The 118,350-nt window shown below is 33.4% G+C and overlaps 6 protein-coding genes and 3 long non-coding RNA genes across 14 annotated transcripts; 5 read left to right on the plus strand and 4 right to left on the minus strand.

Annotated features, from left to right (window-relative positions):
• Window positions 1-6,209: 6,209 nt before the first annotated feature.
• LOC127734156 (arsenite methyltransferase-like) lies at window positions 6,210-19,318 on the plus strand. 3 transcript variants are annotated; one of them, XM_052243869.1, is made up of 10 exons: window positions 6,210-6,291; window positions 7,373-7,574; window positions 8,256-8,406; window positions 9,535-9,671; window positions 12,537-12,606; window positions 13,546-13,627; window positions 14,304-14,435; window positions 16,931-17,073; window positions 17,639-17,758; window positions 18,219-19,318. In XM_052243869.1, exons 2-10 carry the CDS (start codon window positions 7,402-7,404, stop codon window positions 18,306-18,308), a joined length of 1,098 nt encoding a protein of 365 aa, XP_052099829.1. In that variant the 5' UTR covers window positions 6,210-6,291; window positions 7,373-7,401; the 3' UTR covers window positions 18,309-19,318. The 3 variants fall into 3 exon arrangements, with proteins under 3 accessions (XP_052099829.1, XP_052099830.1, XP_052099831.1); XM_052243870.1 differs by having other exon boundaries at window positions 6,215-6,296; XM_052243871.1 differs by lacking the exon at window positions 6,210-6,291 and adding an exon at window positions 6,314-6,680.
• Window positions 19,319-26,013: 6,695 nt separating this feature from the next.
• LOC127734166 (uncharacterized) lies at window positions 26,014-27,436 on the minus strand. Its single transcript, XM_052243897.1, has 2 exons — window positions 26,950-27,436; window positions 26,014-26,335 (listed from the first exon to the last, which is right to left on the minus strand). Exons 1-2 carry the CDS (start codon window positions 27,295-27,297, stop codon window positions 26,075-26,077), a joined length of 609 nt encoding a protein of 202 aa, XP_052099857.1. The 5' UTR covers window positions 27,298-27,436; the 3' UTR covers window positions 26,014-26,074.
• A 5,440-nt stretch (window positions 27,437-32,876) lies between these two features.
• On the minus strand, window positions 32,877-35,690 carry LOC127734177 (uncharacterized). Its single transcript, XR_007997460.1, has 2 exons — window positions 35,457-35,690; window positions 32,877-33,281 (listed from the first exon to the last, which is right to left on the minus strand). It is a non-coding gene; the product is annotated as an uncharacterized LOC127734177 (long non-coding RNA).
• A 1,264-nt stretch (window positions 35,691-36,954) lies between these two features.
• On the plus strand, window positions 36,955-60,446 carry LOC127734146 (uncharacterized). 3 transcript variants are annotated; one of them, XM_052243851.1, is made up of 2 exons: window positions 36,955-37,127; window positions 59,036-60,446. In XM_052243851.1, exons 1-2 carry the CDS (start codon window positions 37,063-37,065, stop codon window positions 60,306-60,308), a joined length of 1,338 nt encoding a protein of 445 aa, XP_052099811.1. In that variant the 5' UTR covers window positions 36,955-37,062; the 3' UTR covers window positions 60,309-60,446. The 3 variants fall into 3 exon arrangements, with proteins under 3 accessions (XP_052099811.1, XP_052099810.1, XP_052099812.1); XM_052243850.1 differs by lacking the exon at window positions 59,036-60,446 and adding an exon at window positions 40,350-43,027; XM_052243852.1 differs by lacking the exon at window positions 36,955-37,127 and adding an exon at window positions 56,944-57,115.
• Window positions 60,447-60,829: 383 nt separating this feature from the next.
• Window positions 60,830-64,867, plus strand: LOC127733423 (uncharacterized; the record flags this gene model as incomplete). Its single annotated transcript, XM_052242787.1, has 1 exon — window positions 60,830-64,867. A coding segment is annotated over one exon (819 nt), but the record flags the coding sequence as incomplete, so codon positions are not given.
• A 2,631-nt stretch (window positions 64,868-67,498) lies between these two features.
• LOC127734168 (uncharacterized) lies at window positions 67,499-110,927 on the plus strand. The gene is made up of 8 exons (XM_052243900.1): window positions 67,499-67,999; window positions 75,566-75,820; window positions 76,905-77,231; window positions 102,881-103,039; window positions 104,619-104,871; window positions 105,408-105,604; window positions 109,060-109,162; window positions 109,733-110,927. Exons 1-8 carry the CDS (start codon window positions 67,609-67,611, stop codon window positions 110,325-110,327), a joined length of 2,280 nt encoding a protein of 759 aa, XP_052099860.1. The 5' UTR covers window positions 67,499-67,608; the 3' UTR covers window positions 110,328-110,927.
• LOC127734174 (uncharacterized) lies at window positions 73,208-74,823 on the minus strand. Its single transcript, XR_007997457.1, has 3 exons — window positions 74,681-74,823; window positions 74,065-74,172; window positions 73,208-73,704 (listed from the first exon to the last, which is right to left on the minus strand). It is a non-coding gene; the product is annotated as an uncharacterized LOC127734174 (long non-coding RNA).
• LOC127734169 (uncharacterized) lies at window positions 80,161-88,407 on the plus strand. 2 transcript variants are annotated; one of them, XR_007997449.1, is made up of 5 exons: window positions 80,161-81,413; window positions 81,972-82,020; window positions 83,531-84,101; window positions 84,496-86,314; window positions 88,380-88,407. It is a non-coding gene; the product is annotated as an uncharacterized LOC127734169 (long non-coding RNA). The 2 variants fall into 2 exon arrangements; XR_007997450.1 differs by having other exon boundaries at window positions 84,496-86,130.
• Window positions 110,928-111,048: 121 nt separating the features above from the next.
• Window positions 111,049-114,360, minus strand: LOC127734167 (M-phase inducer phosphatase 2-like). Its single transcript, XM_052243898.1, has 5 exons — window positions 114,277-114,360; window positions 113,105-113,203; window positions 112,595-112,716; window positions 112,160-112,271; window positions 111,049-111,368 (listed from the first exon to the last, which is right to left on the minus strand). The coding sequence occupies exons 1-5, from the start codon at window positions 114,358-114,360 to the stop codon at window positions 111,234-111,236; spliced, it is 552 nt and encodes a 183-aa protein (XP_052099858.1). The 3' UTR covers window positions 111,049-111,233.
• Window positions 114,361-118,350: the final 3,990 nt, after the last annotated feature.

Below are 118,350 nucleotides of genomic sequence, written 5' to 3' on the forward strand. Positions count from 1 at the left end.
CATATAAGGACGAGAATATGTAAGTGTGATATGAATATGAATAAATCTTTGCTCTGTACAAGACATATTTTGCTTGCTTAGCCGAATTTCTAACAAACTAGTTGACAAACCGTCTCTGACAATCTATGGAAATCCAAATAGCATCGGTTTTGATTAAGTCCAGATTTTTTGGTTTTATTTCGGGGAAAAGGGGTGCGTTTTACGTACAGTGGCAAATATTACATGCATATCAGGACGAGAACATGTAAGTGTGATATGAATATGAATAAACCCTGCTTTGTTACAAGACATACTTTACTTGCCTAGCCGAATTATCAACGAACAAGTCGACAAACTGTCTCTGACATTCTATGGAAATCGTAATCGCATCGCTTTTGATTAAGTCCAGATTCTTTTGTTTTATTTCGTGGAAAAGAAAATACAAATTTTCAGATACCTCTAACAAAACCGGGGGGAGGGGGTCACATTCTGATATATCTCTCACCATCTCAGTCCAACGCTAATGGTATTATTTGTCATATCAGTTGATCTTTGTTTTTTAAGATTAAGACTCCAGATTCTTATGTTTTATTTCGTGGAAAACGGGAGTGGTAAATACAAATTCTCCGCTAACTCTTACATAGATGTGATTTTATATGAGTAAAATTTGACCCTCACAGTCATAACCGAAGTCTTATAAGCGCAATATTATGTTGTATATATTAAAACACCACATAGATAAATATTTTCTTAAATATTGTTCATAAAAAAAAGTCTGGTTTTTAATCATAAAAAAAAACCCAAACAAAACATGTAAAATATAGGCAAAGTATTCAAGTGTAATATATAGCGAAGGGTAATTCTTTTTCTTTATGAATTTATGGAAAACTTTCTTTGTATATCATTTTGACTCCGGAGTTAAATTTCATAAATATTCATCAACTTGCAAATAAAGAGGAAAAAATCCAGAGGGGATTTGTCCCTCATTCTTTTCCATAGAATTGCAGTACTTCTACGCATCGTTATTGTCTTTCAATTTAACATATTTGTACTATATTCGAAGTCAACACCAAAAATCTTCAATTCTGCACAAGTACATGTCATCCTATCATTGTTTTATTTTGACTTACGTTCTGTTTTTTTAACTTAACATTTTACTGTTTCAAGTCAAGACCAAACTTCTTCAAATTTACATCGTGTAGTTTCAAGTCAACACATTGTATGATAAGCCTCTCGTGACGTCATAATGATATAACTTCGAGCTATCTGAGCTCAACAACACGTACTTTCAACTGTACGTCGTGTAGTTTTGACTGAGCATATTGTATGGCAAGCCTATAGTGACATTCTAATGATATAACAACGTGCTATCTTAACTTAACATCACGTACTTTCAACTGTACGTTGTGTAGTTTTAAATGAGCAAATTGTATAATAAGCCTATTGTGACATTATAATGATATAACATCGTGCTATCGTAGCTTAACATTACAAAATTTCAACTGTACGTCCTGTAGTTTCAAGTGAGCATCTAAGCTTAACACGTTGCATCGTGTTGGTTTAAGTCAACAAATTGTATGGTAAGCCTTTCGTTTCAATACAGTGGTGTAGCATCGTGTTATCTTAACTTAACATCATGTACTTTCAACTGTGCATCATGGTGTTTTAAATCAACAGATTGCATGATAGACCAATCGTAATATCACAATGATATAACATCGTACTATCTCAGCTCAACATTAATTAATATCAAGTCAGCACCATACATTTTAGCTATTCATTTTATTTGTTATCATAGCTGTCGATATGGATGACTGAGCAGTATCCATCTGCAAGCTAACATCATGCAACGTCAACTTCACATCAAGTACTTTAAACCCAACGTTACGTGTGTTTGGCATATCATCACAACATCGTGACTTATCATTATACTATCACGACTAAAGCACTTGTCATTGCAAGTCAACATTGCGCAGATTCAACTTAGCATATTGTAATTTAGAGTTAGCTTTTTGATGACTCAATTCAACATCACGCTGTCTTAACTTTACATTTTAAGCTTCAGCATAACGTTTTGTAAATCTCTAATATATGACAGCTGAGGCTTTCCATAATAAATTATATTTAAACAATGACAGTTGGATACGAGTACATTTTAAGATACAGCAATATTAATCAAAAGGTCGTTTTGTATGGCGTATACAACTATAGATATAAGAAGATGTTGTATGAGTGCCAATGAGACAACTCTCCATCCAAGTCAAAATTTATAAAAGTAAACCATTATAGGTCAAAGTACGGTCTTCAACACGGAGCCTTGGCTCACACCGAACAGCAAGCTATAAAGGGCCCCAAAAATTACTAGTGTATAACCATTCAAACGGGGAAACCAACGGTCTAATCTATATAAAAAACGAGAAACGAGAAACACTTATGAACCACATCAACAAACGAAAAAACTACTGAACATCAGATTCCTGACTTAGGACAGGTGCAAACAATTGCAGCGGGTTTAAACGTTTTAATGGTAACAAACCTTCACCCTTATTTGAAACAATAGTGTAACATCACAACATAGAAAGACACACTATAAAATATCAATTGAAATGGCTTAACTCAATCAAAAGAAATATTAACACCAGTGAACATACACTGAACAAATAAATTTGATCTATGATACATTGTAAATACAAAATAAATAAACTAAAGGAAGAATAATAAAAGTAACATGTTATATCGCTGTGAAATGTTAAACAATTTAAGAAAACAATATGCTTGACAAAAATATCAGCCATTTGCAATTACTTTAAACACAGGTAAATGAAAATAGTTTTGTTGTTAGGTATACGTGTACAGTTCAAATAGAGAAAGGAAATATTTTTACAAAATAAATAATTTTGATGTTCATAGTACGAAGTAAAAATTTATAGTATTATCAAACACTTATCAAAGCTGGTATATAGACCAGATATAACCCTGAATAACATTAAATAACAAAAAAGCATTACAATTAGTCTCAACAGGTCAAATAAACAAGAAAGTACGATTTGAGAGTACTCGCAGTTACTGACAGTAGTTAAAAGCCAAAAACATTTAATAATAAAAAATCATGCACCAGATACTAAAATCAACTAAAACACATCCCGGGGATTTAGTATTTTAACGTCATGGACAGTCAAAGAAGACATGACTAGTGCAATTGCCAAAAATAAATGTATCGACAGGCAGTAGGATAGTTAGGAGTTAACCTGTATATTTCTGAAAAGGATTGTGTTTTGTTCAAAACTTATTTCTTCTGTTCCAAATACAATATGTTCTATGGAAATAACTACTAAGAGTTGGATATTTTCAAAAAGCTGATTTCTAGAATTTATGTAGAGTGGCAATTCTAAGAAAAAAATAATCGAATCTTCTAATGTCTTCATTATTGAAGACCCAATAAAAATTTTCCCAGTTGTTAAAATGGTTTCGACCGTAACTGACCAATTTCAGTAGTCATTTTTTTTGTCGTCCATTGGCATAGAGTGGACAGTCACATTCAAGCAGAAAAGGAGATCCATCCTCAGTTTTAGATTATGTACAATGAGTGCATAATCTATCTTCTCTTTTCAGGGGCACAAACTGTTCATTCGTTTTCCTTTTTTTTCATAGCGCCCAGTTTCTATACGAAGTTGGTGGGCACTTAAACTAAATTTGGTTACACACGAAGTATTACTGTATTAAATCCAAAATACTTATTACGGTAAGTTAAATAGGCTTGTTGTCGAAAGCTGGGTTTTAATCTATAAAATGTGGTAAGTTTACTAGAGTCGAAGCCCGACGATTTTTGGTGGTCCAAAAATGTTAGAAAATTTTCTCTCAGGCATATTTTAACATATATACTATAGTATTCTAAACTTTTTCTTGCCCCAATTTTTAACAAATGCATGCCAAATTTATCTTTAGCTTATCTGCCAGCATTTGCACTGTAGCATAACATGATAATATATTGTTATCATGTTACAGTTTACGTGTCAAGCAGATAAGTAATCAAGAAATTTAAATATTATTTTGGGTTAGGTTAGTCCGAGATTGCTCTGACGTCTGAAAACAGTTTTTAGGACTAAAAAATCGCCGGACTAGGGTTAGGTAAAATTTTGCAATTCATAAATCATTTCAAAGTTTACGGTCAACTATTAGACGCTGTACATTTTATGAGACAATTTTATATTATAATAAAGAACCTTTTTTGTGAAAACCGTTTGTTTTCTGTCATTGGAATATTTAGAGCGCTTTTCATGATGATTATAAGTTGCAATTTTTCCACTGGAAAATTATATATACATCATTTATTTTGTTGATTTTATTATGCAAGCTTTTCCTAATAACGTTAATAACGACTGAAAGAATGAAAATTTCTGTCATTAAATTGACGGAGGATCCTTCGGTTTGAATACTTCAGAACTTGTAAGACTAAACAAGATCATATCCATGTCACTACAGAATATGTGAACACTTTCCTTCCTTTACTTTTATTCCAATAAACAACTAGACTAAATCCATCAGAGTCTCAGAAAGCAGTTTTACAAGAAAAAGTGAAACTCGATAATGTAATTGTTTCCATTAGAGAGCAGGTGAAGGAAAACAGCACTTACAACTACTATGACTACTAATTAGGGTCTCGCGCGGTCGTTCCTGGCTAATGATTTTTGTGCATCCAATATAAAATATTTACCATCAGAAGGCATGAGTTTGACGTGTTTCCCCATAATGAACCAAGGTCAACCGGGGAAGTTCATTCATAAAAACGGAAATAGAAAAATCGTCTATATCTATTAACTATGTCTGGTGGTATTGTGTTCCATTCATTTAATTGTTCATTCGAAAAAAAAGCTGTGTTTGTATTGTTATTGTTCTCCTGTGGAACCATATCAGCAGAAACATATAAAATGGTTCAACGTAGATCTGGTAGATTTATCGGCGAGAGAGTCCCAGCACATTTTTGCTGTATATCATATTTGTTTTTTTGTTTATTGTTTTGTACAGTTTGTTTCTGTGTTGTGCTGTTGTACCACTGTTCCAGGTTAGGGGGAGAGTTGGGCGCCCACAAACATGTTTTACCCCGCCACATTTTGTAGAATGTGTCTGTCCCATGTTAGGAGCCTGTTATTCAGTGTTTGTCGTTTGTTGCTGTATATAATAGTTGTTTTTCTTTTTCGATTATTGTTTTGTACATAGATCAGGCCGTTAGTTTCTCGTTTGAATTGTTTAACATTTGTCATTTTCGGCATTTTAAAGCTTGCTATACGATATGGGTTTTACTCACTTTTTAAGGCCGTAAGGTGACATATATATATATATATATATATATATGCGTCTACGTCTTTGTAATCAAATCACATCTTATTTTTATATTGAACAATTGTACCAAAAAAAAAATGCAGATAAGTAAATTTCCAATTTAGTGACCTTCTGATATTGACACATTTGGAAATATCTTAAATTACCGAACAAGATGTCATATTGCCTATTTCATATCATTTCTGAAAGTAATTCAAGAGGAATAAACTGTCAACTTTAAATATGGGTGACTCTCAGTGTTTACTCTAGATTTTGTTAAAGAATGAGGGACTAACTGAAAGGATAGTGGTCATAAATTATGAAGGACGGAAGAGTCGTAACTGATGCAATGGAGAAAAACTGCCATGCCAGAATACGTTATTGCAGGGTTTAATGTCATAAATCTTTTCACCTTAAACTGATTTAGGACAATTATAAAACTTTTATTCACTGTAGTTCTTTGTGGATATAAACAAAAATAATCTTAGAAAAGTTGAAATTACAACCAATTCAACAAAGGCGAACACTTTCGACAAGATTACTCTTATTTCAGAAAGCTTTCACAAAACATAGCAATACCGATACCAGAATGTATCATCCAAGCAAATATATTAAATATTAATTATTTCACCATGTTTATTTTTTTCATAACATTTTATGCAGTTGTAATGAACATTATCATTATACTTAACTAATTTCCTAATGTGTGCCGTGTATATGTTTGCAATTTTGTTTTTCAACACACTTTTGTTTATGCTTTTCTCAGGGAAGATTAGTTATATAGCTAACTGCGTAACCCTCTTAAAATAAAGTAGTGTTGATTAGTTACGTAGTGGTGCGTTGTTGTAACAAACCTTAATTTGTTAATTTAGTCATATCTTGAATACGATCCGAGAGGCAACATTCTTAGCGATGACCAAATGTCAGAGGTCATTATTCAGAACATCAGTGTAGTGTAGTTTTTATTTAAAACATTTTACTGTTTTACAAAAGGTCAGGTATTTAGTTTTGTATCCACACAGAACGACAGTAAATAAAATGTTTGGCATTGTCGTAAATTATTTTACGTGAAACAATTAATCATTTCAAAGCAACCAAACCAACTAAATATGCTATAAAACTATACACCTTATCGATAATCCCGCTTGACCCGAGAATCAGTCCCGCTCGAACTTTTGACGTCAGACAACAATCACTTTTCCATTGTGGCGTCAGATATTTTCTATTATGACGTCAAAATTTTACGGGAACTTGTGTGATGTCCAGTAATGGCGGACAAATAGCGATAAGGTGTATTGTTCAATGACATGAATGACTTGCATGCATGTTTTTCATCGTTAGTTGAAGTTCATATTTTTTCAGTAACATTTGTAAGCTACAATGTGAGTGTTCTATATGGGAATTATAAATGGCTGTTGGTACCAACTTCAATTGAAAAATATTAGGTGACAAACCAATACCAGAGACATGAATATGTCTCTGCCAATACCAAAATTATGTCCATTTAATTACTGCAACATTGCATTTTGTCTTATTTGAACCCAAGTACCATAATTCTATATTTTTTCTCATCAAATTTATGTTTGTTTTCAACATTTTGCAATAGATCTATCATGTCACTGACATCTAACATACTTATTAGGACAATAGTTGTGTATTGAGTAAATGTGGAATAAGTGTTTACTACAGGTAAATGATCGGTAAGATCATAATTCTGGGTTATTTGAACTGTTAGAGAATGAAATCTATGCATCTGTTTCCTGGCATATATAAGAAGAAATCTCATTATGACTGCTGTAACTAGATCAGTCAGCTGTCACTCTAAATTATATATGTCAAAAGTTTGGTATTTTTTGTCAAGTTACATGTAGATAGGCTTGAGAAAGCAGGAGTTTCAAATAACTCTATTATATTTCATTTGTTTTGTGTCAAAAGATATATGTATGACAACTGTATATTCATTTGAGTATTCATAAACTCAAAAGGTATTCATATACAATGTAGGAATCAAAAAGAATAAAGTATTCTCTTAATTTAAAGCTTATTTAATCCAAAGAAAATTTACACGTTTCAGTATTGCCAAAGGTACAACAGATTAAGGAAATGACCACTACCAATGGAGATTCACAAATTATAGACAGTGTGAAGGAATATTATGGAAAGAAATTAAAAAACGTGTCAGATTTACAAACCCAAGCATGTGTAGCACCAGGCAGACGTGTTAACAAAAATGTACGTGAAGCAATTAGTCAAGTTCATGAAGAAGTAGCATCAAAGTAAGTTATAACTAACAGTTAAAAAAATTCTGAACTACCAATATGTTAAAAAGGGGATAAAAAGATGGTACTGTAAATTCAGAAATTATTGCGATGTTTTTATTATTGCGAAAAATGCGACAGGGTTATAATCGCAATAATTTAAACTCGCATTTTGAAGTTTTTTATATGAATTAAACAGGATTTTTCTCAAAACAGCAAAAATTAAAATCGCAGTTTAGTCTAAAATGACAAAATCGCAATAATAAATGCACGCAATAATTTCTGAATTTACAGTACTCAAATGATACAAATCAGAAACAATGTGCCAGATGTATGGACAAACCAGTTAAAAACAATGTTATTGGTAAAGATATTCAGGATTTTGTTCCCTTGTAATTTATAAAAGATACTGTAACCTTATTTTTCCAAGAATCATTTGAAATTTTATATTATTGCATTTTACTCCACATTCAACAAATAGACAGACATATCTGTTTTTGGGGGTAAATATTGATCAAAGTGCAATCAAAACCCTATTGTCACTGGTTTCATAGCTATATTTCAGGCCTCTTCATTAGGACACACAACATAGTGCAGTGAGGTGAACATTCTTCAGATTTTTCACAAGCAATGAATTAATAATATACACTATATTTATTATGGATATGGATTAGTAATCCCTGATAAATATTTTTTTAGATATTATGGATGTGGATTAGTAATTCCTGATAAATTAGAAGGAATTAAAGTTCTGGACCTTGGAAGTGGTAGTGGAAGAGATTGCTTTGCTATCAGTAAACTAGTTGGACAGAATGGACAGGTTACAGGGATAGACATGACTGATGAACAGGTCAGTAGGTCAGTCACATGAATAGGCATGACTGATGAACAGGTGAGTAGGTCAGTCACATGAATAGGCATGACTGATGAACAGGTCAGTAGGTCAGTCACAGGGATAAACTTGAACGATGAACATGTCAGTAGGTCAGTCACAGGGATAAGATATAACTGATGAACAGGTCAGTAGGTCAGTCACAAGAATAGACATGACCAATGTACAGGTCAGTAGGTCAGTCATAGGGATAGACATAATGCATGATCAGGTCAGTAGGTCAGTCACAGGGATAGACATGACGGATGAACAGGTCAGTAGATCAGTCACAGGGATACATGTAGACATGACTGATGAACAGGTAAGTAGATCAATCACAGGAGTAGACATGACTGATGAACAGGTCAGTAGGTCAGTCACAAAAATAGACATGACCTATGAACAGGTCAGTAGGTCAGTCACACGGATAGACAAGACAGATGAACAGGTAAGTAGGTCAGTCACACGGATAGACATGGCAGATAAAAGGTCAGTAGGTCAGTCACACAGATAGACATGACAGATAAAAGGTCAGTAGGTCAGTCACACAGATAGACTAGACAGATGAACAGGTAAGTAGGTCAGTCACACGGATAGACAAGACAGATGAACAGGTCAGTAGGTCAGTCACACAGATAGACATGACAGATAAAAGGTCAGTAGGTCAGTCACTGGGATAGATATTACCAATGGACAACTGAGTAGGTCATAGTGGATTCACAGTCTAGAATGTGTCACAGGGATAAACATGATGATGGAATAGATCAGTATATCAAGGAAAAGAATGGTTCAGAATGGTCATTAAACATTGAAAATCATAACAGATTAACAGTTCAGAAAGCTGAGGTTAAAGATCAGTAAACATGTGATTCAGAATAATGGTCATGAACATTGTAATAGTAGGCATCCCTGATCAATAGGTCAGTAGGATGGGGTGAAAAATCAGTAAACAGACTGTACCAAATGGTCTTGTATAAGCGGTATACCAGTAAAAGTGGCAGGATAGCTTTTAAAAATTTGTCTTGATGTCCTCTTAATTATCAGAGGTTGAATACATATATAGATTATAGATTACATTTTGCATAAGTTCTTTATTTTTCTTTACAGATTGAAGTAGCCAGAAAGTATATAGATTACCATACAAAAACCTTTGGCTATGATAAACCAAATGTAAACTTTGTACAGGGGTACATTGAGAAGCTTCTTGAGGCAGGCCTGCAAGAAAACTTCTATGATTTAATAGTGTACGTTATTAAAAAATAATTCATGACAGTCCCAACTTTGTCAGAGATTGTGACATGGTAACATTATTTAAGCAAACCTTTATTCCCAGTTTTAATATGGGGGCATTGATTTTTGTTCGCATAACATCCAATATCAAAAGCAATCCAAAAACACAAAAAAATCAGAGAGATATGGTTACAATCTAAACATACGTATTACAGTATTTGTAGAAAGGCTAGACCAGTTGTTTAATATGATTTATTTAATTACTCTTTGTTTATTCAAAAGTATAATGATTAATTGAGTACTACGGAAGATGTCCTTGGGGACTAGCTGGGGACTTGGTGTCCTTCATGATTATGCTGCAAGGTTTTAGCACTACAGGTCATAGATGAGGAACTTTCAACAATCATCAAGATGAAGAACAGTAATTAAAGTGCTGTTCTTTTTTTATGGTTACTTCATATTACTGCATGCTTGTAATCTCATTTACATCCATTCCATATCCCTTGGCTTTAATTTATGGTGGACATTAAAAACTTAAAATCTGAAAGGGGAAACAATAGGTACCTTGCTATTGGAGATGCATTAAGTGGTAGCCAGTTTGTGCATCTAAAAAAGTATAATATATCAAATCAAAAACAATAATTTCGATTTCTTTGCATTTGAAATTGTTGAAAACATGTAGAGATCGATTTTTATTCCTTTAACATTAAAACATCCAGATTTACTGATACACTGGCATGTACTATGCATGCAGAACTGAGTATTTTTTTTTATCTTTAAAAGCAGTTTAATCCTGCCATGATTCATCTCAGAAGCCTCATTAGTGGTTCTCTAATGTCATGTTATGGTTTTGTTGTTATTTAGAGAATTTAATGACTGTGTTATTGGCAGATCTATATCAACTTTTATAGACTCTAAGATTAAGAGCTTGTCATATAGTATAGATATATAGTATATATTATATACCGTTATGTATATTTTTGAAGACTGTACCGGTATGTCTTTTGGCTGTTTGTTGTTTAGTTGAGTTGCTCTCTCATTAATAGAGACACCCTAAAAATAAAAACAATTAACATAGACATATAACAAGAAAACCAATCAGGAGGTTTCTGACTAGGACATTAGGCTGTACTAGTCTTGGAGGAAAACATTGCAATAAGGGTCAATCATATACATATGACCATTGGCTGGTTACCTATAATTTAACCTCATCTCTACATGGGTTTTATGAGAATCCACAACATAATGCAGTGGTTCATGTCCATGACCATGCCAAGCAATTTATTTTTATTCTCAGAAACACAATTTTCAAAATAATGTGTGTGTTTGTGTATTATCATACTAATCAAGAAAACCATTTTTCCAATGTTGCCAAAAAATAGTGCATTGTTGATCTGTTCTACCTTCAATTTTACGGACAAAGGGGAACAACTCAATTCATTATTATGACTAAATATGTTTCTTTATTTATATAATGCAATATTCCATTTTAAGTTTAACATGCAAAGCACTCAGCCTTACCCCTTTTAACCCTGAACAATGAACATCAAAGTTACATTTCTTTTGGTAGATTTAGTATTGAGCAATAAGTATTCAAATCAAATAAAAAGATACAGAGATGCTTAAAAAATGTCAATTGGGCACAATGACCTCCTCAGTTCAAGGATGCAGGGACCTAGTGAAACATGTAAATGATTTCAAAAATCAACGTGTAGTAGTTTTCCTGGTAATAGAAATGATGTGAATCAAACATATTGTATAATTATTCACAATTTTTTAGACTGGGTGATTTTTATCAACTTGTGCATGTTTACACACCTTATAGTTAATCATCATACGACCTCAGATTAGACGAGAGTACCCCCTGAATTTTTTAGCTTGACATATATCATATAGAAACCTTTGTATTGTTGAAGACATTATGTTGACCTCTTTATGTCATTTAGTTTTTTGTGTCTTTGGGCTGCTGTCTCATTGACACACCCCATATCTGTTTTTATTAATAATTGAAGTTATAGAAAGCAAGCTTAAAATACTTAATATAAAAATAAGGAGATGTGGTATGATTGCCAATGAGACAACTATCCACCAAAGTTCAAATGAAGTGGATGTAAGCAATTATAGGCAACCGTACGGCCTTCAACAATGAGAAAAACCCATACCATATAGTCGGCTATAAGAGACCCTGACATGAAAAATATGAAACAATTCAATTGAGAAAACTAACGGCCTAATTTATAACAAAACAATTTACGAAAAACAAATATGACAGACATGAACCAATGACAACCACTGAACTACAGGCTCCTTAAATTCTTAATCTATTGACAAAGAAATCACATACCGGTAATCCTAAATGCTTATATTATAGCAATTTCATGAAAAGAACAGGAAAAGTATATTATATGGCCAAAGTAAATTAGTACATAATTTTGATACTGGGGCAAAAAAAAACCTATCATTTAAGTTTTGTTTAACCCATGCATAAAGGAATTGTAAGTAGTCTACAAGAATACCATACCAATTGATTTATCAATTTTATTTAATAAGTTTTTAAGCCAAAAAGTCAGATTTTAGGGACAACACCTAGACTTGCTTGGTGTATATATATATAATTACCACAAAAAACTGAGTGAAATAAATTGTTTATTTTCAAACAAGTGGAATCCCACTTAGACAATAAATCCCTTTTAATTTTCTATCTATATGGAACAAGCGATTTTGTCAAAATGGGAGGTTAAACTCAACTTTTTTATGTACCTGTCTCAAGTTAGGATTCTCACCGATGGTTGTCTGAACGGTTTTGGGGAGAATTTTTTGATAGTAGATCTCTAATAGTTTCTGTTTATTCTATTTATAACTATTCTTAACATTTACAGGTCCAACTGTGTAGTGAATCTGTCACCTGACAAATGTGCTGTATTGTCTGAAGCCTACAAAGTTCTCAAGGTAATTCCAAATTTCACTTCTATTATTTTTTTTGGTGACCTGACAGGAAATAGAAATCACTTTTATGGACTTGTGTCCTGTCTGTGTTTTTGTCTGCCTTGTTGTTGACACACTTTGTGCTAATCTGCAACTCTTAAATGGTTTGAAAGGATTAAAACAAGCCTTCACAAATTCTTCTACAAGAAATGCAATATGCACCTGCTAGTTTGATATTTGATCTGAGTGATTTTTTCGGGTTTTCCATAACAAAACATAGACTAACCCATTTCTGTTTTTATCAGTTTGTTTATCTGCATTTCTATGAAAACTGCATGACAGAATTTTACCATGCAAATTTGCAGTTTCTATTCCAGGACATGAAGTTGTGTACCTGCTAAATTAACTGTTAAACTTTTATTAAATTTTTTTTTGTTTTCCATACCAATATTTGGATTTTTTTTTATTTCGGATTATATTACTGTAAATTCAGAAATTATTGCGTTGTTTTTATTATTGCGAAAAATGCGACAGGTTTATAATCGCAATAATTTAAACTCGCATTTTCAAATTTTTTATATGAATTAAACAGGATTTTTCTCAATATCGCAAAAATTAAAATCGCATTTTAGTCTAAAATGACAAAATCGCAATAATAAATGCACGCAATAATTTCTGAATTTACAGTATTTGGAGACCGCAGCCAACACAACTTCATAGTGCAACCACTCATTTTAACCTTTTTCATTGTGCTCAGATGTTCAGAAAATGTTATATCACAGCATGGTAAGGTCAAAATGATTAGACCTGACATAATGTTTGACCAAATAATATCATGTTTGTCCTAAATCTTAAAAAGATAAACTTCCACAAGAATTTAAAGTGACAATATTTGTATAAAAAACCACAGAGATACCTTAATGAAGGAAACCTGGTAATGTTTATTTTGTTCACTTTTGACAGGAAGGTGGAGAGTTGTATTTCAGTGACGTTTATTGTGACAGAAATCTGGATGATTCAGTAAGGAAACATGAGACATTATGGGGTAAGTAATTGTAAGCTAATAGGCTAACTGAGTATGTATTTAAAAGGGGATTGTGAAATCTCAGACGATTTTGTCTTAAATATTAACACACAAATAGTGCATGTAGACAAAATTAAAGTGACAATTTCATAATAATATTTTAAATCAGATCTTCCTGACAAATACTGAATTGCCAAAATAAAATATGCCAAGTGTTTTTTGAAGAACCTGGGGCTCTTTTCACAAAATATTTTATGACTAAAATTGATTGTAAGTTATACTGAAATTTTCATCATGACTTACTAGTGTTTTTACTCGTAAGATTTTTTGTGAAAAAAGTCACAGTCATATACCATTTTCCTGCAATCTAGGAGAACTTACATAAAGGCTTACACTTATCAAACTTCCACAGACAGTCCAAAACACTATACAGAATTAAATGACTTTGCATGGGAGGCAGTATAAATGTTGTAATCAAATTATACATTTCATTTTTTACCAGAATGGTTTACAGATTATAAGATAATAATCTTTAATAAATAGAAACTAAAACTTTGACTTTTAGAACATTCAAACTATGGGTTACATGGAAATTAAACCTGTCTCTTTTCTGCAACAGAGGAAAAGGAGGCAATTGCCTAATTTGCATACTGTATTTTAGAGAAGGGTAAAGTTCTTTAATCTTTATTTATTGCAGGTGAGTGTATAGCAGGTGCCCTGTGCTGGAAGGATCTGATTTCACTGGCCGAGAAGACAGGGTTCAGTACACCAAGACTTGAAACTGTATCTCCTATACCTATAGACAGAGATGATTTCAAAAAAATATTAGGTAAACAGTCCTTAGCTTGATCCGGTTTGATTCAATTGTTAAGATTATTTTTTTACAATATTGTTTACATAGATGAAAAATAAGAAATATCTTGTTTTTTATTGACCAAAATTATCATATAGATATAAGAAGATGTGGTACGAGTGCCAATGGGACAACTCTCCATCTAAGTCACAATTTGTAAAAGTAAACCATTATAGGTCAAAGTACGGCCTTCAACACGGAGCCTTTGCTCACACCAAACAGCAAGCTATAAAAGGCCCCAAAAATGACTAGTGTAAAACCATTCAAACAGGAAAACCAACGGTCTAATCTATATAAAAAACGAGATGTTTTTTGCTGTGCAGGAAGTACAAATACAGAGTCTTTTCAGAATGGAATGTTTAATCCAATTTACTTAGAAGAACCCTTGCATCAACTATTTAAAAGGTTGGCAGGTGTCTTATGCCAAGCAATTTTCTGTGCCTTGCTTAAATAACCTCCATTCCAAGTGGCAATCAAAATGTTCCTCCCTTCATTCTGGTTGTCCCACTTTGTAGAACCTACCCATTGGATTTACTGTTATATTATTATCCTCCTGGATATTCATGAAATATTTGCCACTGGATGTAAAAAAAGCAACAATCAATTATTAATTATTTAAATAATAAGACCTAATTTACACATATGAAATATGATTACTAATTCTAATGAACCCAGTATATAAAATAATTAAGTCTTTAAGCAATTACTTTTTGAGTTAACATCTGTTACATTATGTAAGCTATATTGTTATAGCTATTACTGAAAAATTATTGATTTTTTTAACAAACATAAAATCATGGGAAGAGATATAATTGCTTATATTTTTTATATATAATTTATATTTTGGGCTTATATTTCTCTGTTGATTTTAAGCTCACCTGGCCCAATGGGCCAAGTGAGTTTTTTTCATCACTTGGCGTCCGTCGTCGTCCGTTAACTTTTAAAAAAATCTTCTCCTCTGAAACTACTGGGCCTAATTTAACCAAACTTGGCAACAATCATCATTAGGGTATCTAGTTTAAAAAATGTGTCTGATGACCCTGCCTGCCAATCAACATGGCCGACATGGCTAAAAATTGAACACAGGGGGTAAAATGCAGTTTTTGGCTTATATCTCTGAAATTAAGGAATTTAGAGCAAATCTGACATGGGGTTAAAATGTTAATCAGGTTGAGATATATATTCTCAGGCGAATCAGACAACCCATTGTTGGGTTGCTGCCCCTGAATTGGTAATTTTAAGGAAATTTTGCAGTTTTGGGTTATTATCTTGAATATTATTATAGATAGAAATAAACTGTAAACAGCAATAATTTTCAGCAAAGTAAGATCTACAAATAAGTCAATATAACCAAAATTGTCAATTGACCCCTTAATGAGTTATTGCCTTTTATAGTAAATTTTTCTTAAATTTTTTTAATCTTTTACAAAACACTTCTCCACTTAATCTACTGGGCCAAATAGAATTTAACTTAGCCACAATTTTCAATGGGGTATCTTATTGAAAAATGTATCCGATGACCCTGTCATCCAACCAACATGGCCACCATGGCTAAAAATATAACATAGGGGTTTATAGAAGTCTTAGGGAAAATTGTAAATAAAACAATTTCAAATGGTCACAACCTGAAAACTAATTTGAATAATGATAAGGGGTCTTCAGTAACTATTGTAAGACTACAATGGGATGATCTGCTTTTAATTTAACTACTGGGCCAAATTAAATCAAACTTGGTCTCAATCATTATTGGGGTATCTTATACTATTTATTATGATTTTAACCTTATTTTACATGGTTTCCAAAACCACAGTAGAAACAGGTGAGCGACACAGGCTCTTGAGAGCCTCTAGTTTTTAAATTATATTAATTTTTATCTTACCTTTTGGAGTTAAATTTTCATTGTTTAATGTTAAAACACTAAGATGTATCAAAATATAATGAGCCAATTTGTATCAGTTTAAAAAAAGAGAGAGGAATGAGATACCAAGGAGACAATCGGAGTCGAGGAAAAATCATTGCAAAAAGGAGCACACACCTTAAAATGTATTGAATGAACGCTCAAATAGAATTCTTTTATGATAATAGTATTCAGAAGAAGACAATATAAGTACGAAGTACTTGTGTCTGATCCATTTTGATGTTGGCCTGAATCATTATTAGGGTATTTAATACCATTAATTATGATTTTAACCTTATTTTACAATTTGAAAACAACAGTAGATACAGGTGAGCGACAGAGGCTCTTGGGAGCCTCTAGTTTTTAAATCCTTCAAAATGTAGGAAACTCATTATTTACTTTCTAATATCTATCAATTACTTACATATTAGGTCTGAAATGCATGAATCCTTTCTATTATGATATTGTATTTTTCTTTTGGTGTAGCACTTAAGCTAAGTTCAATGTAGAAGAAAATCATTGCATTTATTAGTCATTCAATCTTTGACATTTGTTTAACATATTTACTTAACAGGTGATGCCAAGTTTTGTTCTGTCACATACAGATTGTTCAAGCTACCCAAAGTAGAAAAGTCTCCACCATTACAAGTTATTTATAGTGGCGATGTAACAGGATGCGAGAATCAACTAGATTTTGATCACAGAAATCATTTCAAGGTATTCAGGAGTTTTTAGTTAGTAGCTATAAATTGACAAAAGACGCATTATTACGTTATGAGTAGGTCGACAATGCAAGCAGTTTCATAAAGGTACAGTTTTTAGGTTGTGACTATTTAGTTCTTAAGATAGGTGTACATAAATCAAGACCAATTGGCTGTGAAAAAAAAAAAACTGTTCTTTATCCAAATATGTATTTATAAACTTTCCTATCTTTCTATTCGGATCTCAGATTGTTTACAGAATTGTTTGCTTCTTCATTTATATATATTTATTTTCCAAATGATTTATTGTTAAATCATCTCCCTTTCCAAAGATAATTTCCCTTGCCTGTTGGAATGACTTGAGGAAGTTCAGGATTATGTTTTACTAAAATTATTGTAACTGTCATGAATCGCTTTATGCATGTCATTATTTTATCAATAAAAATCATATTTGTGCTAAATCGTTTCCTTCAGTTTATTATTTTATTCAACAGATCATGCAGATAATGTCTGCATTTATAAAACAAATCAAAATTTATCTATTCTTGATATTTTATTTTATTCTCTACGATTTTTATCAGACAGGTGATGTCTACACAATTGACTCAGAACTGGTTACTATATTAAAGAATTCAAGATTTTCAGATGAGTTTGAATTTCAACCAGCATCAAAAGGGGTCTGTGAAACAACAGGGAATACTGTAAGTTTCTACACTGTACTTGACATGCATATAATTAAATCTAGAAATAGCAGACTACATCAATGAAAATGTAATTATCATATAAAGCAGACCTGACAGATAAGCAGCTTCTACTTGTTTGGTTAACAAAAATTACAAACTTATTTATTTTGGTGGAGTTGAAATTTTGTGATTTCTAGGATCAAACTTGAAACAAGGTTTTATTTTTGTGTTTTTGACCATAGTTCTAACATTCTTTAAAGAACAAACTTAAAAGAGGGAATATTTTTATGTTTTATCTTCATCTCCAAATAAGCGAAAATTAAACACTAATAACAAATTTCCATCTTTACATTAAAATTGGAATACTTTCTTGAAGATATATTTTAGATTAAATATGTAATTTCTACAGACTGTAGATTACATTCAGTCAATCATGTCCATAGCAAACTATAACGTGTAATATGTTTATATTTTAAAGGTAGATAATCCATTTGATGTTTTACTGGAGAAAGAAAAGAAAGGAGAACAAGTCAGTCCTGCTTGTTGTGCTCCAGGAAAGTGTTGTTAAATAGGAGAAACAGTGCCGCTGGAAATGTTGTCAAATTCTAATTTTCAGTACAATATTAATGGATATTTTTCCTGTACAGTTTTGTATAATGTAGTTACTGCAAAACCTCTGAAACAGTTTTGATTGATATTTTCATTTTCAGTAAATACTTACAGATCACTTCATAAAATATTGCTCCTGTATATTTTTTTTTTTCATTTTCCAAATTTATTACATTATATAAATTCTATCACAAATATCATTTATAATAATCTTTCATTACTTATAGAGCTAGTGGATCTATCCTGAAATGTATATTTTTCTTGCCAACTGGCCAGTAGGATATTTTGTGTGATTAAGATTTTGCATTAATGTAAATAATAGGAAATGTTGAGGAAATATAGTTTATGGTTTCAATGAAAAAAAGGAATTCAAGACTTTTTTTAATTTTCAATTAGGAAAAATTTAAGGTTTTTTTTGAAAAAGTGAATTATAATAAAGAACATTAGTACGTTATTCAGTTATTGAAATAGTTGGATACCAAAGCAAACTCAGAATGTTTACTGTTGTCAATGGTAGAGTAGAAAAAAGCAAATAAGTAACCATATATAATATTTTTTTTATATATGTAAAATAATATTCATTTTGCATGAAATATAGAAATAAAGATTTCATATTCCTTTAGAAGTAAAATTACTTTTTTCATATTGGATCCTTAAACAACCAAGTTTATAGTACCTATTACAGAATTTACCCCAAAAATCATCTTCTATAGAATATTTCAAAATTATCAGAAATGGAAGTTGAACCAAATATTTAGACCTGAAATCATGACATGTATGATGTTGTTTTGTTCAATAATAACTCCTATTCATGCTTTATGTAAATTATTCATATTATAATTGTTTGTTTTGATGGTTGTTAGCAGGTGCTTGATCTATACTTACATAATATGGTGCTAGAAACATAATAAATAATTACAAGTTTTACATCACTTACATTTTTGTTGCAGAATAAATAATTACAATATAGTTTTGTATCATATAGATTTTTGTTGCGGAAGTTTCATTGAGAAAATAGGCTACCCAAATTGTTCTCTGATTTATATGTAAAAGATACATTGTATGTTACTGAACTCTAATTTTGTTGGGACATGTTTTCTGCTCCTATGCTATCATAGCAGATTTGCCAGCTGCTTCAGGAATACTGAAATAGATATATTTAGATATAAGAAGATATGGTATGAGTGCCAATGAGACAACTCTCCATCCAAGTCACAATATGTAAAAGTAAACCATTATAGGTCAAAGCACGGCCTTCAACACGTATTTGCCTTTATCCAGCAGCTCATAGGTCATTTACAAGTAGTTGGACATTTTTTCGTCCTTAACATGCATGAAATATTTGCTAATGCATGTTAAGCAACCAACAATCAATCAAGCAATCATTTAAACACTTTAACTTATGAAACATTAAAAATATATCTAGAATGAGGTAAAATGACAACTAAATGAAGAAAGTTGGATAAAAGTACTGATTGAGAAAAATCTATAATTGAATGATCTTCTGTACCTTTTGAAGAAGGTGTTTTTATACGACCGCAAAAAATTTTTGCGGTCGTATATTGGTATGATGTTGGCGTCGTCGTCATTGTCGTCTTCCGAAGACACATTGGTTTTCGCACTCTAACTTTAGTTTAAGTGAATGGATCTCTATGAAATTTTACCATAAGGTTCAATACCACAAAAGGAAGGTTGGGATTGATTTTGGGGGTTATGGTACCAACAGTTAAGGAATTAGGGGCCAAAAATAAGCATTTTTGTAACTTCCAAACATAACTTGTGTTCAAGTGTATGGATCTCTCTGACATTGTACCACAAGGTTCCATATCACTCAGGAATGCAGGGATTGATTTTGGGGGTAATTGCCTCAAAATATTAGGAATTAGGGGGCAAAAAACAAGCATTTTTCTAGTTTCATGACAATAACTTGTGTGTAAGTGTATGGATCTTTCTGAAATTGTACTACAAGGTTCCATATCACAAAGGGAAAGCTGGAATTGAGTTTGGGGGTAATTGCCCAAAACGTTTAGGAATAAGGGGCCAAAAATAAGCATTTTAGTTTCCAGACAATAACTTGTGTTCAAGTGTATGGATCTCTCTGAAATTGTACTGCAAGGTACCATACCACAAAGGGAAGGCTGGGATTGATTTTGGGGGTAATTGCCTCAAAATATTAGGAATTAGGGGCCAAAAAAGGGGCAAAAAACAAGCATTTTTCTAGTTTCATGACAATACCTTGTGTGTAAGTGTTAAATCTTTCTGAAATTGTACTACAAGGTTCCATATCACAAAGGGAAAGCTGGAATTGAGTTTGGGGGTAATTGTCCAAAATGTTTAGGAATAAGGGGCCAAAAAGGGGCCAAAATAAGCATTTTTCTAGTTTCCAGACAATAACTTGTGTTCAAGTGTATGGATCTCTCTGAAATTGTACTGCAAGGTACCATACCACAAAGGGAAGGCTGGGATTGATTTTGGGGGTAATTGCCTCAAAATATTAGGAATTAGGGACCAAAAAAGGGGCAAAAATCAAGCATTTTTCTAGTTTCATGACAATAACTTGTGTGTAAGTGTATGGATCTTTCTGAAATTGTACTACAAGGTTCCATTACACAAAGGGAAAGGTGAGTTTGAGTTTGGGGGTATAAATTGCCTTAAACGTCTAGGAATTTGGGGCCAAAAAGGGGCCAAAAAACAAGCATTTTTCTAGTTTCCAGACAATAACTTGTGTTCAAGTGTATGGATCTCTCTGAAATTGTACTGCAGGTACCATACCACAAAGGGAAGGCTGGGATTGAGTTTGGGGGTGATGAATCATAAGGGGGTTCAAACAATTTTTGGGGGGGGGATTTTTTTCTTTAAAATTTTCCATTTTAAATTGGTTATTTCTGATTTATATATAAAAGCAAATAATAATGATATGGTTTGAATAGGTAAATTAAAAAAATTTAAGTTCTTAGACCACATTTATTCTGTGTCAGAAACCTGTGCTGTGTCAAATATTTAATCACAATCCAAATTCAGTGCTGTATCAAGCTTGAATGTTGTGTCCATACTTGCCCCAACTGTTCAGGGTTCGACCTCTGCGGTCGTATCAAGCTGAGCCCAGCGGAGCATTTTATTTAAACAATCTTATGAAATGTGTCATTGTTGTAGCTTCTGGTTTTTGGTTGTGCTCTTGGTATCTTCTGCCTCTTGTTTTGGAGTGTTCGCTTTGGAGTAAACTTAGAAATGTGTGTATGAATATTTGTAAGCGGCAGTGGTAAGTAGACATCATCATCTTCGACTTACCCCTGAACCACTATTCAATACATGATCAACAGTCTCTGGTGGATATCTCAATGGCAATCATGACCCATCTCCTTATTTTAATATAGTGTAAACAGATGCATGATCAACAGTCTCTTGTGGATATCTCACTGGCAATCATGCCCCATATCCTTATTTTAATATAGTGGTCAACAGTCTCTTGTGGATATTTCAATGGCAATCATGCCCCATATCCTTATTTTAATAAAGTGGTCAACAGTCTCTTGTGGATATTTCAATGGCAATCATGCCCCATATCCTTATTTTAATAAAGTGGTCAACAGTCTCTTGTGGATATTTCAATGGCAATCATGCCCCATATCCTTATTTTAATGTAGTGTAAACAGATGCATGATCAATAGTCTCTGGTGGATAGATACCTCAATGGCAATCATACCCCATCTCCTTTTTTCAATATAGTGTAAACAGGAGGTGAAAATCTTAAAAGTGGACCATTTTTTTGCAGTAAATCATCTCTGGTGACAATAAAGTACATTCACATTAAAAATTTTCAAATATAAAATTATGTATTATTTCTATTTTATTAATACAAGCTTTAAAGGAGTAGGATCATATAAATATCCCTCCATTATAACACTTACCTTGAACAGTATTGTGCAACAGGATATGTAGTTTACAAACCTTAAACAGGTACTGGCTGTTAAGTTAGATTTCATTCGTTTTATGCTACAAGCATCTGCTTATTTCACATACTTCTACAGAGCAATGTGTCCATTTCAGAGACTTCCATGAGAGAACACAATAATTGATTCACCGATTGATAAGTTAAGTTTTGTTTGTTATAAACTTTTTAATCTGCGAAAATCGTAGGTACCATGAGTTGTATTGTGACCACTGTAACTAAATTATGGGAGAAGAAATGATTCACCGTTTTTGACAATATCAACTCTGACAATAACGTAGTATATGTAGCCAGATATATGTCTCTGATTGAGCAGAAACGTTACCCTTCAATAACACTTGAAATATTTCCAGTTTTTGTGGGAGTTCCATTTGCCTTAAATATACTTTCAAGCCGATAGTTTTCTCATTTGAATTGTTTTCCATTTGTCTTTTCGGGGTCCTTTATAGCTGACTATGCGGTATGCTCATTGTTGAAGGCCGTACGGTGACCTATAGTTGTTAACTTCTATGTCATTTGGTCTCTTGTGAAGAGTTGTCTCATTGGCAATCATACCACATCTTCTGATTTTTATATCAAAAGTACTTCTTTTTTTTTATTAGAAAAAAAAAAAGAAAAATTAAATTATTAAAGTACTTCTGTGTCAAAATGTGTTGGTTTATTTTTGGTTCTTGCAACCTTTGTTAAAATGTCTTGTTCTGGTAATAATCCTTTGAACTTTATTTTCTGCCTTGCAATGGAATTTTGTACATTCACTAGCTGTGTTTTTCATGAAAGATGAAGGTTTGAAAACATGACATTGTGACCTATGTTTCAAACCAACATGTTGCTTTTACCGACATGATTTGGGCTCTGGTGGATAGTTGTCTCATTTTGGCAATGATTATTTATCACATCTTCTTATATTTTTTTTTGTATATGTGTCCAGTTAAATAAAAATTATTGAAAATCCTGTTTATTAATAAAATATATTTGACCAATTTGTAATTTGTTGCACGCGTAACTCTGAAATTATTTAATTGTTTCTATTGAGATATACAAAAGTAACTTGTTTTTCTAATCTTTATCAAACTCAATCGATGTTAAGTCACTCAGCTCAGTCAAAGGTCAGAGTCACAACACACTAAAAGCTATAAACAAACTATTGTTTGGAGAAAATATTCGGGATATGAGGGCTTTTGAATTCTTTACTATTTTTTTTTTCAATATTCGAGGGTTATGGGACGACCATTTGATATTCTGGAGTGGGGGTTCCCGGATTGATCATTTATTTTCATCTGTTGCTACGCAAGCCGAAGTTATTTTCTGTCCGTCGCTTTGCCGCGCGAAAATTTACTTTCACTGTTGTACACATTTGTTTTCTGCATTTTGTGTTGCGAAATATTCATTTTCATCCTGTCTTTTGCAAAGTTATTTGTTTTCAGTTCTTACCAGGGCTCCACTATTGTCAAATTGTTTTAAAAATGTGAATAAATAAATAAAATTTCAGTTATTCGATTTTACGGGTGTGAAGTTAAGCCCATATGGATGCAATTTATAGGTACTGGTCATTACAGAATCTGGGTCGTTTGAGGGTTTTCTGTGATTAGGTGTCGGGATTCAAAATTAAACTTGTGAAACTATATAGTAAAAAAGAATACATCTAATATGAAATACAAAATATACAAAGAAGGAAACTTTTGTCTGTTTCTTAAATAAACGAAGGTGAAAAAAACTATCAAAATAGATGCAATTCATGTACCCTCACGTTAAATCCTTGGTCCAGCCAAGGAGGTTATATGAGAAATACTTATCTGTTCACATTTCCTTGTGATATCTTGCCTATTTCTGGACGGGATTCCGAGAGTTCCTATGGTTCAACCTACGGTCAAATGGGTTAAATAAGACAAATTCGTTTTCCCAAAGGTAATTTCATAATGCTCTTATCGCACCTCTAGTCGCAATGTTTAAAAAAGTTTTTTTCTGTAGTCATGTTTGTAAAATATCAAAGGTATGATAAGAGACATAAGAAGACATTAGTTATGATCAGTTATTAGTTATGCATCGATTATAAAAAAAGCAATCGGCATCAAAATAAAGGGCAAGTGCAGGTTAACAATCATCAATCACAGTAGTATATGAAACATAATATATGGAAAGGAGACGCCGTACAATTATGTCCAGTGTATATTCAAGAGTCGACTAACTTGCATAGTTCGGTCGTTATATTCCGCTGCTTTATAATGGCTACATTAACTATGTTTTAGGTAGGTTCTGAAAAGTAGGGATGAATGGCGAGAAATTAAACTCCATGGTCAGAGCAGAAGTTTCGCCTTTTAATTTTGAACTAACGTCACAATTTTAACCGAACGTTACTGCGTATTTAAAAACATCCCGCTCAGCCAAATGAAGACGGAATCTCCCCCAAACCGGTCACCCACGAGAGCTGACTAAAGAAGTCAATATTTATAAAAACTATCCAACTCTACATTCATACTCAGTATATTAAGTATTGATGGATTTCATACACAGTATTGTATATTAAGTATTGATGGATTTCATACTGATGATATAACGTTCAATAATTCAACACATCTGTATATAGAAGATTGATTTTAATTTGAATTATCATATAACAATCAAGAAAATGTTAACATGTGAAAGACTAATGGTTACAACAACGATATATATATACATGTTTACAGAAATATACATGTTTACAGAAAACTAAATGCTGTAAAATCCCTGATAACTTAAAATGGGTTTCGCTGAAAATCGCTTATATTCACAGGCGCTTTGGACATGGACCCCTTTTTGCTCAATTTTTTGTGTTTATTTTTAGTATATATACTTATTTATGTTAACGTATTTTCATTTTTTAATGTGTTCTATATTTCAGTTACAGTAATTTGATATGGCCTATATGCTGCCCCAGGGCCTGTCGTGAAAATAAGGTTAGAGGGGTACCATTAAGCACATATTAACAACTGTTATTGTAATTGATATATAAGAGCATGATCGCATTTGACAAGTGAAAACAGAGACATATATACTAAAGAGATTGACAACTTATCGTTACGGCTATTACCGAGCTGTCAAGATCACGCGTTAGTATATATGTCTCTGGTGAAAATAAGTAAAAAAAAAATATTTACCGTAAAAAATGGAAAAGAAAAAGGGAGGTCTATGCCACAAGCGCTTGTGGAATTATTGATGACTCTGATTGGTGAGCAAAGAACAAACATTTGTACAGAAACGAAAACGACAAATGTGTTCATGATCCTCCCATTAATGTGTTCATGATCCTCCCACTAATGTGTTCATGGTCCTCCCACAAATGTGTTCATGGTCCTTTATAATGTGTTCATGATCCTCCCAATTTATCCTTCACAAGGAGATTGATATACTTTTTCAAAACAATTCTAAAATTTGTTGACTCAGACATATTTTTCTAAATAAATGTGGTAACAAGAAAAATAATCTCTGGTTTTGTAAGCCTACAGATGTTTATTCCACGTGATTTCAGCGTTTAAAATGTTACCCATTCCTTTCTTTCTTTTTATATTTCAAAAAGAACGCGAAAGATGTCATTAAAGAAACAGGATGATTTTATTCATTCTATGGCACATTGTTAATACAAACAAATATTAATATTGGAGATTTCAGCGTTTAAAAAAGTTACCCATTCTTACTTCAATGAATTTCGAAAAGTAGGCGAAAGGTGTCATTGAAGAACAAGGATTATATAGTTCATTATATGGCACATTGTTAAGTAATCATATATGAGCAGTAAGAAACTAGTACGACAGAGAAAACATCTCTCCTACCAAATTCATACCAATTAATGTAGCTAATGACCTCCAAGATTTGACCTCTGTGTTTAATGACAGATGTGATTTGCTGATTGGGTCCATTCTTAATAACGAATTAGTCATATGTTCCATATTACTAGTAGGTGTTACGACATCCTCCTGGGGCTGTCGAGAGACTGTATACAGGATCCTAGGTAAAGATAGAGGTTGGTTTCCAAGCTGAAGATTTGTCTGTGTTGCACTTTCCTGTGAAAACAATTTGGTCAACTATACTGACAGTTCCATTAAAAATTTCAATAGCGTCCACCAATCATGATCAAATATCCATTAAAAATATTACAAAGCACACTTATTTAAATTTTAAGTTTCAAATTTCGTGATTCTTGTTATCTTGCCTAAAAATCTTTACCTTGAACGTGCTTAAAAATACAATTTACCTACAATCTATTGTATGAGGTATGACAGAAAGCGAGGCTTAAGTTATATACGCGTTTGAATTTTTCGAAATAGTATTTAGCTATATTTGGCGAAACCTTTCGGACTTTTGGGTCCTCAATGCTCTTCAACTTCGTATTTTATTTGGCCTTATTACACATTTTTGATTCGAGCGTCCCTGATGAGTCTTTTGTAGACGAAACGCGCGTCTGGCGTACAAAAATTTTAATACTGGTATCTATGATGAGTTATTTGATCGACTATGTTATTTAGAGGAATACAATATACCAATCTAACTGGATTTAAGTCAGAAGCCACCTATATATATATTAGAAGGAAGCGTATTTCATTTCACAAATAAGTAAGTTGGGACATGAAGTCCTTGGAATTCATAAAGAAATTTTAAATTTTAAACGACTACATACCCTTTTGTCCTGGATTTTCTTTCTCAACATCCCAACAGCTTCTGCAGCTGCTTTGTTTTTCATTGTCCATCTTCTCAAATTCATGATTCTCAGCGAATAGTCACATTCTGGATGTGGACAGGTCATCACACCACTTTCACCTCTCCTAAAAGCAGCCTTGTACTTCTTTTTAAACTCCATGGCCACTTCATCTCGTAACGATAACAAACAGTCTGAACAGAACGTATGTCCACAAGGCAGTATCCGAGGTTTCCGGAATAAATCTCCACAAATGTAACATTTGAGTACTGACATCCATATTCCTGAGTCATCTGAGGCCTCACTGCCCTCTGTGGAGGATAGATCCATCTCAATTTGTTGTGCCCTCCCACAATCTGCCGCAACACTGAATATCGATTAATGAAGTAATTATACTATATGCAGATACAAGATAGAGGCATTGTTAAAAGTTAATTTGGATTGTAATGTACCACTATCAGGGAAATTAAGTGAAGAATTCGTGTTAATTTAATTAATATAGAATGATGCCTTTGCTTGCAATAATCAATAAATAAATCACTAGGTTTATTGACCTTGTAAAGGTAATGTCTTTTATCAAGGTAACATCTTCAATCAAGGTAACATACTGAATTAGTATACTTTTGAGAAAATAATATAACAATAATGTTTTACTGGACTACACTCCCCAAATCCATTATGTCGTATACCATGCTATTTAAACGGATTTTTATTAAGTTGGTCACTTAATCTAATTTGTTAAGGATTTAGATGGTAAGACAATCCAACACATATGTCTTTTCATTGTATTAAAACCAGATCAAATATGTTTAAAAATATTTCATAATGGCAACTAACAGTATAAAAGGTTCATAAAGCGTCAAATTTTCAATGCTTACATATTTTTTTCTCTAAATTTTCTGTTATAATTCTAAAGAATCTGTCCAGCATGCTATGTCCGAAATGAATATGATGTAGCTTTAATACAACTGTCTAGTATTAAACTCTGAGCAGTAACATAATATATATATATATAAAAGCGGCAAACGATACCAAATGAATATTCAAATTCATAAGTCGAAAACAAACAGACAATGTCATGGCAAAAAACGAAAAACGACGAAAAGACAAAGTAAATAAAACACAACATAGAACAGCTAAAGACTGATCAACAAGAATGCAACCAAAAACCGGGTGTATCTCAGGTGCTCCGGAAGGGTTAGCAGATCCTGTTCCACGTGACACCCGTCGTCTTACTCATAATATGTCGATTATTTGTTTAAGAAATGAATGATTTTTATAAAATTTTGCGGTCGTATATTGGTATCACGTCGTCGTCGTCGTCCGAAGACATTTGGTTTCCGGACAATAACTTTAGTATTAGTAAATAGAAATCTATGAAATTTAAACATAAGGTTTATAACCACAAAAGGTTATGGTTATGGTTATGGTTATGGTCCCAACAGTTTAGGAAATGGGGCCAAAAAGGGGCCCAAATAAGCATTTTCTAGTTTCATGACAATGACTTGTGGAACAGTGTATGGATCTCTCTGAAATTATGCCACAAGTTTCCATACCACAAAGGGATGGTTAGGATTGGCTTTGGGGGTGTTATGGCTCAAACCGTTTAGGAATTAGGGGCAAAAAAGTGAGAAAAAACAAGGGTGTCCTGGTTAATGGACAATTACTTAAGTACAAATTACAGTGGAAGGGAGGTAATTCAAACACAACTTTGAATTACCTCCCTTACACTGCTTTTAAATTATGTATAAATAATTTTTGTATTGTCTTGAGGTGATTAGCTGTCAATTCATTTTTAGAATCTACTATTTTAATAATTTTAAAAATGATGATTAAGGTAAATTAAATTTAGCTATGATTATGTATGTCATTTTCTATTTTAAGACTTTTATGATGTATTTAAATGGGTTATTATGGTTGCAAACTCCATTGGAAATTTTAATTGAAATTATGACCATGACTGAGGGAAAAAAATTTTTTTGGAAAAAGGAAAGGGGGGGGTGGTCAATTCCTTCAATTTAAAAAAAAAGGGGGGGGTCAATTCGCAACAGCATAGTGTATTGCACAAAAGCAAAAAATTGAATATAAATTCAAATCATATATAACCAATTCTAAGTTCTTTGACTACAGTTATTCTGTGTCAGAAACCTATTATGTGTCAAATATTGAATTACAATCCAAATTCAGACCTGTATCAAGCGCGAATATTGTGTCCATTTTTGCCCCAACTGTTCAGGGTTGGACCTCTGCGGTCGTATCCAGCTGCGCTCGGCGAAGCAATTTATTTATTGTGTAATGTTATTGGTATGTAAAAGCGTTGACCACCGGAAGCATTTCGTACCAAACATATGCACACGAACGTCCTTGTTATATACAAAAAATAAAAAGGCATGGATGATGCATTTATTTCTTATAATTACATTTTTATGCTGCAACTATAAAAAGACGACTTAAATAAAGTTTTTCGTTGGTTTTGCTATATGCATGCATTGTTGCAACGTTGTAATGGAATCATAGAATAAAACATTATATTGGAATATTGTCGGCCAATCATATCTACGAAATCTTATGAAACATCAATGTTTTAACGATGTTCAATTCGTCACAGTATTTCAAATGGTAGTCTTTGCAAATGCATGTTCTCTGATGTTCATTATCGGTAACATTTTTCGATTGACAAGACACGCATTCAGTGGCGCTACGAAGACAGAAAAAAATAAAAGCAAAGGTAATACTTGCGTCAAATTGAATCCTCCAGGCACCTGAATTTGAACGAGTGTTCTCAGGGATGATATAGGTAAAGTTTTACAAAATGTGAACGGTGTACTCGACTGTGTAAATATTGAGGATGTCACACCTGAATAGATGGTATAGTGTGAGTCATTGATAAATACCGTGGTCCGGGAAAAAAGAAAGCAAGAAAAACGGTGTTATTAGCATGGTTAAATACGGAAGTTATGTAAATCGTGGTGCTTTTAACAAATCCAATGATCACAAACCTAGACAATTAAAAATAGGGAATACAGAAAAGTTTTATAGCTTATATAACCGGGAGTTTTTCTGACTATATTAACTCAAAGTCAGAATACCAATAATTTTAACTTTGTAAGCAGTGTCCGGGCAGTACTGGACCCAATCCAAAACTAATCTCAAAATAACATATAAAAGTATATACATACAGTGTTCACTTCTTATTTACAATTGTCAAATCTTCCGGATTATACTTACTCTGGGGAAATGTTCTAGTGAACCCCTTCGTACATTTGACATGTGATTGGAAATGTTCAAGTGAACCCCTTCGTACATTAGACATGTGGATTGGAAATGTTCTAGTAAACCCCTTCGTACATTTGACATGTGGATTGTATAAAGGCAATTATTCTGAGAAATGTTCTATTGAATCCTTTCATTCATTTGACATGTGGATTGGAAATGTTCTAGTGAACCCCTTCGTACATTAGACATGTGGATTGAAAATGTTTTTGTGAACCCCTTCGTACATTTGACATGTGGATTGTCGAAAGGCATTTTCTCTGAGAAATGTTCTAGTGAAACCTTTCGTACATTTGACATGTGAATTGGAAATGTTCTAGTGAACCCCTTCGTACATTAGACATGTGGTTTGGAATGTTCTAGTGAACCCCTTCGTTCATTTGACATGTGGATTGTCGAAATGCATTTACTCTGAGAAATGTTCTAGTGAACCCTTTCGTACATTTGACATTTGGATTGTCGAAAGGCATTTACTCTGAAAAATATTCTAGTGAACACTTTCGTTCATTTGACATGTGGATTGGAAATGTTCTAGTGAAACCCTTCGTACATTTGACAAGTGGATTGGAAATGTTCTAGTGAACCCCTTCGTACATTTGACCAGTGAATTGTCGAAAGGCATCTACTCTGTAAATGTTCTGGTGAACCCCTTCGTACATTTGACATGTGGATTGTCGAAAGGCATTTACTCTGAGAAATGTTCTAGTGAATCATTTCGTTCATTTGACATGTGGATTGGAAATGTTCTAGTGAACCCCTTCGTACATAAGGCATGTGGATTGGAAATGTTCTTGTGAACCCCTTCGTATATTTGACATGTGGATTGTCGAAAGGCATTTACTCTGAGAAATGTTCTATTGAACCCCTTTGTACATAAGACATGTGGATTGTCGAAAGGCATTTACTATGAGAAATGTTCTAGTGAAACCTTTCGTACATTTGACATGTGGATTGTCGAAAGGCATTTTCTCTGAGAAATGTTCTAGTGAAACCTTTCGTACATTTGATATGTGGATTGGAAATGTTCTAGTGAACCCCTTCGTACATTAGACATGTGGTTTTGAATTTTATAGTGAACCCTTTCGTACATTTGACATGTGGATTGTCGAAAGGCATTTACTTGAAAAATGTTCTAGTGAACCCCTTCGTACATTTGACATTTGGATTGTCGAAAGGCATTTACTCTGAAAAATGTTCTAGTGAACCCTTTCGTACATTTGACATGTGGATTGGAAATGTTCTAGTGAACCCCTTCGTACTTTTGACATATGGATTGGAAATGTTCTAGTGGACCCCTTCGTACATTTGACATATGGATTGAAAATGTTCTAGTGAACCCCTTCGTACATTTGACATGTGGATTGTCGAAAGGCATTTACTCTGAAAAATGTTCTATTGAACCCTTTCATACATTTGACATGTGGATTGGAAATGTTCTAGTGAACCCCTTTGTACATTTGACATGTGGATTGTCGAAAGGCATTCGATATAATTAGCGTACAAGGTTGTGAAAAATCACGGAAAAGCAAATTAAGGGGGAATGTTTAGAATTTGTGTTTGATATGTACAGCGGGATAAGGTCATGATGTAACGGCTTATATATGAACCATCTGTTTGTATCCGTTTTCACATAATCTGAGGTACTTCAATATCAATCTTTTAATTAACCCAAAACCTAACTACAACCTGGAAGCTTTACTATTAACTATGAGACCTACCGTACAAACTTTGAATCTAAACTACAAAATTATATACAGTTTACTTTGTATTCAAAAGTCTAAACTATAACTTTAATTTATCCTAAATGCTTTAACTGACTCCGAGGTCCAAATTTATTTGCTAAACAATAACCTTTACAAACTATAAGAAGTCTGAACCGGGCCTCAAACTTCCAAACCACAAGTTCTTGAGACACCTAGTTCCATAGAACGTGACCAGGTCTCCGAAACACTGAAGTCACCAGACAATATTACAAACTACCTGTTCGAGGGACTGCGAACATTCCCGTGGGAAATTACAGTTTCTGAACAACTCGGTAGCCTGCAACAATCGTAAAGACTTCAAACCACAAGCTTTCAACTTTAACTTATTGGTTTAACAACTTCCCAATTCCAACTAATTTTTTTGCTGGTATTCACTTTCAGATGCTTAACCATCAACAGTCAAATTACAAATGAACGAACTCTGATGATGATGGGAGTTTTCAACGACTTTGACTGGCTATACAGACCTCGCACGGACGAACTTTCACAATGTATCGGTGTTCTTATATACCAATCGCGGACCTCGAAGACAGCACCCTAGCAACAACGAGTCTCATAGCAACCAAGGATAAAGGGATGATTTTCAATGAAGTATTCGTTAATGTATTGTTCAAATGGGTAATCTATGATGTATTACAATTTAACATTGAATTACAGAAATTGTCTTATGCTTAAACTGCATTTTTGTCACAATGTGTTCAGTATAATGATTATCAATCAGAATTCTTCTCCTTTGTAGCAGGTGTTAAGCAGGGGATAACGTATCACCTGTTCTCTGCTAGACCTTTTTAAATGATCTTGTACTACTTTTGCCAACTAGATGGGATGCCAATAGAAAGGATTAAAGAGAAAATGAGAGTGAACTACAGAGAGTTTTTTTTTTTTTTTTTATTAAACTTTTATTATACTTTATGCAGATGACATAGTCATCTTATCGCAGAGTAAAGATGGTTACTATAATGAGCCTTGATATATTTCCGTCTTATTGTACATTTGAGAAATTACAAGTAAAGGTTAACAAGGTTATAATTTTTTCTAAAAGAAAAATAAACCACAATTGTTTTTGATATTGTGGATACATAATCTAGAGCAATGTTAAACAAGCAGAAAAGTCCATGTACTTTTGTTTATGTTGACTGTCATTGTTTACTTTAACAAATTTGAGTGCTGTAAGCAGTGTTTTAGATACAGGGCCAGTCCAATATGTGATGTTTTAAATCTTGGTGGTACATCTTCATACAGCTGACCAGTCGTATCGTATAAATGACGTAATAATACCTACAATATAAAAATATGTCTGATATGAGTTAAATATAAATAGTTTAAAGTAATGGCCTGACCTGCTTAGATAATTTACCTCATAAAGTAGCATGAATAAGTAACTATCCCATATGGCTAGGGCTTAATCTCTTTTACTAATAGGTAACAAAAACAGTAAGCAATTCATCAAGTTCAACGAACAGGTACCAATTAACCATATTGTAGAAGGCAAACAATGATTGTATACGGAATTAATTTTAATCAGCACTTACTCAATCTACTGTAAACTTTTTTATTTGCCACCGGAATGAAGATTCATTTTTCATGTTAATTCCTGAGCAAAAATTGTTAATATGAACTTAAACTCATAGCTTCTTGTGTGTTTTAAAAAGGTATTGGCACCATGATCATTTATATATAGGAGGATTATAAAACGATAAAATCTGATAAAATTGGACGAACTTTACAAATAAAAAGAGGATCCGAAGAATCGCTCACATGACAAAACTACATATTGAATAACTGGTTATGTTTGGTGTTTATTGTATCTACCTAGATAACCTATTTATTATAGTTTTTTTAAGAAATAAGCAAAAAACTAAAAAATAATCAAACATTTTCATTTAAGGGCAATAAGGAGTCATCTTATGGTTTCAGTCGTATAGGCATTTTTGTAGATCTTGTATGTAGTGCTGATCGATTTTGCTGCTTACAGTTTCTACCTGTCTTTAAAGTCTATAGTTTTCGAGATAATAGGCAACAGTCAAAATCATCATTTAAGGGCAATGACTCCTATAAAGAGTCATCCAATGGTTTTGGTCATAAAATATCTCATTGCTAAAATGTGTTCCACAATAGTTGCATTAACTAAGTTACTGATCTATCTCAAAAAGAAGAATTGAGACTCTAAAGATTTTTTCATAAAAAGTAATAAGAATTAAATTAAAAATATTTTTTTATGAAAAATACTTGTATGTCATTAACATTTCATTATAATTCACGTTTTCAACGGAAGATTTCATTTGAAAAAGGTCGGTATTGCTTACAAGTTCAATATACACGTATGATAGGTACTAACCCTAAATTGCAGTCAACACAGATTATTCACATTGTATTGTCAATTTTGTTATTTTTTAAATACTTTAAATCGTGATTGATTGCTGGTTGCCTTACGTTCTTTGGCAATTATTTTGTGCATATTCAGGACGAGAACAAATAAACACCCAGTTATACATACATGTTGAATAGGGACAGAAAAAACTTGCCTTGAAACAGAGCACCTACGGGCCCTCAGAGAGTTGTTGCAAGGAGGGTTCTTTAACGAACGTAGTTTTCACACACTTGGCATCGGATTTACCGTCCCCATTCCGACATGTCGTGGCTTCGAATTTATTAAACCCACACAGTCAAGCAGACACCCCACTTTAGCAAGTGTTTATAACTGTCGGAACGGGAGAAATCCGTGGATGATCATATTTCTAAACCCAAGTCAACCCTTGGTGATTGTAGATTGAGAAAATATGTTTTTAATCGGGAAATATAAGTTGTAACCGTGCTTTGTTTTGCGAAAATGGGTTTCAAAACTTGAAATTTTGGTAATTTCGTTAAATTTTTCTGACATATATATATATTTCATCTAAAAGGTCTAATAAATGTGTGAAGGGAAAAATAAATGTACATGTCAACTGTTTCGAATTACATGCCCAAATTTATTAAATAAACTAATACTTTTTCAGCTGTTAAATGTGTTTACCCTCAACGAGCATACTGAAATAAATCTCTTTATTTCATTTTGTTATTAAACATACATAAACGAGCATACTGAAATAAATCTCTTTATTTAATTTTGTTATTAAACATATAATATAAGGAAGTCAAAAAACTACATTCGAGAGAAGTCAATCTCAGTATAAAAATAACGTGTCGGCAGCGAAGGACACAGAAAACAAAGATGCTATGTAGTGAAATAATATCAAAAAGTAATTGATAAGAACTATTTCGAAAATTAAACTTAACATCTGTTGAAATTTCTCCATTGACGTTCGTCCTGAAGATGCATGAAATATTTGCCACTGGACTAAAGCAAACAACAATCAATCAATCCGCTGACGTTGCTTACAACAGTTCGACTTATTATCCACTTCCAGTGCAGTAAAATCTTTGAATATTTTGTTTCCATTATTAATGACTTACCCTCATGACTCGAGGATCTGGTTTTACTCTTTCATATTCTTTAGGTATTCCTTTTATGGTTGATTCGTCTTTTGCAGCAACCCCGCTGTTTCTCAGTGAAATGTTTACATTGGAGCATATTTCGTCCATAATGTTGTTCGCTTCGTTATTTTTATTACTTTCAACGATTTCCACATTTTCTGCTATATCCATACTATCAAGCAAGGTTAGAGCTGACTTGTCAGTCATTTCAAAATGCTGTAGATAGAAAGAAAGTGCATAGATGCAAGTGGTAAATAAAAAGGTAAATACAACGGAATAATAAATTGTGTTGGGTCAAGCTTGATACGTTGTCAGTGTATAAACAACGCCCTTCGATGAGATTGTAGCATCGATAATTATAAATTAGATTATCATTGGTCATCTCAACTCGATTGCTTTTCTCACTTTCGCCGTACCGGCTCAAGCGAGAAAATCAATCTCATTGAGATGACCAACGATAATCTATACAGTTTTTTACTCAATTTTCTAGTAGCTAAGTTTGATTATAAGATTGACGCCGGAACAGGGCATGTGAAGTCATACTGGTAAGATCAACGATTTTTTATATAGAGTGTTTTTGGAGAAATAGGTTTAACAACTCGTGATAAATTGGATATCGCTTGATATCAACTCTCGTCATTTAATTTTATAAGTATAATAATAAACTCGCCAAAGGCTTGTTTATTTTTATATTGAAATTAAATAACTCGAGCTGATATCAAGCGATATCCAATTCTCACTCGTTATGAAACCTATAAATATGCCTAGAATATATGACAATATTCGTTTTTGATGAATTTATAAAGTAAACCCCAAAGTTTCTTCGGAAAGCCATTAAGGTTTTTTTTCTATTATCGTTGGTTTGATTATAAACATCCATGTTGTGTGATGATTAAATGATTCTCTTAGATAATACGAATAAATGTGGGGTATATATGTCAATGAGTCTGTAACCCAACGTCATAAAGAATTAAAAGACATTTTAGAGGGCAACATGCAGTCTTGACTTGAGACAGGCACATGCAAATATGTTTGGGTTAAACCAGAATTTTTTATCATCCCCTTTTAAATTCATTTTTTTTAATCGCTTCACCAGCACAGGCACTTGTCTCAGATTTTTATATAGGTATATACATGTATTGGTAAAACTTTGTGACAAATCTGAGACGAGGGCCTGTCTTCTCAAGATGTATAATATGTATGACGATCTATTTTCCAGTATGAAAGTAACTGATAGATACTCGATGTAATAGTGTGTGTAGTACATTATCACAGTCGGTTGTGAATAACGAGTTAAAATCAATATTTTGTTCTTTTTATTCTGTTTTGAATGGTCTTAAGCGATATCATAATACTATCATCGGAACTCATCGTATGTTTAGCTCAGATCGAAGGAGAAATCAGAGTACGTACCTATTTATAGCAAAGTTCTATTTTAAGGTATTTACGTAAATTTTGTCCTATCAAAAGACTGAATTAAACATTGCACCACAAGCTTGAAATATAACGACAGTATAAATAGATAACTACCAACTACTTTTCATAACAACAGATTAGAACAGAAAAAGTGTTGAACCACAAGACAATGGTGCAGAAAATTTCCAAAAGGGGTGTCCACTCCGGGAACACCCTCAGAGCATCCAATTCAAGGTAAGTCAATGAAACATTAAATCTGATTTTCATGTTATTTCATTGGGTTATGAAAACAATTTACGACAAAATTTGAGAAGTTAAATTGAATTAGATGAAACAATCATATATAAAATAAATCAATAAAATCGGTTAATAAAAATAATATGCTCCTGGATATATCATGTCAAAAAGACCAAATAAGAATATCAATAGAACATCTTTTATTCGGTTGAGACGAAAATAGTGATCTCGGTTAAACTCGTATCCAACTCTGTCTTTCTAGAATATTTGTTATCCATATTATAAAGTTATTTATTGTGTTGTTTTTATACGACCGCAAAAATTAAAAAAATTTTGGTCGTATATTGGTATGACGTTGGCGTCGTCGTCGTCGTCGTCGTCGTCTGGCGTCGTCCGGCGTCGTCCGAAGACACATTGGTTTTCGCACTCTAACTTAAGTTTAAGTGAATAGATCTCCATGAAATTTTACCATAAGGTTCAATACCACGAAAGGAAGGTTGGGATTGATTTTGGGGGTTATGGTACCAACAGTTAAGGAATTAGGGGCCAAAAAGGGGCCAAAAATAAGCATTTTTGTAACTTCCAGACAATTACTTGTGTGTAAGTGTATGGATCTCTCTGACATTGTACCACAAGGTTCCATATCACAAAGGGAAGGCTGTAATTGATTTTGGGGGTAATTGCCTCAACATTTTAGGAATTAGGGGCAAAAAAGGGGTCAAAAAATCTTTTTATAATCTACACTTATTTTCGGTGTTAGAACAGAACTCTCTTGTTTAATGATTGTCTGACGAGTTAGATGAGGACATTTTAGGACTAATTGAGACCTTATTTCTGTTTACTTATACTTTCATTTGAATCAAGAAAATTTTAGGAGACTATATATTGCCTTTATTAAAGTGATTCATTATGTATTATGCGGTTTTATGTAAAAGTACTTCCTGAAGAGCGAATTATTCATGTGACCAGTGTAATCTATCAATTGAGCTTATGAGAACACAAATAACTGCAAATAGAAATTGCTGAAATGATGGAGCTTAATTGTATTTATCTGGATCAAATGACATTAAAAACTTGTATAGCCTGTCTATCACCAATAAAAGCAACACAAATTTGGAAAGCAGGTAAAAAATTATGTATGCAGGTTTATAATTATCAACCTACTTTCAACCCCTGTTCAACCTTGAGTCAACGTTGAATGGATGTTGAAACTTCAACGTTGAAATGACAACGTTAATTCCAATTTTCAAAATCAAACATAAATTTGACATTGTTTCAACGTTGAGAAACAACCTTGTTTCAACGTTGAATAAACGTTGTGTGCCTGCTGGGAAAAAGGGGCAAAAACAAGCATTTTTCTAGTTTCATGACAATAACTTGTGTGTAAGTGTTTGGATATTTCTGAAATTGTACTACAAGGTTCCATATCACAAAGGGAAAGCTGGAATTGAGTTTGGGGGTAATTGCCCGAAACGATTAGGAATTGGGGGCCAAAAAGGGGCCAAAAATAAGCATTTTTCTAGTTTCCAGACAATAATTTGTATTCAAGTGTATGGATCTCTCTGAAATTGTACTGCAAGGTACCATACCACAAAGGGAAGGCTGGGATTGAGTTTGGGGGTGATGAATCATAAGGGGGTTGAAAAAATTTGGGGGGGGGGGATTTTTTTTTTTTCTTTTTTTTTCTTTTTTTCCTTTTTTTTTTTCTTTTAAAATTTTCCATTTTAAGTTGGTTATTTCTGATTTATATTTAAAAGCAAATAATAATGATATGGTAGGAGATACACACCAAACAGGATGTGTAAATTATTATATAATAAGTATTGTGCAATAGCAAGAAATTTTCAATTGCACAGTATTGCACAATAGCAAGAAATCTTCAATTGCACAGTATTGTGCAATAGCAAGAAATCTTCAATTGCACAGTATTGCGCAATAGCAAGAAATATCCAATAGCACAATATTGGGCAATAGCAAGAAATTGTCAATTGTACAGTATTGCGCAATAGCAAGAAATATTCAATTGCACAGTATTGTGCAAAAGAAGATACTTCGTATAAATTGCTTATTTCTTGATCAATTTCAATGGGGTTTTATTCTTGAATTCTTGGGGTTCTTTAATATGCTGAATCTAACTGTGTATTAAGTTTTTGGATTTTGGGCCCCGTTTTTAAATTGGTCCACATTGAGGTCCAAAGGGTCCAAAATTTAACTTTGTTTGATTTCATCAAAAATTGAATTATTGGGGTTCTTTGATATGCCGAATCTAACCGTGTATTTAGATTCTTAATTGTTGGTTCCGTTTTCAAATTGGTCTACATAAAGGTCCAAAGGGTCCAAAATTAAACTTAGTTTGATTTTAACAAAAATTGAATTTTTAGGGTTCTTTGATATGCTGAATCTAAACATGTATTTAGATTTTTGATTATGGGCCCAGTTTTCAAGTTGGTCCAAATCGGGGTCCAAAATTTGAATATATTGGGTTCTTTGATATGCTGAATCTAACCATGTATTTAGATTTTTGATTTTTGGGCCCCGTTATCAACTTTGTCCACATTGAGATCAAAAGGGTCCAAAATTAAACTTTGTTTGATTTCATCAAAAATTGAATTCTTGGGGTTCTTTGATATGCTGAATCTAACCATGTATTTAGATTTTGGATATTGGACCATAATAGGTGAATGTCCAATTTAAAAATTTTTAAGTTCTTAGACCACATTCATTCTGTGTCAGAAGCCTATGCTGTGTCAACTATTTAATCACAATCCAAATTCAGAGCTGTATCAAGCTTGAATGTTGTGTCCATACTTGCCCCAACTGTTCAGGGTTCGACCTCTGCGGTCGTATCAAGCTGCGCCCTGCGGAGCATTTTATTCTAATTGTTATCTTAATGTATATATATATATATATATATATATTTGCTGCTATTTTGAATTTTGGTATAAATATCATTATCATCGAGAGAATTTTGTCAACTTATAATAACATATTTCCAAACCTTTCGTTAACCAGGCAAACAATTGATTGTCCTCAGACTTGTCTTACACCATTACAGATAAAATCTCTGGTGTATTATTAAAACTAGAGGTGTTATGCCGAATTAAGGTTTCGAAATGTTTATAATAATTCTGAAGCTAGAGTTACGGTCGGAAATTCAGGCTTGCTTCAATGAAATAATTTGAAATTTCGATTAATGATAATGTTGGTTTTACATTGTAGGTTCAATCGTACATACAGTAGGAGATCTTGTCTTCTAAGAAAGTCATGGAGTCCAACAGTAATGAAAGATACCATTTTGGAAGATCTAAATATGGATAGAGATGATGTGGTGTATTCGCTCAATAAAAAGGGGAGATGGGAACTTCCGGACATGCTTAAAAATTCTATTTTGACAGGAAGCTACAAGGACTTGAAATCAAACGTCAAGTTAATTGTCTCCCATGACATTGCAAAGAAAAGTCACACTGTTGGGTACTATTCGTCAAAAGGAAATACAAAGAAAATAGAAAGTAAAAAGAAAACCTATTTCAACGGAGAATCAGTCGTAGTTCAAAGCAGACTAGATGACAAAACAGGCACACAACCTATCCTTCAGATTGAAGTCGTTTACCCTAGTCCATCAACATGTTCAGTTCTTCACAATCCAAAATATGTCGGGCATTACATTGATAAACCTGAAAATGGGCGTGGCCGAACGACAAAGGGCAGGAGACAAAGGGAGAAACTCAGTATTGGTAAATACTATGACGAATATTGCGAATCATTTGAAGATATCTCTGATGACGAATCCGAAACGGAAACGGAGTTGGACTATGAATCTTCCTCGTACCTGTACGAAAACGCTAATAAAGAAGACGTAACAAACACAGAACTATTAGAAGACATCATGATACATGCTGCTTTAATGCAAAGTTTGTGCCAAAGAAACAACATAAACTATATTCCAAAGCAGATTTTCGAATGTAAAGACAGAAAAATATATGAACCACAGATTATGGCAGAGGAAACCCCACAAATTGAAGAACCTACAAGTGTGGCTTTAAATGAGGATAGAAAAATAATGGAGCCTGTTTTTGTCTTACTTCCAAAAAGTGAGGTACAGTGTGCATTACTGAAAGAACGATATGACAAAAGTTATGTGGAATGTCCCTGTTTACCTCGAAAGTTTCTAATCGATGTCAGCGACAGAATGAAAATGCGGTTGAAAAACTCCGGATGTTTGAAAACAGAAATATTAAAAAATTGGGATCTGACCTCCTGCGTTGTATTTACATATGATGAATACGATGTTAACAATACAGAGACACACAGCGTATTTAGAGTATGTCTTAATATTGGAACAAACACAGAAAAATTCAGAATTCTGACAATGTTTGACTATTATAACGGATGCGTAGAAGATATTTTACACAGAGCTGTGACATTCCTAGATATGATGTCAACCGACGGATTTATAGAAAATGAAAAACTACCCCCGAAAGAAAGCACGTCCATGAAATTTGAGAATTTGAACAAGTGTCAGAAGATTAAGAAAGACGTATCTTTAGTTACGCGCAAAATGCTATTTAAAGATATTTTCAACAACAGGTTGAGTGACAATGAAACAGTTGTTGAACTCGATTTCGAATGTATTTCGTCAGAATATTGTGGAATTTGCTTTGATTTTATAGCTGAAGGCGGAAAACCTGGAACAGCTCTTTCATCATGTTGCCATTGGTTCTGTGATGAATGTTGGATAGATCACTGCAGATCGCGTATGAATATGGGCTCTGTGAACATAACTTGTCCAGAACATGGATGCAAAGAAACCGTCGCTGACGCTGTACTTTTGACATTTATAAACGTATTCGAAGTACTTGGTATAAAACGACGTGACCATGACCTTAAGTTGCAGGCTTCTGATGCTAAATGGTGCCCAAATCCAACCTGTTGTAGGGTAATCACAGTAACTAATCCTGAAAAAGCGAAGGATGTTGCTTGTAAGTGTGGAGCACATATTTGCTTCCAATGCTTACAACCACCACACTGGCCTGTACCATGTGATAAAGCACCAGCCTACTGGAAAAAATTAAAACAGCTTGGTGACGACATTACCATATCACAATCATTTGTAAAGGTCCGTGGGAAATCATGTCCGAAGTGTAAAAGGTTCGTTGAGAAACTGGGTGGCTGTTTCTATATGAGTTGTGCATGCGGAGCCAATTTCTGCTGGGGATGTTTAGGCACGTATCCAGACCACATACCGAGTGAAAAATGCAATCAGTATAAACATGGAGACATGAAAGGAACAACTACTCTGCAGGTTACCGAAGTGGAAGGTTATACTAATGTATCAAATAGAAATAGAAGTGGAGATTACAAGAAAGCCGTTAACCATCGAAAGGGTCGTCATCCACTAAAAATAAGCAAACTGAGAACAGGCTCTCGTCAGATCCAATTTAAATGTAAAAACATTGCCAAAAGAAAAGGACCACTTTATTTTCAAATGTTCGATGGCGCAGACGATAATGTTATTTGTTCTGATGTGGAAGAAAAGATTAAGGAATTACTGAACAATATGGTATCAGTTTACATTGAGCTTCATCACATGGCAGAATATTGCTACGTTTTTATTGATAAACTTATGAAATCCGGTATTAAATGTTCACAGCTTCGAGGAAATGCTGATATCCTTGGTTATTTGGCCGATAGGATATTTAGTATTTTAACAGATTCCAGTGACGCGAAGGACTGTCGACCTCTTCTCTCTTCTTTATTACAAATTCAACAAAAAACCGTAGATATCACGAAAAACATTGTTTCGTTCACTAAAAAGTTTACAGTATAAACATGCATCTGCTACAAAACAGTAATGATAATTAATATAAATCACAATTAAAATATGTAAAATTATTAAATGTTATTTATTTATTTTTTATTGAACAAACTTAAATGAACTTGAAATGACGTCAAGGCCTTCTGATAATATGTGAGATATCAGCTTTCTGTTTTAAATTATTCGCAATTTTACATTGTTGAGAATCGATCATAAATGGTTTATTCATGATTTTGATGTGTATGAAATCTCCTCCGAAGTATGGCTTTCGATACTAGAGAATAGAACAGCATAATTGTAATATCAACTTGCTTGCTTCCAGTAATTGGTTCAATTTGGCATTGCTCTCCTTTTGTTTGGGTTTTGTTGTCTCTCTAAAATTGTACTACAAGGTTCCATACCACAAAGGGAAGGCTGGGACTGATTTTGAAGTGATTTTAAAGAGTTAAAGGGGCATTAGCTACTAGGTATAAAAAAAATAAAGATATGATTTTTGTTTGTTCAGTCATTAATGAAAGTGAAATAGTAAAATAATAATTCGCCTTTAGCAGCCAGTTTGGTTCAGTTTTGTCAAAATAAGCTAAGAAAAATCGCTGATGAATTATTCACTTGCAAGTAAATAATTCGACCTCATTGAATCCGTATTTATGGTAACTTTAGTATAATCCCTTAGCTAGAGATGGTTACGCATGAACTAGGCCTGTTCAGGTATTAAAAGGAAAAGAATGTCAACATTGAAAGTGAAACAATGGTAAACCATTTGGTTGACTGATTTGATCCACAAAAACTCATTCTTATACAGGTAAAAACAATGATTAACATATGTGTTTGGCCTATAATATGAAATCAAACCGACCTAGAAAAATCCAATTGCACGAGTTCGCTTTCTATTTATATCTATATTTATGTTTATATCGGGTTAAATGACCGTCGGCAGTCTTCGGAAGTCACCTCGATGGTTAATTAGATGGCGTCTAGACTAAATTATACACGAAATTCTGATACATATTATCGTGTTCATGCATCGGAAATTGTTTATTTAAGACTTTGAGTCGAATCGGTGGACATGAATTTGACAGCTAATGCCCCTTAAAGAGCTTTTACTATATATACAATGCTTGTTAGCTTACGTTTTTATACGACCGCAAAAAAATTGCGTTCGTATAATGCTATCATGTCGTCGTCGTTTGGTTTCCGGACAATAACTTTAGTTTAAGTGAATTGATCTCTATGAAATTTAACCAGAAGGTTCAATAACACATAAGGAAGGTTGGGACTGATTTTGGGGGTTATGGTACCAACAGTGTAGGAACTTGGGGCTAAAAACAGGCATTTTTGTAGTTTCCGGACAATAACTTGTGTGTAAGAGTATGGACCTCTCTGAAATTGTACCACAAGGTTCCATATCACAAAGGGAAGGCTGGGATTGAGTTTGGGGTAATTGCCCCAAACGTTCAGGAATAAGGGGCAAAAAAGAAGCATTTTTCTAGTTTCCAGACAATAACTTGTGTTTGAGTGTATGGATCTCTCTAAAATTGTACTACAAGGTTCCATACCACAAAGGGAAGGCTGGGATTGAGTTTGGGGGTAATTGCCCCAAGCGTTTAGAAATTAGAGACAAATAAGGGGCCAAAATCAAGCATTTTTCTAGTTTCCAGACAATAAATTGTGTTAAAGTTTATGGAACTCTCTGAAATTGTTCATTTTTCCTGAAAAGAAATTAATCTTCAAAATTTCAAAAAAAAAATTTTGAGGGGGGGGGGGATTTTTTATGCCTCCGCCGTAGCGGAGGGGGCATTTAGTTTTACCCTTGTCCGTCTGTACTAACGTACGTCCCAAAATTGGTATCCGTTTTCTAACTTGAGTTTGCCTCAACCAAATGTTATGAAACTTTTACACAATGCTTGTTACCACAAAATACAGATCAAATTTGAATTTTGGTAGCGTCACTCTAACTGTTCTAGAGTTATGCCCCTTTATAAATGGAAAAATTACAAAATTTTTAATTTTCCTTTCTCTAACTAAAGTTTGCCTCAACCAAATGTTATGAAACTTATACACAATGCTTATAACCACAAAACACAGATCAAATTTGAATTTTGGTAGCGTCACTCTAACCGTTCTAGAGTTATGCCCCTTTATCAATGGAAAAAATACAACTTTTTTAGTTTTCCGTTCTCTAACTTAAGTTTGCCTCAACCAAATGTTATGAAACTTATACACAATGCTTATTACCACAAAACACAGATCAAGTTTGAATTTTAGTGGCGTCACTTTAACCGTTCTAGAGTTATGCCCCTTTATAAATGGAAAAAAATGCAAAATTTTTAGTTACCGTTCTCTAACTTCAGTTGCCTCAACCAAATGTTATGAAACTTATACACAATGCTTTTTACCACAAAAAACAGATCAAGTTGAATTTTGGTGGCGTCACTTTAATCATTATCGAGTTATGCCCCTTTATAAATCGAAAAATTGCAAAGTTTTAGTTTCCGTTCTGTAACTTAAGTTTGCCCCAACCAAACATTATGAAACCTTTACACAATACTTATTACCACAAAACTCAGATCAAGTACAAATATGGGTAGCCTCACTTTTATTGTTCTTGAGTTATGTTCCTTTATTATGTTGTATGCAAGCGGGGGCATCATCTGTGTCCATGGGGACACATTCTCCATTTATTTTTTAATAATTTTTTGGGTTTTTTTCCCAAAAATTTTCCATTTTTACATTGATTATTTCTGATTTACATATAAAAGCAACAACTACTGATATGGCAGGAGATACACACCAAACAGGGTGTGTAAATTATTATATATAAAAGATTAATAGCACAGTATTGCGCAATAGCTAGAAATCTTCAATTGAAAATAAATACAAATCTTTTAACCAATTTCAATGGGATTGATTTAAAGTCTTTAATTTTGGGGAGTTCTAACCTTGTAATACTATTTTTGGATAGTGGGCCCCATTTTTAATTTGGTCTACATTGAGGTCCAAAGGGTCCAAAATTAAACTTTGTTTGATTTCATCAAAAACTGAATTATTGCGGCTCTATGATACCGTATGCTGAATCTTTTAGATTTTTTATTCTGGGCCCTGTTTTCAAATTAGTCCATATTAAGGTTTAAAGGGTCCAAAATTAAACTTTGTTTGATTTCAAATAAAATTAAATTTTTGGTGTTTTTGTCGAGCCTTCGACTCTTGTCGAAAAAGCGAGACATAGCGATCCTACATTCCGTCGGCGTCGTCGTCCTCGGCGGCGTCCACAAATATTCACTCTGTGGTTAAAGTTTTTGAAATTTTAATAACTTTCTTAAACTATCCTGGATTTCTACCAAACTTGGACAGAAGCTTGTTTATGATCATAAGATAGTATCCAGAAGTAAATTTTGTAAAAAAAAAAATCCTGTTTTTCCGTATTTTACTTATATATGGACTCAGTTTTTTCTGCCAGGAAACATTACATTCATTCTGTGGTTAAAGTTTTTAAAATGTTAATAACTTTCTCAAACTGTCCTGGATTTCTACCAAACTTGGACAGAAGCTTGTTTATGATCATAAGATAGTATCCAGAAGTAAATATAATAAAAAAAATCCTGTTTTTCCGTATTTTACTTATAAATGGACTTAGTTTTTCAACCAGGAAACATTACATTCACTCTGTGGTTAAAGTTTTAAAAATTTTAATAACTTTCTTAAACTATCCTGGATTTGTACCAAACATGGACAGAATTTTGTTTATGATCAAAAGCTAGTATCTAGAAGGAAATTTTTATTAAAATTTTGTACTTGTTTATCCATATTTTACTTATAAATGGACTTAGTTTTTCTTCCAGTTAACCAATCTAATTAAAATATACGTTATACTACATAATATGTAGTATAACGTAGCATAACGAAATCCGAGATATGTAGTATAAAGTAGTATAACGAAATCCGAGATCGATATTTTAATTAGATTGCCAGTTAACATTACATACAGTCTGCAGTTAAATTTTTTAAAACGTTTATTAGATTCATAAACTATCCTGGATTTTTACCAAACCTGGACAGAAGCTTCTTACAATAAAAAAATTATATCGAGAGGAATATTTTTATTAAATTTTTTCCTCATCTCATCTTTGTTGAGCCTGCGATTAACAGCAAAAGTAGGCGAGACACTGGGTTCCGTGGAACCCTTACGAATTTTTTTATATGCTGAATCTAACCATGTTGTTAGATATTGGATATCAGACCATACTAGGTAAATTAATTGTTCCATTTCAAATTTTTAAGATCTTTGACCACATTTATTATTTTGTGTCAGAAACCTATATTATGTCAAAAATTTTATCACAATCCAAATTCAGACAGTATCAAGCTTGAATATCAGTGTGTCCAAACTTGCCCCAACTGTTCAGGGTTAGACCTCTGCGGTCGTATCAGGCTGCGCTCGGCGAAGCATTTTATTCTATTATCTTTTGATATTATTCTTATAATTGCAAAAAAGTTTTAAAATTCCTGGACCAAATCAGAAGTCTCGTCAAATGTGATCTTCTTTTATCATTTTACAAATCTTTGATATTTCTTGTTATGTATTATTTTCTCTACACTGAAGAACAGACCTCATTCTGAAAAGTTAACCTGATCACCTGAGCGTGAAATTTAGGAATGAACACGTGTTTGAAAAATAAGGAGATGTGCCAAATAAGGCAACATTCAACCAGAGTCTAAATGAAGTGGAAGTCAGAAAAATTATAGGTCACTGTATGGTCTTCAACAATGAGCAAAATCCATACTGTATAGTATTCTATATTATAAAAGGCCCGACATGACGAAATGTGAAATTAGTATATTCGCTTTGTATGCAAAAGAGAGGTGAAAGATACCAAAGGGATATTCACAATTCATAAGTCGAACGCCATGGCTAAAAAAGAAAAAGACAAACAGACAAACAACAGTACAAAAAACAAAACATAGAAAAATAAAGACTGAGCAACACAAAAAGTAATATAAGTCCATGCATACTACAAAAAAAAAAATGCAACTTCTGACTGAAAATAAAGTAAAACAAAATCTCGATTTACCTTTCAAGTTTGAGTTTTCTTATTCTTCAATCATTTGTTTATTCAAAAGTTATTTTGGACAAATTTCAGACAGCCATACTGTTCGCAAACTTTGAGGGTAGTGGTAAAAAATGAAAGTCACAATTTTTAAAAGCTTTTTTGCACATGGTGTAATTAAAAAGTGCATAGAAAGCACAAAACTGACGAGATGGTCAATCTGATGGCATAATTGATTACATGTGAACAGAAACTAACATATGCTTGAAAAAAATTAAAAATTAACAAATGTGGATGGGCATTTTTTAACCCCATATTTGTACCACATTTTTTTAATTTTCTTCTTTAATCAATTCAACATTCTTTATAACAGGAATACTGTTAATTTTGAACATTTTAATATACGCATTTTCTACAAAGGTATAAGCCCTTTAGTTTGACCTCATTAATCTCAATGGAAGAGTTACAAAACTTTCTTTTAGTAGTATATTATAAGAGGGGAAATGTCTATGTTCTGGTCAGTTTCAGAAAAAAATCACTTTTGGTATGCCGATCATCATATATGCACGGATAGATTTGGCTTAGTACAGAAAGTTGTATAAGTATTGAACGTCATATTTGAGACATGTCAGTTATAAGTATTGCACGAACTATGTGGAAAAGACAGACGGCCGTCATTTTCATAATGAAAGCTCCGTTATGAACTGAAATTTGCAAAGAATTTTACAAAGACATTTCTTTTTGTAACTTAATATTATAGCAAATATAACCCCCATTTGATGGTATGAGTCATTACAGTTTTTTTCTTTAATCAATTTTCTAGTAGCTAATTTTGATTATAAACATTTACGTCGTTCTATGGATATCGTCGTCGTATACTAATAATAAATGACAATTTTCAATAATTCAGTTGGGCATTTTTGCATCCAATCAAGCGAGGCAAGCATGTGGTGACAAAAATGGAAATTTTTATTAAAAAAACGTTTTTTTTTTTCTTCAACAAACACGACCTTGTTTGGAAAGCAGCATACAAATATCTTTGAATAAATATGAGTGATATTTTTTACCTAAAAACCCACAGAGAGAAGACAAAACAAACTCCTAAAAGGAGAATAACATTAGAATTCTACATTGGTAAAGGCCATGTAATCCAGTGGCAAATATTACATGTATATCAGGACAAGAACATGTTAATGTGACATGAAACAGGATATGTAAAAACAAAATAAGTGTTGTATTATTAAAATGCAGCATAAAAAAAGACATTTACATCCATAATATAATAATAATCAAAAAGTCAACAGATAATCTGAGTAAAAATACATTATATTGTACCTGCATTTCCATAGATAGATAAACAAACAGGCAAAAGTATGCCACCTTGACCATTGTTTCATACCTCACTTTAATACTTTGGTCATATCTCAGATATTGTTTTGTACATTTATGTTATCACATAGTGATCAAAACTTAAATAAATTTCTACATATGTTCTCCACTCTTAAGATCAAAATCAAATTAAAAGTAAATATTTGTTTAATGTAGGTATGAAGTTCTTCAATGTGTAATGTGAAATAATCTTGAAAAAAAAACCGGTATTCATCAGATGAAGATATCAATTATTATGTATGACTTGAAGACATTGTATGTCAATTTTATGTCATTTGGTCTCTAGTGGAGACTCATTTGCAATTATACCACATCTTCTTATTATTATATGTACAACATAGTGCAGAAAAATCATATTTCAATAGGTTATGGTGGTAGGGAAAATGGTAATGAAGGAACATAGAAAGTGTGCAAATGTTTCATCAGAAGCTTTCAAATTTTACAAGGAACTTTGCGTGGAATGCCAACCCCAAAAACGTAAGACTGCAAGTTAAGGCATTGTTGTTAAGTTTATATTGAGCAAAGAGTTCAATTCCTGAGGAAGGTTGATTTGATAGACATGCAATCATTAAAATATAATGACTATATATGTCTAATGGACCATTTAATAAAATGTGTAGTTTTACGCCCACTCAATGCGAACATAAGAAGTAATAATGCAAATACTGTATATCTTCCTTCTTTTTGCTCCGAACAGTCTGAATTAAAAGTGTCGATGGCGCAGAATTCACTGCAAACATCATTAGTGAGCTTAACAATTTATGGCCGGAATGTAAAATAGTTAATTATGCCTGTCCAAATGCAGTGCAATCGTGTAACAGCTGTCAATCAATTTATCAATCAAAATAAGTAAATTGTAGTCTTAATATGCCTTTTAATCATAATAACTGTAAAATAGTGTTCCCTAGTAGAAATTATTATATAATGATGTTCCTAAATCTTTGGTGTATTTGTGTGATAGCGATATTTTGCTCTTTATTTTATTTTGTTGAAATTCAAACTTTACCTAAAAACAAGTGACTATTGTTCTTCAAATTGTTAGCTTACATGTTAAGATGTTAATCCATTTTAATCCTAATTATTTGGATTTGATATAGAACATCTGTTTGAAAATTACCATTTGTTTTATTTTATTGGAATATTTTCCGTTGAACTTTTATTGTAATTGTTTTGCACTATTGGGGAAATTATACATAAACTATACCATCTAACTGCAATTAGCCTATTTGTTGACCTTAGCCTGTGAGTTACCCCCCTAATTCTTAATATAACAGCTAGGAACGACGAAAACCCCTGTTATATTTGTATTAAGAAAAACGAATTTCTAATTTAAGTTTAAACTTGTAATTGGGGATTTTGTACACTCCCTAGCATAATGATTTTCAGTAATTTTATAAAATCCCTAACAGTTTCAGTGATTTTACAAAATCACTAATTTTTTCAGGGATTTTACAAAATCCCTAATTTTACAAATTCACTCTAACATATACAAATTATATTGATCCGTTAAGGTTTTTTGTACATTATCTTTGGTTTGATAATAAACATCTGTTGACAAATTGCATAATGTTGAATTGAGCCTTAACGAATTTTAGTATAAAACCTAAGATAATGATAAAAAAAAATTTACTGGATCAATATAATTTGCATTAAAAAAATACTAAAATGTTTGTTGCAGCACCTGCTTCCACCATTTTTGTATGTTAACCAATACTACACACAATTGACTGTCATCAGAGGAGCACTGAATTGGATAGATGTTAAAATTACACCCACTTAGATGATATTAATAAACGAAAATGTGGGATACATGTCAATGGGTCATAAAATATGATCATCTAAATTGACTCGAGTCTACGGTAACAAATGTGAATAAATTTAACACAAAACAATCAATGGTCTTCCGTCAACATCCAACTCTTCAAATAACAAAATTATTAAGAAACGATTTCCCACATCTATTGGCGAGATTCGTGGACTTGGGACATCCATATGGAAATGTGTTGCGGTTAAACCAGTTTTTTTTTATCCCACCCCCTTAATTGTAACCTCAATTTTTCTAATCGCTTCACTAGCACATGCACTTGTCTCAGATTTTTACATAGGTATATATAGGTAAATAGGCATGTCTTCTCAAGATATATATATATGTAGCCTTCCAATAACCGTTTCGATTCCTAACATCACTGAAGAGACATTAATTGTCGAAATCCGGATATGGTGTACAAAAAATCTTTGCACCTTTGTTTGCGGTATACCATCTTCGCCGCAAGTTTATTGTTTTCTGTTTGGTATTAAATTTATAGTTAAGATCTATTTATTACACCTTGTGATCCGTTTATTTGGCAATCGCCAATGGCAGTCAGCAGGATTTAAGAATATTTGTTGTTCGACCTGTTAGTCAAATGCGTTTTGTTAAAATATACGTTTTCACTTTTTTGGTCTTTTGGAAAATGTTGTTTGTGCTGTATTTAGACCCCTCTAACAAGAAATTTGTTTTGCATGCACACGTATAAAAGTTGCGGTTTTTATCCAACGTAATCATAGGTTTGAACGTTGTTTTCAATTTAGACTTGTTTATATTTTTTCGTTTGGGCTTGTATTATATTTGCCTTCGGGTTTATATGATCCGTTCATCCTATTTTGACTCCTCAAAATTCAAGAGTCTATCCTAAATTGAGGTAAATTATGTGGCCTTCCAATAACCGTTTCGATTCCTAACATCACTGAAGAGACATTAATTGTCGAAATCCGGATATGGTGTACAAAAAATCTTTGCACCTTTGTTTGCGGTATACCATCTTCGCCGCAAGTTTATTGTTTTCTGTTTGGTATTAAATTTATAGTTAAGATCCATTTATTACACCTTGTGATCCGTTTATTTGGCAATCGCCAATGGCAGTCAGCAGGATTTAAGAATATTTGTTGTTCGACCTGTTAGTCAAATGCGTTTTGTTAAAATATACTTTTTCACTTTTTTGGTCTTTTGGAAAATGTTGTTTGTGCTGTATTTAGACCCCTCTATCAAGAAATTTGTTTTGCATGCACACGTATAAAAGTTGCGGTTTTTATCCAACGTAATCATAGGTTTGAACGTTTTTTTCAATTTAGACTTGTATATATATATATATCATAAGAAATCCGATGGACAAGGTATCATTTACAGTTGTCACTACACATAGGCAGACATACATATATATAAATTTACAGTGATTGTATGCTTCTAAAAATAGAACAGCATCCTGTAATTATACTAAAGAGATGAGTAGATGATCATTTCTGTACACTTAAAATACTTTGTGTATTGCGTCTAGATGTCCTTGTTTAATTCCTACGAGAAGGTAACACCTCCCGAAACGAAAGCTGATTTTTATCAGCTATAGTTAGAGGAGGGGATAAGGCGTCTGCGCAATGCTAGGCGGTGTTGCCGTAGAAGTATGAAGTGAAAAGTACAGGTTCCAGCCCCGCTTGGGGAGGAAGTAAAGAATCAAATCTACTCTAACATTGTTAGGTTGATTTTCTAGGCACTTTATAAATATTCTAAAGCCTGGCATTTCTTAATCATAAGAAATCCGATGGACAAGGTATAATTTACAGTTGTCACTACACATAGGCAGACATACATATATATATATATATATATATATATATAACGTCTGAATAATAGTCAACGATTTTTCCCACGAGGGCGCTGGATCGTTACGAGTAACGATACATGTACACAATAAATAAATTATATAAACGCCTAAAAAGTGTACACAACGACACCAATAACAAAAAAAGGAACTATAAATGTAATTATTTATAAATATTTCGGATAACAGATATCCTTCATCAGTAAATATGATTGTGATGTTGAATGAATCATATATCAGTCTACTTAAATTAAACTATAACAAATCAAATATTTTTTTTTGATTTTTTTTTTTGTCTTATAAACTTTACAGTTTGTGACCAACATGTATTAACACAATAAACATATATACATACATATCAAACAAACAAACACAATAAAAACAGCATCAAAATTTATAAAAACAAACAAGTTGTTAAGAGTCCCCTGCCCTCAGTTCTAATGACTTTTTCAAGAAGGATCCTAACTTATTTGTTTGTAAAGGCGTTGATGGATTTAGTAAATAATGAATTTGTTCTTCTTCATTTAAATTATTAAAGTTATTATTTTCAGTACATATGTGTTCAAAAAAGGCATTTCTTAGTGTTTTATTATAATCACAATAGAGTAAAAAATGTTTCTCATCCTCTAATATTTTACATTTATGACAAAGTCGTTCCTCTCTTGGGATTTTAAAATATCTCCCCTTTTCAATTCAGAGGGAGTGATCACTTAGTCTAAATTTAGTGATCAATCTCCTTATCTGAAAATTAGATATATTTAGATAAGATTCTAGTTTGCAATCCTTTTTAAGTTTTTTATATAGATAAAATTTACTTTTATCATCAATGTTTTCAAATTTAGTTTCAATTAAATCTTCATATCTATTTTTCATTTTTAACTTTATATCGTTTTTTATTTTATTTACATCTTTTATGTCCTTACAATTAGAAAAAATATTAAGGTCAATATTAGTCTCTTCAACAATATTTTTTGCATATGTATACCATGAATAAGTTCCAGTCAAATCTAGAGACTGTGCTAGAGAAAAAGCTTCCTTTATCAATGGATTAATATTATTATTATATAGTCTAGCTAAATATAAAAGGGTTTGTGTTTTAATAAAACATTCTATAGGCAATCTTCCTAATTCAACTCTTGCTCCTAAATTGGATGCATTTTTTCTTATTCCTAGAGTAGATTTACAAAATTTAAGATGCATATTTTCAATAGGGGTTTTGTCTGTAAAATCAAGTTGATTAATTTGTTTTCCTGAAGATAAGGCTCTGTTTTTGGCTCTATGAAAAGAAATATATGTATCCAAATATGTTACTTCTGAATTATAGGTCATAATTGGTTTTACTAAAGAATCAAAAAGGTTATTTGCTACTTTTATAGGTAGATTATTCAATGATTTAGTATAGGATTTTATTGCAAAAAATACTTTTTTTGCCTTTTTTGTCAGCTCTAAGGTACTTTGTGATAAATTTCCATTACATTTTATCAACATTCCCAAAAATGAAACAATCTTGAAATTTATCCAATAAAAAAGTCAAACCGAACATCAGGTAAGACGCTTGCACAATTCTAAATATGTGTTAAATACGACATAGGTTATATGACTAATGACAGCAGAGAGTTCAAATATATGCTTTAAATAAAAATAATAATGTGCGATATGAACTAGCACAATTCTAAAGCTTTAACGGCGACGACAGTTATGATGTTACAAGAACGATTGCGTCAATAAGAATTCCAAATAAACAGCACTGAACGATCTAAATTTGTAAATATTTCAAATTTGACAACGGTAGAGTAGTTACAACAGAGTCTGCGTATTTAAACATCGCAAACAAACGGCTGTTTAAATATGATAATAAATTTTGACTATAAGGTTAACTAGTTGAACGTGGCTTGGCACTTTTACATCCCTCAAAAAATTAAGCAATTGGTATATTCAACAGATTTTAGAGATGAGTAAAGTAAAGAAATAGAAACAGAGACTGTAATAATAAGTAATATAACCCAAATGTGAAGCACTGCATGGAGTCGAACTACATCTTTTCATTTATCCCATTTGGTGCCAAAGTTGTTAATTTTCTTATCCAAAATCTTTCCCGAGTGAGTCTATCCTCCCTAGACCAAGCAGAGTTGTGGTCAATGATTGTAATGGTCAGTCGATTGAGATCTACCTTAGTGTGGCCAGGGGATCTCAAATGTCGACTGAGAGGGAGGTCTGGCTTGCATTGGTAGTCGCTACGATGACCGTTCATTCGTTTGTGAAACGGCTATTCTGACTCGCCAACATACTGTTTACCACATTTACACTGTAGGAGATACACAACATTTGTAGTCTTGCAATTAACATTGCAAAATATGGTGTATTCTGTACCAGTGGAGTGACTGTTAAAAGTCTGGGTAACCAGTATTTGTTTGCAAGTCAGACATCGTTTGTTCCCGCAACCCTTGCAAGAGCCCACAGACGAAGAGCCTGCTTGAGAGGATAAATCAGCTCTCACCAGCAAGTCTTTAAGGCTTTTGGGCCTACGGAAAGCCAGTACAGGTGGCTCGGGAAAGATCTTGGATAGTTTAGGATGTTTTTCGATTTCTTTCCAATTTTCGCGGATTAGGTGAGATAAGTTGTCAAATTTTGGATGGTAAGTCAACACAAAAGGCACCCTCCTGTTGACCTTTTTGACTTTATATTGTAAAAGTTCATCTCGGCTGATGCTAACTATCTCCTACAGTGTAAATGTGGTAAACAGTATGTTGGCGAGTCAGAATAGCCGTTTCACAAACGAATGAACGGTCATCGTAGCGACTACCAATGCAAGCCAGACCTCCCTCTCAGTCGACATTTGAGATCCCCTGGCCACACTAAGGTAGATCTCAATCGACTGACCATTACAATCATTGACCACAACTCTGCTTGGTCTAGGGAGGATAGACTCACTCGGGAAAGATTTTGGATAAGAAAATTAACAACTTTGGCACCAAATGGGATAAATGAAAAGATGTAGTTCGACTCCATGCAGTGCTTCACATTTGGGTTATATTACTTATTATTACAGTCTCTGTTTCTATTTCTTTACTTTACTCATCTCTAAAATCTGTTGAATATACCAATTGCTTAATTTTTTGAGGGATGTAAAAGTGCCAAGCCACGTTCAACTAGTTAACCTTAGTCAAAATTTATTATCATATTTAAACAGCCGTTTGTTTGCGATGTTTAAATACGCAGACTCTGTTGTAACTACTCTACCGTTGTCAAATTTGAAATATTTACAAATTTAGATCGTTCAGTGCTGTTTATTTGGAATTCTTATTGACGCAATCGTTCTTGTAACATCATAACTGTCGTCACCGTTAAAGCTTTAGCATTGTGCTAGTTCATATCGCACATTATTATTTTTATTTAAAGCATATACTTGAACTCTCTGCTGTAATTAGTCATATAACCTATGTCGTGTTTAACACATATTTAGAATTGTGCAAGCGTCTTACCTGATGTTCAGTTTGACTTTTTTATTGTATAAATTTCAAGATTGTTATAGTTTAATTTAAGTAGACTGATATATGATTCATTCAACATCACAATCATATTTACTGATGAAGGATATCTGTTATCCGAAATATTTATAAATAATTACATTTATAGTTCCTTTTTTTTGTTATTTGTGTTGTTGTGTACACTTTTTAGGCGTTTATATATATATATATATATTCCAGTTATGAAACTCGATGTAATACATTGTCACAGTCGTTTAAAAATCAATATTTCGTTCTTTTTATTCTGTTTTGAAAGGTCTTAAGGCGATATCATAATAATATCATCGGAACTCTTCGTATGTTTACTTTAATTCGAGGCAGATATCAGAGTAGGTACCTATTTATAGCAAAGTTCTATTTTAAGGTAATAACATAAATTTTGTCCTTTTAAAAGACTGATTTAAATATTGCACCAGAAGCTTGAAATACAACGACAGTATAAATAGATAACTACCAACTACATTTCTTAACAACAGAATAGAACAGAAAAAGCGTTGAACCACGAGACAATGGTGCAGAAAATTTCCAAAAGGGGTGTCCACTCCGGGAACACCCTCAGAGCATCCAATTCAAGGTAGGTCAATGAAAAATATAGTCCTGCTTTTTCACGTTATTTCATTGGGGCATAAAAAGCAATTTACGGCAAAATATGAGAAATTAAGTTGAATAAAATGAAATAATTATATTAATATGATAAACATCTAATAAATATATAAAATCGGAAAACAAAAATAATATGATCTTGAATATCAAGTTAAAAAGACCCTCGACCCCCCCCCCCCCCCCCCCCCCCCCCCCCCCACACCTTGTTTTACTGTCCTCAAAATAAGCAATATCTCATAGAACATTTTTTATTTGGATCAGGCGAAAATAGTTATGTCTACAATCAAATCAGAATTAATGTACTCGTATCAAAATGTCTTTCTATCGTTTTTTGTTATCCATATTAAAATTATTTATTGTTTTTTTTCTAAATTGTTATTTTTATGTATTTATATATTTGCTTCTATTTTGAATATTGGTCTAAATTTTTTTCGAGAGGATTATTTTAAGTTATAATAATAACGTGTATCCAATCGTTTCGTTCACAAGTCAAAACAATTAAACGTCCTCGGTCAAACTTCTCTTACACCATGTTGAGATAAAATCATGTGAATTATTAAAACTATAGATATTAGTGCCGAATAAAGGTTTCGAAATATTTATATTTGTTCGGAAGCTAGAATTACAGTCGAAAATATGTTTCAACCATTTAACAAATAAAGTTTTTGATTCTAAAATCGTCCATTAGTTAATCAGTAATATGTATAATACTTATAAAAGTAAGGAGATGAGGTATGATTGCCAATGAGACAACTATCCACCAAAGTTCAAATGAAGTGGATGTAAAAAATTATAGGCAACTGTACGGCCTTCAACAATGAGAAAAAACCCATACCGTATGGTCGGCTATTAAAGGCCCCGACAAGAAAAATATGAAACAATTCAATTGAGAAAAACTAACGGCCTAATTTATAACAAGACAATTTGCGAAAAAACAAATATGACAGACATGAACCAACGACAACCACTGAACTACAGGCTCCTGACTTGGGACAGGCACATAAAATATGTGGCGGGGTTAAACATGTCTGTGAGCGCTCAACCCTCCCCTAACCTGGGACATTGGTGTAACAGTACAACATAAGAACAAACTATAAAAATCAGTTGAAAAAGGCTTAACTCATCAGATGGATACAAATAGAAATACATCTAACAAAAACACAGAGTGGACGTGGACGGGTACTTATACATCCCAAAAACAAAAAGACACTAAGTACAGATCTGAGAGTACTCGCAGTTACTGACAGCTAGTTCAAAGCCAATAACAACTAACGAAAAAAATCATGTATCTAAGACTAAAATATCAATCAGTATACATCCAACATCCAATGGATTTAGTGTAAAGACGTCATTAACAGTCAGAGAAAAACATGACCTTGTGCAATGCCAAACTATAGTTATCGACAGATTGTAGTACAGTGAAAGTACATATGTGTAATATTAAGTATGGTTTTAATTTACTGATAACAAAATCAATATTAATTTATACCAATAAAATCAATATTCATAGATTTAATTACAGTGTTGAATAGGTAACCTTTTAGAATAAGTTTATTTAAAGGATTGATAAGTTTACCCGGATCGTATCTTAATTTCCGGGCTCGGTTTACAACATCACCGTAAAATTTAGGATGTGCTATTCCGGTTGAAATAAGTTTTCTACAGGTACAGCCAAACTTGCAGACCAAATCTTTGTATCTATGAAAGAATTAAGTAAAGGTTTTAAGTAATTTGTGGTAACGAATTCCTTGACTTAATAATTTACTAGTAATACATAGATTACGCTCACTTCATTGTTTGGTGGGTGGGGGGGGGTCTAGGAAATTCAAGCTTGTTTCAATGAAAAAAAATCAAAATTTCGATTAATTATAATGTTGGTATTACGTTGTAGGTTCAATCGTACATACAGTAGGAGATCTTGTCTTCTAAGAAAGTCATGGAGTCCAACAGTAATGAAAGATACCATTTTGGAAGATCTAAATATGGATAGAGATGATGTGGTGTATTCGCTCAATAAAAAGGGGAGATGGGAACTTCCGGACATGCTTAAAAATTCTATTTTGTCAGGAAGCTACAAGGACTTGAAATCAAACGTCAAGTTAATTGTCTCCCATGACATCGCAAAGAAAAGTCATACTGTTGGGTACTATTCGTCAAAAGGAGATACAAAGAAAATAGAAAGTAAAAAGAAAACCTATTTCAACGGAGAATCAGTCGTAGTTCAAAGCAGACTAGATGACAAAACAGGTACACAACCTATCCTTCAGATTGAAGTCGTTTACCCTAGTCCATCAACATGTTCAGTTCTTCACAATCCAAAATATGTCGGGCATTACATTGATAAACCTGAAAATGGGCGTGGCCGAACGACAAAAGGCAGGAGACAGAGGGAGAAACTCAGTGTTGGTAAATACTATGACGAATATTGCGAATCATTTGAAGATATCTCTGACGACGAATCCGAAACGGAAACAGAGTTGGACGATGAATCTTCCTCGTACCTGTACGAAAACGCCAATAAGAAAGACGTAACAAACACAGAACTATTAGAAGATATCATGATACATGCTGCTTTAATGCAAAGTTTGTGCCAAAGAAACAACATAAACTATATTCCAAAGCAGATTTTCGAATGTAAAGATAGAAAAATATATGAACCAAAGATTACGGCAGAAACCCCTCAAATTGAACAACCTACAAGTGTGGCTTTAAATGAGAATAGAAAAATAATGGAGCCCGTTTTTGTCTTACTTCCAAAAAGTGAGGTAGAGTGTGTATTGCTGAAAGAACGATATGGCAAAAGTTATGTGGAATGTCCCTGTTCACCTCGAAAGTTTCTAATCGATGTCAGCGACAGAATGACAATGAGATTGAAAACCTCCGGATGTTTGAAAGCAGAAATCTTTAAAAAATGGGATCTGACCTCCTGCGTTGTATTTACATATGATGAATACGATGTTAACAATACAGAGACACACAGCGTATTTAGAGTATGTCTTAATATTGGAACAAACACAGAAAAATTTAGAATTTTGACAATGTTTGACTATTACAACGGTTGCGTAGAAGATATTTTACACAGAGCTGTGACATTCCTAGATATGATGTCAACTGACGGATTTATAGAAAATGAAAAACTACCCCGAAAGAAAGTACTTCCATGAAATTTGAGAATTTGAACAACTGTCAGAAAATTAAGAAAGACGTATCTTTTGTTACGCGAAAAACGTTATTTAAAGACATTTTCAACAACAGGTTGTGCGACAATGTAACAGTTGTTGAACTCGGTTTCGAATGTATTCCGTCAGAATATTGTGGAATTTGCTTTGATTTTATAGCTGAAGGTGGAAAACCTGGAACAGCTCTTTCATCATGTGGACATTGGTTCTGTGATGAATGTTGGATAGATCACTGCAGATCGCGTATGGATATGGGCTCTGTGAACATAACTTGTCCAGAACATGGATGCAAAGAAACCGTCGCTGACGCTGTACTTTTGACATTTATAAACGTATTCGAAGTACTTGGTATAAAACGACGTGAGCATGACCTAAAGTTGCAGGCTTCTGATGCTAAATGGTGCCCAAATCCAAACTGTTGTAGGGTAATCACAGTAACTAATCCTGAAAAAGCGAAGGATGTTGCGTGTAAGTGTGGAGCACATATTTGCTTCCAATGCTTATAACCACCACACTGGCCTGTACCATGTGATAATGCACCGGCCTACTGGAAAAAATTAAAATTGCTTGGTGACGACATTACCATATCACCATCATTTGTAAAAGTCCGTGGGAAATCATGTCCGAAGTGTAAAAGGTTCGTTGAGAAACTGGGTGGCTGTTTTTTAATGAGTTGTGCATGCGGAGCCAGTTTCTGCTGGGGATGTTTGGGCACGTATCCAAACAACCACATATGGAGTGAAAAATGCGATCAGTATAGTAATGGAGACATGAAAGGAACAACTACCCTAAGGGTTACCGAAATGGATGGTCAGTCTTCTAATGTATCAAATAAAAATAGGAGTGAAGATTACAAACAAGCCGTTAACCATCGAAAAGGTCGTCATCCAATAAAAATAAGCAAACTGAGAACAGGCTCTCGTCAGATTCAATTTAAATGTAAAAACATAGCCAAAAGGAAAGGACCACTATATTTTCAAATGTTCGATGGCACAGAAGATAATGTTTCTATTTGTTCAGATGTGGAAGAAAAGATTAAAGAATTACTGAACAATATGGTATCAGTTTACATTGAGCTTCATCACATGGCAGAATATTGCTACGTTTTTATTGATAAACTTATAAAATCCGGTATTAAATGTTCACAGCTTCGAGGAAATGCTGATATCCTTGGTCATTTAGCCAATAGGATATTTAGTATTTTAACAGGATCCGGTGACGTGAAGGACTGCCGATCATTTCTCTCTTCTTTATTGCAGATTCAACAAAAAACCGTAGATATCACGAAAAACATTGTTTCGTTCACTAAAAAGTTTACAGCATAAGCATGCATCTGCTACAAAAAGTAATGATAAATTATGTTTTTATTTAATTTTACTGAACAAACTTAGATTACCACTTGAAATGAGGGCAAGGTCGTTTGACAATATTAGAGATATCAGACGAATATATACCATCCTGTTTTGAATTATTCATAAATTTATATTGATAAGAATTTCTCCAGATTGATATATTCATGATTTTGCTGTATATGAAATATCCTCCGGAGTATAGCTGCCGATACTAGCTAGAGAATAAAACATCATAATTTCAATTCGGTTATAGCGAGCATTCTTTAATTTGTTACATTTTGACATTGCTCTCCTTTTATTTGGATGTTGTTGTCTCTCGTGCAGGTGTTAATGAGAGTTCAGTGATTTTCTATAATGATTGTTATGTTACGTTTTCTATGTTTCTTTAAATGTTCTACAAATCGATCTTAAAAATGAGTGAATGAAAAATATCGAAAATAGGTGGACCTTATAAAAATTAAATTTCCTTGGTAATGATTTATGATACGCATAGCTTGAACGTGAATTTTTGCTGATTCTAGACAACAAAAACTTGTTGCGTTGCAATTATTTTTATACGCCCGTTTACGGGACGTATTATGGTATACCGTTGTCCGTCTGTCCGTCCTTCCGTCGTCAACATGTCGGACATCAACTCAAAAACGCTTTATCCAATTTGAATGAAACTTTGGTGAATTGTTTATATCTATTGACGTGAGCTCCCTTTCGTTTTTTATAAATTTTATATTTTACGTTTCCGAGTTTTTAGGTTTTATTCATTACGAAAGGGGGATTTTCCAGTTTTCGGACAATAATTTTCCTGAAACTTTGGTGAATTGTTTATATCTATTGACATAAGCTCCTTTTCAATTTTTATAAATTTCAGATTTTACATTTACTAGTTATGGGGTTTTATTCATTAAAAAAAGGGGGATTTTCCAGTTTTCGGTCAACAACTCAAAAATGCTTTCAGCAGTTTTCATGAAACGTTGGTAAATTGTTTATATATATTGTTGTAAGCTCCCATTTGATTTTTATGAATTTTAGATTTTACGTTTCCGAGTTATGGGATTTTATTCATAAAAAAGGGGTGATTTGCAATTTTTCGGACGATATGCTTAAAGTGCTTTGAGCAGTTTTCATTAAACTTTGGTGACTGATTTATGTCTATTAAGATAACCTCCCATTAGTTTTTTTTTATAAATTTCTGGTATAACATTGAGAAGTTATTGAACGTTATTCTTTGAAAACACGACTATAACATTGAGAAGTTATTGAACTTTATTCTTTGAAAACACGACGGGCGTATCATGCGCTCATGGCGCACCTGTTTATTTTTTATCACAAACTCTTGCTTGCGAACGATTATGATTTTTATACGACCGCAAAAAAATTTTGCGGTCGTATATTGGTATGACGTTGGCGTCGTCGCATCGTCGTCATCATCGTCGTCGTCGTCCGAAGACACATTGGTTTTCGCACTCTAACTTTAGTTTAAGTGAATGGATCTCTATGAAATTTTACCATAAGGTTCAATACCACAAAAGGAAGGTTGGGATTGATTTTGGGGGTTATGGTACCAACAGTTAAGGAATAAGGGGCCAAAAATAAGCATTTTTTTAACTTCCAGACATAACTTGTGTGTTAGTGTATGAATCTCTCTGACATTGTACCACAAGGTTCCATATCACAAAGGGAATGCTGGGATTGATTTTGGGGGTAATTGCCTCAAAATTTAAGGAATGAGGGGCCAAAAAAGGGGCAAAAAACAAGCATTTTTCTAGTTTCATGACAATAAATTGTGTGTAAGTGTATGGATCTTTCTGAAATGGTACTACAAGGTTCCATATCACAAAGGGAAAGCTGGAATTGAGTTTGGGGGGTAATTGCCCAAAACGTTTAGGAATAAGGGGCCAAAAAGGGGCAAAAATAAGCATTTTTCTAGTTTCCAGACAATAACTTGTGTTCAAGTGTATGGATCTCTCTGAAATTATACTGCAAGGTACCATAATACAAAGGGAATGCTGGGATTGATTTTGGGGGTAACTGCTTCAAAATTTTAGGAATTAGGGGCCTAAAAGTGGCAAAAAACAAGCATTTTTCTAGTTTCAGGACAATAACTCGTGTGTAAGTGTATGGATCTTTATGAAATTGTACTACAAGGTTTCATATCACAAAGGGAAAGCTGGGTTTGAGTTTGGGGGTAATTGCCCTAAACGTTTAGGAATTTGGGGCCAAAAAGGGGCCAAAAAAGCAAGCATTTTTCTAGTTTCCAGACAATAACTTGTGTTCAAGTGTATGGATCTCTCTGAAATTGTACTGCAAGGTACCATACCACAAAGGGAAGGCTGGGATTGAGTTTGGGGGTGATGAATCATAAGGGGGTTGAAAAAATTTGGGGGGAGGGATTCTTTTTTCTTTTTTTTTTCTTTAAAATTTTCCATTTTAAATTGGTTATTTCTGATTTATATTTAAAAGCAAATAATAATGATATGGTTTGAATAGGTAAATTAAAAATTTATAAGTTCTTAGACCACATTCATTCTGTGTCAGAAACCTATGCTGTGTCAAATATTTAATCACAATCCAAATTCAGTGTGTATCAAGCTTGAATGTTGTGTCCATACTTGCCCCAACTGTTCAGGGTTCGCCCTCTGCGGTCGTATCAAGCTGCGCCCGGCGAAGCATTTTATTAAGGTTGTATAGGAATTTAAACGAAAAAATGATAGGCGTTGCATGCATATATTTTTATATCGGGTTATGCTTAAAATATATACTAGTATTAGAAAGTCTTAGCTACCGAGCTTGTTTTAATCCACATTTCCTTCATAAAATATTTTGTAGGATTATACATGGAATAAGCACACATAGCTTTATGGAAATGTAAACAAAGTTATACCCACAAGTAACAATAAATCGGCCAGACAAGATATTTTCAAAATCATTGTTCTTATAAGAAGCACATTCTCTAAGATTTGCAGATTTTTTTTAAGACACCAATGACATAACTACGAAACTAACTTGATTTCCAAGTGAACTACATGTAAAGAAAATATGCTCTTTTTCATTCATGTGCCAGATCCGCGTAGCCTAAATCGGCCAATCGTAAATTTGATGCACTGGAAGGTCAAGAGAAAGAATTGTTTCTATCACGTTTTAGGTAGAAATTGTGTCTATGCTGTTGTTCAAATAAAAATGATAAATCATGTACAATATATCTTTACAACTCCAACCAATACAACATGTGAAATCCGAAACTGCAAAAGACAGACTTGGCGGAGTGTACACATATAGAATAAGGAGATGAGATATGATTGCCCTTGAGATAACTATCAAACAATGTCCAAATGAAGCGGATTTAAGCAACTATATACAGGTGATTGTACGGCCTTCAATAATGAGCAAAACCCATACCGTATAGTCAGCTATTTAAAAGATCCCGGCATGACTAAAATAATAAAAAAATTCAAACGAAGTTTATGCTATTAAATTCTTTCTATTTCAAATTACTTTTTCTCCCTTTTACCAAGTATAATTTATAAAAACCAGTATAAATAGCCATACAAACTGCAATTAGTATGGAGTAGCTTTTCTTCAAATTTAAAAGTTATTCATGCCTGTGGACATGTCAAAAACACAAAGGCCTAATTTATATACTGTCGGGGTCATAAATAATATTATATGTTAATATTATATGTTATGATTTGAATTGTGAAAAAAAATATGGTTGGTGTGACAACTTCATTCCGGGTGTATATAAAAAGGATTACCTAAACATATTTTATACGCCCGTTTACGGGACGTATTATGGTATACCGTTGACCGTCTGTCCGTCCGTCCGTCGTCAACATGTCGGACATTAATTCAAAAACGCTTTAACCAATATGCATGAAACTTTGGTGAATTGTTTATATATATTGACGTGAGCTCCCTTTCGTTTTTTATAAATTTCAGATTTACCATTTCCGAGTTTTGAGGTTTTATTCATTAAAAAAGGGGGATTTTCCAGTTTTCGGACAATAACTCAAAAACAATTTCACAAATTTGCATGAAACTTTTGTGAATTGTTCATATCTATTGACGTGAGCTCCCTTTCGTTTTTTAAAAATTTTCGGATTTACCGTTTCCGAGTTTGAGGGTTTTATTCATTAAAAAAGGGTGATTTTTCAGTTTTCAGACAATACTCAAAAACAATTTCACCAATTTGCAAGAAACCATGGTAAATTGATTTTTTCTATCGACATGAGCTCCCTTTTGATTTTTATAAATTTCAGACTATACGTTTCCGATTTATCGGGTTTTATTCATTACAAAAAGGGGGATTTTCCAGTTTTCGGACAATAACTCAAAAATGCTTTCAGCATTATTATGAAACTTTGGTAAATTGTTTATATCTATTTTTGTAAGCTCCCTTTTGATTTTTATAAATTTTCGATTTTACGTTTCCGAGTTATAAGATTTTATTTGTTAATAGTCTGACAACATGTTTACTCAGTATTGCGCAACAGCACAGTGTATTGCACAACAGCAAGAAATCTTTCATGTAACCAATTTCAAGTTCTTTGACTACATTTATTCAGAAACCTATAATATATCAAGTATTTAATTACAATCCAAATTCAGACCTGTATCAAGCTTGAATATTGTGTCCATTTTTGCGCCAACTGTTCAGGGTTGGACCTCTGCGGGCGTATCCAGCTGCGCTCAGCGAAGCAGTTTATTCTATAGGTTATTGATGCATGTGTAAACCGCTAGACTCACAAACTTCACAAACTTTCGGACTTTTATTCAATTTGTGAGTTGCTTGTAACCTGCCGAGTTTTCACCTCTAGAAAAATGCGTTTATCATATATAGTAAACCGAAATACCTTGCCTGAAACCCTGTCATACTAATTTCCCGGAGTTGCTAACGAAATTTCTTTTTCATTTATAAAATTTGCTTGGAAACACTGAATTTTCTTTCGCTGTTTTAAAGTGATGTTCACCTTCAATATTGTAACGATCAGGACGAGGGGTACCAATCCGCTATTGCGTGATGCTAAATCACTTGATAAAACTTATCTACATATTTATAGGAGTAACACGACGGGTGTCACATGTGCAGCAGGATCTTTTTTCAACCTTTCCGGAGCACCTGAGATCACTCTCGGTTTTTGGTTGGGTTGTTGTTGCTCAGTCTTTAGTTTTCTCTGTTATGTGTACTGTTGTTTGTCTTTTTGCCGTTTTTCGTTTTTCGTTTTTTGCCATGACATTGTCAGATTGTTTTGACTTATGAGTTTGTCTATCCCTTCTTTCGCCTCTTTTCTTTCGTCTGATTATTTTTTTTTATCAGTTGACGCAAACACGGTGTGGAGGACTTATCCATGAGTGAAAATAACAAAATTTTCTTGAAAAATACTCACAGTGGGTCTCATTGGGGTCTAAGTGTGACGCGGGATTGCCGATTTTTTGTAAGCGTGACACGTGAAAGTCAAATTATTGTGCCGTGAAAACGGGAAATGAAGTGTAGCGGGACACGGGAAATTACAAAAAAATGAGAATTGCTTACGTACATAGTGTAAGCGGGATGCGGGAATCTGACAAAACAGTAAGCGGGATCCGGGATCAGAACCCCCCAATGAGACCCCCCTCACAAATTCCAATGCGAAACTCACCACTCCTAAACCAAATCACGTTTACCAATGAAGTACTAACTGCAATAACTTCATATCGTTGTCAAAACCATCAATGAAATATTCGGGAAAACGTTAACTTGGCGATAATGAACGTCACATTGTCTGATGACGTCGACAAAACACAATATTATGACGTCGAATTAACGACAATCGCATGAAATGTGCCGTCCAGTAACACATAAACCACGCACTTGTGAAAATCGATGGATTGCTATTTGACAGACTGACAATACTATAAGCTGTAGAAGGTAAATCAAGTACAGTAATCTGAGATTCATAATGTCAACAGACATTTTAGGCACTTGTTCTCAAGTTCTCAAAATTCTTTCAGAACATGTTTCATCTGATAATGAAATCAGCAAAACTTTATCACCGGGAAATGAAAACGGACATTGCACAAATCATAAAAATGCGGCTGATTTAACACAAAAAGTTGGACAGGGAATTGAAAAAGCGCAAACAGTTGTACGTCATTCACCCGAGCCTGTAGACAAAATGCCGATACTTGCAAATGCGCTAAATGTTGCAACAACATTTCAAACCACTAATCCTCAGGAATGCCAGAAAACAGAGATTTTCTTTATGTCAGCAGATGGATCTATAAAAAGAAGATTTCTACCAGAAGATCTACCAGCAAAAAGAAAGCATCCTGCACCAACTCTCATGCCAGGTATGTTATTGGGTTTACATATATTGGTAATTTTTATTATGAATTGCCTCTCCGATACATGATCATACATTTGCCTACATATAATATAAGTTGAGACATGAATCAAAATAAAATTGCAGCAGTCCTTTTGCGGCAATTGCAATATTAAGGGATATATTATTTGCGTCAAACTTTATTTTCCAAAAAATTGCGCCAGAAAATGTTTGATTGGTTGATTGTTGGATATACGCCACTTTCAACACTCATGGCTCAACAGTTTTTGTTGTCGAAGTACCAGGAGAGAACCACCCGTCTTCGGGAGGAAGACTGACAATCCTTTTCAATTAAGATAGGCACCTGCAACGGGTGGGACTCGAACTTACAACCTCAATGTTTACAGTTTAATGATTACTGTATAGATAAACTTCTTAGACCACTTGGCCACCGAGGCCCCGCGCCAGAATACGGAATTCAGTTGCGTCAATTCATTTCACCTGTATGAATATTTATCAAATCATCTTTGTTTATCTGTTAATATGTAACAGTTACATATTTCAGTTCTTAGTAAATTATTACAAACCTTAATACAACCATTTATGAAATGAATGGGACTATTGTTGCATGAAGAATTAGAATATATAAAGCAGAAAAACAATACAATTTAACGTTGCTAGTGTAAAATATGATTTTATCTAAGAATTTCGCGCAATATTATATATTTTTAGCGCAAATGAAACTAAGCAGCTTGAAAACAAATGGACGGCGTGCAAACGTTTTATTGTCTCAAATGAGTTGTGGTGCAAACGGATTTCTCACAAGCTTATATGGGCCATTTAAAAAAATGTCGAATTTTCATGTAGACCTATGCTAAAAATTGTATTTTTAATCGAAAATGCAGTTCTAGGTGTTTTAATGAAAGTTTGTAAGATTCCCGAGTCTTTGCACCAATAATAAACATGATTTAGATCTATTGTGATGAGATTAAAATATATTATAGTCAGACTTTTGCATAATTTATGTTCGTACAGAGTCAGTGTAATAAATATCAAATAATTTATTCCCTGTTTTCTGATTGCCTTGAAATCGGCAAAATGAACTATTTTAGAATGTTTATGATAACTCTAACGAAAAATAACAGTTTCTTTATTATTTTATGTAAAATTTTTCCTACACACTAAAAGTTATTCGGCATAAATGCATGAAATGCATGTCTATCCTGTTAGAATACTGTATCAACCGTAAAATTGTTTTTCCCATGCAATATGAAACTATTCAGTGATGATTTCAAAAACACAAAGCATCCTGAAAATTCACGGAACACGGTACGTTTCTTGCATAACAGTGATGAGAAAATAAATTTCAAGAAATTTATAACAAAAAAAATTCGTACCCTTTTATCCTGTCTATGCTGACAGCTGTTACCAACAAATTTATTAATGACAACACTATTACATGCACTTGTAAACAAAGTAAAATTACGTGTTGGAAACCAATATCACAGAAGAAAAACATTATCACTGAATAAAAGGGAGTAGTTATTTCACAGCAGCATTCAATAAATATAGAAATTTGTCTATCCTGTTATAATGGTTGCAGTAATAGGATAGACAATATTTGACTGTTCAAAGCGTCTTCAACAAGTATATATATATATATATTTACACATAATTAAATGTTTGGATATTTGAACTTATACAACAGATACAGTTAAGTCTGTCTCATATCTCGACTTATATCTAGAAATTGACAAGGAGGGTCGATTGAGAACAAAAACTTTATGACAAAAGAGATGATTTCAGCTTTCCAATTGTGGACTCCCCATTTCTATGTAGCAACATTGCAGCAGCGCCGACATATGGAGTCTAATATATCTCCTAGTTTCAGGGCTTGCATTGCCTATCATGATTTCCTTAATAGAGGGCTGCTTTCCACAAGGAAGCTATTAAACCAAGAGTTCCAAGTGGTGAAGTTGAAATCATCCCTTCGAAACTTTTACGGACGCCATAACAAGTTGGTTGATCGTTATGGAATATCTGTCTCACAGAAGACGACGGATATGTTCCAATTATTGTAACCACAATCCCGTCCTCTTTTCCTCGAATGTGACCTAATTACATGACGAGCAACACGATGAGTGCTACATGTGGATCAGGATCTGCTTACCATTTCAGAGCCACTGAGATCACCCCCGGTTTTTGGTGGGGTTCGTGTTGCTCAGTCTTTAGTTTTCTATGTTGTGTTTTGTATACTGTTGTTTGTCTTTTTGGTCTTTTTGGTTTTTATACACGCCCGTCTTTAAAACTTGACATATTATGGTATACCGTTGTCCGTCCGTCGTCAACACTTCGAACAAAACTCAAAAATGCTTCCACCAATTTTCATGAAAATTTGGTGAATTGTTTATATCTATTGACATAAGCTCCCTTTCGATTTTTATAAATCTTAGATTTTGCGTTTCCGAGTTATGGGATTTTATTCATAAAAAATAGGGGATTTTTCAGTTTTCTGACTATAAATCAAAAATGCTTTTAGCAATTTTCATGAAACTTTGGTGAATTGTTTACATATATTGATATAAGTTCTCTTTCGATTTTAAAATTTTTTCTGATTTTAAGTTTTTGAATATTTGGACTTTATTCAGAAAAAAGGGGTGATTTTCCAGTTTTGGGACAATAACTAAAAAACGCTTTGAGCAGTTTTCATGAAACTTTGGTGACTTGTTTATATCTACTGAAATAAACTCCCTCTTGTTGTCGAGCCTGCGATGTAAGGTGTACATGTATTTCTCGTTTGGTTTATCTGACCTTGACCTTATTTTCTTGGATCATGTTAAGTTTATGTGTTACTTGTAGTAAAGCTTTGTATTTAGGACTATCAACATAAAATCAATGGTTAGTAAAGAAGGCGAGACATTTCAGCGTGTGCACTCTTGTTTTTTTATATATGAATTTCTGATATGACATTACGGAGTTATGGAACTTTATTCGTTGAAAAATCGTCGAAAACTGTCCTTTCACACTTTGGACGGTTATAGAATTTGTATCGTTCAAAAATTAAAAAAAAAAGAGAGACGGTCTTATCATGCGCTCCTGGTACATCTCATTATTTGCCATAGTGTTGTCAATATAAAAATAAAGTGGATGTAAGCAATTATAGGCATCCGTACGGCTTTAAACAATGAGAAAAAAAACCCATACCGTATAGTCGGCTATAAAAGGCCCCGACATGAAACCATAGAAGGGGGCAAATAAGATAATCTAAACTTGAATTTAAAGAAATAGAAAAAAATGTAATGATAAAAAAACTAATAGTAGCTCTCACAAGCAAAAAACCCATAACTGTAAAACATAAGGGCATACACTACAAGCACGGGGACACATTCTACAGCATCCAAACAGCACGAGCAACAAACCCTGCAATCCGGGCCTGCAATCAATATGAAAATAAGGACAGTTTATTTTAGACTTATGAGTTTGAATGTCCCTTTGGTATCTTTCGCCTCTCTTTTGAAAACCAAATTTTGGAGGTATTTTTTGGTACAACATCGTCAATTGACGAACTTGCTATCAATACACTGAAAGAAAATATTTTGAAGTTTTATTCCTTGAAAACCACCGTATTGTTCATGAAAAACAAGGTTGAAAATTTATCTAGACCTTTTCTAAATAGCCGAAAATTCCTTTAAACATGGTGACAGGAGAGACAAAATATTGCACCACCTATAATAAAATGTTTCAATAGATTCTTGTATGGCATTATTAAGATGTTCAAAAATTATTGTTTGTTTTAATTTGCTTATAAAGAGGATGGTTTAAACTAGTAACTTTTATTAAATTTTGAAATTTCAAAATTCAACATTTTGAAAATGACCCATATACTAGTTTATATTAACAACAGAACTCAACAGTGGTAAAAAGTCATACGTGTCATTTAAACACTGCATAAGAATTAAGCCACAATATAGCGAATATAGAAAGGACACCATCTTTCTAAATCTATTGCATTATAGAATAAAAAAGGAGGGAATATGCTATTGTTTATTTTCTAAACATTCAAAAGAAAGGCAGAAAAAAGAAAATGAGCCAGAGGCAAGCTGATAAATTTGGCACTTTAAAGTTAAATATATCTTTAAGATTAATTGATAATCTTGTTCACTAGTGCCATACAATGTTACAAAGTATACTAGTACTATTTACGACGAATTCCCTTTCAGCAATAGTGTATATTGATTTTTAATAAATGTCTTTGGACATGGAAATTTCTACTATGTAAGAAATAATTTTCAAGTCTCGGAATATGCACCCTTTGTGCAAGCTAGGCTACCTTCTAACGAAGCATCGCGTGCAAGATATACAAACGAGTATTATAGGCTGGCATGTGATGTAACTAACCATTTCGAAGTTTCAAATCTACACACCTTTCAAAACGGAGCATTACCATTGAAGTATGAAGGCTTGCAATAGGCTGGTTCTAATGTATGAATAGAGTTACAATATTCAATGTCTTGAATATGATAGTAAAATATTATGTGTAAAATCAATAAATAGTAATATTTTTATCGATATTAAGGGAAATCAACCAAAACAGAAATAAAACCTCATTTCATTAATATTCATTAAAGATCGAAACTGTATAGTTGAAGTTACATCTTCGTCCTCTGGTCTCTGATGGATTGTTGTCTCATTTCAATCTTACCATATCTCCTTGTTTTTATATGTATCAATTGTACCGACAAATTTAATACTCCCTTTTTAGACAAAATTTAAAAACATTAACGGTTTTCCAATAGTTAAAAAATGAGCGTCCGACGATAGTCTAACTAAACTACACTGTAAATCTAAGTGTTAATAAATAGAACACTGCTTGAACGCTTTTTTGTAACACTTTTTGAACGTGTAATGGTGTTCCAAATGTTTACACTAGTGTTCATCAATTAAATGTGTGGTGTTCAGTTTTTAATGCCTTTGTGTTTCATTTTTGAACACTTGATGTTAGAGTTCTTAACACTTAGTGTTCAACGATTTTACGTGTCCGAATGTTCAAAATCTTAATACGTCGACGCGTTCAACAGCCATGTAACACTTTTTGAGCACATAGAACATGTTTAAAGCCAAAGTGTTAAGATTCAGAACACCAGACGTTAACTTTCAGAACAGTTGACATAAGTGTTCAAAGTGATGGTGTTCAAATGTGGAACATGTTCTATTTTCAAGCGTACATAATTTTCTATAAGTACTCAACTTAAATAAACTGTTATAAAAACTATATTCAATCAGGCAAAATATAACAATAAAACATATTTTAACAAGTAATTCTTTATGTAATCAAATGAGCATATTATATGTAAGAAAAGTACACCAGATACCTTATGATATCACAAGTAACAGTCAGTGAAATCACATACATAATGTTTTTAAACTGACTTAATATATATCACAAATAATGATTTTCCCCTACATGACTAGATAGTTGCAACATCATTTGTATCCTAACCAAAAAAGCATGTCAATGTGATAATTAGATAGTTTATGATATAGGTATTTGTCACAATGAAAGTTTAAAAGTTTGCAAATTCCAACAGTTCTTGTACGATCACATACAATGTACGCTCCACTTTTCAGTGCATCTTCACTTAAAGCTATCAACTGGGTGGCATTTTATGTGTTGTTATCAACTTCCAATGTCAAAATCCTCCACAACAAGGAATGTCTATGAGCCTATATATCCTGCAAAATAAAATTAAAAATTAATAGAAGAGAGTTTTTCATCAAGCATCAAATTATGCAATGCTTGTTATGCTTTAATGTCGATATATATTAGTGTACAAATTGATATTCTATAGCAATGAAATGCAAGTTTTGACATTATAAATTACAAAAGTCGATTTCTTGACCTAAGGTGATCAGATAGAAATGATACACCCACATAAGCTATTAATATACATATATTGTCATAGATATAAGAAGATGTGGTATGAGTGCCAATGAGACAACTCTCCATCCAAGTCAAAATTTATAAAAGTAAACCATTATAGGTCACAGTACGGTCTTCAACACGGAGCCTTGGCTCACACCGAACAGTCATACCTTTTTTCGACATCTTTCTTTTTTCCACCACTTTATAGCATGCAGAAATGACCTTTTTGGAATTATTGGCTACCGGTTCCTAATTCAAACATTTTAATCTAACGATTCCTGCAAATAAAAAAACAAATGCATTTCTAAGTCAAAAATGGTGTTCCAAATGTTTGCACTAGTGTTCATCAATTGAATGTGTGGTGTTCAGTTTTTAATGCCTTTGTGTTTCATTTTTGAACACTTGATGTTAGAGTTCTTAACACTTAGTGTTCATCAATTGAATGTGTGGTGTTCAGTTTTAAATGCCTTTGTGTTTCATTTTTTAACACTTGATGTTAGAGTTCTTAACACTTAGTGTTCAGCTAATGTATGTGCATGTCGAAAATCATCATTTATTCTGTATAACAGACAGACTGTTTATTCATCAGTTTAGGAAATCATCAGAACAAAGCTGACAGTTATTTACGTTTATATCTAAAGCCCATTTTTTAATTCGTCTTTTATGTTGAATATTGAAAATTTGGATATAACAGTTATGAATATTTGACAAATATATATCTGGCATGAGAAAATAACAAGGAAGCCATCGAACTACCTATGGAGATTATTCTAACTTGTTACTTACTTCTTTCGTGTTCATATGGGATAGAAGTCCCTTCTCCAGTTCTCTTTCTTATGTGTATCCATTCTTCGTTTAACCGCCTAAATCGCCAGCCGATATCTGTTTCCGGTATTTGGTATCCTGGTATATTTTTTTTAACACGAGGTGTTCAAAAATTTCGAGCGATTTGAACACTGGTTGAACATGTAATGTTAATAAAATGAACGAATCATGAAATAAGATAAACATCGACATATTTTTATTACGATATTATCATAACAGGCCTCATTGATATGCATAATTATGTCACTTATAAGTAAAACTAGTATATATAAATAAATAATAAAATAAATTCATAAACTATACATATATGCCAGCTTGGAAGTTTAATATTTCACAATTACTAAAATATTAGCCAAAAATTCACAAGATCATCATCCTGCGTATACATTCATATTTTCTAAAGAATTTCTTTTTGAATTTGCCAATTTGAAGGAAAGAAAATCGGACAAACGACTATCTTCTTTTTTAGATCAGAATTTGAACACCGGTGTTCACTGCGTCTGAACACACATGTTAATATTTTTAACACAAACGTTAAAACTTTGAACACGTCTCTAAGCATGAACATATGACGTTAAAATATTGAACATTCGGTGTACAAATTTTGAACGCGTCCGGACGCGTCAGGCGTCAGGTATATTTACAGTGTATATGAGCGACTTCATTCCATTTTTCAAAATCCTCAATAAATTAAGTCGCTACTGCAGATGTCGATGAAACGAAAATCCCTGGTATGGTAACTCTCCTTCACATAATGTTTCATCATTGAATGTTGTTGTTTTGGTTTTCTTTATTTATTGAACTTGCAACTCGAAATGTTATCGTATACATTTCCACGTTTATTAGGTACTGGGATACCGTATAGAACACCTGGTCAAAGTTCTCGGAATAAGAATGGCAAGATTAAACGTCCAATGAATGCCTTTATGATCTGGGCAAGAACAGCCAGAGGAAAGCTGGCTGAAGAAACCCCAAATGCATCAAATGCTGAGATAAGTGTCAAATTAGGAGAGTTGTGGAGTCGGCTTTCCAAGGAAGAGAAGCAGAAATACTACATGGAAGCAGAAAGGGTTAAAGCAAGACACAGACAAGACTTCCCAGGTTCGCAGTATTACAATTCATTAACAGAAAAACTTATGAAACTCCCAGATATACATTAGAATATTTAACCCATTATCATGCAGCAAATGATGAAAACTGTTCATGAAATAACAATTTCTACAACATTCCCTAAAAATCATCGATATTCTAATTTATTCCGGTCAAATTTACATTTTATATATTGACTATGAGAAGAACAACGATAAAAGCGATGTTCCTATGGTTCTGAGTGTAGAGATTCTATACACCATCTCTTTTTCCCCCCAATTACTAGTAGCTGATTCTTCATATATGTGCTTCAAAAAATATGAAAATCAATCAAAATTAAAACGAAGATGCTCAGATGCAGTTCAAACAATTCTAAATATATGCAATATGCCATAATTGTAATCCGTTATATCGAATCTAGATATAGATTTCATGTCTAAATTAATTTTTTGATGCTATATGGTTTATGATTTAGACCGCCGGTCTACCTTAAACACGTAACATATCCTGATATTTCTGCTTTTGGCGCCCTTATCTGTCCTTAACTTCATCAGGAAATGCTGAAAGCCAAATAAAAAGCGAATAGGATAGATAGTTAAAAAGATATTAAGAAAACAACCGCGAGGAAAAGATTTACCAGAGGAAGTTGGACCCAAAATGGATTTCAAGTGAAAATTTATCGAATTCATGTGAAAATTTATCAAAATATTTGCCATAGAATAACTTCAATAAGTCCAATGATATGACTGTTAGGTGAATAATCATGCGTACCGCTTTATTTCATTGTGATCAAATCGATTCTTAAATCAATTCTTTTGTGAGAAACTCAAAATTATCATTCTTATAATCTTTGGAGAATTGTTGGCTCCTCTATAGTTCAGAGTATTTACTGTGGCCTAGTGGTTTCCCAGGAAAAAAATAAACAATTTAAGACTGACGGACGGTTGACTTCTAGAGATGACTATGCAGATGAGTTAAGGAAATACGACGACACCCAACACAAAAAGGAAACAATTGAAAGTCATGATTTGTTTAAAAATTTGATATTGAATTGATTTATATTGTTCTTTTAAGCATCATAATTCAATTATTATAGATTGGATTTATCAACCAGAGCCATCGACAAAGAAAGGCGTCGAGGAATGTGGAACAACTCTCAATCACAGACAGCTATGGACTAAATACAACGAAAATCGTCCAAAAATAGTTGCAAGTCAGATTGCACCGACACCTCAAGGACCTTTTGTTAGTTTCATTGGACAACAAAACAGACCAATATTACCCCGTAATGTAATGCCTATTCAACCTGTAACGATGCTACCTCCGGGTAACCAATTTATCTGTCCGCCAGGAGTACGAATCGTTCAACCAATGCAGTATCCCATGGTTGGACAGCCTTTCCAGCCAAGGAATTTCGTGAATGGTATGTTAATTATATTTACCGCTTTACAGCAACACTTATTATCACTGAATTTACGCAGCGAAAAACATTCATCTTTCATATACACAACAATATCATATAACAAATTGTTATTAAACATTATCATACAGGACTCGTTATAATAACATACTAGTAATCCGTTACAAATATATCTTGATCAATATATATATATGTTACAGGCATATTCTAAATTTAGGCATTTTGTAAAATGCCTGAAAACTGTAGGCATTTCATATATTGACTAATTTTTTTCAGTCATTTTACAAAATGCCTGGAAAAATTGAAAGGCATTTCACAAAATGCCTGAAATTATGTTATAAATGAAATGTTCACAAAAACTGAGCCATTGAAAGTATTGAACAACGGAGCAGTTTTATCTATGATAATTAATTACTTTTGACGCTTGCATTTTAAAAGAGTTTTAATAATTAGAAATAAATTCTACTGATTATTTTAATTCCCACAAGAACTGAACTCGACAACTATTTGTTGTTTCATAAAAAGTTTGGATACTGGAAACTTCTGTTACACCTTTGTCCTGATTGTATTGCAAATACATAGTTTGGTGAAATCCGGACAATGACACATTTAGTTTTGTCAATACTTTTTTTGATAAAAACTTGAAATTCGAAAAACATGGTGTTTTGCAATCAGCACATACATGCATATCTTCTTTTTCATGTGTTCCCAAAAGATTCAAAGTAACATTAACATGATTAGGTCTGAAGCAGATCTTCGCATGGCCAATAATGCATACATAGCAGAGACGCTTACCCAGAAACATTCGGGTTGCTTCTTATGGAGTTCATGCGATTCCCTCAGGTTTTATTGAGTTTGTCTTGGTTTTGTCTCTTGTTGATCGGTTTTTGAGATTTGAACATCGGTAAACTACTGTCGATTTACATCATGAGATAATTGTGCAGACCCAAGAAATTCCTTGAGGCAGCGAAGATGAAGATACTCATATCTTTGCATCACAACCAAACATGACCTTTTATAGTGAAACCCATGCATGCTAAAGAAGGGAATCCGTTTGACTGTGTAGAATTAATGAATTATGTCTTTCTAAATGGGTACATTAAATCTGATGCCCGTATTAGGAGAGATTGTAAGAACAATTTGTCTCTCTGGAAGCGTAACAAGAAGATCATAAATGTACTATCTGAAATACAGAGTGAGTACATAGAGTGGGTCTCATTGGGGTCTAAGCGTGACCCGGGATTGCCGATTTTTTGTAAGCGTGACACGTGAAAGTCAAATTATTGCGCCGTGAAAACGGGAAATGAAGTCTAGCGGGACACGGGAAATTACAAAAAAAATGAGAATTGCTTACGTTCATAGTGTACTGAAGCGGGATACGGGAATCTGACAAAACAGTAAGCGGGATCCGGGATCAGAACCCCCCAATGAGACCCCCCATAGAGAAACACAAAAACTCTAATTATAGACATACATACCCAGCTGGTATTTGAAAAACAAATTTAACTTTACTGAGCCACAAGATATTCTTTTTTGCAACATGTTGTGTTTTGGTCATATGTATCTCAATGATATCCGTTTTCTACAAATTACCTTAACTGAACAGGTAATTTGTTGAATTTTGCTTCAACAATATGATGACTAGCAAGGTTATGCATTTTATAAATTGCCTGAAAATTCAGTCATTTTACAAAATGCCTAAATTTAGAAAAAGAGCCTGTAACATATACATCCATATAAGACGTGGGATATTATATGTTATTCAGGTCTCAGACAGGGTATATAATGTGACATTCCCGGCTTAGAGTTTATAATCCCTGAGCCGAAGGCGAAGGGTATATAAACCCTAACCGGCCGGGAATGTCACATTATATACCCTGTCTAAAACCTGAATTACACATATATTACGGATTACCCTGCCTTTATGTTTTTTCAGTACAGATATTTGTTAAACACTCACCATGCAGTAAATACCTGACTCAAGCTAGCGAACAATTGTAGCGAACAATTAGCTAGCGAACAATTAGGAGGTATAACTAAAAACCACAATATCACATAAGGTTATCACGTTTTTTCGAGCTAGCGAACAATTATGAGAATACATACAATCTTAAACAAAAACGAAAAAACTAACTTAAAACAAAAGGGAAACCATACTTCATATATAAAGAATACAAAGCTTTTCTTTCCTAACTAAATAAATCCACATAAGGCATTCAATAGACAACTGGATTACAATGACCATAAGTTAACACAATGACACAATGCATTTTTAGGGAATGGGGGTGCACTTTACGTTGTTTGGTCCGATTAATAGAGATTGTGACAGGTTAGGCTATATAGGTGTTTAAGAGGAGATAGTGCCGCATAGTTTAGGAAAATCTCCAGAGTGGTTTATGTTCGAAAATCTTAAATTGTGGTAGAAAAAAACTGAAATTAACAAAATGAAATTTGGGTATAGGACATTTTAAGTTAATTTTTGACCAATTTGAATAGATTGTTACAGGCAACGACTATATAGGTGTTTTAGAGGAGACATTTCTGTATCGTTTAGGAAAATCTCCAGAGAGGTTTATGTTCGAAAATCTGAAGTTACGGTAAAAAAAACTGAAATTGACAAAATAAGATTAGGGGGGTAGGGCACTAAAAGTTAATGTTGAACCAATTTATAGAGATTGTGACGGGCAACGACTATATAGTTGTTGTAGAGGAGACATTGGCGCATCGTGTAGAAAAAAAATCCAGATCACTTTATGTTCGAAAATAGGAAGTTACGGTTAAAAAACTGAAACTTTCAAAATGAGATTGTGGGGTTGGGCACTCAAAGTTAATTTTGGACCAATTTCAAGAGATTGTGACGGGCAACGAATATATAGGTGTTGTAGAGGAGACAATGGCGCATCGTTTAAGAAAATCTCAAGATTGGTTTATGTTCGAAAATCTGAACTTAAGGTTAAAAAACTGAAATTGTGAAATTGAATAAATGAGATTAGGGGGTAGGCCAATTTAAGTTAATTTTGGACCAATTTCAAGAGATTGTGACGGGCAATGACTATATAGGTGTTGTAGGGGAGACAATGGCGTATTGTTTAAGAAAATCTCCAGAGTGGTTTATGTTCGAAAATCTGAAGTTACGGTTAAAAAACTGAAAATTTTATTGTGAAATTGACAAAATGAGATAAGGGGGGTAGGGCACTAAAAGAAAAATTTGGACCATTTTAAAGAGATTGTGACGGACAACAACTATATAGGTGTTGTAGAGGAGACAATGGCGCATCGTTTAAGAAAATCTCCAGAGTGGTTTATGTTCGAAAATCTGAACTTACGGTTAAAAAACTGAAATTGTGAAATTGACAAAATGAGATTAGGGGGTATGCCAATTTAAGTTAATTTTGGACCATCTTCAAGAAATTGTGACGGGCAACGACTATATAGGTGTTGTAGAGGAGACAATGGCGCATCGTTTAAGAAAATCTGCAGAGTGGTTTATGTTCGAAAATCTGAAGTTACGGTTAAAAAACTGAAATTGTGAAATTGACAAAATGAGATTAGGGGGTAGGCCAATTTAAGTTAATTTTGGGCCAATTTCAAGAGATTGTGACGGGCAACGACTATATGGATGTTGTAGAGGAGACAATGGCGCATCGTTTAAGAAAATCTCCAGAGTGGTTTATGTTCGAAAATCTGAAGTTACGGTTAAAAAACTGAAATTGTGAAATTGACAAAATGAGATTAGGGGGGTAGGCCAATTTAAGTTAATTTTTGACCAATTTCAAGAGATTGCGACGGGCAACGACTATATAGGTGTTGTAGAGGAGACAATGGCGCGTCGTTTAAGAAAATCTGCAGAGTGGTTTATGTTCGAAAATCTGAAGTTACGGTTAAAAAACTGAAAATTTTATTGTGAAATTGACAAAATGAGATTAGGGGGGCAGGGAACATAAAGAAAAAATTGGACCATTTTAAAGAGATTGTGACGGAGAACGACTATATAGGTGTTGTAGAGGAGACAATGGCGCATCGTTTAAGAAAATCTCCAGAGTGGTTTATGTTCGAAAATCTGAAGTTACGATTAAAAAACTGAAAATTTTATTGTGAAATTGACAAAATGAGATTAGGGGGTAGGCCAATTTAAGTTAATTTTGGACCAATTTCAAGAGATTGTGACGGGCAACGACTATATAGGTGTTGTAGAGGAGACAATGGCGCATCGTTTAAGAAAATCTCCAGAGTGGTTTATGTTCGAAAATCTGAAGTTACGGTTAAAAAACTGAAATTGTGAAATTGACAAAATGAGATTAGGGGGTAGGCCAATTTAAGTTAATTTTGGGCCAATTTCAAGAGATTGTGACGGGCAACGACTATATGGATGTTGTAGAGGAGACAATGGCGCATCGTTTAAGAAAATCTCCAGAGTGGTTTATGTTCGAAAATCTGAAGTTACGGTTAAAAAACTGAAATTGTGAAATTGACAAAATGAGATTAGGGGGCAGGCCAATTTAAGTTAATTTTGGACCAATTTCAAGAGATTGCGACGGGCAACGACTATATAGGTGTTGTAGAGGAGACAATGGCGCGTCTTTTAAGAAAATCTCCAGAGTGGTTTATGTTCGAAAATCTGAAGTTACGGTTAAAAAACTGAAAATTTTATTGTGAAATTGACAAAATGAGATTGGGGGAAAGGCCAATTTAAGTTAATTTTGGACCAATTTCAAGAGATTGTGACGGACAACGACTATATAGGTGTTGTAGAAGAGACAATGGCGCGTCGTTTAAGAAAATCTCCAGAGTGGTTTATGTTCGAAAATCTTAAGTTACGATTAAAAAACTGAAACTTTTATTGTCAAATTGACAAAATGAGATTAGGGGGTAGGCCAATTTAAGTTAATTTTGGACCAATTTCAAGAGATTGTGACGGGCAACAACTATATGGATGTTGTAGAGGAGACAATGGCGCATCGTTTAAGAAAATCTCCAGAGTGGTTTATGTTCGAAAATCTGAAGTTACGGTTAAAAAACTGAAATTGTGAAATTGACAAAATGAGATTAGGGGGAAAGGCCAATTTAAGTTAATTTTGGACCAATTTCAAGAGATTGTGACGGGCAACAACTATATGGATGTTGTAGAGGAGACAATGGCGCATCGTTTAAGAAAATCGCCAGAGTGGTTTATGTTCGAAAATCTGAAGTTACGGTTAAAAAACTGAAATTGTGAAATTGACAAAATGAGATTAGGGGGAAAGGCCAATTTAAGTTAATTTTGGACCAATTTCAAGAGATTGTGACGGACAACGACTATATAGGTGTTGTAGAAGAGACAATGGCGCGTCGTTTAAGAAAATCTCCAGAGTGGTTTATGTTCGAAAATCTGAAGTTACGATTAAAAAACTGAAACTTTTATTGTCAAATTGACAAAATGAGATTAGGGGGTAGGCCAATTTAAGTTAATTTTGGACAAATTTCAAGAGATTGTGACGGGCAACGACTATATAGGTGTTGTAGAGGAAACAATGGCGCATCGTTTAAGAAAATCTCCAGAGTGGTTTATGTTCGAAAATCTGAAGTTACGGTTAAAAAACTGAAAATTTTATTGTGAAATTGACAAAATGAGATTAAGGGGGTAGGGCACTAAAAGAACAATTTGGACCATTTTGAAGAGATTGTGACGGGCAACGACTATATAGGTGTTGTAGAGGAGACATTGGCGCATCGTTTAAGAAAATCTCCAGAGTGGTTTATGTTCGAAAATCTGAAGTTACGGTTAAAAAACTGGAAAATTGTTTTTGTGAAATTGACAAAATGAGATTAAGGGGGTAGGGCACTAAAAGAAAAATTACGACCAATTTCAAGAGATTGTGACGGGCAACGACTATATAGGTGTTGTAGAGGAAACAATGGCGCATCGTTTAAGAAAATCTCCAGAGTGGTTTATGTTCGAAAATCTGAAGTTACGGTTAAAAAACTGAAATTGTGAAATTGACAAAATGAGATTAGGGGGGTAGGCCAATTTAAGTTAATTTTGGACCAATTTCAAGAGATTGTGACGGGCAACAACTATTAAGATGTTGTAAAAGAGACAATGGCGCATCGTTTAAGAAAATCTCCAGAGTGGTTTATGTTCGAAAATCTGAAGTTACGGTTAAAAAACTGAAAATTTTATTGTGAAATTGACAAAATGAGATTAGGGGTGTAGGGCACAAAAAGAAAAATTAGGACCATTTTAAAGAGATTGTGACGGGCAACGACTATATAGGTGTTGTAGAGGAGATAATGACGCATCGTTTAAGAAAATCTCCAGAGAGGTTTATGTTCGAAAATCTGAAGTTACGGTTAAAAAACTGAAAATTTTATTGTGAAATTGACAAAATGAGATTAGGGGGTAGGCCAATTTAAGTTAATTTTGGACCAATTTCAAGAGATTGTGACGGGCAACGACTATATAGGTGTTGTAGAGGAGACAATGGCGCATCGTTTAAGAAAATCTCCAGTGTGGTTTATGTTCGAAAATCTGAAGTTACGATTAAAAAACTGAAACTTTTATTGTGAAATTGACAAAATGAGATTAGGGGGGTAGGGCAATTTAAGTTAATTTTGGACCAATTTCAAGAGATTGTGACGGGCAACGACTATATAGGTGTTGTAGAAGAAACAATGGCGCATCGTTTAAGAAAATCTCCAGAGTGGTTTATGTTCGAAAATCTGAAGTTACGGTTAAAAAACTGAAAATTTTATTGTGAAATTGACAAAATGAGATTAGGGGGTATGCCAATTTAAGTTAATTTTGGGCCATCTTCAAGAGATTGTGACGGGCAACGACTATATAGGTGTTGTAGAGGAAACAATGGCGCATCGTTTAAGAAAATCTCCAGAGTGGTTTATGTTCAAAAATCTGAAGTTACGGTTAAAAAACTGAAAATTTTATTGTGAAATTGACAAAATGAGATTAAGGGGGTAGGGCACTAAAAGAACAATTTGGACCATTTTGAAGAGATTGTGACGGGCAACGACTATATAGGTGTTGTAGAAGAGACATTGGCGCATCGTTTAAGAAAATCTCCTGAGTGGTTTATGATCGAAAATCTGAAGTTACGGTTAAAAAACTGGATTTTTTTTTTTTTTTTTTTTTGTGAAATTGAGAAAATGAAATTAGGGGGGTAGGGCACAAAAAGAAAAATTAGGACCATTTTAAAGAGATTGTGACGGACAACGACTATATAGGTGTTGTAGAGGAGATAATGACGCATCGTTTAAGAAAATCTCCAGAGAGGTTTATGTTCGAAAATCTGAAGTTACGGTTAAAAAACTGAAAATTTTATTGTGAAATTGACAAAATGAGATTAGGGGGTAGGCCAATTTAAGTTAATTTTGGACCAATTTCAAGAGATTGTGACGGGCAACGACTATATAGGTGTTGTAGAGGAGACAATGGCGCATCGTTTAAGAAAATCTCCAGAGTGGTTTATGTTCGAAAATCTGAAGTTACGGTTAAAAAACTGAAATTGTGAAATTGACAAAATGAGATTAGGGGGTCGGCCAATTTAAGTTAATTTTGGACCAATTTCAAGAGATTGTGACGGGCAACGACTATATAGGTGTTGTAGACGAGACAATGGCGCATTGTTTAAGAAAATCTCCAGAGTGGTTTATGTTCGAAAATCTGAAGTTACAGTTAAAAAACTGAAATTGTGAAATTGACAAAATGAGATTAGGGGGTAGGCCAATTTAAGTTAATTTTGGACCAATTTCAAGAGATTGTGACGGGCAACGACTATATAGGTGTTGTAGACGAGACAATGGCGCATTGTTTAAGAAAATCTCCAGAGTGGTTTATGTTCGAAAATCTAAAGTTACAGTTAAAAAACTGAAATTGTGAAATTGACAAAATGAGATTAGGGGGTAGGCCAATTTAAGTTAATTTTGGACCTATTTCAAGAGATTGTGACGGGCAACGACTATATAGGTGTTGTAAAAGAGACAATGGCGCATTGTTTAAGAAATAATCCAGAGTGGTTTATGTTCGAAAATCTGAAGTTACGGTTAAAAAATTGAAAAATTTATTGCGAAATTGACAAAATGAGATTAAGGGGGTAGGGCACTAAAAGGAAATTTTGGACCACTTCAAAGAAATTGTGACGGGCAACGACTATATAGGTGTTGTAGAGGAGACATTGGCGCATCGTTTAAGAAAATCTCCAGAGTGGTTTATGTTCGAAAATCTGAAGTCACGGTTAAAAAACTGAAATTGCGAAATTGACAAAATGAGATAAGGGGGGTAGGCCAATTTAAGTTAATTTTGGACCAATTTCAAGAGATTGTGACGGGCAACGACTATATAGGTGTTGTAGAGGAGACAATGGCGCATTGTTTAAGAAATTATCCAGAGTGGTTTATGTTCGAACATCTGAAGTTACGGTTAAAAAACTGAAAATTTTATTGTGAAATTGACAAAATGAGATTAAGGGGGTAGGGCACTAAAAGAAAAATTTGGACCATTTTAAAGAGATTGTGACGGGCAACGACTGTATAGGTGTTGTAGAGGAGACAATGGCGCTTCGTTTAAGAAAATCTCCAGAGTGGTTTATGTTCGAAAATCTGAAGTTACGATTAAAAAACTGAAACTTTTAATGTGAAATTGACAAAATGAGATTAGGGGGGTAGGGCAATTTAAGTTAATTTTGGACCAATTTCAAGAGATTGTGACGGACAACGACTATATAGGTGTTGTAGACGAGACAATGGCGCATCGTTTAAGAAAATCTCCAGAGTGGTTTATGTTCGAAAATCTGAAGTTACAGTTAAAAAACTGAAATTGTGAAATTGACAAAATGAGATTAGGGGGTAGGCCAATTTAAGTTAATTTTTGACCTATTTCAAGAGATTGTGACGGGCAACGACTATATAGGTGTTGTAAAAGAGACAATGGCGCATCGTTTAAGAAAATCTCCAGAGTGGTTTATGTTCCAACATCTGAAGTTACAGTAAAAAAACTGAAATTGTGAAATTGACAAAATGAGATTAGGGGGTAGGCCAATTTAAGTTAATTTTGGACATATTTCAAGAGATTGTGACGGGCAACGACTATATAGGTGTTGTAAAAGAGACAATGGCGCATTGTTTAAGAAATAATCCAGAGTGGTTTATGTTCGAAAATCTGAAGTTACGGTTAAAAAACTGAAAATTTTATTGCGAAATTGACAAAATGAGATTAAGGGGGTAGGGCAGTTAAAGGAAATTTTGGACCACTTCAAAGAAATTGTGACGGGCAACGACTATATAGGTGTTGTAGAAGAGACATTGGCGCATCGTTTAAGAAAATCTCCAGAGTGGTTTATGTTCGAAAATCTGAAGTTACGGTTAAAAAACTGAAATTGCGAAATTGACAAAATGAGATAAGGGGGGTAGGCCAATTTAAGTTAATTTTGGACCAATTTCAAGAGATTGTGACGGGCAACGACTATATAGGTGTTGTAGAGGAGACAATGGCGCAATGTTTAAGAAATTATCCAGAGTGGTTTATGTTCGAACATCTGAAGTTACGGTTAAAAAACTGAAAATTTTATTGTGAAATTGACAAAATGAGATTAAGGGGGTAGGGCACTAAAAGAAAAATTTGGACCATTTTAAAGAGATTGTGACGGGCAACGATTTTATAGGTGTTGTAGAGGAGACAATGGTGCTTCGTTTAAGAAAATCTCCAGAGTGGTTTATGTTCGAAAATCTGAAGTTACGATTAAAAAACTGAAACTTTTAATGTGAAATTGACAAAATGAGATTAGGGGGGTAGGGCAATTTAAGTTAATTTTGGACCAATTTCAAGAGATTGTGACGGACAACGACTATATAGGTGTTGTAGACGAGACAATGGCCCATCGTTTAAGAAAATCTCCAGAGTGGTTTATGTTCGAAAATCTGAAGTTACAGTTAAAAAACTGAAATTGTGAAATTGACAAAATGAGATTAGGGGGTAGGCCAATTTAAGTTAATTTTGGACCAATTTCAAGAGATTGTGACGGGCAACGACTATATAGGTGTTGTAGAGGAGACAATGGCGCATCGTTTAAGAAAATCTCCAGAGTGGTTTATGTTCGAACATCTGAAGTTACGGTTAAAAAACTGAAAATTTTATTGTGAAATTGACAAAATGAGATTAAGGGGGTAGGGCACTAAAAGAAAAATTTGGACCATTTTAAAGAGATTGTGACGGGCAACGATTTTATAGGTGTTGTAGAGGAGACAATGGTGCTTCGTTTAAGAAAATCTCCAGAGTGGTTTATGTTCGAAAATCTGAAGTTACGATTAAAAAACTGAAACTTTTAATGTGAAATTGACAAAATGAGATTAGGGGGGTAGGGCAATTTAAGTTAATTTTGGACCAATTTCAAGAGATTGTGACGGACAACGACTATATAGGTGTTGTAGACGAGACAATGGCCCATCGTTTAAGAAAATCTCCAGAGTGGTTTATGTTCGAAAATCTGAAGTTACAGTTAAAAAACTGAAATTGTGAAATTGACAAAATGAGATTAGGGGGTAGGCCAATTTAAGTTAATTTTGGACCTATTTCAAGAGATTGTGACGGGCAACTACTATATAGGTGTTGTAAAAGAGACAATGGCGCATCGTTTAAGAAAATCTCCAGAGTGGTTTATGTTCGAAAATCTGAAGTTACAGTTAAAAAACTGAAATTGTGAAATTGACAAAATGAGATTAGGGGGTAGGCCAATTTAAGTTAATTTTGGACCTATTTCAAGAGATTGTGACGGGCAACGACTATATATGTGTTGTAAAAGAGACAATGGCGCATTGTTAAAGAAATTATCCAGAGTGGTTTATGTTCGAAAATCTGAAGTTACGGTTAAAAAACTGAAAATTTTATTGCGAAATTGACAAAATGAGATTAAGGGGGTAGGGCACTAAAAGGAAATTTTGAACCACTTCAAAGAAATTGTGACGGGCAACGACTATATAGGTGTTGTAGAGGAGACATTGGCGCATCGTTTAAGAAAATCTCCAGAGTGGTTTATGTTCGAAAATCTGAAGTTACGGTTAAAAAACTGAAACTTTTAATGTGAAATTGACAAAATGAGATTAGGGGGGTAGGGCACTAAAAGGACCATTTCAAAGAGATTGTGACGGACAACGACTATATAGGTGTTGTAGAGGAGACATTGGCGCATCGTTTATGAAAATCTCCAGAGTGTTCAAAATCTGAAGTAACTGTTAAAAAAACTGAAATTGTAAAAACGAGGGATGGCGTACCTTAAGATGATTGAAGACCAATTTATAGAGATTGTGATGGGCAACGACTGTATATGTAACGTAGATGAGACATTAGAGAAGACATTGGCGCATCTATTTAGAAAAACTCCAGAATCGTTTATGTTTGGAAATCTGAAGTTAGGTTAAAAAAAATAGGGGGGGGGGGGGGGGGGGGTTACCTTGTATAATGGAATGATGTTACTTTTTATACTTGTATGAAAAAGTACATCAATATTTTTCCCGCTATCCGACAGTATGTATACACCGTTTACAACACACTTTGTTGAAATCAACATTCTCTTGAGTCGGTAGTCCACAAACACGACAATGAAGTAAGTAATTTTTTTTATTGAAATAACAGGGTCCTAAAACTTTGACAATGTCATTTTATATTCTTTTTGCATATCTCTTTCTGTCAACTCCTTCGCCATCCACATAAAACATGGATGATTGTAAACGTGCACATTATTACATATTTGTATACTGCACACAACATAATTGATAATAATGGTCCCCAAAAATGGAAAGAAATATAATACAGTCCTATTAATTTTATTTTACTAATAAAAAAGAAGTGATTGCTGAAATAAAGAAGTAATTTGTCTGAAAGCTTTGGAATTATCTTGTTGAATGACCAAACCACACCCCTTCCCTTTTTTCGACGAGTCAACGGTCGTTAAACGTTCTACGGGTGAAAGTACATTTATCTCCGAGCTTCGTTGAGTATAATAGGGTAATAGCTAAACTTCTGATAAACTTTGTCAAATTATTTGACTGAGACAATTTCATTTTTTCACAAAATAATGGAAAATATGAGAGAACAGTAATACAAAAACGAAATTTAAAACACAACTTTGATTTGAATTTAAAATTTTAATAGATGTTTATATCAATGTTTATTGTTTTGTCTGTCCGAACTCAGCATCTGTCAAATTCATAAATATTATGGGGACGATACGCAAGTTTATGGCAAGAGTTGAAAGATGTTCGTCTGTGGTAGCTAATAACGGTTTATTATCTTTCTCGTGAATTAACTAGGTTGCACGTGTTCCAATTTAAGTGTTTGTCAACTTTTATGTTAATCAGTTGTTTCTAGATTTTAGAAGAATTAGCGGTGCGATATCGAACTTTTATTTTTTTAGAAAATAAATATATTTACATTTACTCGCGTGTGAAATAATTCTAGTGAAAAAAATATAACAAAAAGGAATTCTATAACCTATCAATATTTTTAGCTTATTATGCCCCCGCCGTAGCGGAGGGGCATTAAGATTTACCCTTGTCCGTCTGTACGTCCGTGCGTCTGTACGTCCCAAATAATGCCAATGCTAAATATAAGGTAAAAGTCCAAGTCATCCTTTTCCCCCCATTAAAAAAAACATATATCACAAAAAGGAATTCTACAACCTATCAATATTTTTAGTGTATTATGCCCCGCCGTAGCAGAGGGGCATTAAGCTTTACCCTTGTCCGTCTGTACGTCCGTGCATCCGTACGTCCCAAATAATGCCGATGCTAAATATAATGTAAAAGTCCGAGTCATCCTTTTCGCCCCATTTAAAAAAAAATCATATATCACAAAAAGGAACTCGATAACCTATCAATATTTTTTAGCTTATTATGCCCCCGCCGTAGCGGAGGGGCATTAAACTTTACCCTTGTCCGTCTGTACGTCCGTGCATCCGTATGTCCCAAATAATGCCAATGCTAAATTTAATGTAAAAGTCCGAGTCATCCTATTCGTCCTATTTAAAAAAAAACATATAATTTTTATCACAAAAAGAGACTCGATAACCTACCAATATTATTTAGCTTATTATGCCCCCGCCGTAGCGGAGGGGCATTAAACTTTACCCTTGTCCGTCTGAACGTCCCTGTGTCCGTACGTCCCAAAATTGGTTTCCATTCTCTAACTTTAGTTTGCCTCAACCAATTGTCATAAAACTTTTACACAATATATAGATATAAGAAGATGTGGTATGAGTGCCAATGAGACAACTCTCCATCCAAGTCAAAATTTATAAAAGTAAACAATTATAGGTCAAAGTACGGTCTTCAACATGGAGCCTTAGCTCACACCGAACAGCAAGCTATAAAGGGCCCCAAAAATTACTAGTGTAAAACCATTCAAACGGGAAAACCAACGGTCTAATCTATATAAATAACGAGAAACGAGAAACACTTATGAACCACATCAACAAACGATGCTTATTACCACAAAACACAGATCAAATTTTAATTTTGGTGGCGTCACTTTTACCGTTCTAGAGTTATACTCCTTTACAAATAGAAAAATTGCTGAAATTTTCATTTCCGTTCTCTTTAACTCCAATTTGTCTCAACCAAATGTTATTTTGTTCCATAACTTATGCTCTTCTGACTTAAAGTATCAATTTTAGATCGGTTTTTATGTTAGAATTTCACCTACCTACACCCTACAGATGGCTTTATTACACATTTTTGAATATTCAAAAAGAGCTTTCTAAGGATAATTTTATATTCAACGTGTATAACTTCAATCGATGTTTTTACCTTTGACGTTTTTTTTAAACTTTTATTTCCCGTCTTACGAAAAGAGAAGAAGTCTGTTTGTTAACATTTTACACCATATTCACACGAAAAAAACAGGATAACACTCGAAAAAGACCAATCAATTCACGCTTTAAAACGATCAAGGGCACAAAATCGTCTACTTTGTCGTCGTGAAGTTTTCTTTTGATTTTTGTCGAGCCTGCGACTTTTGTCGCAAAAGCGAGACATAGCGATCCTACATTCCGTCGTCGGCGTTGTCGTCGTCGTCGTCCGGCGTCGTCGTCGTCGGCGGCGTCCACAAATATTCACTCTGTGGTTAAAGTTTTTAAAATTTTAATAACTTTCTTAAACTATCCTGGATTTCTAATAAACTTGGACAGAAGCTTGTTTATGATTATAAGATAGTATCCAGAAGTAAATTTTGTAAAAAAAATCCTGTTTATCCGTATTTTACTCATAAATGGACTTAGTTTTTCTGCCAGTTAACATAACATTCACTCTGTGGTTAAAGTTTTTCCAATTTTAATAACTTTCTTAAACTATCCTGGATTTGTACCATACTTGGACAGAAGCTTGTTTATGATCATAAGATAGTATTCAAAAGTTAATTTTGTTAAAAAAATAATCCTGTTTATCCGTATTTTACTTATAAATGGACTTAGTTTTTCTGCCAGTTAACATAACATTAACTGTGTGGTTAAAGTTTTTCAAATTTTAATAACTTTCTTTACACTATCCTGGATTTGTACCAAACTTGGACAGAAGCTTGTTTATGATCAAAAGCTAGTATCTAGAAGGAAATTTTGTAAAAAAAAAATTCCTGTTTTTCCGTATTTTACTTATAAATGGACTTAGTTGTTCTTCCAGTTAACATTACATACAGTCTGCAGTTAAAGTTTTTAAAACATTTATTAGATTCATAAACCATCCTGGATTCCTTCCAAACTTGAACAGAAGCTTCTTACAATCAAAAGATAGTATCTAGAGGAAAATTTGCAATAATTATTTCCCCATTTTTGTTGAGCCTGCGACTAACAGCAAAAGTAGGCGAGACACTGGGTTCCACGGAACCCTTACGAATTTGTTCGTATGAAACTGAAATGTAATCATATGTCAAAATCTGCAAAAAGCAAAAGTATTGCTGTTTATACAAGTATTACTTTTATTTAAAGTAAGTTCTCTGGGGTAAATTTCAGCAGTATGATTAGGGAATTCTTTATTATTTGAAGCAAAAATGCCATCAAGGTAACGGTAAGCGTTTTTAAATGTATCTATTAAATGGAATTTAGACGAATCTTCACTAAGAAATTGGCCATTAACTGAAATTCATAACAATACAGGAACAAGTTCTGAAGTAAAGTATCATAAGGATGAAAATTAAGAATTGAAAAAAAACCATTTGGTATTTCAAAAGTAGTTTTGTAGATAAATTGACTTGTGATTACAATGTAGATTTCAATCATTCCAATAAAGAGTTGGACCAAGTGATACCGGAGCGGACTGTTGGTTGCGAAATTGTCTAAAATGCAGGTTGAGGGTTGCGGGTTGCAGGTTGCAGGTTGAAGGTTGCGGGTTTAAGTATTAGATATACAACGAGGGCATTAGCATGAGAGGGTGTATCTAATTTACACAATTTTATGATCAACATGTGTTAAAGGCAGGGTATCCAATTACGTTAAACAACATTCTGCTGTAAATAAACTTACACCTAACAATAGAAATCTATCACTTTACATTAATCATAATATCTTGAGATGTAAATGCACTTAATTGGTCTAACACCCTCAGAGTTTATCTAATACATACACTTTCTGTTCGAAAAGAGAAAACTGAACAAATATCTGGGTAAAACTTTCAACAAATGCATAGAACATACATACTAAAACATCAAGACTTGACACAGTTTTTATATAGTGGTAAAGACTTATTGCCTTTAAACGGCTAGATGTACATACGTATATCATTGTATATATTTTTAATGAACGGTGTTTCTGAATTTTTCAGCGAAGTTCTATTGCATTCTTAGCAAGGATCCTTCTCAAAAGCCTACCTATTCAAATGTCTTGTTTTCAATTGATGCTCCTTCAAAGTTAAAATTAAGTTCTAAAATGGTGGACGATCGACTTTTTTTAAAAGAGTTATGTCCCTTGGAAAAATTAAATTTATGGAAAATGGCCTCGTTAGCGCTCATACAGGTACAATTCTTGCCAGATATTTATAAAACTTATACTTTAGATTAATATCAGCAGTATCTCGGACAAGTTCTATAAAGGTGGACAATCGGATTTTTTAATAAGATGATAAAATTATGCCACTTGAAAATATTAAATAAGTGCAACGCGGAAGAGATTGGAACTCCTTTTTTATTGAATATCAATCAAAACAATATTCATCTCTTTGAAAAATATGCCAATGGTTCTTAATAGCTCTGTTAAGAATTATTACTGCAGGGTTATATATTTAGTAACCATGCAGTGCAAGTGAAATTTCCTTTTTTCTAAAATTATTTGACAGAGTGTACTGCATCTTTTAATCTTGTGTTTCACATCTGTAATGTCTTACGCAGATTGAAACTTTAATATCATAACCTCCTCTATCTATAAGTTTATTTCTCCAAAGTCATAAAATGTTGTTGAGATCAGTCCCGTTGCTATTTATACTATTAAATGAGAAGACCTCATTTTGTGTGTCGCTTCTCTTCCTTCCACAATAAATAAATCATCATGCCTCTGTGTCCTATAGGTATCACGCATAGTCGCATTTGTCATCCTCGCTTATGATTATTCAGTTTGGGTTATTTTGGGAGGAAACGATAATAAAGGCGTCCCGATAATATTTTCGTCATCGGACGGACTCTTAAGTCATAGACAAGACTTCCGTTTAGGACTCTTAAAATTACATATAATTTTCATAAGTACTTGGGAACAGGACATTTATTTTCGCGTTTTCTGTATACTACATGTACTATGATAATGCATATACTATAAATAAAGTGTATTTGCTATTTACTATCAATTCCAAGTCTACTATCCACGGCGGTCACTGCTATATTATTTAGAGATCTAGAGAGTCTCTATATAATATATCAGTGACCGCCCTAGATAGTAAACTTGGAATTGATAGTAAATAGCAAATGCACTTCATTTATAGTATATGTATGTTCATAATATACAGAAAAACGCGAAAATAATTAAAATTAACAGAAAAACAAAAAATAACGGACTTTGGAAAAAAGGGGGAGGGCTAACAAAAATTGTTATGTCCCCAAGTACATGTACCTATGACCTTTCTAATTTGATACCGTTTTTGAAATTCTCCAGTCATAAAATCTTTTACAAAAATTCATCCTACAACAGATTACATACTTTCAACCACACTCTAAAAGCCCGCGATTTCGCAGGTGTGTTCTAGTTGTTTCTTAAGTGACGACTTGTTTCACTTGTTATTACAATTTGAAAAGTATGTCTAAGATGTGCACTTGTAATTGGGAGATACTCATAAGACATGCAACCTGAAATCAAGGACACCACTCGATTTAAAATGCTCCCCTTTGTACACCTCAGTATCTAAGTACGTCACTTCTGTATTGGAGGAATTATACGTAAACTTAATAATCGTGTTTTGCGAGGTGTTTTGTCTCTTTCTGACAAACCAGTCAGTAATGTTGGACTTCTGTTTTAAAAGTTGTATTTTTTGCTCACCTTGAATAAAGTTTTATAAAAATAAAGTTATTGTTTGACTTGACAGTTGAGAAACCAGATAATTGCTAGAGATAACTAAAAGTGCTAAATCACTGAGTAAAGACCGACAAATAGAGGTGTCCCTTCTGTTTTGGCAAAAAAAAAGCAATTAATTATTTAAAGCTAATAATTTCTTAATATTAGCCTCAAAGATTTTTAATGTCCATTGAAAGGAATTTAATTGTTTATGTAACTAGATTAAGACAGATTTATGTGTCCATATAACCTGTTCAGCCTATGTCAATTTGAAGTTTTTATTACTTTAAATTCACTATAGAATCAATGTTAAGAACTATTAATAGCAATTGAGCAGTACGATTAGCATCAAAAGATACATGTATGTGTATTAAAATTATGATTATTGAATTTGAAGATTATGATAAAAAGAAAATTAAATACTGACAACTGATAACTGACAAGACACTTTTACCACACAGTACTGTAAGAAATAATTGTAAGGACAAGGTTCACTTATGGCACAAAATGGCCTAAAATATCAACTTTATCATAAAACACCAAAAGGTTCACAGTTTGGTTCGTAAATTGGTCTTTTTCAAAAACCTTACTGCTAAATAAATCTGTTCTTTTCATAAAAGTACATAATATTCTCCAAAGTAGGCCCATTTTGGACATTTTGTCAAAATATGATGATCTTGTGCAATTTTCAGACCCAAAAGCTTTAGGAAACCCTTGGCCACCACCTACGATCCAAAATGTTTTGTAACTAAAAGATTCCAATTTTGCGGATATAGAGTTCATCAATATAAAAAAATTTTGGATCGTGAATGGCGGCCAAGCATAATTAATTAAAAAAATTACCAAAATTGACCTTTAATACAAATAATGTTCATTTAAGGGGTCATAGCTTCATAAAGTTGAAAGGAAGGTGCAAAAAAAATATATTTTTGTCTTAATAGTATTATCACAAGTATTTCTATAAGTTTTAAGTTTTTTGTCCCGATTTAAAAAACATCAAAAATTTAGGGACAATTTTAACTCTTCGTGAGCCTTCTCCTTTATTAGTCATGGGGTAGATTTTATATGTATTAATTCCCCTAATATGACCTTTTTACGTATATGATATTTATATGTGTGACCTGCAACCCGCAACCCGCAACCTGCAACCTGCAACCCGCAACCCGCAACCCGCAACCCGCAACCCGCAACCCGCAACCTGCAAAATAGCACTTCCCGTTGGTTGCAGGCTGCAATCGGCAAGTCAGTTGAAAATGAAGGAGGAAAGAAAATATAAGTGTTTCACCAAAACATTATATATACGGGTATATAAGGTTCAATTTGTGAATATTTGAAAAATGTGTAAGAATGTTTCGTATTTTATTTCCTTTATTAAACTGAACGAAGGTTTGAAATTTATTTGAAATTGATTCTTGATGTTATAAAACTTATATGTATGAGTGCCATTATATGAATTTAACTATTATGAGACAAATAACAAATGATTTACCAGCGGTAAAATTTTAGCTGGAGAAGTTAACTCGCTACGGATAAATAGAAGAAAATGTAGAAATTTCGAGAAATCACACATAGCGATGTGTACGAAACAGAACCTTTTCAGGAAAAAATACACGACTTTATCAAAATTCCACTGAAAGAATTATTATGAAAAATAATGACCATAACGCCGGAGTATTTTTCGTTGATTTACAAAGTCATTTAAAAGTGTGCAAAGTTTGCTACAATTCCATTACGACCTTTCTTAAACTATTTATGTTAAATGTTTCGTTATTTGGTTATGTTATATTAAATTTGGAATATCACTTTTCATTCAATGTGTGTGTCCCCGCCTCCCCCTGTTTCTTCAATATAACATGAATTGAAATCTAGAGACACATGATAGATTATCATGATCATGATAATGATTATAGAAAGCCATTTAAAACAATTTACCAAATCTCTAAGGTTAGAATTTTATTGTGTGAACCATCAAATTTTAAGGTGGATTAATTGGTTTCAGTGACAGATTTCCTCTTACAATATTTTATAACAAGTTTAATTGTTTCAAATGAAGGATTTATGCCCATCTGTCCAAACTCATTAAAACAAAAGTAAATAAGATGTAATAGTTATTCAGTATCCCTTTGCATTTTCATCCTTAAATTAAATGAAGTAATTAAGAACTTGTATCTGTCAAGACCTATTGTTATTGTTATTGTAAAATGAATGAGTATTCATTTGGTATAAATAAAACCAAATGAAGTGCAAATGTCAATCATTAAGCAACCCAACAAAAAGTAACTAAATGATAAGAGCATACATTTCAAATATTAACAGAATTATACATTATATAAATAACACATAGCTGAGAGGGTTATTGAGCAGATTGTTACCCCGAGAAAACATTGTCAACTGAGGCGAAGCCAAGGTTGACAATGTCTTTTCGAGGGGTAACAATCTGCTCTCTCACCCTCTCAGACATGTGTTATTTAATTTATTATACTGAATGTTCTGTTATTACTGTCGATTAAATTTCAAATTCAAAGTAATAAACTATGACGTCTTGTACACAACAACCATCCGTATTTAATAAAGCGCACACTTGATCAAGCGTCTCCGTGAAGGGTAATAGAGTATTTGCCATAGGATAGAGTCGTATTTAATAAAGCGCACACTTGATTAAGCGTCTCCGTGAAGGGTAATAGAGTATTTGCCATATGATAGAGTCGTATTTAATAAAGCGCACACTTGATCAAGCGTCTCCATGAAGGGTAATAGAGTAAATTAACATCCTCGTATTAGCCAATCAAAATATGGCATTTTGACGTGAAGTATAATAAAATTAAATGTTTAGAAAAACCTCATTTAATTCCATTCCCATTGTTAATTCTAAACGTAGAATGAGAGGAAAATATTTATTTGTTTGCATGTATATGTTCACGAATACGTAGTAATCTAAAGAAAAGGGAAAACGTAAGCATTTCATAATTGTGACTTTCAAATTATGTCTATTTTTGTTATTGTAATAAATAAACCATTTTCGGCCACTTGCTCTCTTCTGTTTCCGTATGTTTTTTCTTTATTATTTTGTGATATTTATTTATTAAAGATATGTTTATTTAGACAAATTACGAATTTTGAATGAATACTACAAAAAGAGAGATATCGAAAAAAGAAAGCACTATCAAGCCCATTCAAATGCTTAATCAAATGATCAATTTAAAAATTACTGCCAATACTACTTCAAGTGATCTGAAATATTATATTGTACATGTCAATAAATGTCTGAAGGTATATAAATTGTCACTTTGATTAATTGGAAAATAATTAATTTTAAACATTAAGGATGAGTGTTGGTCTATTTTTCAAGATTTTAAATATGCATGAGTCAACTTCCACATACAGTTGAGATCGTTTTGTGGTAATAAGCATTGTGTCTAAGTTTCATAACATTTGGTTGAGGCAAACTGAAGTTAGAGAACGGAAACGAAAATTTCATCAATTTTTCCGTTTTTGTCAATTTTACAATTTCAGATTTTTAACCGTAACTTCAGATTTTCGAACATAAACCACTCTGGAGATTTTCTTAAACGATGCGCCATTGTCTCCTCTACAACACCTATATAGTCGTTGCCCGTCACAATCTCTTCAAATTGGCCCAAAATAAACTTAAATTGCCCTACCCCCTAATCTCATTTTGTCAATTTCACAATAAAAGTTTCAGTTTTTTAACCGTAACTTCAAATTTTCGAACATAAACCACTCTGGAGATTTTCTTAAACGATGCGCCATTGTCTCCTCTACAACACTCATATAGTCGTTGCCCGTCACAATCTCTTCAAATTAGTCCAAAATTAACTTGAATTGCCCTAGCCCCCTAATCTCATTTTGTCAATTTCACAATAAAATTTTCAGTTTTTTAACCGTAACTTCAGATTTTCGAACATAAACCACTATGGAGATTTTCCTAAACGATGCGCCAATGTCTCCTCTACAACACCTATATAGTCGTTGCCCGTCACAATCTCTTGAAATTGGTCCAAAATTAACTTAAATTGGCCTAACCCCTAATCTCATTTAGTCAATTTCAAAATTTCAGTTTTTTAACCGGAACTTCAGATTTTCGAACATAAACCACTCTGGAGATTTTCTTAAACGATGCGCCATTGTCTCCTCTACAACACCTATATAGTCGTTGCCCGTCAAAATCTCTTGAAATTGGTCCAAAATTAACTTAAATTGGCCTACCCCCCAATCTCATTTAGTCAATTTCACAATTTCAGTTTTTTAACCGGAACTTCAGATTTTCGAACATAAACCACTCTGGAGATTTTCTTAAACGATGCGCCAATGTCTCCTCTACAACACCTTTATAGTCGTTGCCCGTCACAATCTCTTTAAAATGGTCCAATTGTTTCTTTTAGTGCCCTACCCCCCTAAACTCATTTTGTCAATTTCACAATAAAAATTTCAGTTTTTTAACCGTAACTTCTCAGATTTTCGAACATAAACCACTCTGGAGATTTTCTTAAACGATGCGCCATTGTCTCCTCTTTAACACCTATATAGTCGTTGCCCGTCACAATCTCTTTAAAATGGTCCAAATTTTTCTTTTTGTGCCCTACCCCCCTAATCTCATTTTGTCAATTTCACAATAAAATTTTCAGTTTTTTAACCGTAACTTCAGATTTTCGAACATAAACCACTCTGGAGATTTTCTTAAACGATGCGCCAATGTCTCCTTTACAACACCTATATAGTCGTTGCCCGTCACAATCTCTTAAATTGGTCCAAAATTAACTTAAATTGGCCTGCCCCCTAATCTCATTTTGTCAATTTCACAATTTCAGTTTTTTAACCGTAACTTCAGATTTTCGAACATAAACTACTCTGGAGATTTTCTTAAACAATGCGCCAATGTCTCCTCTTCAACACCTATATAGTCGTTGCTCGTCACAATCTCTTTAAAATTGTCCAAATTTTTCTTTTAGTGCCCTACCCCCTTAATCTCATTTTTTCCAATTTCACAATAAAATTTTCAGTTTTTTAACCGTAACTTCAGATTTTCGAACATAAACCACTCTGGAGATTTTCCTAAACGATGCGCCAATGTCTCCTCTACAACACCTATATAGTCGTTGCCCGTCACAATCTCTTGAAATTGGTCCAAAATTAACTTAAATTGGCCTAACCCCCAATCTCATTTAGTCAATTTCACAATTTCAGTTTTTTAACCGGAACTTCAGATTTTCGAACATAAACCACTCTGGAGATTTTCTTAAACGATGCGTCATTGTCTCCTCTACAACACCTATATAGTCGTTGCCCGTCAAAATCTCTTGAAATAAGTCCAAAATTAACTTAAATTGGCCTACCCCACCCAAATCTCATTTTGTCAATTTCACAATTTCAGTTTTTTAACCGTTACTTGAGATTTTCGAACATAAACCACTCTGGAGGTTTTCTTTAAAGATTCGCCATTGTCTCCTCTACAACACCTATATAGTCGTTGCCCGTCAAAATCTCTTGAAATTGGTCCAAAATTAACTTAAATTGGCCTAACCCCCAATCTCATTTTCTCAATTTCACAATTTCAGTTTTTTAACCGTTACTTCAGATTTTCGAACATAAACCACTCTGGAGATTTTCCTAAACGATGCGCCATTGTCTCCTCTACAACACCTATATAGTCGTTGCCCGTCAAAATCTCTTGAAATTGGTCCAAAATTTACTTTTTTTTTAAAGATTTTCTTAAACGATGCGCCAATGTCTCCTCTACAACACCTATAGAGTCGTTGCCCGTCACAATCTCTTGAAATTGGTCCAAAATTAACTTAAATTGGCCTAACCCCCAATCTCATTTAGTCAATTTCACAATTTCAGTTTTTTAACCGGAACTTCAGATTTTCGAACATAAACCACTCTGGAGATTTTATTAAACGATGCGCCATTGTCTCCTCTACAACACCTATATAGTCGTTGCCCGTCAAAATCTCTTGAAATTGGTCCAAAATTAACTTTTTTTTTAAAGATTTTCTTAAACGATGCGCCAATGTCTCCTCTACAACTACTATAGAGTCGTTGCCCGTCACAATCTCTTGAAATTGGTTCAAAATTAACTTAAATTGGCCTACCCCCCCCTAATCTCATTTTGTCAATTTCACAATTTCAGTTTTTTAACCGTAAATTCAGATTTTCGAACATAAACTACTCTGGAGATTTTTCTAAACGTTGAGCCAATGTCTCCTCTACATCACCTATAGGCAGTCGTTGCCCGTCACAGTCTCTGTGAATGGGTCAACAATCAACTTAAGGTATCCCCCTTTTTGTTTTTAATTACAATTTTTTCAACCTAACTTCAGATTTTTAACATAAACCATCCTGGAGTTCGTCTTAATAGATACGCTTATGTCTCAGCTGCATCACCTATGCAGTCGTGTACCGTCACAATCTCTATAAATGGGTCAAAAATCAACTTAATGTATGCCCCCTCCTCCCTTTTCGTTTTTACAATTTCAGTTTTTTAAACTTAACTTCAGATTTTTAAACATAAACCATTCTGGAGTTTGTCTTATTAGATACGATAATGTCTCCTCTATGTTACCTTTACAGTCGTTGCCTGTCACAATCTCTATAAATTGGTCAAAATCTTTATGGTATCCCTTTTGTTTTAATTTTTTTTATTCGTTTTTGTTTAATATTTTGAATATTCTCATAATTGTCCGCTAGGTCTCTGTAATTGTTCGCTAGCTCGAAAAAAACGTGATTGTCTTATGTGAAATTGTGGTTTTTAGTTATACCTCCTAATTGTTCGCTGGCTAATTGTTCGCTACAATTGTTCGCTAGCTTGAGTCAAGTGCAGTAAATATATGTTTTCCGCATACGTGAAGGATTTTGTAATTTGCTGTGAAAATAATTCTATCGTGCAGGCAATAATTTGTAATAACACGTTAAGACATTAATTAAATATTTGATGTATAAATTGCGTGATTTTAAATTAAACGGATAGACGCCATTTTTCCTTCTGTGAGCCTCTGACGTTCTATAAGTGTTCTCTATAGCTTAAGGATGTTCGCTTGTCATGTTTTGGATTTTTTGTCAGATTTTCGGAATCCTCTGGTTTTATCCATTTGAATGCATTAAAAAAATTTGCCCATTGACCCCCATTTTTCTTTTTATAAATCTTTTACATGTATAATGATAAGCCATCTGTAAAAGTCTTATAAAATTTTAATTATTTTTTAATAGTTTTGAGAACTTAAACTTGTCAATGATAAAGCTATGAAAAGTCAAGAGAGAACATTTTCCCGCCAAAATTTCAATGGCTAATATCTCGTAGACTGGTACCCGGCCGTTATTGAAATTCTTGACAATACTTTGTATATTCCGAAGGCATACTGGATATTTTACGGAGGGAACCAACCTAAATATCTCGAAAACAAGCACATTGACCTATATATTTTTTTTGCTCTTTTGATTCCTTTATTAATCCCCTATCAATATAAACTAGTGTTTTGAAAAGCTTATTATTTTCAAACTGAGGAGCGAACTCCCTTAAGACTACGTCACTTAGTAACGATCGTTATGATGACGTTGTTGAGGTCCAATTGGGAAAAAGACGTCGTATATACCCCGGCAGATTCCTGAATATATACTGACAACTCTGTGTTGTTATCCAATCACAAAACTCGACACATTTGTAATCCGTAATATATATATATATATATATATATATATATATGTAAGTACGTCTGAACCAGTGACAACTCTACAACAGATTTATCCATTGGATCACCAGCAGTGATGGTGATACATGGCTGTGTACTTTCTGTATATACAACTCGTCTAAACATCAGCCCAACAATGTTAGATCTGTAAATTTTTTGTTCTTCCCTCGCCGGGATTCGAACTCATGCTACTGAGATATCGCCAAATCGCCAAATCGCCTGCACTGTATCTGACGCGCTAGACCACTCGACCACCTAGGCTTCAAATAATAAAGCTTTCGGTGGCCAGGTGTTACCTTTCCTCGTCAGTTTTAATCTAGCGTCGTAATACAGTACATGATATATAAGGCATGAAGATGGAATTGTTACAGATCAGCTGAAATATCTATTGAAAAGGATCCTACAAATATATATATATATGTTTTATATTCATGCGTAGGAAATCAGCTTCCTTTTCAAGACATTCCAAGATTACAGACAGCAGGAATACCTGACTACAATGCCGTACAAAATGTCACAATAATACACCCCAAGCCAGTTCCAGTTCAAATACCAGCTCCGAAAGGAAGACCGCCTGTTGTCACTGAAAGACTTAAAGGTATGATTAGTGAGGACGGTTATGGATGATCTCCATTTAACATGTATTACAATGACTCGCGAAAGTAAGGTCAAGATCAGATAAACCCTACAAGTCAAACATGTACAGCTTTGACTAGTTTTTATGTTCTTTTTGATCATATAGCTCTGTACGTTTTTGGCGAGCCTTCGACTTTAGTCGAAAAAGCGAGACATAGCGATCCTACATTCCATCGGCGTCGTCTGCGTCGTCGGCGTCGTCGTCGTCGGCGTCGTCGTCGGCGGCGTCCACAAATATTCACTCTGTGGTTAAAGTTTTTGAAATTTTAATAACTTTCTTAAACTATCCTGGATTTCTACCAAACTTGGACAAAAGCTTGTTTATGATCATAAGATAGTATCCAGAAGTATATTTTGTAAATATAAAATCCTGTTTTTCCGTATTTTACTTATAAATGGACTTAGTTTTTCTGCCGGGAAATATTACATTCACTCTGTGGTTAAAGTTTTTAAAATTTTAATAACTTTCTTAAACTATCCTGGGTTTGTACCAAACTTGGACAGAACCTTGTTTATGATCATAAGATAGTATCCAGAAGTAAATTTTGTAAAAAAATAAATCCATTTTTTCCTTATTTTACTTTTAAATGGACTTAGATTTTCTGCCAGGAAACAACACATTCACTCTGTGGTTAAAGTTTTTAAAATTTTAATAACTTTCTTATACTATCTTGGATTTGTACCAAATTTGGACAGAAGCTTGTTTATGATCAAATGCTAGTATCTAGAAGGAAATTTTGTTTTCTTCCTGTTAACATTACATTCAGTCTGCAGTTAAAGTTTTTAAACATTTATTAGATTCATAAACTATCCTGGATTTTTACCAAACTTGGACAGAAGCTTCTTACAATCAAAAGATAGTATCAAGAGGAATATTTTTATTGATTTACTTCCTCATTTTTGCTGAGCCTGCGATTAACAGAAAAAGTAGGCGAGACACTGGGTTCCGCGGAACCCTTACGAATTTTATATTAATCTTATACTTACTTGGCTTTTAAATATTTGGGTTTGAGCTTTATGAAGAAAAGCGCTTCGAACAAACGAAATTAATAGTGTTATTTTCATTCATTATCTATTGGGACAGGTACATATAAAGAAAGTGACAAAGTTAACCGCGTTAATTACTCCAAACAAAAATTATTTTTGATATGGAATAAAAATGGACGACAGTAATTTTGTATATCGCTATAAGAAAATTGACACACATGTACACCTTACAATTACTTTTCAGTGGTAAATGAACTGTGAAACTGAGTTCAAGGACGACGGACTATGCCAGACGGAAACTTCAGACCATAAGTCATTTGTATTTCAGATATGGATTATCCAGCTTATCTACCTTATTTTTCGTGTTCTGCGATATTCTTCGTAGGCGAGACAATATAGCAAAAATTGTATGCGACGAATACTTGTGTTCATGCCCTGTGACAGTGAGCTGATTACCGAATTTAGCTATCTGGTTTCATCTATCATTTCTGCATTATACAAATAATTCATTTTTTTCTATTCAATGTACACAGATATCGTTTTTATGAATTCAGTTGTCCCTGCAAACTTACAGGAAAAGATTCAACCTGAAGCAGCTGGGAAAACAGATCATCATCCTATCACATTGGATAGCAAAGACTGTAATGCAACGGAAAAGAATGAAAAGACAAATAAAGTATGTAAGAAAGATTCACATGCACCAGAAACGTCTGCTAATGACAATACTGACAAGCCAGTAGAGGATAGAGAGCAAAAGTCAAAGAAGGCACAGAGGTCAAGAAAAAAGGACAATGATAATAAAAAAACGTAAGACATTTTGCTTGTTAACATTTATACCCTATTTGATAAACTTAGTAACCATCCTTAGAACTGTCCGTTTGACTTATTTTTCTGAATCATTGAATTACCATGAGATTCCACATTTAATTTCAACTTGTGTTATTTATATCTGTTGACATATATACTAGCCCAAGTATGTCGTATCTGCCAGTATGTATGAATTTGTTTTTCTCTCACTTATTTGCAAAAATGGCAATGTTCTGCAAAAGAGTCAAGTAGATTTTTCTTTAATTTTTCTTTAAGACTTTATTGGTCTTCAATCTACAACCTGTGATTGCTGTAGTAGAGAATCTAAAAGAAGTAGCGGATTTTGAAAAAAATAATCTGCGAGCGACGTAAGTCTTACACTCTTGCAAATAATTTTAAAGTGATCAAAAGAGTTTGCAGGGTATTTATACCCTTTCTCATAAACAATATTATGTGAGGTAATTGAACTATTGGTTAAAGAATAAACGTAATTGCACCAAACAACATAGCATTTTGTTTGTAAAATATGGTTCCAGGTCTTCAAAGAAATCAAAGAAAGCAGATCATAGCAACACTTTAGACACAGACAAGACTACCGATGATGATTCAGAGCTTGCCTCTACAACCCTTCCCGGAAGTACGACACAGCTGAGAGAGGAACATCCAGAAGACTTTTGGCCGTTCCCGTTCCCTCCAGCAGAGCAGGAATCTCACGTGGACGACATGTTCGAAGGTAATGACATCTTATATTTCTATATTTCCAACAAATTATATTCTATAATAGGATAGTCTTTTCCCAAATCGGACTTTCCCTGAATTGTTTATTTTGCGACCAACCAATAATTTTGCTGTTGAGAAACGAACTTGTTATAAAACCAACAAGATCACTGCAAATGGTGAGTTATATGAAAAAACTAGTTGCAGTCATAACATTTCAAATGATTCTTGTGTAGCTAATACTACTACTAGACACATTCTATTGTTATAAAAGAAAGGCGAAAGATACCAGATAAAAATAAACTGACAACGCCATGGCTATAAAAGAAAAAGACCAACAGACAAACAATAGTATACAAAACACAACATAGAAAACTAAAGATTGAGCAACACGAACCCCACCCAAAACTGGGGTGATCTCAGGTGCTCCGGAAGGGTAAGCAGATCCTGCTCCACATGTGCCACCCGTCGTGTTGCTCATGTTAGTACAAACCCAGTAATAAGTCTAATTCGGTAGGTCACATTCGGGAAAGGGGACGGGATTGTAGTTACGACATTAGGAACATATCCGCTATCATCTGTGAAACGGATATTCCATAACGGTTAACCAACTCGTGATGGCGCCCGTAAAATTTACGAAGGGATGATTTCAACTTGACCACTTGGAACTCTTGGTTTAATAGCTTCCTTGTGAGCAGCAACCCTCTATCAAGGAAATCATGATAGGAAATAAAAGCCCTGGAATATCGTATCAACAGGGAGATGTGTACTCCGTATGCAGGCGCTGCTGGAATGTTGCTACATAGAAATGGAAAGTTCACAATTGGGAAGCTAACATCATCTCTTTTGTCGTAAAGTTTTGTTTTCAACCGACCCGCATTGTGAATTTCTAAATGTAAGTCGAGATATGAGGCAGACTTAACTGTATCCGTTGTATCCTTAATCTCAAGTTCGATGGGATAGATGCGTTCAACATATTTTGAATTATTTAGTGAGAAAACATCATCTATATAGCGGAAAGTAAAGTTAAAGGATACTGCTAACTTCTTTTCTTTCTTCCTAAGAAGTTCCTGTATGAAGTCAGCCTCATATGAATAAAGGAACAAGTCGGCAAGAAGAGGGGCACAGTTGGTTCCCATGGGAATGCCGATTGTTTATTGAAAAACACGTCCTCCAAACGTAACAAATATTTTGTCAATCAAGAAATCAAGCATCTTGATAATGTCAGTTTCGGAAAAGTTTTTGTTTGAATCAGAGTGATTTTTACAAAGTACGATTTATCCCTCCCTAAGACAAGATACTTGTATCTACGTTGGCCATTTTTTTATGAAACAAAGCAGGACCAACTCTTTCAACTTGACTTTCAGTTTGGAATGGGAAATACTTGTGTAAAGTGTAGAAAAGTCAAATGTTTTAATACTATTGCAAGATAAAAGAGCCTTAGATTGTATGTACTCTAAAAGATCTTTGGATTTTTTTAGTATCCACTTCTGATTCACGCCACCTCTAGAATAGGTAGTTTCACAATAACTTTGAAGTCCGGTTTTGATTGCTGATTAAATTGATGTTAATAATTTAGAAAGAGGTTTCGTGGAGCACTTGGAAGACCCAGCAGTATACTGTTGTTTGTAAGGACACTTATGTAGTTTAGGTATTCAATACAGTGATGGAAGATCCAGTTTTTCATCTTTGGTTGAAATTCCATAGAACAGACGACCTATGATTATCCAGGATTTCCTCTATAGTAAGTGTCGTGGGGGTATGCGTTGAGTTTCCAAGTGAATTGTCAATACCTAATTCATTTATCAAGCAGTTTATGTAATGTGATTTACACACAAGAACGATGTTGTTATAAAACCGGGTTTAAAAAAAATCGAGTCATGGAATTTTCAGTTCAGTGATGTTGATTGGCTTGATGGATTTTATTGTGAAATTATATCTTATATGGATTCATATGATTATCTTTCCGCAGGAAAAGGAAAAAGAAAAAATTTGTTTTCCTTTCCAAATATTTAAGGAATAACTCGGGATAAACTTGTATATGGTACATAATGTAAAAACGCAATTATAAATGCGACACTGTAACATTATTTTTATATTTTTTTTAATTTAGACTTCAATTATACTTGATTTGCATTAACGTAATCCAACAAAAACTATATTAAGTTTACTAAAGTTCCGCATATGAAGAGGAGCAGAAGTGGCGTTGATTTCGGTTTTTTGCCCTACTAAACGGTTACTCATGTTGTGTTGATTGCTCAATGTTTGTGGTAAATTTTGATAACATCCATCATAGGGGCATTCACTCATATTCCCTGTACGTTTCCAAGGGTAACAAGTCGAATCGGCACATAAAAAACGCATTATAGTCATTGGCACACCAATATTATTTTGTCCTTAATCAATATTTTTGTAGAAAACAGAATGTTGTACTAGTTATTTACAGACGTTTTATTGATTATTGGAATGACAATGATAAAGTAAGCGACTAGTATGATTGAAATAACAAATAAATTAAAATTGCTTGATCACGGCATTTCTTTTTTTATTTTATATTTGCTACAAAACCTGATACATGTCGGTTGCTTTCACTTCACTCAGAGAAAATATGAAATCCGTTTGCAAAGAATAAAACTTGATTTTGACAATGAATCAAACTAGTCAAACTTTATTTAATATTACCGAAAATAAAACAACACCTACCTCAGAACAGCCGTATTGATGTGATTGTATCCAAATTTGAATCATAGAAGTAACGTTATTAACTTCAGTTTGTAAGTTTAAATTAGCTCGTTTTCATGATTATGCGCCAAAATCATTAATGAAGTTTCGCGGAATTTTATTTTATTTCAAATTTCTGCATTTTTTCAAGCTCTAACGTATTTACTCCTTTTGTAATGCATTAGAATCGGAATAACAGTACATTAGTTGAAGAGTTGCTGTCGTCAATTTTAATTTGACGGTCGCAAATATCCGTTTTACTGTCTCCGCTACGAGTCGCCAGTAAAACTGTACATGCGACCGTCAAATCGACAATTGAAGACGGTAACTCTTCAACTACAGTACTGTTATTTCTTAAATAAGAAGCAGAAAAAAACTCATACGAGGGCAACCTGTGATGAGTTTTATAGCGGGGTAATGAGGAAAAGCAATCACGTAGCTTTTTTTAACTCCCCTAATTGCATTACAACTATTTTTTTAAAGAAATATTTCCCCGAAAAACTTGTGTTATCCCTATTTAAGGATATATAAATATTATACAAATACTTTAAAGGACATTAATTGGTAGGTTCATTTATAATTCAATTATATTATATTACTCAACAATCATACGACCATACTCATAGTTGCTTTTCAGTTCACACATGTTATCGACACGAAGTAGTAAGAAACTATGTTTTCGTCGTGTTTTTGTACTGTTGTATTTGATTTTGTTTCTATTTGGAGACAGCACTTCACTTTACCTTTCAGGTCCAATCGATGATACAATAGAAGAAAGAGATCCATATAATACCTACTTCTGTAGAGAAAAAGAAAAGGGCGAAGACGATAAACTAAATGTTGATGTATCTAGGTAAGGACCTCTTCGATAGCATATAGAAGCTAACAGGGATCATTTTACATCCTTACAAAATACCCAAAAATTCCATAATACTATAACACAGCTGTCTGATTAATCCAAATCTAAACCAATCACAACGTTTTGGTTTACCCTTTTGACAGTATTACCCAGATTTCATTAGATTGTATTGAGGTTTCCTTTGACATAATTTTTACATTAGGAAATGTTGTTGTTTTATACTTTTTATTTAATAAACCTACTTTTGATATTTGGAACATTTTTTCTAGAGTTTTGAAGTTGTTTGAATCTATAAGTCAAAATTGTGTTGTACTAAGTGGATATGTGCACTCATTTTATCTTCAGATCAATCTACATTTGAAGTATCCTCATAGCAAAAAATGATATTTTCGAAAAAAAGAAGTTTGTCAGCACAAAATCTACTAAAATTAGAGAGTGTAAACTAGAAGATATGTATGATTTTGTGAGAAAAAAAATGTATGTATCTGTTCTGATAAAAGAAACCAATGTCAAATCAAAATGGTATGGTGTCTTCTTTTGATTTCACACTTTTATATTTTTCAGCTGGCAACAATACTTAAGAAATGACCAGCAACAAAAACCTTCAGAACAATCAGAGAAGCTTGACACATTTTTTGTTGAAGAGAAAGCTGAGATTGTTAACTGTCCCAGTGACTTTGATATATGTCCGGTACCTATTGCCTTGACACTTTTAAGGCAGGACGACGACAACAGACAAAATGATAAAATGGATACCAGTTTTGGTAACAGCATAACAAATGCCATCAACGTACTGGGAGGAGATGAAAACGAGGAATGTTATGACAGCAATTCTGCCATTGAAATAGATTCCGAAAATAGTAACTCCGACGCAGAAATCAGTCCAAAAAATATGGTGATAGATTCTAATGATCATTCTGATAATTATGTAAACCATAATAAAATCTCTGGGAGACCGGTCACAACACCAATGGATACACGGCCACTTAAAAAGCGTTCCAATCGGTATATATATAACATGGAGGGTAGCAATGGGACATTAAGTGAGCAGCAAATCTCACGAGATCCTTCGAAATCTCATTCAAATACAGCGAAAGACATCTCTCATAAAATTGATGATTGTCTATCACGGTTAAGGAAAGCCATTGATGCTTCTTAATCAGCTGAGTTTGTTTTATTTGTTTGAAGGGCGTTTTGCTGACGGTATTCAAATGGTACACTGGTACAAACTGTTTTGAAAAGACTATTGTCAAACTGACGATCATATAGAAAGTTTTTATATCGAAATCCAACTTTTATTTTAATCTTTTGTGCCTGTCAATTAGCTGTTTGGATTTCCAATTATCTTATGGTACACATGATTCATAATCAAGATTGTAAGGCAACTTATTATAAGGCAACTTTTTATAAGTGTCAGGATTACATAGAACTTTGTTCAATTGTAATTCAATACATTATTCTTTTTTAATGTAACTTTCAGATTTTGCACCTAATTTTATTTTGTTTTTTTATCAAGTCAGTTTTTTTTTCACAAATAGACCATTTATGTCAGACACAAATTGTATACTAGTATTGTGAAAAATTAACGACTGTGAAAGAGAGTTGAAAACAAATTTATCTCGAAATTTCGTTATTTATATAAAGTGTACTTGTGTATGAAAAATGTAAAAGTAAACATTTCTGAAAGCAAAACTGTATTAAATGATTAAATAAAAGTGTGAGGGCATAACTATTGCTTCATGACTCTGAAACTGCTAAATCTTTTTTTTCATTCTATCAAATGAGCTCGTTTCTTGTCTTTAAAAGTTTTCTAATCGAACTTCCTATAACAGACAGTTTGTCAGCAGACTCGGAATTGGCGAGTCTTGCATGTTCCCTATATTTATATAGCAGCGTGTCTGATTTTTGTATTCTGATAATACGATTACTGAAGAATAAAACCATTAATTTGGATAGCAAGTGATTATGGTGATAATGACCAATCACTGATTAGTGGCACTGCTTTCATTTGGTTTGAAGTTCAGGTGAACGAACTTCGGGATCACTTGGTTGTAAGGTCCTGACATCAGGAATACAGACAGAAAGGAATTCTCTTTTTCTCTCCAGCAGTCCACGATTTAGATTTAGAACGGAATCGTTTGATGTCATCCACATGGTCTTTATGTAGCATGGGCAAATAGTCAACCGGTTCACATAGTTCCTGGAACATTTAAAAAAATTGTAGCTCATACTTCTAAGTAACAGAAGTGCCATAAATCGTTCTAACTTCAAAGTCTTTAAGAGCTGCTGGTATAATCCCCTTTACTTTATACAAATTATCTCTCAGTTATAATAGTAACTGAGTGTATTATGGATTGCTTACTATCATTCGCAAGATATACTACTAAACGTTAATAAGACGACAGTGGTACAAGCACGTTTAAAAAGGTTAATTCACGTTTTATTTACAAAATGTCATGTGTCATGTGAAAATGCGTGAAATTGTGGATTTGAGCATTTTCTTCTTTTTATGTTGTGTTTGGTATCAAAGTCATTATTTCTTATGAGTTTTTAAGTTTCAATATTTTTATTATGCAAAAAGTGCATTTTGTTCGGAAAACAACATTTTGAACTATTTTTCAAATAATTCTATAAGAGACATTTATTAGTCGTGTTAGTGTTACTAGGAAATATTTATGGATTAAGATTAAGATTGTGTCGTGAGAATACTTTTTGACAACAATGGTCATCAATTTAATTTACAAATTGTATATAGATTGACAAATATTGACATTGCATAATTTAATCTTGCATTTCACCCAGTTTTATCATACAAGATACTGAGACTAATTGACAGAAGGAACTAAAATATAGTTATAAAAATGACAATTACAAAGAGTAACGAAGGCATGTAGTATCAATAATGCCAATAATAATTATCAAAGTATTTTTGAAAAGACTTTAATTTAAATACGATTCATATATTCACATATATAAAATCTGGTTTTATACCTTATGGTTTTGGTAAAACTGTTTGTAGCCTCCCTCTAAAATGTACATTTCAGGAAAGGTTAGAAGCGGGTAGTTATTTCGTTGGCGGTCTTTACTACGGAGAAATCGGCAACTAGAAGGAGAAAAATTACAGAAGTAGTAATAGTACGGTTCTCATAGCTTTGACACACATTTTCATGCATATTTAGGACGAAGTTTTACTTTTGAGTTTAACATTTTAAAATTTGACCAAAACTACAATTAAAAGATTTATATTTCATATTTAAAATTTCATTATTTGTTCCAAGTGATCGGTTAATCATAAATAGCAAAAAGGAGACTAGTTAAAAAAAAGGTGAAAATTGAAACAATGGATGCTTAACGATTTACACAACGTATACCATATACGATCGAAAAAATATGACAACTTTAACGGTTTATATAGCGTACACTTACAGCCTGGGTCCTCTTTCGGACGAAAACTCGCAATGAAAAATGAGCACCTGTCTTTTTGCAACGTCACAATTATCTTCAAGGAATTCTATTATTCCATTTTTGGTATAAATATTTTCTGCATTCTACAAAGAAAAAGAAAATTCAGTTAAAGGAGTTCCTAATATACTTCAGGATTTCAATTGTCGAATACTCTTTACTGACATTTTTTTTAACTCAAACAAACAACCAATATAAACATTGTAATTGGAAGTAGTAATTCTTCATTATAAAAATAAGGAGGTGAGGTGTGATTGCCATGCTCATTTTAATACACTTTTTTGTTTCTATCCTATCACCGTTTCTTTTTTTGTCTATCTCAAGCAGGAATTTTCATATATACCGAAATTTTGGTAGTAGGAATATATGTAAATACATAACTGAAACTTTTTGATTATCCACATATTATTTAACATTAACCTTTATATTTGAATCGTACTGCGTAATGGTACATATGTACATCCTTGTACTTACCTTGATATGACCCCCTTCATATTCATAGGGATACCTGCAGTCAATGATACGATAACAGGATATAACTTCCTCATAACTACCATTAATAACGCCTGTCATCTGCAAAAATAGGATTGAAAGGTTACAGCTTTAGCACGTTCAACAATAGAATTGACACATTGATCTATCATTTGTTCAATACAATTTAGATTTGTCTGTACAGAAAACTCTGCCATTTTTAATGTCTGCAAATGTCAGTTTTAAATGCAATGTCCTGCCAACAAACCTGGTAAGATGATTAAATATACTATTGAAGAAGAGCTAAAAGACATCACTGAGATTGATTGATTGATTGTTGTTCACTTAACGTTCAGTGGCAAGTATTTCATGCATGTTCAGGACGACCATCACTGACACTCTTTGACACAATTTGTTTGAATATATAATATGCAAATAAATGTTGGGTAGCCTGTGTACTCCTAGATAAAAAGGCTATAATAATGGTCTTCTAATAGAAATGATAAAATCCTGAAAGTAAAATAGTATTAGGGTTGCAAACATGTGCAGTATAGAAATACAGCCTGGTATTGCTTGACTTTGTCTTCAAGTGTCGTAACGAATATAACGTTAATATAGGTACCGAAGGTCGGTGGTTCTCTCGAGACACTCCGTCTACCTCCACCAATAAAAGCTGACTTCCACGAAATAGAGCAATAGTGCGGAAGTGGCGTTAAACACCAATCAATCAATCAATCTAAATATTTGCTGAAGTTGAGTAATTTCATGATAATTGTCATAAAAATTTCATAAAAATAAAATAACTGAACTAAAAAAACGGTTGTTACTCCTTCGATCAAACTTGACCTCAAATGATTGCTATCGTTTGGGTTATTTTTGTTCGGTGGTCTTAAATGTTGTTCTTTTTTTGTTTCCCCAGCTGTTTATCTCGAACGTATCTGAATATGGTATGGTTATTCTAGAAACAGACGTGTAGTGCATCGATGCTATTGGCAATCTAAAATCCGACCACGCACCATATAAAATGACTGAAAAACCAGCAAGTGCCCTGATAGTAGTAATAATACGTGATGCTTAACGAGGGGAAACTTTTACCTCTTTGTTGTATTACGTGCATGTATTTAGGGGGGCACAATTGTTAAGTATGAGCAGGTTTGCATTGTATACACACTTACAGTATTATGTGAGATAGTCTTGAGGTCACAGTTTTTCCCCGTCATAGTACGAAGGGCATATCTTCGACTTCCGTCTCCTATCATATCATTGTCGCCTGATGTTTCATTTACAACAACCTCCGATTCAATAATCTGATCATATATCTGATCCTGAAAAATGGACACTATACTTAAGTAAAAGTCAGTTTAATGCATGAATGTGAATAGGAAAATATGATAATGACATTAAAAAGTTTCTTAACAAACATGTATATTAAAGGGATATAAATTCATGATAAAAGAAGTTGTTTTAATATCTAATCAGTTTCTATCTACATATAATTTAAAAAAAACCCACTAAATTAAGACAGTTTTTACATACCCCGAACGACAAAGATTGTTTAAATCTTTTAACATGATGAAGTCGTACAGAACTACCAAGATCTAATGACATGAACGAAGATCGTTTTGTTTTTCTTTTAAAACTGCCATTCTTGTCCTGGAAAATGACGAAAATACATTATGGGTTTGCCGTCAAGACAGTCGACATAAAACGGAAACTAGAAAAACCTAGATTCTCCACATTGTCAGTCATCAGAATTGACGTCTACAAATATTTTATATCATTCGACACCTGCCATAAGATAAGCATATATAAGGATAAACATATTTATATTTACAAAAAAAGGAGATATGATATGATGGCCAATGAGTCAATTACCCACCAGTGTCCAAATGATGTAGATGTTAGCACTTATAAGTCACCGTACGACCTACAACAATGAACAAAATCCCATACCGCATAGCAAGCTATAACAGGCCACGAGATAACAAAAAAACAATTCAAACGAGAAAACCTGATTAATGTACAAAACAACAAAAGAAAAACATATATTACTTACAGCAAACAAACGACAACCTCTGAATTACAGGCTCCTGACTTGGGACAGACACCTACAGAATGTGACGGGGTTAAACATGTTTGCGGATTCCCAACCCTCACCCTAAGCTGGGACAGTAGTGCAACGGCACAACATAAGCACTTACTAAAAACAATCAGGTGAAAAGGGCTTGACTCATCGGATCGATTCCAAGCATAAAGCAACTAACAAAACACTAAAGATACAAAGTACCGATCTGAGAGTACTCGCAGTTATACTGAAAGCTAGTTCAAAGCCAATAAAAATATCATGTATCGAAGACAAAATATCAATTAGTACACATCCAATGGATTTAGTATAGAGACGTCATGAACATTCTAGGAAAACATGACACTGTGCAATGCCAAAATATAAGTATCGACAGGATGAAAACCGAAAGATTTAAAAAACTGTATAACTATGTTTTAATCAATTGATAACAAAAACAAATTGAATTTTAGTACCGATAAAAACAATATTCAAAGATCATTGACCGCTAACTTTACATACATGATCTTATTACGGTGTTAAATTGATCACCTTTTAGAATAAGTTTATTCAAAGAATCGATAAGCTTACATGGATCGAATCTATTTTACGGGTTCTACAAACAAATTTATGAATGGTTAATAAGCAAATTATTTTTCACTGAACGACAAGCTAAAATTTTTGGGCGTCATCGAAATTTAAAGTGTTAGGTGTTTGCATTTGCATGTTTGAATGTACTCTTTAATATAAATATTGCTTACAAGCTATCTAGCTAAAATAGCTAAAATAGTTACAGGCAACTCACAGCATAAATTATGAAAAAAAGGAAGAAAAAAATATTTAATTTTGGCATGATGAAATCGCCTGTACCATGGGTGAAAATATACTGATACTTTTTATATGTCAAAAAGAAGTGGTCTTTGGCTATTGGTTAGACAGACAGTATAATAGAAGAACCAACCACATCAAACTCCCATCATATTCCTGACAGAAAGACGATACATTAAATTTATTTTCCCAAACAAGTTACAGGGAGAAGACGATTTTGGTCATTGTGATTCCAATGTCTTATAATCGAATAAATCCTAAACTGAATTGAAATAGAAAGTCTGTGTTAATATTTGTGTTCCGTTTGTGTATGTGCAAGTTTGCCAGCTTACCTTTTGAAGAAAGTCAATCGGATATATTAAATCTGTAATATCATCTTCTTCACAATCCATTGCTCGACTGGGTAATTCACATAAAACAGACATATTTCTTTCATAGGAAATACAATGCTGAAAAGTAGAAAGCAGATACAATGGTTTTGATTTGGTCGAATAGAATACAAAGACATGTGGGCAGAAGAACACTGGAAATAAATAATTGCAGTGATATATAAACTTGTTAAAATATGGGAAAAAACTATACGTGTATTACTATTTAGATAACTTAAAATCTTTAAGACAAATCAAATGTTTGTAAATTTGAAGAAGTTTGAGTTTTTATCTCTATATATATATGCTTTACCTATAGTTGTTAATTTCTATGTCCTTTGGTCACTTGTGGAGAGTTGTCTCATTGACAATCATACCACATCTTCTTATTTTTATATTTCTAGAAAATATCCAATAATAACGGACCAATTATAAGTTTCTCACCTTTGTACAAGGTTTTTCCCTTATCATAACACCTTGAGCCACACACAGTTTACAGAGTGCACGAGCCTAGTGAGCAGACTGGTAAAATGCTTTTAGCTGTGACACACTTGGATCTTCATGGCTTATATTCAGCCAAAAGCAGTATTTGTAAGATTTGACACTTAACAACACATCAACATAATTGTTTTCATTGTTTTGAATCGGTGTTTTTAATTGCTAGTATGTAGATTAATTGCAATTATCAGTAACTCGTCTTAATGGTCCACAGGGCTTTCAATAAAAATACATTTTACAGAAATAATCAGAACAAAGAGTTATAAAAAAAAAACTCTCCATTTTAGTTAAGTTTGGTAAAAAGCGGTTAATGCGGAACTGCATATATATATATATATATATATATATATATATATATATATATATAAAGCGGAGGTTGTTAATTCAACATTGAATATGATGTGGTGATTATTTTTCCTGGGAATAGTATAATTAAATATAATATTATGTCCAAGCTTTTACTCTAAACTTAATACGCAAAACCAAAAATTAATAAATTGAACAAAATAACTTTGAAAAATAGTGCGTGTTAAGCAAAAGAAATAAAATAGTGCGTGTTAAGCAAAAGAAATAAAATTTTATTCATCGTAACCTTAATTCATAAAAAGATCACATTAACAAAAAAAAAAAAAAAACAACAAAAAACAAAAAAAAAGTACTGAAACGCACGTTGCATCCTGAATCGTTAACAGAGACTAAGGTCTGTCGATTTCTATCAGACGGGAATACACCGTCATTAAGAAACCTAGCTTCAGTAGCTCCTCGATCAAGGAAACCATGATAGGAAACACCAGTTCTGGAATATCATATTAACTAAAATGTTTAACCCGCCACACTCTATGTGCTGGTCTCAAGTCAGGAGCCTTTAATTTTAGAGGTCGTGTGTTGCTGTATATCACACTTGTTTTGTACAGAAGTTCGTTTTCTCGTTTGAATTGTTTTGCATTTGTCATTTCGGGTCTTTTTATAGCTTGCTTTGCGGTATGGGTTATGCCCATTGTTGAAAGCCGAACGATGGCCTATATAGGAGCTAACATTTACGTCATTTCGTCTTTGGTGGAGAGTTGTCTCGTTGGTAATCATACCACTTCTTATTTTTATATAAGAGATATATACTCGCTGTGAATATAGTTCACCTACAGATGCTGCTAGGATGCTGCTACATAAACAAAGTTCAGGACAGAAAATTTAATCATCATTTCTGTAGTCAACAGAAATTTCAATTGATCTTCATTGTCAGTTTCTCGGATAACATCAAAGTATGAAGCAGTAAAAAAATAACAGCAGTTTTTCGTCAAAATAACAAATATGTTGTCATTTAAAATTGATCCTTTATAAGCGATGCCTGTTTCAATGCACTTTCTATTAGTTTTTTTATGATTATTACTACCTGTGTGTCAATAACTCTGTTAGTGGAATGTTAGTCCCCGAGGATATCACAAACCAAGTATCACTTCGGTAATGGCATGAAAAAACGCAATCTGTCTTATTAT

This window comes from Mytilus californianus, unplaced genomic scaffold, assembly GCF_021869535.1.
Source record: "Mytilus californianus isolate M0D057914Y unplaced genomic scaffold, xbMytCali1.0.p SCAF_3, whole genome shotgun sequence".
Classification (NCBI taxonomy): Eukaryota; Metazoa; Mollusca; class Bivalvia; order Mytilida; family Mytilidae; genus Mytilus; species Mytilus californianus.

Coding starts and splice junctions, on each gene's coding strand:
- LOC127734156 (XM_052243869.1), top strand. CDS start 7,402: ATGACCACTACCAATGGAGATTCACAAATTATAGACAGTGTGAAGGAA. Junction 12,607..13,545: donor AAGCCTACAAAGTTCTCAAG/GTAATTCCAAAT, acceptor CACTTTTGACAG/GAAGGTGGAGAGTTGTATTT. Junction 13,628..14,303: donor GAAACATGAGACATTATGGG/GTAAGTAATTGT, acceptor TATTTATTGCAG/GTGAGTGTATAGCAGGTGCC.
- LOC127734166 (XM_052243897.1), bottom strand. CDS start 27,297: ATGGATCTATCCTCCACAGAGGGCAGTGAGGCCTCAGATGACTCAGGA. Junction 26,336..26,949: donor AGAAAATCCAGGACAAAAGG/GTATGTAGTCGT, acceptor TTGTTTTCACAG/GAAAGTGCAACACAGACAAA.
- LOC127734146 (XM_052243850.1), top strand. CDS start 37,063: ATGGTGCAGAAAATTTCCAAAAGGGGTGTCCACTCCGGGAACACCCTC. Junction 37,128..40,349: donor CTCAGAGCATCCAATTCAAG/GTAAGTCAATGA, acceptor TTTACATTGTAG/GTTCAATCGTACATACAGTA.
- LOC127734168 (XM_052243900.1), top strand. CDS start 67,609: ATGTCAACAGACATTTTAGGCACTTGTTCTCAAGTTCTCAAAATTCTT. Junction 75,821..76,904: donor ACACAGACAAGACTTCCCAG/GTTCGCAGTATT, acceptor CAATTATTATAG/ATTGGATTTATCAACCAGAG. Junction 103,040..104,618: donor TGTCACTGAAAGACTTAAAG/GTATGATTAGTG, acceptor TTATGAATTCAG/TTGTCCCTGCAAACTTACAG.
- LOC127734167 (XM_052243898.1), bottom strand. CDS start 114,360: ATGATAGGAGACGGAAGTCGAAGATATGCCCTTCGTACTATGACGGGG. Junction 113,204..114,276: donor AGACTATCTCACATAATACT/GTAAGTGTGTAT, acceptor CTATTTTTGCAG/ATGACAGGCGTTATTAATGG. Junction 112,717..113,104: donor ATGAAGGGGGTCATATCAAG/GTAAGTACAAGG, acceptor TTTTCTTTGTAG/AATGCAGAAAATATTTATAC.